This window comes from Balaenoptera musculus, chromosome X (genome assembly GCF_009873245.2).
Source record: "Balaenoptera musculus isolate JJ_BM4_2016_0621 chromosome X, mBalMus1.pri.v3, whole genome shotgun sequence".
Lineage (NCBI taxonomy): Eukaryota > Metazoa > Chordata > Mammalia > Artiodactyla > Balaenopteridae > Balaenoptera > Balaenoptera musculus.
Genome location: NC_045806.1, coordinates 9,728,724 through 9,872,902, shown reverse-complemented (window position 1 = coordinate 9,872,902; position 144,179 = coordinate 9,728,724). Strand labels below are relative to the sequence as shown.

The 144,179-nt window shown below is 43.7% G+C and overlaps 3 protein-coding genes across 5 annotated transcripts; all 3 read right to left on the bottom strand.

Moving 5' to 3' along the window:
* Positions 1-50,260: 50,260 nt before the first annotated feature.
* On the bottom strand, positions 50,261-52,415 carry TMSB4X (thymosin beta 4 X-linked). The gene is made up of 3 exons (XM_036840994.1): positions 52,350-52,415; positions 51,164-51,277; positions 50,261-50,710 (listed from the first exon to the last, which is right to left on the bottom strand). The coding sequence occupies exons 2-3, from the start codon at positions 51,261-51,263 to the stop codon at positions 50,676-50,678; spliced, it is 135 nt and encodes a 44-aa protein (XP_036696889.1). The 5' UTR covers positions 51,264-51,277; positions 52,350-52,415; the 3' UTR covers positions 50,261-50,675.
* A 32,183-nt stretch (positions 52,416-84,598) lies between these two features.
* On the bottom strand, positions 84,599-101,644 carry TLR8 (toll like receptor 8). 3 transcript variants are annotated; one of them, XR_005018331.1, is made up of 4 exons: positions 101,461-101,644; positions 99,493-99,612; positions 95,620-95,683; positions 85,109-88,258 (listed from the first exon to the last, which is right to left on the bottom strand). XR_005018331.1 is itself a non-coding variant. In XM_036839825.1 (3 exons), the coding sequence occupies exon 3, from the start codon at positions 88,250-88,252 to the stop codon at positions 85,145-85,147; it is 3,108 nt and encodes a 1,035-aa protein (XP_036695720.1). In that variant the 5' UTR covers positions 88,253-88,258; positions 95,620-95,683; positions 101,461-101,553; the 3' UTR covers positions 84,599-85,144. The 3 variants fall into 3 exon arrangements, 2 of the variants coding, with proteins under 2 accessions (XP_036695720.1, XP_036695721.1); XM_036839825.1 differs by lacking the exon at positions 99,493-99,612 and having other exon boundaries at positions 84,599-88,258; positions 101,461-101,553; XM_036839826.1 differs by lacking the exons at positions 95,620-95,683; positions 99,493-99,612 and having other exon boundaries at positions 84,599-88,258; positions 101,461-101,553.
* Positions 101,645-122,015: 20,371 nt separating this feature from the next.
* On the bottom strand, positions 122,016-143,530 carry TLR7 (toll like receptor 7). Its single transcript, XM_036839897.1, has 3 exons — positions 143,380-143,530; positions 142,917-143,017; positions 122,016-125,854 (listed from the first exon to the last, which is right to left on the bottom strand). The coding sequence occupies exons 2-3, from the start codon at positions 142,917-142,919 to the stop codon at positions 122,705-122,707; spliced, it is 3,153 nt and encodes a 1,050-aa protein (XP_036695792.1). The 5' UTR covers positions 142,920-143,017; positions 143,380-143,530; the 3' UTR covers positions 122,016-122,704.
* Positions 143,531-144,179: the final 649 nt, after the last annotated feature.

The following is a 144,179-nucleotide window of genomic DNA, read 5'->3' as shown; positions in this document are numbered from 1 at the left end:
GCCTGGGACGCTTTGGCCCCCGATTTTTCTCACGGTTGGATCACTCCAGTCATCTTGTCCCAGCCCAAGCTTTCCTTCTCGAAGCAGGGCTTTCCCAGACTACTCGAAACAAATCTACCGCTCCTCTAATTCCTTCCTTCTCCATCTATTTATCACATTCATTGATATTATCTTCATTCCTTGGTTGACCTGCTGATTGCCTGTCTCAGAATTTATTCTCCTAAGGGCAGAGATCTTGCCTGGCTTTTTCAAGCTATATTTATTGAATGAATAAATATCAACACACACAGGCCAGCCGTCTCCCACTGACTCCCTAACCCAGGATTCAACTTAAGAGGTTTTCCATTTCTAGAAACTTCCAACCCACCCCCCCCCCGCCACCGTTTCCCCCCACACACACACATCTCTCACACCACCTCACCCTGCCCCATCGTCCCACTCTCTAGGAGCCCTGGATATACCTAGCTTCGCACTTAGCACAAGGAATTGCAGTCTCTCTCCCAAATTCCTTGAGCTTCCTTTGAATGTCTGATGCATATGTGAATCTCTGGCATATGCTAGGCCCACATGCTCAATAAACACTTGTCAGATGTACAAATAAACTAATGAATTAATCAAAGGGACTTATGAGCACAGCTGAGGGCTTATTTTTATGCAGGCTTTTACCGGGAATCAGCAAACTTTTTCCGGGAAGGCCTAGACGGTGAGTGTTTGAGGGTTTGCTGTCCGTACAATGTCTGCTGCAGCTACTGCTCTCTGCCCTTGCAGCAGGAAAGCAACCACAGGCACCATGGAAACGGATGAGCAGGGCTGTGTTCCAAGAAAGCTTCACTTACAAAAACAGGTGGTGCGTTGGATTTGGCACCCACCTGGTTGAGACCCTTAAATGTATTGCCTTGCTTAGCCCTACAATACCTTGAGGTAGATATTAGAATTCTTTCCCTCTTGGAGAGGAAGAAATTGAGACTCAGAGGGGTTGAATAACTTGCTCCAAGTGGTAGAGCTGACCTGTCCTCTCCAGAGCCTATACAAAAAGACCCAAGGAATAATCTACAAAGAAGGAGGTGCTCATCATCTGGAGAAGACTGAGGAATCAAAGATGATCAGCAAACTGCTATTTTTTTTTTTTAACATCTTTATTGGAGTATAATTGCTTTACAATGGTGTGTTAGTTTCTGCTGTATAACAAAGTGAATCAGCTATACATATACATATATCCCCATATCCCCTCCCTCTTGCGTCTCCCTCCCTCCCACCCTCCCTACCCCACCCCTCTAGGTGGTCACAAAGCACCAAGCTGATCTCCCTGTGCTATGCGGCTGCTTCCCACTAGCTATCTATTTTACATTTGGTAGTGTATATATGTCAATGCTACTCTCACTTCGTCCCAGCTTACCCCTCCCCCTCCCCATATCCTCAAGTCCATTCTCTACATCTGTGTCTTTATTCCTGTCCTGCCCCTAGGTTCTTCAGAACCATTTTCTTTTTTTTAGATTCCATATATATGTGTTAGCACACGGTATTTGTTTTTCTCTTTCTGACTTACTTCACTCTGTATGACAGACTCTAGGTCCATCCACCTCACTACAAATAACTCAATTCCGTTTCTTTTTATGGCTGAGTAATATTCCATTGTATATATGTGCCACATCTTCTTTATCCATTCATCTGTTGATGGACACTTAGGTTGCTTCCATGTCCTGGCTATTGTAAATACTGCTGCAATGAACATTTTGGTACATGACTCTTTTTGAATTATGGTTTTCTCAGGGTATATGCCCAGTAGTGGGATTGCTGGGTCGTATGGTAGTTCTATTTTTAGTTTTTTAAGGAACCTCCATACTGTTCTCCATAGTGGCTGTATCAATTTACATTCCCACCAACAGTGCAAGAGGGTTCCCTTTTCTCCACACCCTCTCCAGCATTTATTGTTTCTAGATTTTTTGATGATGGCCTTTCTGACCGGTGTGAGGTGATACCTCATTGTAGTTTTGATTTGCATTTCTCTAATAATTAGTGATGTTGAGCATCCTTTCATGTGTTTGTTGGCAATCCGTATGTCTTCTTTGGAGAAATGTCTATTTAGGTCTTCTGCCCATTTTTGGATTGGGTTGTTTGTTTTATTGATATTGAGCTGCATGAGCCGCTTGCATATTTTGGAGGTTAATCCTTTGTCAGTTGCTTCGTTTGCAAATATTTTCTCCCATTCTCAAAGTGCTTTATTAAGAACACTTAGGGTCAGCAAGAAAGAAAGTTTAAAATGAAAGATTTTTTGTTGTTGTTGTTTTGGGTTTTTTTGATATTTGGAGATGTGGAACATTCAAATGATTTGGAAGAAAAAAACATTTCCAACATCATGTAGATTTGGAGAGAGTCTTAGGCTCTTGCCTGGCACAAAATGCTAAGATGTCCTGAGCCGTCTGTGCCTGGAAGCCTGGAGGGACTGTGGGTTCAGGGAAAGGCAGTGCCCAGCATGTACTGAGACCCTGCCCTGCACACTTAGTCTCACCTGATTCTCAACATTTCCCCACATTCACATCAGCGATGACCCTTCATTAACAAGAAAAGGGAACCAGTGCAGACTTCTCTGTGGACCACGGCAACCTGCCTGTGCGAGCATATTAATTTGGATCTGCCAGAGAGAGTGACTGGATTTGACTTTAAAGAGAGTTCCCTCGTGATTCTTTTCTGCCTTTATTTCGGCATCCTGTAAAAATTATGACATAAAAATAAAAAACATGAAAAGTCTCTTAATCTTAAAGCATAAAGAAGCTAAGCCAAGTTTGGATTTATACATTCAATTGGGTATAACTTGAGAATCTTCTCCCTTGGAACACGGAAATAAACACTGTCTATCTAAGCCAGGGCATGCAATGGTGACAATTCCATAGGGTCTACTTTGACACTGGTTTCTATCTGTTGACTAGAGGGAAGGAAGGGAGGGAAAGAGAAAGAACTTGGCTCTGCTACCCATGGCTCTGTGGCCTCAGGCAAGTTACTTGACCTTTCTGTGCTTCGGTTTCCTCTTTGTAAAATGGATACAATGATATTTAGATTTCAAAAGGCTTTTATGAAGATTAAACAGAACCTGTAATCCAAGATGTCATTCTTATGAGAGCGGCAGTTCTCCTGGTCATTACAATCAGTTGATGAGAGGAACTGTGAAATCATAAAATCGTTAGAGCTACAATGGACCTCAGATTCTAACCCCTCTTTTTAAAAATAAGGAAACTGGGGCCAGAACACATTCGTGACATAGCATTCAGACACAAAGCTGAACTATCTTTACATAGACCAAACCCTTTAGGATGTTTAAAAAAATGTTTTCAACTCTGTATTGAAACGGCTGTACTTTTGATTAATTCAGTAGCATAATATGCTTTGCATGAATAACTTTACAGATAGCTTCTCCACACATCTTTCCAGTAAAATGATACACATTCGAGTGAAAAGACCAGTTGGCGTTTTAGAGTTTCCTGTAGAGCATTCCAGCTTGTTCCTAGACCAAGACGGATGGATTAAAAATGATCCCTTGGAAAACTCTCATCCAACTGATTATTGCTGTGTGATTATACGTTTGTACAATCTTTTTGAAGTTGTTTTCTTTCCCCCTCCTCAATATCTATTAAATAAAAAATGAGTAAACTTTTTGAACGAGCGATTTCACTCCAGAAAATATATCCTACAGAATTTCTTGCCTAAGTGCACATAATCCAGTACAAGGGTGTTTACTGTAGCATTATCAACTTTCCATAACACTAAAATATCCTTCAGACGCCACATTTCAAAATGATGGTTCCTCTCCCATTTTGTCATGCTATCATTGATCTGACTAAGGTCCTTTGCTTGGGCGTTCAGGTTATTTCAAACTTTCTCTTGTTACAGTTGGATACTACAAATATTCTTGTGGGGAATCTTCATGCAGAACAGCTTCTCTGAAGAGAGAAAGATGGTGAGGAGATGAATATCTTATGCTAGAACACACAGCACATCATTCAGAGAATGGAAGAGACAGCACGATTAGTGAGTTAATTAAAACCCACTGCCCACTGCATGGTGTCCTCTGATAACAGAGAGGGTAGCCCCGGGGCATAGAAAGCCACTCCTGAGGAAGAAAGGAATAATCCCAGCACTGGCTGGGAGTCCCACCAGCTGCAGATCTGCCAGAGGCTGATTCTGTGGTGATTTATGGAGAGAAAAAAAATGTGCCCCCGGCTCTGATTTTTAAACTACCCAGGGTTAAGCACATATGGAGCTTTTACTGCGCAGAAAACCTCCTATGTTCTTTTTCCAGGGTACAGAAGGAGGAAACGGAGAGGGGAGATCACCTGGTGGTAACTGTCACACAACATCCCAACTGAAGGACTGTGAAGAGGCGAGTGGAAGTGAGGATGAAATCAAATGAAGCCTCTCTTTCCGCCTTGTAAACAAGTTCATGTCCCTCAGAATTGAATCTATGAGTCGACCTTGGTAATGGCATTGCTGGGAACTGAACCACGTGTAGCAAAATAAATGTAAAATTCATTTCAGAACAGAGCCATCCATTGTAATCACTGACGTCACAGTGTAAGTTATTTTTAGGGGGAAACCAGAAATAGATGGATCATTTTTACCTACACCATATCAACTACACCCTCACTGTGCCATTAAGAGCTATGTCAGCCCTGATAGCCCCACTGGGGGAAACGAATACAGGTTATTGGAAGACCAAGTGTGTGGAAAAAGTCAAACTAATTATTGACAATATAGAGTAGGTAGTTAAGTCAACTTTATTGAGTCAATTCATCAATTCATTCATTGGAGAGAGAGAGTTTATACTAATATCTCTGTACCAGTTTAGAGGTAAAATAGAGAAAGGCGAAGAAAGAACTTTTAAACTCAATGTCATTCTGTCTGTCAGTCATAAAAATGACAAAATTTTCAACAGAAATTATATGGTACTCCAGTTTTTAGCAGAGAGGAATTACGGTGGGTGGCTTTAAGATAGTGAGTTTCTCATTCCTTTTCTTTTTTTTTCTTTGGTTGTCATGGAAGTCTGTGTTTGCGGGGCAATTCTGAGAGTATTTGCTCCAAGGAGCTGTGTCTGACTTCTCAGCCCAATATTCTTCCAAGTAGCAAGAGCAGGGAGGGGTGACTTTACTGAATGTGAATTAAGCAAAAGCACATTTCTTAAAATGAGATTCCATCGGAAAGAGATGTATTGGAGATGAACCCCAAGCACTGGGTAAGGCATCAGGTGGCATATTTTCATTCTCTTCAAATGAATCTTTGAAATTGAAAGCCTACCTCAAGCCTTATCATTTTGGAAAGCATGCCATGAATGACTTTTTGACCCACCCAGGGAGGCTAGAGGGAGACGAAAATATGAGTGAAAGCTGTCGTCCAATGGTCTGAGACGGCTCAGAGAGGAGTGATTTATACAGAAGACGAAGCGTACTTTCTGAGCAAGCAATGCTTCCTGCACTTGACTCTGAGACAGCTACTTCATTTTTCCGTATGTGAGTTTCCTCATTAAAATGGAAGACAAAAATTCCTGCCTGAAGGATGGCTGTGTGTGTGGCCAGTGTCGGCTCCGTGATGTCTGCCCAATAAGGGGGACCTACTTCTTTCTGCTCCATCCCTCTGTGCCTCTTCAGGCCCAGCTCCCAGCAGCCCCCAAATGGCTTTGTTCCTATCCGTGTAGCCCCGAAAGCTCTCCTCAGTATTGTCAATGGAAAACTTGGGGGAGCGGCTCAGTGTGAACACACCCCGACGGCTTATCAGATCACTCTGATAAGGGGTCAGAGTGGTGGAAACTGTCCTCCTGATTATTTCGCATAGGAGACAGGTTGGTTAAATAAAAAATGATCCATTCAGGATGCTATATATTTTCTAACACACGACCATGCATACAGCCGTTTGTCAGACTCTGTGGAACACGTGCCAAAGTGAAATATGGTGGAAACCAGACCAAAAAACCCAAAATTATGCAGTAACAATGGGATATAATTTGGGCCCCAAAATGGAAGGAGAAAGATGGTGGATTGATGGCAGAGAACGGCATTTACTCTTCCCTAGTGTTTTAACATAACATTGTAAGGATTCACCCAACCAGTTCTTTTTATTTGAAATCCCATAAAAGACACTAATGTTATTAATACAGTAATAATAATGATAATAGCTAAATGCATTCAGTCCTCTGTGTGTGCCAGGCAACGTCCTAGATGCTTTGCCTGCATGACCTCGTTAACGCTCTCTCAACAACACTTTGAGACTGCCCTTATCATTCCCATTCTAGAGATGAGGAAACTGAGCCTCGGAGAGATAAACTCACTTAACTCCACACAGCCAGGAAGCAGGATCGCTGCCACTGGGACCCAAATCTGATGCCAAATCCAGCTTTCTTTTCCCTGTACCACATCACACCAGAGAAAGGAGATGCATAGGGCTTTGGAACTGATAGGTGTTTGCCACTGAGTCCAACTTTCTCTCTCTAAAGGGATGGGAGGAGATAATATTTCTGATTATACCGTGAGTGTGCCCCTCCTACCATCTCGTTGTGGTTTCTTCTGTATGTCTTTAGTGGTAGAAGATGTTTTTCGGTAGGTTCCAGTCTTTTTTTATCACTGGTTGTTCAGCAGTTAGCTGTGATTTTGTTTTATCACTGGTTGTTCAGCAGTTAGCTGTGATTTTGTTTTATCACTGGTTGTTCAGCAGTTAGCTGTGATTTTGTTTCATCAATGGTTGTTCAGCAGTTAGTTGTGCTTGTGAGAGGAGATGAGCTCAAGGTCCTTCTATTCTGCCATCTTGCTTGGATGAGGAAATAATATTTCTGAGCTGAGATGGAAAGTGGGACCTGACTTAGCTGGTGAAAGGCTATGAATGGTGGTGGAGAGCCATTCCAAGAAGGCCTGGCTGTGGTTTTCCCCCTTGAAACTGGTGACAACGGCAGAACAATAGTCCCAAGGTATCTGGAATCTGTCAAAGACCAGTCAATATAAATGATGTGACAAGAGTGATATTTAATTCTACCATGAGCGTGCATCAGAGAGAAGGCCCCGAAGGTTTAGATTCCAGTCTGTGAAAGGCAAGTATCATGTGCAACTAATTGAGGCAATAGAGGGAACTTTCCCTCAACAAACGGACCTCTTACGTCTTCAGCGTGAACTTCCTCCAGAAGTAACTGAGACATGGGAAGATACTGTGCTAGTTGCCCCTGCCTGGGCCCTGCACCCCATCGTACCAGAGGAGGATCCTGCCTTCCTTACATTTCCGAGACAAGATGCCCAAAGGTGAAACTGTCCTACATTTCCCTGCAAAAAGAACTCGGTAGCCACGTTCCCTGGAGTCTACAGAGGAGGCGACATGGTATAATTTGCTGGCCTCCAAAGCCTGCCCCCAATTCTGCAACCCTCCAAACCTGAGGTTAAAGGGAACAAAGCAGGTCTGTTCTCTTTTTGCCTTTTTTTACTTCCTTATCCACTGAATCCCAGCGTGAAAAACGAGCCTACGGTTTCCTTTCCAGTGTGGTCAGTGGGCAGAACGCTAAGGAAAGGGCTTTGTGATGGAGCCAAAGTCTCGGGGAAGAGCCCAGAGTGCCACCTGCTGTGATGAAAACAGCCAGAGGTCACAAGAGTCAGGGGCCACTCGAGATTGGTGCACTTTGCAGGGAGGGGAAAAGAGCCCACCGCTTACAGACGTTTGCACTGGAAGAGAATAAGCCACCTCATGGCTGAGTCAATGCAAATGTCAAGAAGGACTTTTCATAAAGATTCTCAACATTTTCAAGGATCTGAACTTTGAAAGATATCCTTGGGAATACAAGGCTTACATCTGATGCCTGCCCTGGAGCACTTAGATTCCAAAAGAGAAATAAGAAACCAAATCCTGAAGTTTACAGAGGAAAGAAGCTAGCAGGGCAGACTTTGATTGCTAGGAGAGTGGTCCCCTCAATATTTTGTATGACCCAGTGGTTAAGGGAGTTGAAAACCTGGGATTTTGTCCACAGTCCATATCTTCCAAGTACAGAGGTAGAAATTGCCAACCATGGAACTTTTTTGGTCCAGATTTTTTTTTTTATTTAACATCTTTATTGGAGTATAATTGCTTTACAATGTTGTATTAGTTTCTGCTGTATAACAAAGTGAATCAGCTATATGTATACATATATCCCCATATCTCCTCCCTCTTGGGTCTCCCTCCCACCCTCCCTATCCCACCCCTCTAGGTGGTCACAAAGCACTGAGCTGATCTCCCCATGCTATGCGACTGCTTCCCACTAGCTATCTATTTCACATTTGGTAGTGTATATATATCCATGCCACTTTCTCACTTCGTCCCAGCTTACCCTTCCCCCTCCCTGTGTCCTCAAGTCCATTCTCTACGTAAGCATCTTTATTCCTGTCCTGCTCCTAGGTTCTTCAGAACCTTTTTTTTTTTTTTTAGATTCCATATATATGTGTTAGCATACGGTATTTGTTTCTCTCTTTCTGACTTACTTAATCTGTATGATACACTCTAGGTCCATCCACCTCACTACAAGCAACGTAATTTCATTTCTTTTTATGGCTGAGTAATATTCCATTGTGTATATGTGCCACATCTTCTTTATCCATTCATCTGTCGATGGACACTTAGGTTGCTTCCATGTCCTGGCTATTGTAAATAGTGCTGCAATGACATTGTGGTACATGATTCTTTTTGAAATATGGTTTTCTCAGGGTATGTGCCCAGTAGTGGGATTGCTGGGTCATATGGTAGTTCCATTTTTAGTTTTTTAAGGAACCTCCATACTGCTCTCCACAGTGGCTGTATCAATTTACATTCCCACCAACAGTGCAAGAGGGTTCCCTTTTCTCCACACCCTCTCCAGCATTTATTGTTTGTAGATTTTGTGATGATGGCCATTCTGACCAGTGATACCTCACTGTAGTTTTGATTTGCATTTCTCTAATGATTAGTGATGTTGAGCATCCTTTCATGTGTTTGTTGGCAATCTGTATACCTTCTTCGGAGAAATGTCTATTTAGGTCTTCTGCCCATTTTTGGATTGAGTTGTTTGTTTTTTTGATATTGAGCTGCATGAGGTGCTTGTATATTTTGGAGATTAAGCCTTTGCCAGTTGCTTCGTTTGCAAATACTTCTCCCATTCTAAGGGTTGTCTTTTCGTCTTGTTTATGGTTTCCTTTGCTGTGCAAAAGCTTTTAAGTTTCATTAGGTCCCATTTGTCTATTTTTCTTTTTATTTCCATTTCTCTAGGAGGTGGGTCAAAACTGATCTTACTGTGATTTATGTCATAGAGTGTTCTGCCTATGTTTTCCTCTAAGAGTTTTATAGTGTCTGGCCTTACATTTAGGTCTTTGATCCGTTTTGAGTTTATTTTTGTGTGTGGTGTTAGGAAGTGTTCTAATTTCATTCTGTTACATGTAGCTGTCCAGTTTTCCCAGCACCACTTATTGAAGAGGCTGTCTTTTCTCCATTGTATATTCTTGCCTCCTTTATCAAAAATAAGGTGACCATATGTGTGTGGGTTTATCTCTGGGCTTTCTATCCTGTTCCATTGATCTATGTTTCTGTTTTTGTGCCAGTACCATACTGTCTGGATTACTGTAGTTTGTAGGAGAGTCTGAAGTCAGGGAGACTGATTCCTCCAGCTCCGTTTCTCTTTCTCAAGGTTGCTTCAGCTATTTGGGGTCTTTTGTGTTTCCATACAAATCGTGAAACTTTTTGTTCTAGTTCTGTGAAAAATGCCATTGCTAGTTTGATAGGGATTGCGCTGAATCTGTAGATTGCTTTGGGTAGTATAGTCATTTTCACAATGTTGATTATTCCAACCCAAGAACATGGTATCTCTCTCCATCTGTTTGTATCATCTATAATTTCTTTCATCAGTGTCTTGTAGTTTTCTGCATACAGCTCTTTTGTCTCCTTAGGTAGGTTTATTCCTAGGCATTTTATTCTTTTTGTTGCAATGGTAAATGAGAGTGTTTCCTTAAATTCTCTTTCAGATTTTTCATCATTAGTGTACAGGAATGCAAGAGATTTCTGTGCATTAATTTTGTATCCTGCTACTTTACCAAATTCATTGATTAGCTCTAGTAGTTTTCTGGTAGCCTCTTTAGGATTCTCTATGTACAGTATCATGTCATCTGCAAACAGTGACAGCTTTACTTCTTCTTTTCCAATTTGGATTCCTTTTATTTCTTTTTCGTCTCTGATTGCTGTGGCTAAAACTTCCAAAACTATGTTTAATAGCAGTGAGAGTGGGCAACCTTGTCTTCTTCCTGATCTTAGCAGAAATGGTTTCAGTTTTTCACCATTGAGAATGATGTTGGCTGTGGGTTTGTCATATATGGCCTTTATTATGTTGAGGTAAATTCCCTCTATGCCTACTTTCTGGAGAGCTTTTATCATAAATGGGTGTTGAATTTTGTCAAAAGCTTTTTCTGCATCTATTGAGATGATCATATGGTTTTTATCCTTCAATTTGTTAATATGGTGTATCACATTGATTGATTTGCATATATTGAACAATCCTTGCATTCCTGGGATAAACCCCACTTGATCATGGTGTATGATCCTTTTAATGTGCTGCTGGATTCTGTTTGCTAGTATTTTGTTGAGGATTTTTGCATCTATGTTCATCAGTGATATTGGCCTGTAGTTTTCTTTTCTTGTGACATCTTTGTCTGGTTTTGGTATCAGGGTGATGGTGGCCTCATAGAATGAGTTTGGGAGTGTTCCTCCCTCTGCTATATTTTGGAAGAGTTTGAGAAGGATAGGTGTTAGCTCTTCTTGAAATGTTTGACAGAATTCGCCTGTGAAGCCATCTGGTCCTGGGTTTTTGTTTGTTGGAAGATTTTTAGTCCCAGTTTCAATTCCAGCACTTGTGATTGGTCTGTTTATATTTTCTATTTCTTCCTGATTCAGTCTCGGAAGGTTGTGCTTTTCTAAGAATTTGTCCATTTCTTCCAGGTTGTTCATTTTATTGGCATAAAGTTGCTTGTAGTAATCTCTCATGATCCTTTGTATTTCTGCAGTGTCACTTGTTACTTCTCCTTTTTTATATCTAATTCTGTTGATTTGAGTCTTCTCCCTTTTTTTCTTGATGAGTCTAGCTAATGGTTTATCAATTTTGTTTATGTTCTCAAAGAACCAGCTTTTAGTTTTATTGATCTTTGCGATCATTTCCTTCATTTCTTTTTCATTTATTTCTGCTCTGATCTTTATGATTTCTTTCCTTCTGCTAACTTTGGGGATTTTTTGTTCTTCTTTCTCTAATTGCTTTAGGTGTAGGTTAGGTTGTTTATTTGAGATGTTCCTTGTTTCTTGAGGTAGGATTGTATTGCTGTAAACTTCCCTCAGAACTGCTTTTGCCGCATCCCATAGGTTTTGGGTTGTCGTGTTTTCACTGTCATTTGTTTCTAGGTATTTTTTTATTTCCTCTTTGATTTCTTCAGTGATCTCTTGGTTATTTAGAAATGTGTTGTTTAGCCTCCACGTATTCGTATTTTTTACAGTTTTTTTTTCTGTAATTGATATCTAGTTTCATAGCGTTGTGGTCGGAAAAGATACTTGATACGATTTCAATTTTCTTAAATTTACCAAGGCTTGATTTGTGACCCAAGATATGATCTATCCTGGAGAATGTTCCATGAGCACTTGAGAAGAAAGTGTATTCTGTTGTTTTTGGATGGAATGTCCTATAAATAACAATTAAGTCCATCTTGTTTAATGTGTCATTTAAAGCTTGTGTTTCCTTATTTATTTTCTTTTTGGATGATCTGTCCATTGGTGAAAGTGGGGTGTTAAAGTCCCCTACTATGATTGTGTTACTGTCAATTTCCCCTTTATGGCTGTTAGCATTTTCCTTATGTATTGAGGTGCTCCTATGTTGGGTGCATAAATATTTACAATTGTTGTATCTTCTTCTTGGATTGATCCCTTGATCATTATGTAGTGTCCTTCTTTGTCTCTTGTAATAGTCTTTATTTTAAAGGCTATTTTCTCTGATATGAGAATTGCTACTCCAGCTTTCTTTTGACTTCCGTTTGCATGGAGTATCTTTTTCCAGCCCCTCACTTTCAGTCTGTATGTGTCCCTAGGTCTGAAGTGGGTCTCTTGAAGACGGCATATATACGGGTCTTGTTTTTGAATCCATTCAGCAAGCCTGTGCCTTTTGCTTGGAGCATTTAATCCATTCACATTTAAGGTAGTTACCAATATGTATGTCCCTATTACCATTTTCTTAATTGTTTTGGGTTTGTTATTGTAGGTCTTTTCTTTCTCTTGTGTTTCCTGACCAGAGAAGTTCCTTTAGCATTTGTTGTAAAGCTGGTTTGGTGGTGCTGAATTCTCTTAGCTTTTGCTTGTCTGTAAAGGTTTTAATTTCTGGGTCGAATCTGAATGAGATCCTTGCTGGATAGTTATCTTGGCTGTAGGTTTTTCCCTTTCATCACTTTAAGTATGTCCTGCCACTCCCTTCTGGCTTGCAGAGTTTCTGCTGAGAGATCAGCTGTTAACCTTATGGGGATTCACTTGTATGTTATTTGTTGCTTTTCCCTTGCTTCTTTTAGTATTTTTTCTTTGTACTTAATTTCTGATAGTTTGATTATTACGTGTCTTGGCGTGTTTCTCCTTGGATTTATCCTGTATGGGACTCTCTGTGCTTCCAGGACTTGATTAACTATTTCCTTTCCCATATTAGGGAAGTTTTCAACTATAATCTCTTCAAATATTTTCTCGGTCCCTTTGTTTTTCTCTTCTTCTTCTGGGACCCCTATAATTCGAAGGTTGGTGTGTTTAATGTTGTCCCAGAGGTCTCTGAGACTGTCCTCAATTCTTTTTTCTTTAAAAAGACTGTCCTCTTTTCATTCTTTTTTCTTTATTCTGCTCTGCAGTAGTTATTTCCACTATTTTATATTCCAGGTCATTTATCCTTTCTTCTGCCTCAGTTATTCTGCTATTGATTACTTCTAGAGAATTTTAAATTTCATTTATTGTGCTGTTCATCATTGTTTGTTTGCTCTTTAGTTCTTCTAGGTCCTTGTTAAACATTTCTTGTATTTTCTCCATTCTATTTCCAAGATTTTGGATCATCTTTACTCTCATTACTCTGAATTCTTTTTCAGGTGGACTGCCTATTTCCTCTTCATTTGTTTGGTGTGGTGGGTTTTTACCTTGCTACTTCATCTGCTGTGTATTTCTCTGTTCTCTCATGTTGCTTAACTTACTGTGTTTGGGGTCTCCTTTTTGTAGGCTGCAGGTTCGTAGTTCCTGTTGTTTTTGGTGTCTGCCCTCAGTGGGTGAGGTTGGTTCAGTGGGTTGTGTAGGTTTCCTGGTGGAGGGGACTGGTGCCTGTGTTCTGGTGGATGAGGCTGGATCTTGTCTTTCTGGTGGGCAGGGCCATGTCCGGTGGTGTGTTTTGGGTGTCAGTGACCTTAGTATGATTTTAGGCAGCCTCTCTGCTAACAGGTGGGGTTGTGTTTTTGTCTTGATAGTTGTTTGGCATGGGGTGTCCAGCACTGGAGCTTGCTCGTCCTTGAGTGGAGCTGGGTCTTAGCGTTGAGATGGAGATCTCTGGGAGAGCTCTTGCTGATTGATATTACGTGGAGCCGGGAGGTCTCTGGTGGTCCAGTGTCCTGAACTCGGCTCTCCCACCTCAGAGGCTCAGGCCTGACACCTGGCTGGAGCACCAAGACCCTGTCAGCCACACGGCTCCTGTTGCGAGAGGATCCACATTTCATCTGGAAAGGACATAAATCTGGCAATCTCACTTCAGGCCTAGCCCATCCACCTTTTTTCCCTTTGTGCTTAGTCTGTTTCACTTGCTCATAGCAGGCCCCGTGCAGAGGCCTTGCCCCCAGCCCTTCAGACCAGAGTTCCTCGTGAAACGGCTGAGCTGACACCTCAGCTTGGGACATGCGCTGAAGCTCTGTGGTCCAGATTTTTAAATGTATAACGTGAGCAAGACATCTGAAGTCCCTTCAAATAATTTTGTTTGAAAAAGCCTTTTGACTTTTAGTTGTGTCAGCTCAAAGGAGGGAGAGTTCAAAGGGAAAGAGAGGAACTCTCAGTAGAATTGATGGGCAGAGGTATGGATATGAGGGGGGAAAAATGTCTGAGTTCAGGAAAGGAGATGGGCCAGTCCTGGAGACCAGGGTGGCTGGTGCAGAAGCTTCCTGAAGGATGATCGTGGGGAAGCAGACTGGAAAAGATGCTGGGCGGAGACTGTGCAGAGCCCTGAACACGGACACAAATGGTACTGCGTGTCATGGTGACGTGCAGCATTTCCAGGGCTTCCAGTGCTTTCCTTCCCTGTAGTAACTTACTATTTTTGTACTTTTATTCTGCCATCGTGAATATATATCCATATTGTCTAAGCAAAATAGTTACCATTGGTTAAGCAATTTATAGCACCAGGCACCGTTCCACTGGCCTCATATATTGCCTTCCTTAATTTTCACAATGACCACATGGCATACACTCTACTACTCCTCTCATTCAAGATGAGAAAACTGAGGCACAGAGATGTGAATTAATTTAGTCAAGGTCACACAGCTAGTAAGTGGTCCAACCCGAATTTGACACCACACTGTGTGATGATAGAGCCCCACCTCTGTCCTCTAACCTGAAAGATCCTTTTGCTGAAAAAAATCTAGATTTTGGAGTATTCATCCAATGAGATATCCAGGAAGTCTCTGTGGTTTGTCATTGCATTTTACACGTGCAAACCTAACCACAGTAGCCCTCATCCTCAGAAGGATACAATACAGGCAGGTGAAAATGTCTCCCATCAGGCTTGAAATGTTGTTTCCCAATTCCTTGGCTGACCTGCCAGGCAAATCCGCAAAAACAATTTTCACGGCGTTTGTGACAGAGTTATATGATAAGAAAGACATAAATTGAATTCCTTCTTTCACGGACCACACTGGCTTTTGTAGCTCCTGGCTGTGTAGTGACCACTCATAACATGCCACAGGGCCGCCCCGGTGGGTGCTTATCCCTTTCAGCCCTTTTCATCCCCAGACAAGCAAAGAGCATTCATAAGAACAAAGGAGATGCTGCATATTCGATCATATTATATATAAAAGATATTTCTGCAATTAAAAAAAAAAAAAGCTTGGGCTTCCCTGGTGGCGCAGTGGTTGAGAATCTGCCTGCCAATGCAGGGGACATGGGTTCGAGCCCTGGTCTGGGAAGATCCCACATGCCGCGGAGCAACTAGGCCCGTGAGCCGCAACTACTGAGCCTGCGCGTCTAGAGCCTGTGCTCCGCAACAAGAGAGGCCGCGACAGTGAGAGGCCCGCGCACCGCGATGAAGAGTGGCCCCCGCTTGCCGCAACTAGAGAAAGCCCTCGCACAGAAACGAAGACCCAACACAGCCATAAATAATTAATTAATTAATTAATTAATTAATTTTTTAAAAAAAGCTTGATCATGTCTGCAAGAGCCAGTGCAAGTGTCCCGTTCTTTTCCCTACATCTGTGTCACTGCACGGTAGAGGTCATTCACTTGTGTAATGTGGAGGAACCAAGAGTGCTGCTTCCTCATTGTGCCACAAGGTACTGCAGCCTCCCAGCTGTTATGAAACAGCGTTGAGCGTCACAACAGGAAGTACAGTCCATGACCAGTAAATAAAGCCCTTCCTTCCCTTTTAGCAGGCCTCAGAACTTCCTTATCCTCAGTTCCAAATCCTTCTACAGATGTTGACTTAGGAGTTTAGATTTTCCTCTCCCTTTCTGAGCTCCTTTAGGGGTCAAACAGCATGAATCAGGCTTCTGTCATTTACCCCTCCTTTTAGGTTAGAAGTAAGCAAAGGGACAAGCAATATTATCTGCATTGTTCCCACGGAAAGCTTGACATCATAGAGAAAAAGCCCACTTGACCGTACCCATCTTTCTTCTGTAAATATTTTGAGTAGGACTTTATCAACATCACCTTGCCCTTGAGTTGGAATTTCCCTTTTAATTTACCCCCGGCACTCCCTGTTCAAAATCAAACCAGGGAAGCTGAAGCAGGCAAGAGTATTTTGTATATAAATCTTTGCAAACATAATAGAAAGTGTAAAAGGAGCTCTGTAAATAGCTGTTCAAGCTCAGCAACTACAATTCATGCCAGGCAAACGGGGGAAAAATACTAATGTGTCAGTGATTATACACGAGAAGAAGGAAAGAGGTTCCTGAAAAAGCGTTCAGCTAATAAACATCTCATGCCTATATCCAAGAATGTGCCATTGTTCCAGAATTTCTATATAGGTGCATTCGATTTCTATCGCTGCTGTAACAAATGACCACAAACTTAGTGGCTTAAAATAACACAAATTTTTAATCACACGGTTCTATAGATCAGATGTCTGGCATGGACCTCACTGGGCTAAGATCAAGGTGTTGGCCATGTTATGTTACATTCTGGAGGCTCTCCGCGAGAATCCACTTCCTTGCCTCTTCCACCTTCTAAAGCTGCCTGCGTTCCTTGGTTCACAACCCCCTTCCTCCGTCTTCAAAGCTGACCCTGCCAGGCCAAGTTCTTTTCATGCTACCACCTCTCTGGTTCTCTCTTCCATAGTCACATCTTCCTTTTTCACTTTTGAGGACCCTTGTGATTACATTGGGCACCCCCAAGTACTGCAGGATCATCAGGTCATTTCAAGTTCATCTGATTAGCAATCTTAATTCCACCTGCAGCCTAAATTCCCCTTTGCCTTGTCACGTAACATGTTCACAGGTTCCAGGGTTTAGAACGTGGACATCTTTGCAGAGCCATCATTTTCTCTACCACAACAGGCAATATATATTGTTTTATATGGTTTTTTCTTAGTTTTTCTTTTTCCTCCCAGCCCACTCGCTAGCTAGGCATGACTTCTGATGTCCCCGGGCTCACAGTACATTTATCCTCACCAATACCTCTGCTCTGCAACCCAGAGGCTCTGTTTGCAAAGCACGCTGGCTGTGAGCATCCCATGGTGGTGTTTGAACATCAGCCTCGACAGCTACACAGCGACTGTTTGAGGACATTTCATCTCTGCCTCTCAGACGCCAGCCAGCGTCCTGCACAGAACGGGTGCTCAGGGAGGCTGGTGAAAAGATCAGCTAGATTTGTGCAAGTGGAGGTTTGCTAGAAAAAAGCTACCAAATGCAATATTATACCCTGGATTGACTCCTGGGATAGAAAAAGCACATTAATGGGAAAGCTGATGAAACCCCAATAAAGTCTGGTGTTTAGTTAATAGCATTGCCCCAATGTCAGTTTGTTTTGACAAACAGTTGGAAATGTCAAATGTTAACATTAGGGGAAGCTGGGTGAGGGGTATATGGGAACTCTCTGTACTATCTTTGCAAATTTTCTGCAAATTTAATCCCAGAGCAAAAAGTTTACTCAAACAAAAACAAGTATGCTAATTGGCTTTAAAGACATGGCGACGTTGTAAGATCAGGGGTACAATAAGAAAAATGGGGCTTCCCTGGTGGCTCAGTGATTGGGAGTCCGCCTGCCAATGCAGGGGACACGGGTTCGAGCCCTGGTCCGGGAAGATCCCACATGCCGTGGAGCTGCTGGGCCCGTGCACCACAACTGCTGAGCCTGAGCCCTAGAGCCCGTGAGCCACAACTACTGAGGCCCGCGCGCCTGGAGCCCGTGCTCCGCAACAAGAGAGGCCACGGCAATGAGAGGCCCGTGCACCTCAACGAAGAGCGGCCCCCCCTCGCCGCAGCTGGAGAAAGCCCGCGCATAGCAATGAAGACCCAACACAGCCTAAAATAAATAAATAAAATTAATTAATTAAAAAAAAAGAAAAGAAAAGAAAAATGGACTGAACTTTTCCTGGCCCCTCCCCGCTTCATCCCCCTCCTGGGGCCTGGCTCACTGGGTAGAGGTATAGAATGGCCCTGTCAGTGGGTGTCCACTCAATATGCCACATCTGAAAGTGTGGACAATTCAAAGTACAAAAGACTTAGCCATTCAAAGTGATGGTGAGAAGGGCCGTTGGAACTAAAAGGGTTTTTTTCCTTTGATTTCCCAGAATCTCCCTCTGCAAACAGTTGGCATTTGCCAAGCCGAGATCACAGTCTCACGCAGAAAATCCAGGCCTGCGATAGCTGGGTTGCCTCACAGCCTCAACCTTGAGACACTGCAATGGACTGAGATTTGGTGACAGAGAAAAGGGCGTTTGCCTTCACTATTCCCTTCCCCAAGGCTGGGAGGCTGTCACAGACTGGACCTGATATTGACCAGGAAACTAGCCTTTGTTTGCCTGGGTGGCTTATCCAGCTGGTAGAAAACATTCTAGTAACTGATAAGAGAAGTGCACCTCTACTTGCCACCCCTTTAGCTCAACTTCAAACAAAACAGACCAGTGAAAATTCCCAGAGTGAAGTCCAACCTTCTGGGCCATTGCTTGGGGACTCAGAGCATTCCATGTGTCTTTACTGAGAGTGTCAGGGAGAGTCCAACTGTCCTCTGGGGAACGATCATCATCTCCAGTGAAACCAGTCTTAACTATAGAAGGAGTAAGGCAGCCTCCAAGATTCTGGCAAATGCCGAGAAATCCAAAGTCAGCTATCTATCACCCACTCGCCACTCCATCCTCACATCCCCCGCCAGATCTTACTGAACACAGACCAAATGGTCCAAAGTGTCAGACTGAGATGAAGCCCCACGGAGCTGTGAAACCCTAGGCGCACCAGAACTGCTTTTGCCTCCCCAAGAATAATGGGAACTGTTTAGCCTTTGCCCACTTAGAGATGTGAATTTAATTTTTTCTTATCATCACTGTTACCGTTTTCCTCTGAGAAGAAACTGAGCTCGCGAAAGACTTGGGGGCTTAGTTCTCCCCAGCTCAGCCAGATCACGGTGGGGGGACGGGGGGCTGGCTTTTCCCTCCTGAGCTGCCCTCTGGGGCCCCAGGACACGCGTTCATACGTGCAGGGCCAGCCCAGGTGGTGGACAAAAGACTTGCGATGGCGGGTAGCAAGTAGGTGCAAATGTAAAGAGCCACAGAAGGCGGGATTTGCAAGAATCCTGCTCTCACACTATTGACGATAGCCAGGACACGGAAGCAACCTAAATGCCCATCGACAGACGAATGGATAAAGAAGATGTGGCACATATATACAATGGAATATTACTCAGCCATAGAAAGGAAGGAAACTGAGTTATTTGTAGTGAGGTGGATGGACCCAGAGTCTGTCATACAGAGTGAAGTAAGTCAGAAAGAGAAAACAAATACCGTATGCTAACACATATATATGGAATCTAAAAAAAAAAAAAAAAAGGTTCCAATGAACCTAGAAGCAGGACAGGAATAAAGACGCAGACGTAGAGAATGGACTTGAGGACACGGGGAGGGGGAAGGGTAAGCTGGGACGAAGTGAGAGAGTGGCATGGACATATATACACTACCAAATGTCAAATAGACAGCTAGTGGGAAGCAGCCGCATAGCACAGGGAGATCAGCTCTGTGCTTTGTGACCACCTAGAGGGGTGGGATAGGGAGGGTGGGAGGGAGATGCAAGAGGGAGGGGCTATGGGGATATATGTATACGTATAGCTGATTCACTCTTGTTATACAGCAGAAACTAACACACCATTGTAAAGCAATTATACTCCAATAAAGATGTTTTTAAAAATTTTTTTAATTAAAAAAATAAAGAATCGTGCTCTCTACAGACTGTTTCTGCCACCTATCCCAAACCAAGTCCCGGTTCACGCTTGCCCCTTCCTTCAGGATGGCTCAAGCAAAGGATCGTAACAGTGGATGGCGGCAGCCCCTCACAGAGGAAAAGCTCCAGCATGGGGCAGGCTTTTTCCTATTTTTATTTCCCAGCCAAGGATGCAAGCTTTCATCTGCAGACGCAGACTGAGTCACCCTTGCAGCCGAGATTAGCACGCAGGAGTCGCAGCTTGCAATCTGGCGGGGAGACGCTTCCAATATTATTTATGCAAACGGTAACCCTTGCTCACTTCTCCCCTCCCTGAGTTTCAGACACATGCACCCCTTTTTCTCTTGGCATAAACCGTGTGGCCTTGGTTGGCTCTTCCATCAAGCGACTTTATCATGTGGCCCTGGCAGCGGGCTGAGCTAACCCCGAGTCTGAGACATCTGTTTTTCGCCCAGATAATTACGTGCCTAACACTGTAATTCAGGCTTGGCACTGGTGTTTCATAACGTTTTCTTTTTTTAAGCTGGATTCTTCCAAAGGAAGGGAGTAGGGCAATAGGGAAGGGAAGAAAGGAAATGCCAGCTTTGACTCTGAGGTTTCTCTTGCAGTTGTGCTGAGCAAAGCGGAGCAGAGGCGCCTGGACCCTCGCTACTCAAAGTGTGGTCCACGGACCAGCAATATCAGCGTCACCGGACTGCTTGTTGGAAATGCAGAATCTCGGTCCCCAGCGAGACATCTTGAATCGGAACCTGCATTTTCACAAGATTCCCAGCTGACTCTCGTGCACATTAAAGTAGGCAGTGTCCTGAGTGCTTAAGGACCACACAGTTGGTGAGGTCAACTCTAGACCACTCCGAAATCACCAACTGGTAAATTAACCCTTTCTACTTCTTAGGTACCATTACTGCTGGCACAAGTTGGTACAGGAATAGTGTTGAACAATTTATTTTGTACTCGTAAGAAAAACAATACAAATTGATCGCAAAGGGAAGAAACGATAGACTTCAAAATCGGATGGAGGCAAAAGGGAAGAGCATTGGTCTTGGGTCACGAGAGCTGGGTCTTATTCCCAGGGGGCATTAGCCAGCTGGGGGCCCTTGGGCCATCTCTCAGTGCCCCCGTTTCTTCATCTGTGCAGAGGAAGAATGGTGACTAGACTTAATGATTCTTACAATCATAATGTGTCTAAAATAGCACGGATCCCCACACTCCCATTCTCTCTCCATCTCCTTTACTTTTATTTTACTTTTCTCCAAAGCATTTATCAACATGCCTAGCACATTATATATTCTTTTCTTGGTCAGTGTCTCCTTGCTAGAATGCTAGAATGCAAGTTCCCTTGGGGCAGGAACTCTGTATTTTAGTCGCTGTTTAACTCCAAAAGTTGGAAAAGCCCCAAACATACAGCAAGCTGTAGGAATTAACCTTTCCCATCTCTAACGCACCAAGAAGAATCATGAATATTTGTTATTAAATGGTTCCCCAAACTTTCTAAGCCCAAGAGAAAAACCAACATTACTTTCAGTTCTTATTTCATGATTCTCTAGCTACATCTCTTCATTCATCTCTGCACACCATCACATTATGTTACTTTCTGCATGAGGTCTGACTTCCCTTGAACCCTTACTCACAAATCTGTATGTCATATTTTCTTTAGGTACCTTTGCAAAACTGACGATGTTTTAAAACTTCGTTGAACACACCAGTCAGAAGGGCCATCATCAAAAAGTCTACAAATAGGGTTTCCCTGGTGGCGCAGTGGTTGAGAATCTGCCTGCTAATGCAGGGGACACGGGTTCGAGCCCTGGTCTGGGAAGATCCCACATGCCGCGGAGCAACTGGGCCCGTGAGCCACAATTACTGAGCCTGCGCTTCTGGAGCCTGTGCTCCGCAACAAGAAAGGCCGCGATAATGAGAGGCCCACGCACCGCGATGAAGAGTGGCCCCCACTTGCCACAACTAGAGAAAGCCCTCGCACAGAAACGAAGACCCAACACAGCCATAAATAAATAAATAAATAAATATCAAAAGTAATTGTTTAAAAAAAAAAACAGTCTACAAATAATAAATGCTGGAGAGGGTGTAGAGAAAAGGGAACCCTCCTACACTGTTGGTGGGAATGTAAATTGGTGCAGCCACTATAGAAAACAGTATGGAGGTTCCTTAAAAAACTAAAAATAGAGTTACCATATGATCCAGCAATCCCACTCCTGGCCACATATCAGGAGAAAACCATAATTCGAAAGGATACATCCACCCCTATGTTCACTACAGCACTGTTTACAATAGCCAAGACATGGAAGCAACCTAAATGTCCATTGACAGATGAATGGATAAATATGTGGTACATATATACAATGGAATATTACTCAGCCATAAAAAAGAATGAAATAATGCCATTCGCAGCAACATGGATAGACCTAGAGATGATCATACTCAGTGAAGTAAGTCAGACAAAGACAAATATCATATGATATCGCTTATATGTGGAATCTAAATAAATGATGCAAATGAACTTATATACAAAACAGAAAGAGACCCACAGATGTAGAAAACAAAATTATGGTTACCAAAGGGGAAGGGGGGAAGGGGTAAATCAGGAGTTTGGGATTAGCATATACACACTACTATATATAAAATAGATAACCAACAAAGACCTACTATATAGCACAGGAAACTCTACTCACTACTTTGTAATAACGTATGAGAGAAAAGAATCTGAAAAAGAATATACATATGTGTATATCTATATATCTATATAGATATGTATTTAAAACTGAATCACTTTGCTGTATACCTGAAACTAACACAACATTGTAAATCACTTCACTGTAAATCACACTTCAACACTGTAAATCACTTCATTGTAAATCACACTTCAATTAAAAAAAAAATTTGTTGAATACATCATATCCGCTCTCCTTATTTATCACTCACTGAGAAAGAGGTCTTCTCCTTGGGGTCCAGTATTTCAACAGGAAAACTAATTTTCCCTTCCCACGAAAAATCCAATGAAAGCTTGGAAAGGCACTCATGGGCAGATCAGTAACATCTTTCAAAAAGCCAGTTACAAACACGCCAGGCCTACAAGATGTTGTCTTTTATAGACTCTTCATTTTTCTAAGATGCAAAAATATCAGAGGGCTAGCTTGAGATGAATGGTGACAACTATGGAAAGTCAGGAATGGCTAAAAGAGGAAAAATTCCCCTGTAGTAGTGTCATATGTTTTTCCTCATTAGTTCTTCCTGTTTAAACGCTTAGCATTCCTCTCCATCTTCCCTTCACACCCCCAAGCACATTTCAGACCTCCCTCACTCCCTGATCGGTTTGTGTATTTCATTTACGGGCTGGTGTGACAAAATCCTGTGGAAAATCATGCAGACAATCACTTGCCTCGAACACATTTGTCGGTCTGGACTCAAATGAATTTAAAAGTTGCCAAACATACTATTTGCAGGCCGTGTGCTCAGACCCCTTAATGACAGGGATCTCTGCGTTGGTCGGAGGCAGTAGAAAGCAATGGTGACACACCATCGCCCACCATTCTTGGTCCCAGCATCGTCACGCTGCCCAACCCAAGTGTTACTCATCCCACAGAGCTACCTGGAAGATGCTATTGCGTGTAACATCGGTCCCGACAGTTTTCCCTTTTAGCACTGTTTTTTTAAAATTTGTTTGTTTTGTTTTATGTTTTCAAATCTTGAGACCCAGAACTCATCCTGATACAGGCAGATGTGGCAGCATTAGAAGTAGGTAGGTTGTAAATGTCCACCAACAGGTGAATGGATAAAGAAGATGTGGTACATATATACAATAGAATATTACTCAGCCATAAAAAAAGAATGAAATAATGCCATTTGCAGCAACACGGATGGACCTAGAGATTATCATACTAAGTGAAGTAAGTCAGACAAAGACAGATAGCATATGCTATTGCTTATATGTGGAATCTAAAATAAAATGATACAAATGAACTTATATACAAAACAGAAATAGACCCACAGACATAGAGAACAAACTTATAGTTACCAAAGGGGAAAGGTGGGAAGGGGTAAATTAGGAGTTTGAGATTAACAGATACACACTACTATATATAAAATAGGTAACCAACAAGGACCCACTGAATAGCACAGGGAACTACACTCAATATTTTATAATAACCTATAAGGGAAAAGAATCTGAAAGAGAATATATATATGTACATATGTATAACTGAATCACTTTGCTGTACACTTGAAACTAACACAACACTGTAAATCATCTACAATTCAATTTTTAAAAAAAGGTACAAAAAGAAAGGGAATATGACAAAGCAAAAAAAAAAAAAAAAAAATAGAAGTAGGTAGGTTTGCCAAGAGCCTACGTGGATACACATGCCACCATGTTCTATTTCTCTTTGTTCAACAATGCCTCCGCTTATTCTTATTTCTTCTCTTCTGGCTTTGAGCAGTGATGTGTTTTGTTCCAAAAGAGAACCACCATAGAAAGGAGTTGTGCATTGCTCATCCAACCTCAGGGCGCTCTTTTTGTAGGAATCTTCTGCCCACTCACTGTTTCATATGCGAAAGCATTTAAATTCAAAACTCACTAAGTCAGAACTGAAACTACGTGGGTTTCAGGTCTCCTTTTCCATTTGCCCTTCTTTAAAAACCAGGGAGTCCTATAGGGAGATGTGCGTGTGTGCCAGGAAGGATGAGCAAGGAGTCTCTGGGATGTTGTGCTGGAACCCTTGAGGATGTGGCTCGCCTATTCAACACAGACCTTTAGAGGTGGAAAGACCCTGATCCAATTCCATCGTTTTACAAATGAGAAAATCAAAGCCAGAGAGAGTGACCCGCCCAAAGTCACATGGCTAATTAGAAGCCAAGCGCAGACCCATACATCTTGGCTGCACTTGGGTGCCCTAATCTAGATCTATTTGGTCTCCTATTCCCCAACAAGATCAGAGAACCATGCAATTAAAAAAAAAAAAAACTTGGAGCCAATGGTAAGTCCCCACACATTATTTAATATGAAAGAGCATCTCTACCTATTTTTAGAGAAGGCAACATAAGCCAGGGTCTAGACCTAGTGAAGAGTTCTTAGTAGTCCTTATACAGAGAGATATGTGTAACTCCCAACCAATGCTATGCAACCACAGTTAAGGTGACTTACGTTCAACATCAAGCAACCTAGAGAAGTGAAGTATTGATGAGGTTTGGGAGCTGAGTTAACTGGGACATTTTTTTGGTAGAGGTAAGGCTCTGGGGTCATTGCCAATTAGATGAAGAAGTCCCTAGAAACCAGCCCATGAGGAAGGCATCGGTGACTCTAGTGGGTCAGGATTTTCAAAACAAGTTCATACCAGCCACATGTTAAGAGCCAAACAACAGTCACAAAGGAATCCAAAGGGGAGTTTCTGTGCTGAGAATAAATGGGGCCTTTTCAACAATTTTTAGGATAACTTGTTGACAAGATGATTGTAAAAACTATGATGAAAAGACATTAGAAACAAACAATTTTCAAGCAAGACTAAAGAACAGGTGGAAAAAGTGGTTAATGGGGCCTTTTTTTTTTTCACATGACTATTCCAGCAGCCCACGGGTCAGGCCTGGACCCTTTATCCATCCAGCCAAGTAGCTCTGATGGTCCTTTCAGGAGGGAATAGGTCTCTGCAACCTTTATGCTCATAAGAAAACTGAAAGACTCTGCAACAGTAAGAAAAGAAAGCAAAACAAGCTTCAAAGGCCAAAGTCTGCAAAGATGGAAACTGTTAATTCACAAACATTTGGTCAGATTCTTACTAGATGGAGGTCAGAGGTCCTTTACTTTGTACTAAAACATAAAATTAGTTGCAGCAACCAGAGATTTGTTTGAAAGGTCAGTGCAGCAGTGACTCTTCCCAGGCAGAAGAGGATCAAGAGTATGGACCAAGCAATGCATGAACAGCTGGTCTCTGCCTGTGAGAGGAAAAGACGGCTTAATTCCCATCCCCTGAAATGAGATGCTGAGAAGCAATTAGAAAACAAGGCGGGGAAGCATCCAAATGGCTGAGTGAAAACAAGCAGAGATTCTCTACTAGGGGTCTCAGATTCCTGCAGGCTCACAGTTATAACAGGGACTGAGAGATTCAGTATCAAATATGTATTTTCCCACTCAAAAGAATGCAATGCCCTAGCGAGAAGATTCTTTTTAAATAAATTTCAAAATTGTAAAAATAATCATAGTACCTTATGGCAGGCCACAAAAATTTGAGGATGCCAAAAAGGGGTCGCTTTTTTTAAAAAGTACAGAACTGCTGATAGAGCAATATAAATGGAAAATAGAAATGAAATATATCAATATAAATGAAAAATATATATGGACAAAGAGAGATCAAGGGATTGTCATAGAGGAGAATGATGGTGAAAGTCCTGGAAAAGGAGAATTTGAATTCTTCAGCGAATTTCTTTGTGGTCTCCCCCATCCCAAAGGTAGAGGGTTCTATTGGTTTTATAAGGATGGTTTGGTTAGCAGAATGTGTGAATAAGGCTAAGGTTTGGAGGAAGAATCATCAAAGTCTCTGAAAAGGGCTTTTGTTTCCAACCCAAAGGGAAAAAATCTGAAACTTTTTTACAATACTAAATGATTTATTCATATACTGCATATATACGCACAATGACAAGAGAGAAAAATCTTTGCAACTTTGGGGCCTTAATTTTCCGGTTCTGAAATGACCCAAACATTGTCATATTCATTCCAGAGACAGAGAAGTACAGTTTAATGAAATGAATCATTACATTTTACGGTTCTTTGAAACGTTTAGCTTAAAGGCCATAGAAATGCAAATGATTAACAGGAAGTCAGGGCTGCCAAACCACTGAGGTAGCTGAAGGCAGATTTTCTCACTAAATCTCCAGACACATGGAAAAAAGGAAAAGGAAGGCTCTAGAGATGCACGGTTTTGTAAACTTCTCCTCAATGTAATCTCAGGAGTACAAACAGTACTACGGACCCAGGAACTCGTGATTCAAATCTAACGTTATCCAAAATAGAAGAATTCGAAGGATAGATTAGATAGACTAGAAAAATAAGCAGAGATTCTCTACTCTGGGTCTCAGATTCCTGCAGGCTCACAGTTATAAAAGGGACTTATCCCTGTTGTGGGAGGGAGAAGATTCCTGAGTTCAACAAACACAAACCCCACCGTCTCTGGTTGTCTGGGACACAAAGGTGAATAAAATGCACCTTCTCCCTCAGAGCTCACACCTGGCTTACATTTTTAAATCATTAAGGTTTATTAATAAAGGAAAAAAGAAAAAGAAAAACCTTCAAAATCAGGGAAAGGAAATCTGAAAGCATTTTCTATTTTCTCGTGCTATGCTAGTTCTTTTTTCCCCAGCTTTATTAAGACGTAAAAGCTAGATTTTTTAAAAGTCACTCTATTTTATGTTGTCTTTAAAAAAAAAAAAAAAATCACACTCTGGTGTGAATACAAGAGAGAATTCTAAAAATGTAGGTTTGTGTATTTAACCTCATATTCTATTAAAGAGCTAGAACAAATGGATTTAAATCAGTGATATGGGAGCTGAAGGCTTGAAGTTCATTATCAGCCTGTCTGGAAATGATTTGCTTGCTCTCTGGGGTTCTTGATTTTTATTTGCATGTGTTTCTGCCCAGCGGCTGAAAGGTCGGCAAGAGGAAACACTGCTGCAGGGCCCCACTCCGTCTCATTCTTGAGAAACGGCTGAGCTGGCTCCTGGGACAGGCTCATGCTTCTAGAATATTGTGGGCTTGTCAAGCCAGTCATCGTAGCCACAACAGCACTGCCATTTCAAACACCAGATCCAATGTCATTTTTTTGGTTTTTATTCCATAGCCAAAGAACAGACAGCAAACACACACACTTTTTGCCTGCTATTTGCAAGCCTTTCTTAGCAAGTCCTTGGAAGAATGTATGAGCAGGCATTCCTGCTCTGCCTGAAAAAAACCCCAAAAAACAGCAGTGCAGAGAGTACAAAAGGTTTCACTTCCTTTTTAATCTTTACTGAGCAGAAAAGAGCAGCTTGAAAATGGTGTCTCTGGGGAGGAGAGAGTCACTTCCTGGCGGCCTCTGTCAACAGAGACCCTGCCACGTGACCCATCTTCAGACAGTATAGAGAAGCACGGTTTATTATATCTTTCATGGAAACACCCAATTAAGTAATGTGGAGTGTTGACTTAGCATCCTTTCCCGAACATTCCAGGCACTCTGACAGCCAAATGGTGCAGCCTTGGGTAAAACGTACCTCTCCGTAAGGTTTTCAAATGTGCTCTAAGGAGTCCACCCACGGGCCAGCTGCTTAAATGGTTCCAAAAGTCCAGAAATATAAGACTGAAATTGCATCAGTACCACGTGGATTATTCCTCTTAACAATAATGCTGCAGGTGGTACAAATTACATATCTATATCTGTATCTATTTGGTCATTACTTAAGAAAAATGCCACAAATGTCTAGAAGGAAAAGAAGGCACTCATAAAATAGTAGTCATCAAATTTGAGAAGCTAATAACACAAGATATTCACTCTCAGATTTTCTTAGTATAATTTGCAATACCCATTGGCAGTATGAACCCCTAGTCACATCCACCGCTTCTCTGCTTCTGATAAATGCAATGGCTTCCTAGTTTTTACAGAGATAAACCCTAGGTGTAATGCTGAGCTTCAGATAATAATAATAAAGGTGTTTTATCCTGTTTTGTCACTGATTAAAAAGAAAGTGAGATGAGTTGAATGGGAAAAAATACAGCTGGGGATCACTGAATGAGAAACTCACGCTAGAGGAAATGTGTGGGTGAAACTGAACACTTGGTTCAGAGGTGAAAACTGCATCTAACTGGCTGCTTGCAATTTTGCCTTCCAGATGGCAGTTGGACCGGTTGTTTTTCCCTCCAAGAGACACGGAAGAGATTGACAGAAAGCTGGCTTACTCCTACTAGAAGCCTTTGGTTTGGCTGTTGCTAAACTGGAAATCGAGTTAACCACATCTGCTGAATGACCAGTCAATTCAACCTCACTCTTGTTCTCTTGTAGAATTCGGCAACCCGTTGAATGGTTTTGACCAGCTTTTCCAGAAGATGAGTTAGGCGTATGGATGTGAATACAACTTTGAACAATGCTTGTCACAAGATTTCTAGTCCCTGGGATAGGACTGCAAATCTCTTATGGCCCAAGTCCCTCTGTGTTTCATTTGCGTGTCTTTCAGTGTCTTACACATAATAGATGCTTCCTAAGTGTGTGCTGAATGAATGAAACCTGCTCATGTCCCACCCACCCCACCCCTCCAAATACATACATATAAATAAGCAAATAAATCAAAAGGATAAACAATGAGTCCATGGAAAGCCCAGATACTTTGTGTCTACATAGACTTCCACACTGTCAAACACCTGGATGCTTGGAAACATCTGGATGGTTGCCTCCATTATTCTATGTTCCTCCAGTGATTTAATGATAAAAATAGATTATATACAGAGATAGATTCTGAAGTAAGACCAGAAATGATCTACCAATCCTATAGTCCTTTTGTTCCTACAGTCTAAAATAATTCCTATTTTATGAAAAATTTAGCAAGATCTGGATCTGCTACTTAGGGTGGTTTGCTAGTACTTGACAATGAGACTCAGAATGTTGCTGTATGTTGATGTCATTTCCCTCCCTCTCTCCCTCCTCTCTTTTCTATAAAATTTTAGAACAGTTAGCTCTTCGGTTCACTCTGATAAGAAGTCCAAGGATCCCAAAGCACCAGGCATGTCGAGAATCCCAGGATGGCTGAGTTACTGGGCCTACAGCACAGCCCTGGCTCCCAGGAATTTTCCTTTCCCAGGCTCCGCAGTCACCACCCACAGCCATACCAGCCACTCTGCAGAGCGTTCCTCAGCCAGCAGGCCCTCTCCCTGTTACCAGGCCAGAAGCCATTCCGGAGAATAAGAAGCCAATATAAGGAGAAGACAAAAGCCCGCACTGTGTGATTTCTGTCTGCCCATTGTTGTAAGCACGAGGTAACGTGGGGTTGTGGATTTTCCACAGATCAGCAAGTCTGTAATCAAGGGAATCTCTTTGTCTTTACTTCCAAGGACACGAGCAAATTTAGAGTGGTGTTTTTTTGGGGGGGGTCATCTCGATTCGGGGGGTTTGTTTTTGTTTTCTCTCTCCTTCCCTTCAGAGAGGAAGGGCTTAATACAGGCCTTTAGCTTGTGACTAGGAGGTAGGTGAGAATTATCGCTCAGTACAGAAACTACAGGTCCTGGGTTGGATATTTGTATTTCTCCATTTGCTACACCATACTTTATCAAGATCTTTGGCAAACGTTCTTACACTCTGACTTTCTCTATTGGTTTCATATTAACAGACCTTACCTTAGATCGGGGAAGAAGGCAGGGGCCACGTGGACAGATTAAATGTTTGTCAGGTTCAAACAGTTCTGTGGGTAACAATAAAGAGAAAAAAATAATTTGGTTAAGCAGTGATTTGACTTTTAAAAGAAGATAATCACATCAATTAATCCACAGACAATTATTAAGCGTGTACTTTTGTCCAGATTTAAATTCAACCAATATTTATTCGGTGCAGACGCTTTCACAGACTTATCTCACTTTGCGTTCAAGCACCATTTACTGAACTAGCTTGCTCTCAGTAAGCCCTTTCTATTATAAAACCAGGATTCATTTGCATTCCTAATTCCTTCCTCTTGTCCTGCTTTCTTGAAGATCCTGTGATGCACATTCTGGCAATGTCCAGTATCATTTTTCCGTTGGATGAATAAAACGTCTGTATGTATAAAAATGAATATCTAATGAAAATATCTGACACCTATTCACCACTTGCTATTTGCCAGTCACAGTACCAGACCCTTTGTAAGTATTATCTTATTGAATTCTGGCACCAGCCTAAAGTGGTAGGTGCTGGAATGCTAAAATGATGCTAGAATGATCTCCAATTTACAGTTGAAAGCACTGAGGCATGGAGAAGTTAAATTACTTGTACATTCACACAGCTAGTTAGTGGAAGAGGTAAGATTCAAAGTTGGCTCCCTCTGACTCTTGGAGTCATGCTTCCCTTGCCCGGTGTGAGAGCCAAAATTCTAACATGATATCTATGATCTCAGCCCCCTGGTGTTATGCCATGATTAGGTTATGTTACATGACAAAGGCAATGGATGTCACTCTGTTGATTGTGTGACATCATATGGCAAGGTAGAAGGGACTTTGCAAATGTAATTGAGGTCCCAAATCAGTGAACTCTAAGTAATCAAAAGAGTGATTATCCTGGGTGGGCCTGACTTAATCAGTTGGGCATCCTCTAAAAGAGGGCTTAGGCCTTCTCTGAGTCAGAGACTCTTTCCTGATGACCTTGAAGAAGCAAGCCACCATGTGTTTTATAGCTTCAAGGAAAAGAATTCTGCCCCCAAACCACTTGAACCTGGAAGGGGACACGAGCTTCCAGATGAGACCACAGCCCCAGCCGACACCTTGATTGCACCTTTGTGACATCCTGAGCCAAAGATCTAGCTGAACCATTCCCAGACTCCTAATGGATAAAAACTGTGAGATGATAAATGTGTTGCTTTAAGCCATTAAATTTGTGGTAATTTGTTATACAACAGTAGAAAATTAAGTAAAAAACAAGTATGTGAACTATCTGATGACACAAATAAAACTATCAATAAAAAGTTTGGGGCTTCCCTGGCAGTCCAGTGGTTTGGACTCCACACTTCCACTGCAGGGGGCACAGGTTCAATCCCTGGTCGGGGAGCTAAGATTCCCCCATGCCACGCGGCAAGGCCCCCCCCCCACAAAAAAGTGTGATAACCTATAAGGGAAAAGAATCCAAAAAGAATATATATATACACATATATGTATAACTGAATCACTTTGCTGTACACCTGAAACACAACATTGTAAATCAACTATATTTCAATAAAAATTTTTTTTAAAAGTTTGAGCGCACAAATATGTAAAGAATGTATTATGTATTTATAAACTATATACACGAGATTACCCCCAAATAAAACATTAGATAGCCACATACACACACGAACCAGAAATTACAAAGTATAACCATTGTTCTCAGCCACATCCGTCCTCCACTGCCGACAAGGTTATAACAAGTACTGAAATTCTAATCTTCATTATCCCCTCACAAACGGACCAAAACCTGACCAAAATAAAAAGAAGAGGCAGGCTTTTGAGAACCTGACTATAGCACTTCTAGGGGGCCATTCATGGAAGGACACAGACTCAGCCTTTTTATGGGCCCCCCCCCAAAGTATGTGTGCTTTGAGACCCTAAACATTCAAAGGTCACCCTGATCACTGCCTACACCGACCAAAGTCAGAGCCACGTGACCCTCATCCAGCAGTCAATCAGCAAGGGTTTGTGATGGCCTAGGCCTGCGTGGCTCTGCTTTCGGGAAGGGAAGCATGCTCTTCCAGAAAAGGCACATTTTGGCAATAGATAAAATATGCCCTCGATCCTTGGGCTCTATTCTTCAAACATTCCCACTATGCAAAATTTAGATTTTTGATTTTTGTTTTCTACTTTCATCTCCAGATTTTAATTTCCCCCACTTATGCAAGATGCTTCGCTAGAAATTGTATCACATGAGAAGTTTGGTTTACATCCCAGACCAGTTCATTGCAGTGATTTTGCGATGTCTACCCACTTCATGCTGGGCCTCAGCTCTCTTTCCAAAAATAGCTTTGTCTGGAACAGGAAGCAGCAAACTTTTTCTGAAATGGGCCACATAGTAAATATTTTCTGTTTTGCAGGCCATGTAGTCTCTGTCAGAGCTACCCAACTCTGCCATTGAACATGAAAGCCAGAAGCAAGCTGCAAATGAATGAGGGTGCCAATCAAACTTGATTTATGAACACTGAAATGTGAATTTCATATAATTTTTACATGCCAAGAAATAGTACTCTTCTTTTGATTTCTTTTCCAGTCCTTTACAAATACAAATACCAGCCTTAGCATTCAGGCTGTAGAAAAACTGGTAGCTGGCCATATCTGGCCCTCAGGCCAGAGTTTGCTGACTCTGGTATGTAGAGAGATATTATCAGAGTTAATGAATTAATCATTATAGAAGATTTTTCTCTTTTTGGAATGAAAAGTTTATGGATGAAAAAGCAGAAGTATATAGATATGTATTAAATTAGCAAAGATGTCCTTATAGTGGTCAGGTTTACAAATCATGCCAGATCTTCAAAGAGGAGGCTGATTTTACTTTTGCTAAGGGAACTTGTTGTGCATTTCATTCATTCAAGAAACTCAGTCAACCGGGATGTACCTTGTGGTTCTTACAACTAAAGATCCAGGTAGTAGGTTAAAATTACCATGGAGTCCTTTGCACTGTTTGACATACACACATCAGCATGTATGAAAAATGAACCATGTGATGGCAGAATCTTTAAATGCGATTGGTGGCAATCAGCCGAGATAATCAAACCAGAAGTGACTCAACCAAATCCAGATCTCTGCCACCTTCAGATAATCATGGACAAAATTCATATGTCCAAGTTTTCCAATGCCCTCATTCATCACATTGAGATATACACTTTTAGTCTCAGATACAGCTGACTGTAGTGCCATGCTGGCATTATGTTATAAAACAAACAAGTATAACTTTAAAGATGTAAAGACTGGACTAGACAGTTTGCATATTCTTAGGAAAAGCATCTCTTTAGCCAATGGGAAACATGGAGAGTGGCAATCCCATTTTCCAGAGTTCAAATTTTTAGGCACCGAATTACTATATATATATAATTTTGCCTTTTTACAAACCTCAAAAGGAAGAAGAAAGGAAAGAAAGAAGGAAGGAAGGGAGGAAAAGTATGAATCATTTTTCTAGAACTAGATAGAAAACTATTCTCATGATTTTGTGTTGTCCTGTTTGCATATCAGAGTTTTGCTGGACTACACCAATCTTATGCCACTGTATTCTCTACAGTGTAATATGTTGATGGATAATGAAAAATCAGGAGTATCCACTTGGACGGTCTGGCAAAACTCAGTTTAGAGTAAATATAAGCTCTCTGGAGATATCTACCATGAGGAGTGTTCTTTTTAAAGCTCATTGTTTGTTTTAATCCAATGGAAAAAAAAGATAAAAACTGAGGAATAAGATCTATAAAGAGAAAGCACAAATATTAAGACTGGCAAATGGAAAAAGGCAGTCAGGGGATGAACTGAAGGCCAAGTTCAACTTTCAGATTGTCCTGGCAAAACTGTCATTAAAGTGAAGGATTAAGGCCCACCTGAGCACCATATCTTAGTTAAACTCAGTAAGTCTTAATGAAAAATCTACTAGTATATGTCCTTATAGTGTTTTCAAATACAGTTTTCTGTTTATATGACTATAGATACACACATCTGAAAAATATAGAAAAGTACAAAGAAGAATATACAATTAATAACTGAATCCACCACCTATTACTGACGCCTTCTGTTTTTAAGGAGAAGGGCTATTATTTTCATTATTGCAACAAAAATTTCAAACTTTTTGAACTATAACAGTCAAATAAAATTAATAACCCAACATCTAACTATAGAACTATGGAAACTCTAATCTAGAAAAGTCATGACATGACCAAGACCACCCAGATTCTCATATGTCCAATCAGGATAAGAAATTAGTATTCTCTAACTTATAGCCTAGTTCTTAAAGGGCAAAATCTTTCAGGCAGTAATCCCAAGCAAGAACCAAAATTTGTCCTCAGCCCTGGAAGAGCTGTGATTTACAAAATACCAGCTTCTTTGTAAGATGAGACCTTGATGCCAAAAAGAATTAATGTTCCTTAAGTTTTGTAGCTCTCTAATTAAAGAGGAGTTTTAGACTTACCCCCCAGAGGTTTTAATATTGTTACTTTAATTTATAGCTGTTCTTTAATTTTAATAGTCAAATGAAAGTTTTAATTATAGTCAACCAGGTCTTCATATGGAAAGATAGCACTGCTGGCTCACCTTCAAGAGACCACGTGTTTTCAGTTATTTTCTGGGGGTGGAGGTAACCACACTGAATATTTACCCATCCTGATTCAGACAGTGTACATTTGCCCAAGATCTCTCTAGACAAAGCTAGGACTGAGACCACATCTACAGAAATACACAGAATTAAGCTGCCATGTCAAATCAAGAGCCTTGATTTTAGCTGCTTCATACACCAAGCAGCCTGCCATAAGCTGTTACAAACAGAACACTTCATTATGTTAACAGATGGTCTGTGTACTAACAAGATATGAGGAGTACTGAAATATTAAAAACAAATCTAGGGCTTCCCTGGTGGCGTAGTGGTTAAGAATCTGCCTGCCAAGGCAGGGGACAAGGGTTCGAGCTCGGGAAGATCCCACATGCCGTGGAGAAACTAAGCCCGTGCGCCACAACTACTGCGCCTGTGCTCTAGAGCCCACGAGCCACAACTACTGAGCCCACATGCCACATCTACTGAAGCCCCCGCACTCTCGAGCCCGTGCTCAGCAACAAGAGAAGCCACCGCAACGAGAAGCCCGCGCACTGCAACGAAGAGTAGCCCCTGCTCGCCGCAACTAGAGAAAGCCCGCGCGCAGCAACAAAGACCCAACACAACCAAAAATAAAAAATAAATAAAAATAAATTAAAAAAAAAATCTAGGTTGAATACTTGGTACCCAATTAAAAGATGTTATCTTTTGTTGTTTTTGTTCACTTTCTTTCAATAAACTTTATATTGTTTGTCACAACTAAGAAACTAACAAGGCTACGTTACTGTTAACTAAACGCAAGACTTCATTCCAATTTCACCTGTTTTTCCATTCAATGTCCTCTTTCTGTTTGAGAATTCAATCCAGGATTCCACACTGCGTTTAATCATCATGTATTCTTAGTCTCCTCTGGGCTGACAGTTTCTGCATCTTTCCATATTTTTTCATGAACTTGACAATTTCCAGTAGTGTCAGCCAGGAATTTTATACAATGTCCGTTCATTTGGGTTTGCGTGATGTTTTTCTCATTAGACTGGGGTTATGTTATGCATTTTGGGAAAGTGCCAAAGTTCCCTTCTCTTCATAACATGTCGGAAGGTACCTGATATCTACATGACATCACTGGCGATGTTACCCTTCATCACTTGGTTAAGGTGCTGTCTGCCAGGCTTCTCCACTATAATATTGCTGTTTTTCCCTTCCCTGTCCATACTCTATTCTTTGGAAGGAGTCACTAAATCTAGCCCAGTGTGGGTGGGAGCTGGGGAGGGATTAATCTTGCCCTCTTGGATGGAGAGTATCTAGATACATCACTTGGAATTATTCTGTAAGGAAGATGTGTCTCTTCTCCCCTACGATGTTATCTCTTCATGCCCAAAGCATGGTGACCAGGCAAATTTTCATTCAGAGAAAACTTCTTTTGAAACTCAACAGTTCATTAGAGAGCCATTATAACGAAAGTCAATTATTGCCAGACACTGAATGCTCTGTTTTCAGGAAAATTTCACCTCACCATCTAGGAGAAATGAGACATTTCACTGTCTAACAGTGAACTTGAGGTAGAATAAGAAACAAAAGAGTAGGGCAAAAAGGAGGGAAGAGGGTGGAAAGGAGAAGAAAAAGGGTCAGGTCAGCTGAAGTGCCCACCCACTGGTGTAATGAGTTATTCCCTGCCACATCTGCCCACTCAGGGGGAGGGAGTTCCTCCCAGGTCACTAGCTGTTCAGGTCAACTTACCTAGAGACAGGCTTTTGCCTGGTTATTAGTCCACTAATCAATAGCCATTATGCCTTATGCATTTGATGCAAATGTATGCACCTCTGACTTGTAACAAAAGCGGTTTTACTTGGGCATCAATCTAACACTATGGATAAACTCTACCTGAAATGATTAAGTGGTTTAAATAATTATAATCAACTACACGTATTACCATGGATGCACAATTTTAGCTTTGTTCACCAAGCCCTTTCATTGATTGGGAAAATGTTTTCTGATATATGACAGGTCAACATCTTGGTTCTCTTGTCTAGATTCCTTTTTTTTCCTCTTTCTCATTTTGTTGGTTTTGCTGTTCTCCCTTTCTTATGTATTTTTCCAGGGGATTTTACAGATTTCTTAATAGATTTTTCGCCAGAGCTTTACTATCCTGGGGAATCTCTCTGCAAATCCTGTTTTCTTTTACCCCTTTGTACCCCCATGGAAGACATGGGTCACTTGCCTTTAGAACTCTTCTGACTTTTGGCACCTGCAGAGTTACACACACACCCCCAGCCTCCAGCCCCTCCCCCATGTGGGAAGTGGCTCTAGACTTCTCTTTTAAACTAGTAGGTGCCGTGGTCAGAGGAAATCCTGTCATCTGGTGAGGGAAAGACTAGTGACTTGGCTGCATCCCACCTGGTGAACCATCTGGCTGAAAAGGAAACAAATCAGTCTCTGGGAGGATGCCTGGTTTTGTCCCTTTAAAGCATCCCTACGTGGCCCACGTTAGAGGATCCAAGGAGCCACAACACCCAACGTTTATGGTCAGCAATGTGATAATTCTGAAGACTTTGATTCTATTAGATCAGAATACATCTCCATCCTCCCAACATGGAAAGTGGCAAAGAAGTTGACTGACTATTCACAGTCAGGGCAAAGTAAGTAGAGAGAGAAACAAACAGGGAGATAGAGCAAGGTAGAGGATGCAGAGATAAGCTGCTGCCAATGGATGATATTCGCAATTGAAAACACTGTTTTAATTAATGAACTAATTAATGAACTAATAAACAATGAATTAATGAACAAGTTGTGGATCTAGATGCCAAAGTACGGGAAGTGCAGACCACATGATGAGCTGCACCATTCAGTAAGCAAATCCAGACTGTGAGAAAATTTACAAGTCAAATACCCAGGTACTTCAACCAAAAAAAATTGCAAGGAAAGGGAAGCGCCGGAGGGGGGGACCTGCAGATGAAAGACACAAGTTTTAAAAAATGACTCAGACTCAATTTGCGTTAAGTTAGAGTATAGAACCTAGGGGTGCACACCCAAATGATAAAACCATAAGAAAATGAAAGCAAATTATTAGTATGAATGTAGAGAAGGGGTTCATTTGGGGGTGTTGAGACTGGAATGGAGCCCAGGTGGGTTCCTGGGGTAGGTGGCCAAGTTCTATTTCTTGACCTGAGTTTCCATTAGAAGAGTTGGATGTTTGCCTCATAATAACGCATTAAACTATATGTTTGTGGGTTTTTGTAGTTTCCTTTTTTCAATTTTACAATAAAAGGTTAAAATGTCTCTAATTGGGCTTCCCTGGTGGTGCAGTGGTTGGGAGTCTGCCTGCTAATGCAGGGGAGGCGGGTTCGGGCCCTGGTCTGCGAGGATCCCACATGCTGCAGAGCGGCTGGGCCCGTGAGCCACAACTACTGAGCCTGCTCGTCTGGAGCCTGTGCTCCGCAACAGGAGAGGCTGCGATAGTGAGAGGCCCGCGCACCGCGATGAAGAGTGGCCCCCGCTTGCCACAACTAGAGAAGGCCCTGGCACAGAGACGAGGACCCAACACAGTCATAAATAAGTAGATAAATAAATAAAAATTAAAAAAAAAAAACAAAGTATAAAGAATAAAATAAAATTAGAAAAATAAAAGATTTATAAAAAAAAAAATGTCTCTAATTAGTTACCAGTAATTATAACTTGGGAGATTGCAAATTTAAAGATCCCTATTTCTGCCTTCTCTTGAATAATTGGAAGACTTGGCAGCACTGGATCCGTGTTTCCTTATGGTAATTGGCTGGAGCTGAGAAGGGGCTGCTTCCTCTCTCGACAGAGCTTGACCTCTCCAGTCATTTATGTGACCTGTGCTGGGCACCTGTAAACATATGAATTTGTGACCCCTGGGGTGAGTAAAACTAGCTCTTTCCTACACATTTCACTGGCAAGATTCCTATACGTTGTGCATAAATTCAATAGAAAACCATTCAACTCACATTTCTCAAGCACGTACTCCACAGAGCTCCATGCTAGGATCTCTTCTGTCCCTCTCCAGCCCAGGAGCCTCCAATCTGGGGGAGGAAATCGAGATTTAGGTAATCACCCTACTCCAGAGAGGTGTAGACTCTAAGTCTTCATAGAAAGTACCAGCAGAATGCAGTGGGGATTGCAGGAAGGCAGAATCAATCTGAGCGAGGATCTAGGGAGACTTCTTGGAGGATGTGAAAGGACTTGGGCCTTGGAAGATCACTGGGATGAGGCTGGGGCATGTAGGGAAGAAAGAGTCTGATGGAAGGGAAAATCTGAACCCAGGGACATGGCTGGAGGTTGTAGAGCAATGTTTGGATTAGATTCCCAGTGCTGGTGAGTGATGGATGTGACTGGTGAGTCACAAGATACAGCTGACTTGTCAAGTTACTTGAACGATAATGATGCCATTGACCAAGTGGGGAGGACAAGTTTTGTAGACAGGATGACTTTAAGCAATGATCATGTGGCGATGTCTAGCCAGATGGAGCCCGAGAGAGAGTCAGATGGAATCCAAAGGAATCCTAGAGTCATCAGGTTAAAGAAACTTACTAGGTAAAGCCATGGGGAAAGGAAGAGCATAGACAAGGAAGAATGCAGATGAGGAAGAGTGTAAGGTCAAGGTTGGCTCCTTGCACAAACCAATAATTAAGGGATAGTAGAAGAAGTATAGCCAGAGAAAAAAATGAGTGAAGAGAAGCAGGAGAATTTAGGACCGGGGAAGACACTGGAATGACCACCCAAATAGTGACAGGTGGATGAGAGATGAAATTTTCCAGGAGGAGGGAGGACAGATCTTGTCTACCTGGCCATTTAGATTAAAAAAAAGGGAAAGGCTATTTGGACATCCATGAGAAGTAGCCATTTATTCTTCCTACTAAGCAATGTCATTTATTCTCATGCCGATTTTCTTTAAATTTAAAAATAACTGTGTTGACAGGTTTGTTGCATCTTTACATTTCCTAAGTTGATATTTTTGATTCATTTCAATGAATCATCTTCTACATTCTATGTCAATAGAGGTGTAAAGCCCTCAAGAAGAGTTGAGAAGAGATGACCAGTAGCCATCATTTTCTTTTTTCTTTTTTTAATTGAAGTATAGTTGACTTACAACGTTGTACATGCCATCATTTTATAATATTTCCACCATAAAGATGGTACCTGTAACATAATCAACCTCGAGAGCATAGATTGTAGTAAAATGTAGTAAAATAATTAGGCAGTGATGAGTTACGAGTATCTATGACCTTTACTTTTAATATCATTTATTTTGTTGTAAGTTTATATCATTTAATTTTTAATAGTGGCTGTGTTTAGCAAGCAGCTCTCAAGTTTCTAAAAAATTTGTAACATCTGGAATGGCTCACAAAAAACTGGTAACAGTAGCTACCTCTGGAACATGGGCTGGAGGTTAGGAGAACTTTTTCATTCACTCTATTCTATACTGTGTGATTTATTTTAAATAAACAGATGTGTATTACTCTATACTAATTTTTAAAGTTTAAGAATACCATATTAAATACCAGTTGTGTAAAGAGAGGAGAGTTAAAAATATATATTTGCTTTCACGTATACATTGGAGGCTAAACAAGAAACTAGTAAAGAGAGCAAGGGGAATCTGTTGAAGGGGAATATACTTCTCATATTGTTTTAATATTTGAACCAGATAAATGTGTTCTGTGTTCAAACAATTTTAATAATTAAAAATACTTTTAGCAGTGGGGGAGGGATGGATTGGGAGTTTGGGATTAGCAGATGCAAACTATTACATAGAGAATGGATAAACAACAAGGACGAACTGTATAGCACAGGGAACTGTATTCAATATCCTGTGATAAACCATAATGGAAAAGAATAAGAAACAGAATGTATACATATGTATAACTGACTCACTTTGCTGTACAGCGGAAATTAACACAACATTGTAAATCAACTATACTTCAATAAAATAAATTTTAAAAATAAAAATGACAAATAAAAATACTTTTAAAAGTATTGTAGACAGGATGAGTGTCTACTCAACTTCGATCCCCCATGTCCCCAAAATGGGAGAAAATTTGTACTATTTATGATTACATACTGGAGACTCTGCCTCTCTTGAGGATATGCTCCCACTGAAATCAGAGACTTTGTCCCGGTTTCCATGACAAACATGTGGCCAGGGCATCTTGAAAAAGAACCTGGGAGTGAGTCACCATCCAGGTAGGCAGCTGCATCAGCACCGGCCTCAAGACTCAGACAGGTAGGGCGCCACGGTTATAAGCAAACAGCAGTATTCAGGTGAAGACATTTTTTTCCAGGTAGAAAGTGGAAGAGGGCCAGACATTCTTGAAGCTCTATCCATCCATTATTCCTCTCATACTAGTGTTGGAAATGTGTGCTTGACTAATCAACAGGTGATGTTTGTTCGAGGCTTGCTGAAAGGCAGGCGCCTGACCCAATTCGAAGCCAAAATTCTGAAGCCACTTCCTGGTTCTCAAAGAGCAGAAACCTTCTTCCTGCGGTGCAGAAGCAGAAGTGACAGTGCTGAAGGCCGCGCCCAATGATTCCAGCGGTGCACAGTTTTATCACACCGTCTGTTGTCCATCAGGAACCCGAAAAGCATCTGCCTCTCCCGTCCCTCTACAAGCCTTTGCTGGAGCCACTAATGACAAGCAATTTCTCTGCCAATCATGGGAACTCCATGAGATTTGCGGTTGATCAAAATTAATGTTAAAGATCTAGTTTGAATTGAATGGGAATGCGATTTACACATATGCCTCTGTATTCTTTTGAAAAAGCACAGCCGTGACATGTGAGAGTGTTGATTGCAAACAAGCCCTAAGATGACTCTTAAAGATGAAATGACAGCACAGGCCTGCATCAGCCGTATCTTTTTTTTTTTTAAGATTATTTTACTTTTTTAAATTAATTAATTTATTTATTTTTGGCCGCTCCTGCGGCATGTGGGGTCTTAGTTCCCCGACCAGGGATCAAATCCACGTCCTCTGCATTGGAATCGCGGAGTCCCAGCCACTGGACCGCCAGGGAAGTCCAGCTGTATCTTTTTTTCTTTTTTTTTTTAATTTTTATTTTAAGGAGTTCCCTGATGGTCTAGTGGTTAGGATTCGGTGCTTTCACTGCAGAGGCCCGGGTTCAATCCCTGGTCGGGGAACTGAGATTCCACAAGCCGCGCAGTGCAGCCCCCAAAAAATTTTCTAAAATATCATATTGGAGTATAGTTGATTTACATGCATCAGCCGTATGTTGACAGGGCCTTTGAAAAGATTCCCTATAACATGGCATCTCTACAATGTTGAGTCTCGTCAAGCAGAACAAGCCCACAGGCCTACATAAATAAGTTGCTTTTATCTTCCATATTGTTGGCATATAAATTTCGAAATGGCATTCATTGGTTTAGACGTCTAAGGTGGAACACGTAAAAATCATGTTCACGTTAGAAGGAATGACAGAGTTAGAAATTCGCCTTTTTGCTGACATCATAGATAGCATTGATTCAGGCAAGCATCGTCCATAAATGCTGAAACCACGTGGTAAAAGTTTGATGAGATACAGGAGACCTGAGTCTCAAAGTATCTCCCCACAGGTTATTAATGACAAAGGGAAAACGCTAGTTTCACAGTAGAGAAAGCTGGTGGCAACCCTGGAAACAAGCGGTCCTCCTCACCATCAGCGATGGCACAACTGGACATCACGTGCCTCTTCTGTGAAAAACCGAGAAGGACACGACATCCCTCACCGGGCCCTCCTACCAAAATGATCTGATTCTACCCGTGAAAAAACAGGAGGCAAACCCAACTGAGAGAAAGTTGCCAAACCAGCTGGTCTGTATTCTTCCGAAATGTGACAGACAAAGAACAGCTGAAGGATGGTTTCAGATTAAAGAGGCACGAGAACTAAACGCATCTCGTGAGCCTGTACTGGATCCCGGTGAGGAGGAAGAAAAAGGCTGTCAAAGACATTAATGGAGCAACTGGCAAAATTCAAATCCGGACTTTAGCTTCGATGATAAGAGCAGTACACTGGATGGTCCATTTCCTGAATTCAATCTTGGTACTGTGGTTCTGTAGGAGAACGTCCTTATTATAAAAGCCACCATCTATTGAACACCTTTAACATACGAGGTGCACGTATTTCTTGCAACCCTCAGGAGAAGCCCACACGTTGGGACCATTCCCCTTCCCCACTCTGCAGAGGAGGAAAGCGAGGCTCAGAGCAGTTATGAAGCATATGCGAGGCTGCACAGCTAATAGGGAGCTGACCAGGAACAAGAGACAAGTTCAGTGGTGATGGCATGGAAAAGTGTATCTTGTGTCTATCAGCACCTGGGAGCCTGGACAAAGGAATAGAAAACAGAGGCTCTTGGAGGAGGTCAGGACTGGGGTGTACAGGGCGACTTGGGAGGGGCCTGGGGAGGTGAGGGTTTTAAATCAATGCCAAGTGATTGACTAGGAGTGGGAGCTAGAGTGAGAAAAGACAGGAGGCTGGGGGATGGATGTCTTGATAAATGTGCCTCTGACTCACACTGAGAAAACATCTTACATCACAGACTGGTTAAACACACATACACACTCTCACATAAATAACTGAAACAAAGTTTGATTAAACAGTAACCTACCTTTACCACGCAGGAGAGCCTGGTCCTTCCCGTGCTGTTTCTCTTTAGTGATTTGTTTTGGCTTGTTCATTTTTTTTTTCTTTGCTTTGTTTTTCATGCTGGCAAGGATCAACTAAACTGATTTCCTGAAATTGGAAGGGGACGGGGCGGCCTGTGGTTTGAAAACCAGGCTCTAGGGTGTGGCCCAAGCTTGTGGGGGCGCTGGGTTGGGGGAGTCAAGGTTAGAATGGCAGTCAGCTCTCTAGTTTGGAGACCTCCCTTTCGGCTTTCTTTCCGCAGCTAAGCCTAAGCCCCTCACAGCTCTGTTTGCCTGATCCCGTGATCCAAAGCCTTAACCACGCCTGCACCCTAATGAAGCCCTAATTGGAAACACCTGTAGTACCAAGCATGGCAGCAGGGGCCCAAGTCACAACTGGCCTTGGTCAAGCCAAATATCTGAGAAATTCTAAACATACATAGACATCAACATACATAGGCGTCAGCTTCCAGGAGAAGAGGAAAGAAAATACATCATAGCTGTTTCAAGGGGATACGCTCAAAAGTGTTGCCTTCCTTGGGGCAGGCAGTCCTTAATGTCTGCGTTAGCGTCAACTGACCTCACCTCTTTCTAATCTGAAGCATTAATTCTTTGCTACTTGGGTTGAGGACCTAAACAGACGGACTTTTTCGTATCCATCTCTCCTGATGGGAAACTTCATAAACTATTTCAGAAAAGCAGGCCTGAGTAGATGAAAGTTCAAAACATTAGTTGCCAGTATGTTTGTTCTTGGTACATGTATGTATTCATGCATCTCTGTGATAACATGGGGCTTTTAAAGAGAAAGTCAGTGGAATCTTTGAGGAATACTTTAGGCATATCTGTATGGCTTCAAGAATTTATGTTTGGATATAAGAACTCACGGTGCTTTTGTCTTCCTAGCTCAAGTTAAACAATAATTTTTGAAATGACAACGTCAGGGTTATATACTACAATCCTTTCTTCAAATAACCCAGTTTATATTCTTTTTACTTTGTTGTTTTCTTTTTAACTTTCATGACTGGCCTCTCCAATTACTTCTACTACTATATTTACTTATTTTCCCAGATGGCGTTTTGCATTTGCCTGGTGGGCATTTCCAATTACTGTACCAGAACAATTGTTTTCTCCTATGACCACCTGTGTTCCTCATCTCTGTCATCATAGTAAACATACAACCAATCCCACACCTTTGATGTTCCTTCCATTCTATTCCCCTTGGTCCCCACTCACTCACAGCTCCTAGAAGTTTCTTCTTAGGACTCCTTATATCATGGAGTAAGTTTCTGATGAATATGAAAAAACTGCAATTATCCTCTCTCCTCCCACAAACCCACTTCTTCAGTAAAATGTCTCTGCCCACAGAGCTGATCACCAGTTTACCACTTCAACCATTGTGGTGTAACTAGATCTATGGGTCATGATTCCTAGTGGGTTAGATGGTGGCCCCCCCAAGAGCTCTATCCACGTCAAATCCCTGGAACTTGTGAATACTGACTTATTTGGAAAAGGAGTTTTTGCAGATTTAAGGATCTTGTGATGAGACCATCCCGGATTGCCTGGGTGGGCCCTAAATCCAATGGCAAGTGTCCTTAGAAGAGAAAAGAAGAGGAGAAGACACGGAGAAACTCATACATGATTGAAGACTAGCTTTTAATGTACAAACTCTAGGATAAGGCACTGCAAACCTCAGAGATCCCACCAAAAAAAAAAAAAAAAGACATTTTAACCATTTCAAATATATTAACCCTCTGTCCACACCAGTATAAAAATTGGAAGCAAATCAACATGAAAAGCGTTTCCAATATGGAGGTGTGACAGCCTGTCTTGTTGAAATGTAGACTGGGAAATACCAATCAAAGTCTGATTTATTACCTTCTCGTACTCAGTTAATGTCACACTGATAATCTGCTTTGTCGATGACAAGTACGGGTAGCCACTTCTTTGCCCTACCCTCCATGTAGCTTCATTCCGAACAGGAAGAATCTACAAACTGTCTTAAGTGCGCTAAGGGATTTTACTTCTGATAGCTCCTAGTTGCCAAAGGGCAGTTAATAAACTCCTTAGCCAAGCAGGAGGGCCCTTTACAAGCTGCTTGCTGTGGATCTCCCAGCCCAAAGTATTACCTGGCAAACATGGAGCTCGGTGAATTTTTTGGGTAAACGAACCGATCTATGATTCATGCTGTATATGGCTGTTCGCTCACACGGGTCTGCCTCTCCCATCAGGCCCGGCTCTGATTCAGATTCCTATCCCCAGCAGCTAGGAAAGAGCTGGGTACACAGGAGGTGCTCAATACATGTTTGCTGAATAAATAATGATTTTTTTTCCACCCTCCATGCAAGCCATGACATTTGGTTGAAATAAATGGATGACAGTCGATATATATAATATTATGTATATATAAATAGTATATATATTTAATCTTATGAAGTATTTTTGTTTCTAGATTGGGAAAACACTATCACAAAGTCTCTGTGTAGCCAAAGGGTATCCAAAAGGTATCAGCCACTTACAGAGCTCGGTATGGTAATGAGGAAAGGCATAATTTCCTGTGGCTTGACAATAATGGGGCAGGAATAGCTCCAACTGCTTGGAATAGATCATGAACGTAACCTGTCCCTCTCTGTTGAGGCTCAAAGCTCTGGAGTCCTACTAAACAGAAGTGACCCAGCCGTCCGTCAGCCAGGTGCTAGGCTTACAGATATCCTCATGTGGTCGCCATTTTGCTACATTCTCTGAGGATTTCAAAATTTGAATGACTGTTTTTGCCCCTGACAATCTTAGTCAAATTGGAGAAGGAAGGTTGACAGAGGAAGGGTAAGGATTTAGCAATAAGAAATGTTTCTCTGGACAGACGTAAAAAACAAACTATGGTTACCAAAGGAGAAAGCTGGGGGGAAGGGAGGGGATAAATTAGGAGTTTGGGATGAACAGATACACACTACTATATATAAAACAGATAACCAACAAGGACCTACTGTATAGCACAGGGAACTCTACTCAATGTTTTGTAATAACCTATAAGGGAAAAAAATCTGAAAAAGAATAGATATATATGTATATATAACTGAATCGCTTTGCTGTACACCTGAAAGTAACACAACATTGTAAATCAACTATACTTCAATAAAATAAAGTTCGAAAAAAAGAGAAGTTTTTCTCTGGAAATTCAGCATCTAAATGATAAAATCCTAGAAAAAGATAGCTTTTAAAATAATACCCAGTCAGTCCATTCCTAAGTCTTGGGCATTCCTCATAAAGGATTGTCAAAAGATAAGAGGCAGGAGTTATTATGCCCAATCTTTCTATGCTGATAAAATTTTTGATTGTGATGCAAAGAGTCAGGTGGTTTCCATCAAATGTCACTCACCGTTGAGCTTTCGAAGAGATTTGAATGGAATCATTATAGAGACATTTGGAAAAAAGTCCACACCAAAGCAGAGCAGAGATCTTCACACTCATTTGAAAATACAAAGCCCTTAGGTTCGACATTCACCCTAAAAATGGAAAAGAATAACTTCTTAGCATTTTCCACTCAAGTTTCGATGAAAAGGGCATCTTGAGCCAAGGGAAGACATGCAAGGGCAGGGACTACATTTTATTTACGACTCTCTCTGTGGCAAATAAAATACCTGGCATGTACTGGGCAGGCAATAAACACCCGTGGAGTGAACGAATGACCCAGTGCTCTGGCTTATTAATGTGTAGTTGACTATAAGCATTGATTCAAAATCAGCACATCAAGGATGGTGGCAAATTAGCATTCAAAGCTATTTAAATACATTTGTAAAAGAATTCTTAAATTTCACAAATGGAGATTCCACATTACCTGTGAATTTCCTTTCATTATATTTAGGTGGGTATTAGCAATAAGTATGGAGAAGAATGTCCCTGTATAGTCTCCTTGATTAAAATATATATATATATTAAATATATATATTTTAAAAATTGTGCTATCGAGCATATTCACATACTCAAAAGTATGTTCAAAAACATGTTAAATGAGGTCCCCATCAATTAAGAGGGGAAGAGGGTCTGTTGAAGCCCTAATATTTGTCCACTACTATGCAAGGCATACTATTGGATGTAGAAGAAAAAATACACAAATGTGAACACAGACTGCAGGGACCCTGCCCACAGAAGCCTCAGAAGCTAAGAGCTGGGCTGGTACCAGCACGAGAATACGATTAGAAAGATCAAAAACTATACAAGTATCCAAGAGAAAAATAAGCCAGGTAAATATAGGTCTTAGAAACGTATCTTCTTCTTAGCTTACTTCATGGCACATCTGTGTCTTAAATTTCTAATTTAGGCCCTTCTCCTTACATGCAAATAAAATATAGTTGAACTTCAAATTGATGTATTTCATTTTCTTAGATTGGTGTGTAAGCCACTCTCAAAGTGTGAAGCGCTTTCGATGCTATGAAACAATGTTTTCAGTTTGCATTATTGAACTAAAAAAAGGCTCAAGATTTCTTTTTTTTTTGGCCATAATGTTGTTTCCAAAACGTGCTGTTCTTTCTAGTAAGCACAAAATTGGCCCCATATGTTTAGAAAGAATAGAAAATTCTTTCATTTTGGTATCTTGAGGTGTTAAGATGCTTCTTTAGGGAAATAAAGAGATCTTCCCGGTGCATTTCAAGGAGATATTATCTAACTCACAGGACTGTGGGAGGGGATGCAATGATTATCAGGGGTGGAAGAGACCCTGCACAGGGGAGAGTTTGTTAAGACTTCGCATGCCTCCCCCCAGCTCCCCCGTATGCACAATCCTCGGAGATACAGCCCCAAAGCTATGCTGCTCTCCTGGAAGAATAAAGTAGCTTGAAAATTCCATCCATCGGAAGACTGAAAAGTGTGGCTGTGATGGTTGAGGAATTTGCGAGATTTAGAAATGAAAAGACTGTCCCAAACAAGCCTCTTTTACTTCCTCTTTTTGCTTTATTCTTCCTGCTCAATTCAAAGTTTGCGTAAGTCTCAGCCCAGACCGGACTGTATGACCTTCGGCTTGTACATAAGCTCCCTTGGCCTGTTTCCTCCTGGGGGTTTGCTAGGGGGAGAGGGTCGAAGATGCGGTGGCTAGGGTCTCCTACAATTGGAAGGATCCCTCATTCTAACGGTGACCCTCAGGTCCCCTTCATGTTTGTGAAAAATTGTCCACTCCAAGCTCCTCAATAGCAGGGGTATAAATTCCCATACTGATTCATAAATACCCCAGCCATCTGGGAAGACCCTCTCTTGGGAAGAAAACAGAACTCTCTTCCCCCATCAAAAAAAAAAAAAAAAGCAGCCTCTCCTCCCCACTCCCACCCTGCACCCGTCTCCATGTGCAGCAGCTAAGTGTACAGTGTGATACTTGCAGAAGCTTGTCAATTTCCCCATCCCACACACCAAGCAGCCAATCCTTACCAGAGTTTTCATTTTACTTTTTTTTTTTCGGGGGGTGGGGGGGAGCTACGTTTGAGCTTTGTCCTCCCAGGAGAGAAAGGTCTTCTCTCCCATCACTTGATTTCATGATTCACCCTTTTCCCCTTAATGCTCATTTTTATTTAAAAACTGAGGAACACTTGAGTTGTGTGCATTCCTCACAATCTGATTTCATCTCGGCGTTGTTTGAAAAATGCACAGAGCAAACAGCTACGTGGGCTTGGTTTATCTTTGTGCCATGGACATTTTCATTTTGCCCACACCCTTCCTTACAGGCAGGAAGAGAAAATGCAGGGCTGAAGGGCCAGACTCCATCTTGAGAAGGCTCCCAGACCTCTGCGTGCTCACCGCTCTTCTCGATGGATCCAGCAGGCTGAGGCCTCTCAGGTTTGGCAGTTGCCTGCACACATCCCTTCCCTTGCAATGCAGATAAGTCTTCTAGGTGATTGTCTGGTTGATGGTTTAAACCACAGATAAATGGTTTCCTGCGCATTTCTCAAAATAAGTGTCGAGCCAAGGAAATGAAATCAACTGGCTTAATAATCATCAGCAATTTGCCCTCCACCCCCTCTCCTTAAAAATGGGTATTTTTGTAAGTCAGTTGTGTGTGTGGGGGGGGCAGCGAGTTGTTTAACGTCTTGGACATTTGCATTGTAAATCTTAGCTAGCTTTGCTGAGCTATTAGATCAACTATCACTAAATGCTGTTTCCACTTAATAAAATTAACTTATTCTTGAAAAATTTGCACCCTTCCTTATATAAGGCAAGAATCCATTAAAGACATTAAGAAAGACATCCCTTTTACTTTAAAAACTTGGTACCCTTATTTCCCTCTTTCTGCACATTAAACGCCCCCCCAAGCAAGGGCTTGGCTTTTAGCCACCGGTTAAAATAGGAATTTCAAATGATTGAGAAGTTATCAAGGACTCAACAAAGGTAAGGCCTGGAGGTGAGCCAATTAAATCCTATCAGATTTAAACAGCACAAATTCCATCCTTGTCCGGCTGGTGTCCTTTAGGCTGGTGTCCTTTAAATCCAAAGACTTTTTTCATTATCCAAGTTGAGAATTAAGTCATATTCATTAACCATTAAGTGCACTTATAAAAGCAATTTTAAATATTGAATTTGAATTGGAACCAGCCGTTAGACAAAGAGGAAGCACATTATCTTCAATCCTTTTATAAAGCAGCTGTTAAATGTCATTTTTCCCTTATCTGACAGGACTGATAATTGTCTAAATAACTCAGGTTTGACACCTGAAACAGTGTGCTGTGAATTACCACCACCTTCATTTTCTTGATCAGATGCAATAAATTCAGTGTCGGCTTAACAAACCCTTCAACAGTTAAGCACTGCAAATATGTTTCTATTAAAGTTTTCGTTCAACGCTAGATACTAGGAATTCAATGAGCCCAAGAAAATGATCTCCTAATTACCTAGTGTAGACAAGGTAATTTCACATACCTGGATGAAACCCATTTCTGTGTCGTTTTACCCAAATGACCAGATGTTTGTCATCTATCGTCCCCAGGGCACCCACCTTTGACCCTTTTGCAAAGGTTTCATCTGAATAAGCCGCTCCTTTCAGAGACCATACCGTCACACCAGCCAGGTTTTAAAACTTTTTATTTGCATATTAAAAAAATTGTGCATTCCAATAATTAAAATCATTTGAACAACAACAACAAAAAAAATGGCACTCTGATTAAACTGCATTTTACAGCCCGCAGGACACCTTGGACCAGCTTGCTCTTTACTCTAGATTTCACTGTCGTCCCACCCAGCCTCCTTCCTTCACCAACATGCAAGTTCTTTTCCTTCCCTGCCAGCCAGACAGGCGGATGGGAGGCAGGCGCGGCCTTCGTTGTCAGTAGTTCTCCATTCTTTGATGTGAAAAGGGACAGCACAGTCATTTAAACTTGATCCAACCTCTTTGCATCTTACAAAGTTAAACAGCTAAAAGAAGTAAAATAAGAAGGCAATGCTCGTGGAATGTACAGTGCGTACTGGCGGCGCGCGCCTCATTACGACTCGCCCGCTTGCTTCTCCTGTTCAATCGCTGCGACCGGAAAAGAAAAAGACAAAAAGGAAAAAGATGGAGGGGACTGGAGATGCGAATTCAGTATAGCCGAGCCTAGGATTTCAGTACTTTCGTTTAAAAGACATCTCTCCTCCCTCATCAGACAAATTTCTACAAGCACAAATAGGCATTCCATCATGAAATATTTATGTGAAATACAACATTCGAACAGAGAAGAGGATAAAGGTATTTGCATATTAATATGGGATATTAAACATTCAACTGTTAAATTATTAAAGCCCTGTGTTTCTTGGCTGCAAGGCAATTTTCAATTAACCTTTCCATGCCGCATGAATCAAAAAAACTGTCAGCTCCTCCCCCGCACTCCCTGCACCCACCCAATTCTTCTCCCAGCCCCTCCCATCCTCTCCCACCCACCCCGCCACTCCCGCTCGGCCTTTTCTAAAGAAGGGGGCTGGGAGGGAGGCTTACTTTCTTGTGAAGGCAGTGGATTTTTCTCTCTCGTTTCTGTTTTCTTCAGTTTCGACTTATCGAATTTCTCAATCTCAGCCATATCGGGTTTGTCAGACATGGCTGCAGAGGAAGCTGCAGGTACAAAGCCAAGAGGGAGATTGAGGGCGGGCCACCTACCCTCGTCTCTCCCGACTCAGAAATGCGCCTCTGCCCTGCTGTCTCCTGCCGCAAAACCCACTTTGTCCCCTTCCGCTTTCATTCAGGGCTAAAGATCATCCTCTTTCTACAGGAGAAAAAGAGAGCCCCTCTCCCCGCCTTTAGTATTTCAAAACGCGGGGGGTCAAATTGGGAAGATCGCCCACACTAGGAAGCCGAATCTTTCGGAACAGTGAAATTAACCACTGTGGGTTCGTTACTTGCAGCGTTTCAACATTAGAGAAAAGTGAAACCATTTCAAGTTTAAGGGGAAGAAAATCGAGTTAGATTTCTTAAAATGAAGCCACGGCTGCACAAAATGTTTCCGTTTTCTATACGTGGCCTCTTCCCCAAAGATGCGAGCCGTCCTGCTTTCTTCTCTGCTCACAAAGGCAGCAGCTGCTGCCGGGCGCCACCGACCACCGCCCTACCCGCTTCCTTCCTTTTGCTCAACAATGCAGCCAGCCGCACACAAAGCTGCCCCCCACACCCTCTAGATCAACCCTGATCTGCATTTAGGAGCAATTCCGCAGCTCTGCACACATTCCCCTGCAAGAAGGGCGTTTTAAACATTTCATAATATAGCCCAGCCGCCTTAAACCTGAACAGATACAGCCCACGAAGCCATCGGAGGCGAGAGAAAAAATGTGATTGTGAAGCTCCGGGCTTGGGTGGGTGTGAGCTGGAACAAAGGATCTTTCTGTTCCTGACTCATCACCACCTGAGGCGATGCAGAATGCTTTTTTTTTTGGAGGGGGGAGAGGAAAGAAAAAAAATGTTCTCTTCGAAGCTGCCATAGCAAAACGCGAAATTTTTAAGTATTTAAAAAACAAACAAAAAAAAATCACCGAGTTCCCGACCCCGTTACCCAGCATCTGGAAGGGCCTAGCATCCCCCAGCTCCCCAGCAGCAGCCTTTCCCGGGAGGACCGCTCGCGCTCGGCTTCAGGGATGCGGGCGCGGGGCGGGAAGGGGAGCAAAGGGCAGGAGGCAGGGGCCCCGGGGCTCACCGGAGCGAGTTGCGAGCCAGCAAAGTAAGGTCTGCTCAGTGGTCGCCGCCGAGTGCCGGGCGGGGCGCGGCGGGCGCCGCTATATGCGCGCTCCTATGCAAATGAGGTGACGTCACCGCCGGCGCGCTTAACTCCTTCGCGCCGCGTCTCCGGAACGGCGTCCGGGGCCTGCCCGGCGTTGGGGGCCCACCCCCCGCGTCCACCCACGCACCTAGCCGCAGCGAGGGCGGAAAAACAAAACGCGCAAAGCCCACCCTGCAACACTTCCTTCATAATGCATCCCCCCAGCCCTTTATGTCTGTTCTGTCATCATGGATTTTTGCAGCAGCCGCGCAAACCTGTTCTTGGGGACCGGAGCGTGATAACTAAGGGCCTGGGTGTGTACCTAGGGGGACTGGCATTCCTTTACTGCGAAGCTGCCTTTGTCCGTTGCAGAGATCCCCAAGCCTGGGTGCGGTGTCCCTCGCCCCAGGGCCTCGCCCACTGCAGCGGTGCGATTCCCCTGATTTCAGCTTTCAGGCCAGTGGAAGCCCTACGCCCCACCCCGGCCCTCTTTGTCTCCTCGCTGGCATTCTCCTAGACTTGGGTGGGAAGTAAAGCACCCTTAAGTGATTAAAAAAAAAAAAAAAAAGTTTTCTCACTGTAACATGCATATTTTTTTAAATGCTGTAAGTTTGGTTAGCACCCAAATCAAATAACCGGAATATTTGCGGGTTGGCGGTGAATTTATCGGGAGTTTATAGAGTACATCGCCTGCCTCTTAGGAAAATAAGTCAAGTTCAAGGTCTGCTATTGATTTGCTGCCGGACAAGGAGGAAGTTCTTTTACTTTCCTGTTCCTGATTTTCCTAAATTACAGAAGTGATTGCTAAGGAGGCCCGAGTGGAAGGCCAGAGACTGCAATCCCATTATCTCTAAAATCTGAAGATTCAATTTAAAAATCGAACTCCGTATTTTGAAAGGAGTCTTTTTGAGCAGGATTCCATTTTGAAGTGCGTTTCTGAGTTACATCCGGAAATATGGGAGCTCTAGGTAGAGAGGAGCAGTTTTCAAAATGGCACCTGACTCTGTGAATAGTAGGGACCCCTCCCCTCGCGGCTGAAATTAGTCACAAATACTATGGGGGGGGGAGGGGAGGGGAGCTGCACATGGCCTGTGAAGGGAAAAAGAGCCAGGTTGTGCGAGTTTTCAGATAAAGCAGTACGCACAAAACTCCTTCCCCCTCCCTGCGTCCTCAGAAAATGTTTCCAGAAACCCCTTGCTAATCTTGTTTATGGCCGAGGCTTTTGTCTCACTGGGGATTAGAGTCAATTGTTATATAGACCCATGAAAGCCACTGCAGGAGCACCTCCGACTTCCCCATTTCTGCGTCCACTAGACTTCCTTGTTCCTGGGGAGGGAGGGGGACACGGTGGGCAGGGGCAGGTGACCGTCTGGTTCCCCAGTTCACGCTCTGCTGGGCGGCTGTCATTCTGCTCCCGAATGAGGGCACTGGACTTTTTCATGCAGGCACAGTATGTCATCTCTCTGGTGACATGTCCCCCTGACCCTCCCCTAGTCGACTGGCCCGAGAGTCCACTTCATCGTGTCAACTCAGGAAGGAGCGTGCAGGGTGGATTTTTTGGCCCTTTTCAGCCGGCAGGTGCTTCGTGCTGACACCATTTCTGTCGGGTTCTGGGAGTCCATTTCCCCTCACCCAGCTGCTGTCAAAAAATCACTCCTTTCCTCCCCGAGTCTCCAGATGACAAAGGTACGACACTAAGGCTCCCTGCTTCTCCCCAAGGCCTTCTCCTCAGGCCTTGCAGAGCAATGTCTCCGAAGGCAGTGGAGGAGTAGAAATTTGTAAACCCTGGAGCATTTTTCTAGTTAGGTAACAAGCAGTCTTCCTTCTGCCTGTCTCTTTAGAAATGGATAGAGAGGAAGGGAAAGAGAAGGAGGCAACTCCCTGAAAGGAAGAGTGGCTGCCATGTTAGGCTTGACTTGCTGACTTTCCGGGGGTTCTAGGAAGAATGGAACGGGCAGCCGGAGGCAGATGGAAGCAAATGCGAACTCAAGGAATATTCCCGAGAGTTGTGTGACCCTGGCCTGTGAATTAATTTTTCTGTGTATTTTCTCATCTGTGAAATGGGATTATTCAGTACTTAACCTTCCAGGATTGCTGGGAGGCTGAAATGCTTCAGTGTGTGACAGTGTTGTTATTGTTTTGCTTTGTATTATTATTATTATTTAGGATGGAGGGTTGAGAAAAAAATCCTCAGTGTTTGGAATTAATTGCACATTTTAGATGTTTTTATATTAGTTCTTTCTCTTTTAAAGTACCAGTTTACTGAGATTTTCATGAGATCTTTTGCTAATTTTTCAGCCAATAAAATTTCAGTCAGGCATTGTAATAGGGGCTTTATGTTTGTTTTCGCCTTTCATGCCCAGGGCCTTTCCATGAGGAGAGGTTTACAGATGCGGAAACTGAGGCTTAGAGATCCAGCGTTGTGATAACTCGGCCAGTAGCCACTCTGTATTATTGACGCTGAGAAAATTCTTCACCCCTGGGGCCCCGGGTCTGCGCCTGAGACTCACCAGGAAGAGCGGGAGGCAGGCTGCCTTGTGTCTCACAATGCCTGGTACATAGTAGTTGCTCAGTTAGCAGTGAAGGATGGCATGGAACTGACTGGCTTCGGTGAGGAAGGTCCTTGCACCTGGCTCAGCCCCACTCTGCACCTGTGACTCTAGCCACCTTGCTTTCTTCTCTTCAGTCCTTCCAGTATTGATGCTTCAGACGTCAGGGATAATTCCTGCCTCCTGGAAGCTACCGTCTATAATGCTTTAGCATGTGCTGGGTCACCAGTAGAGGTGGGAGTTCTCAATCCGAAGAAAAGACAGAGGCTTGGAGGGACAAAAGAACGGCAGCGTGTGCCCGGGGCTCAGGACTCTCCAGCGAAAGCTGACTAGACAGCCCACCTGAGCCAGGCCCTGCCTTCCTCTCCTCGGGAGGCCACGGACCCCGTGAAAACCGTGCCAAGAGAGCCTGCACTGGAAGGTGGCCACGTCGAAGCCCGTGCCCAGTGGAACCAGGAAGCGGTGTCAGGGCACACTGTGTTTTATGTTGCTTTCCAGGGCGGGCCGGGGACAGATCTGTAGCTATTTCCAAAGCTGGGGAAACAGCCCTTGAAATCCGAGTTCAGGAAAACTCATCCTATTATTTTTAACCTATTACATTTTACGCAGAGCACTGACCAGAGAAGGGGAGGGGGAACGGGGACTAAGCAAGGCTCCCGACTCTTTGCTTTCTCAGGCCCAGGTCCCTTTGTCCACTTTTCAGGGCCTCCTGCCATCTGCCCCCACCTGCCTCAAGCCACTTTCCCCTGGGACCCCACAAGCTCCATCTGTTCATCTAAATCTCCTTAAAGACCCAGCCCGAGTCCCCCCTTGATGACAGGGAGGTGATATTTAGTGGCCTAGCTGTATGTCAGACCCTCTGTTAAAGCCCTTTGTGTACAACATCTGATTCAGTTCTCACCCTGTGCAGTGGCTACTAATATCCCCATTTTACTGCTGAAAAAACTGAGGCTCAGAGAATTGAAGCAGCTTGCTCGACATCTAACTACCAAGTCTACGTGCTCTCACGGAGGCCCGTCTCTACCAGGATTCCCAGCTCGGGGGGCTCCACGTTGTACCCCATGCAATGGAACATAAGGCTCCCTCAGCTAGGGGGCTGAAAAGGAGGGGGCAGTACCAGGAGAGCAGGGAGGGTCAAAGAACACTCTCGAGAATGTCGGACCCTGGGCTGCTAACTTTCCTGTGCACTTTGTTGATCTGATGGAATCTTAGAGCCAAGGGGAACTTTACAGGGGATCTCATTCAACCCGGTTCCCTTCTGTGGCTTGAATTCACCTCTACAACATCCCCTCAAGTGGTTACTCAGCCTCCTCACAGCAATGGCAACAATAAGAAGGCAGAGAACCTTTGAGTACATGCAGGGGGCGAGGAGTAGCTTCCTTTTCCCCCCGGGGCTTGCATCCAATGAGAGAAACTGACATGAAATAATGAGGAGAGGCAGGCAGGGGCCGGATGGTGTAATAACAATAATAGCACCAAGAACCACCACAACAAAAGCAACAGCAGCAGCAATCATGACCATAATAATAGCAAACATTTTCTGAGGGCTTACCATAAAGGGGGGAGCTTTCCATGTGTCATCTCCCCAAATCCTTGCACGCATCTCTGACAGAGGCACCCTAAGGTCCCCCATTTTGCAGATGAGGGAGTCTTGGAGAATCAGGTAACTTACCCCAAACCACATAGTGAAAGCCTGAGGCAGTGTCTGAACCCAGACTGGCCGGCCTAGAAGCTGCCTCATTTAAACACTACACTTTTCTAGAATCCTACCCTAAGGCCTTTAGACTTTTGTTCTGTAGGCCACATCAGGGTAAAGTTATATTCCATCTCAAGAAACCATCCAAGGTTTCCATCATTAAAACTTTTAAGCGTAGATATCATAGTAATAGATCGTATCAGTTAAAAATTTGCCATGGGCTTCCCTGGTGGCGCAGTGGTTGAGAATCTGCCTGCCAATGCAGGAGACACGGGTTCGAGCCCTGGTCTGGGAAGATCCCACATGCCGCGGAGCGACTAGGCCCGTGAGCCACAATTGCTGAGCCTGCGCGTCTGGAGCCTGTGCTCCGCAACAAGAGAGGCCACGACAGTGAGAGGCCCGCGCACCGCGATGAAGAGCGGCCCCCGCTCGCCGCAACTAGAGAAAGCCCTCGCACAGAAACGAAGACCCAACACAGCCAAAAATAAATAAATAAATTTAAAAACAAAAACAAAAACAAAACATGTTTAAAAAATTTGCCTGCTCCAATTTTCAAATGATTTCATTACAGAAACCCAATCTGCTCGTTGCCTTTTCCTACATAGCCTGGCACGCTCGCAATAAAGGGGATTCTTTATCTTGAACATTGGCAGTTTCACACAGCTTTTCACTACTTTAATATTCTTCCCAGCAGTCGTTCATATTACAGTGGTGGAAACAAAATTAGTAGGTCAAACAACGTATCGGAAGGGGAGGCATTACATACGCCCAACAGCCTCCTGGGTTAAAAATGAAACTTTTTATTCCACTGTGAAGCAGAATTATCATTAGCAAGTAATAAGTGTTCATATATTGTAATGTGCTTCTTCGGTGGACGTCAAAGCTTTTTTGTAGCATATAGCTCCCAGGTCATCAGCAGACGGTGGTTAATGGCTTTACGGGGAGAAAAATGAAGCTCAGGTGGGCAATGGACAAGTGGCCCAAATTTGGGGGGACACCTCACGTGGGCCCTAATCAGCCTTCTTGGCTGACCCTGACCATTTCCCCTCCCCGAGGCTGGTTTCTTGGGCCTGTGACCCGTGTTGTCGCACAAGGCCCCACCCTCATAGAGGCCTTGTGCTTGGCTTAATGCTCTGCTGCTGCCGTCTTGAAATTCTTCATAATTCTCAACAAAAGGCCCCATGTTTTCATTTTGCCCTGTGTCCCCAAGTTATGAAGCCAGTCCTGCCCCTTTCATTCTCATTCCCTCTGTGCCCCCAGTGCCCCTGGCTCTTCCTAGGACCCAGGAATGGGTCCATCGACTCATCCGTCTCTTCCTCTGCCTAGCACGCCCTCTCTCGTCATTCCCACCCAGCTGCCCAAGAGTGGAAAGTTTGAGCGTGTGCACGGGACAGTTCAGCCTCTCCACCCTCTGCTAAGCTTCAATCTGAGCCTAGTTGTCCTTGGAGCTGGTGACCCGGGGCGGTCACCACCTTTTCCTAGGTGGGTGCACAGACCAGCTCTCTTCCCTTCCTTTCTGCCACGTTATTCTTTCCTGTCTGACGGATGTCTGCAGTGATCAGCTTACTTGCGCATCAGAACTGACTGGCACGTACCGAGGCCAATGAAGGAGCAAGCCTTTACCAGCGTGTCCACCCACTTCCCCAATTCTCTCTGATGCCCACCCTCCCTGGAGCCTTCCCAGGGAAAGAATCCCATAGACATAATTTCCATCAAAGCAAGAAGAAGAGGAGGATGTCATCTTTTCACACAAAGGCCAAACATGGGGCAAATGAGAGCACCAGGAAAAAGAGAGTTGAGTTCTAGGTTTATACTGTGCAATTTATAGCCAGGAATGAATTGTCTGAGTTGGTCAAGACGATATGGACAACTGGGATTCACAGACACTACAATGACCAAATCTCACTTTAGCAAATAGATTTAACTAAAGATGTAAAAGCTGATCATATTCTTCACAAAGTTAAACATTGAATATCCATACGACCCAGCAATTCCACTCCTAGGTGTATGCCCAAAAGAATCGAAAGCATGTACTCAAATACTTGTACTCTTGTTCATAGCAGCACTATTCCAATACCCAAAAAGTGAGAATGATCCAAATGTCCCTCAATGGACAAATGGATAAATGAAATGTGGTCTAACCATACGATGGAATATTATTTAGCCATCAAAAGGAATGAAGCACTGAAGCATGCTGCCACGTGGAAGGACCTTGAAAACCTGCTAAGTAAAGAAGTCAGATACGAAAGACCACATATTCTGGATTCCATTCATGTGAATCATCCAGAATAGGCAAATCCATAGAGACAGAAAGGAGATTAGAGGCTGCCAAGGAATTGGGGAGGGAGGAAAAGGGAGTGAAGCCTTAATAGGTCCAAGGTTTCTTTTACGGTGATGAAAATGTTTGGGAACTAGTTAGAGGTGGTGATTGCACCAGACTGTGAATGTACTAAATGCCACTGAATCGTTCACATTAAAATGGTGAATTTTATGTTATATGAATCTTAACTCAATTTTTTAAATGAAAAAAAAAAGGAAAAGAAAAGAAAAGAAAAGTGAATCAGAGTCCTGTTTCCTCACAACCCAGGGTCTGGTTATGAGGAAATGGGAGGCGAGTCAGGGTGGAGTGAGCTTTGGGGTTCTTAACTCTTTTTGTGCCAGGGCGATCTGAGGAAGCCTCTAGACCCTTTCTCAGAATTACATAAATGCAGAAAATAAAAAACCTGGGATCACGAATGAAAGCAATTCTATTTCCATACAGTTACCAAAAGAGTTATAAACACTGTGGTGCAGTAATATACATGCTTCCTTATGCATTAAATAACACAATCTACGAGGAGGTCTCATACCCAGCATAAATTCAAAATAGTGGTGAGTGTGTAGTGCAAAACGTGAACAGATATAAAAATATCTGTGATTTCTGTTGTTGATGCAGTCACAGGAACTGCTAATAACAGAGGTTCCTTGCTGTTACGGACTGAACGTTTATCTGAATGAAGGCGAGTGTCTACGAGCCAGGAAGTGGGCCCTCACCAGACACTGAATCTGCCAGCACCTTGATCTTGGACTCCCCAGCTTCCAAAATTGTGAGAAATAAATGTCTGTTGTTGAAGCCACCCAATCTACGGTACTTTGTTACAGCAGCCCGTGCTGACTAAGAGATGCGCCTACGTGCATACTTGAAGGAAATGCTTACACTCAGGTAGAGGTTAATGAAAATAAAGATGTAATTTTTGTCTAAGTACATGGATTCTCTCCAAAGACCACTTGGATGACTGTGGACCCCAGTCTGTCTAAAAGAGAGGTCTCTTGAACTACAGGAAGTCACCAACAGGGTTTCTAAGAGAGAATGGAAGAGATGGTATGGCTACCAATAAACCGGATAAACCACTGAAGAACTCTGCTTTGGAAATTTAATTTACTATTTCCCCCTGCACACTCTCTGCCTGGCCTAAATTCCACAGTCGAGAGCAGCAGATTACCTAAAAAGGTTTAGGCACCAGCTCAGGGGAACCAGCAAATTGGACAACAGTTGGGAAAAAAATTAAATTAAATTAAAAAGACCAGCTTACAGCTTACAGGTGTCACCTTACATTCCGGGCTTCAGTAATTCTTCTGTAATACATCTCACATGTATCTGGTGTTTCTCAACTTTATCAATGCATTTTCTCATTTTGGGTGTCATTTTATCCCTCAAGCATCCTTATGCAGATAAAGGGGCTAGGTGCTGGTATCAATCTTTCGCAGAGGATGAAACTCAGCACAGAGAGGTTTGGTGACCTGCCCAAGGGTATTCAGCTGGTTAGCAGAGCCATGACCATAAACCCAAACTCCTCACTTGCAACTGTGGGCCCCTAGTCCTTTAGGCATGATTTTAGGTGCTAGAGCTCAGATAACGCATTCTTCAGGAGAAAGATTCTAGATCTAGGATGAGAAGGAGCCAAATTCAGTCATGGATGAAACTCAGTCATCTAAGGGCAGTATTTTAACTAACTGTGGGATGATTGATTGGTAATGGAATTGTTCCCAACGCTAAGCAAACGAAAGCACACCGGCTTTTGTTGCGGTGGTGTGTTTTGTTTGTTCGTTTTTGTCCTCCAAGAATCATTTCTCAGATTTGAACCTGCATGTGCATGCTTGGCTTCCAAAGACCTAAAATTCCTCATTCATGAAAATGGCTTGCCCGACATATTTACACACACGCTCTCCCCCCTTATTTTTACTACTTATGGTCCTTGGCACAAACAGTAAGCATACATTTGGACTTCAGTCTTTCTATTTTTCTATCTACATCCAGACAGGGACATAATTTTAGTTTGGGCCAGGAGGAGGTATTTTAATGTCTGAATTTTCTATTTTGTACTCTATGGCTATGTTTGCAGAAATGCCTTACTTTTTTAGCTAGAATACTTGATCTGGTTTTGCATAAGAAAGAATGTGGCTGGCCTTGGTCCCCCGTTCCTGGGAGGGAGCCTCTAAACTTTTGGAATTTCCCAAGTTTTTGGAGTGTCTTTGTTATTCCTGATGGGCCCCTTGGACCACACCTGATTGTTTATGATAACAAGATGACTTTCAGAAAAGCTGCAAAAACACAATGAAGATTCATCAATTGGTAATATTTTGCCACATTTGCTTTATCATTCTCTCTCACTCTTTATCTATCTATCTATCTATCTATCTATCTATCTATCTATCTACCTATCTATCATCTATCTTGTAAACGCTTTGCAAATCTGACAGCTTTTACCTCCAAATAGTTGGTGCACATTTACTAAGAGCAAGAACCTTTTCCAGCATAGCCACTGCACATTTATCCGTGCTAAGAAATTTCACATTGCTCCAACACTGCAATCTTAGCTACAGACCTAATTCACATTTTGCCTATTAGCCTGATAATATCCTTATAACAATTTCTCTTTTTCTGATTCAGGTTTCAGTCCAGGAGCATGTATCACACTGAGTTGTCATGTCCCATTAGTGTATTTTCATTTAGAACTTCCTCAGCCTCTCTCGGTGTTCCATGACACGAATATTTTTGAAGACGACAAGCCAGTTGTTTTGTGGAATTTCCCTTGAATTAGGTTTGCCTGATGTTTCCTCGTGATTAGATTGGGGCTCTGCCTTTTTGGCAGGAATACTACACAAGGGATGCTGTGACCTTCTCGGTGTCTCTCATCAGGAGGCACGTGGTCTTGGTTTGTTCCATTGTTGGGGATGTTAACTTTGATCACTTGACTAAGGTGTTCTCTGGCAGGTTCCTCCACAGTGAAGCCATTATGCTTTGAGATGTGCTTTTGATTGTATCTCTGTTCCTTACATGGTGTGGCTCTTTCAGCGGTCTTTGAAAAGAACTCTTAGCTCAGTAATACCACAGAGTGGGTGGCTTACAAACAACAGATATTCCTCACAGTTCTGCAGGCTGGATGTTGAGATCAGAGTGCCAGCATGGTCGGGTGAAGGCCCTCTTCAGGGCCACAGACTTCTCACTGTATCCTCACATGGCAGAAGGGCTAGGGAGCTCTGTGGGGTCTCTTTTATAAGGGCACTAATCCCATTTGTGAAGGCCCCACCTCCTGATACCATCACATTGAGGGGTAGGATTTCAACACATGAATTTTGGAGAGGACGCAAACATTCAGACCACAGCACTCACTCATGGTGGGATTAATTGTAACCTCAAAGCAGGCGAATTACTCTCCCCACCATGCACAAACCCAGGTGAGATTCTGTACAGCACTGAAGGACATGGAGAAACCTGTCTCAAAGGGCAGACCAGAAAGTTGGAGGATTCCCTTCCACCAGTGCCCTAACGCAGTGCTTAGAGTCTCACAGGGTCTTCAAGTAGCCTGGCATCTAATAGGTGTTTGTGAATCGTCTATTAGTTGAGGGGAATTTACTCTCCACCTGTCCTGCTGGGGGACGTGGGCTGAGCCCCTGGAGGGATTCGTGGCTGACAGTAGCAATAATGAGGCTCATCCGTGGGGGGCTTGCCAGAGCCAGGCGCTTCTGCATTCCCCATACGACCTGGTTGGGTAGGTAGAGTGAACACCTGTTTTACAGAGGAAGAAACCAAGGCTCAGAGATGTAACACGCCCAAGGTTGCTCAGCGAGGGAGACCAACCATTTAATGTGACAGTTTAAGTTTTCTTTTTCAGCATTTGATTTGCATTTTCCACCCTCAAGCAGGGGTGGCGAGTAAGGAGAAGGCGAGATTTCAGATACCGCAAAAATTGTTAATTGGCCTTTGACTAGGTCAGTCGAAATCGGTTTTTTATTTTGGGGGGTGTTTGTTTTTTGTTTTTTTGCTTTGAGGGGAAACACACTAACATTTGTAACACTAGATACTCTGTATTGCTCTGTTGGATCCTCTCAATAACCCCATGAACTTGGTCTAAGGATGGATGCTCATTTTACAGATGGAAAAACCGAGGCTGTAGAGTTTGGCAAGTGGCTCATCTGGTTCCAGAGTCTGGTCTCTAAGCCCCTCTCACTGAGCCAAAATTGATGTAGGGAGAGATCCTCCCCCCCAGATGCAAATCAAACAAGGAACCCTAGTCTGTCCCTTTCAGACTGACAAACTGAGAAGGTTGGATGATGCCTCAGGTTGGTCAGAATGCAGGGGAAGGAGAGCGAAAGCAGCTCTCACAGGCCCTGGTGGGAAGTATAAATCCAACTTTTCAGAGGTACCAATGGCTCTCCCAGCATTTCCAGCATGATCCAGCGACTCTACTGTTAGAATTGTTTTCAACCGCCGTATTTGGACACACTCAAAGATAGATATCTACGTCTGCATCCACATACATATATATATAATACATACCTAAGTATATATTAATTAGATCAGTTAAATGTAGGATAGAATACCCAAACAATGGAAAATGATGCAGCCATTAGAAAAAGATTGGGGCAGGTTTATTCATGATGCCATGAAGGGATGTCCAAAGTATACTCTTAAGCGGAAAAAAGAGAACCTCAGAAAGAGTGTACGATCTCCTCTGTGCAATTAAAAAGTGAGGGGTATTGAGACAATTTCCAGAAGGGAGTTTTAAGAACTATGAATAGAGGTTACCTCTGGGGAAGGGAAATGGACAATCCTCTATTATTTACGTTTTTCCCCGAAGCATGTACTACTTTTATATTTTAAAATATTTTAAATATCATTTTATGTTTTACTTTCATCTTTTGTACATTTAAAAAAACATTACTTATGTTGACGATGGGGAAGGCTATTACGTGGGGGGCAGGGGGCATATGGGAAACCTCCATACCTTTCACCCAGTTATGCTGTGAACCTAAAACCGCTCTCAAAAATAAGGTCTATTAAAAAATATAAAACAAAAAACTATATATTATTTGTATCCTTTCCTGCCAAAAAAACTTCATAAAACCAACACAAGGGGAGTTGAGCATGCATTTGAAAGAAATCGAATGTGACCTTGGACTTGGGGTTTCTTCAGTAAGAAAACACCTTTGAAAGGAAGTGAAACAGGCAGTCAGGACTGAGTAGGGGCCCTTCCTGCTTATCTGCACTTGAAGGAACTTGTGTTCTTAAAGGGGCAGGAGGACAGTTATTGTCAAGACTATGGTTCTTATAATCCGAAATCAAATTGGCTGTAGACAGGTCCCCAGCAGACCTCTGTTCTAGAAGGCAACTCAAGTACAGTTTAGTCAGCCAGCCCACCACAGGCCCAGTTCAGAGGCATCCGTCACGAGAGCAGCTGTGCCTTGGAGGCTTTCCTGTAAAATGGGAGCAAAACATTACATTTTGGTGAACTGAACTATATATTGAGGTTGGGAAGCTGCTCCTGGGATCATATAATGATGTATGTGTGTGTCTGAATATCCACGGATTGGATTTCTTTAAGTGGAGGCACCCGTGGCCAGATTGGACCACTATAAAAGCATACATTTGTACAGAGCCTTCATTTTTAGATGTTGCCGTTATTTTGCATCTGCTAGCTCATTCTTGCCTCCTGACAGCCCAGTGAGGGTGTGATAGGGAAGCTGGCTTCCCATTTAGAAGGGAAGAAATGGGACATGTGGTAAATGACATGCCCAAGGTCTCTGGGTGTGTAGCAAGGCCAGAAGCGGGTCCCAAGCCAGAAGGTTGGCTTCTGGCCTGGCGCCCCTGCAGGGGAGGAGCCGTGGTTTCCTGGGGTTTCATCATCCATCCGTCCGTTTATGTGCAAGTAACTTTCCACTGACTTCTCCTGTGCCTACCTCGAGGGTTAAGTGCCCAAGGGGCACTGCGGTGGGAGTTCTGACCAGGGAGGGATCCACATGAGTAGTGGATGGGGGAAGCCTGGAAAAACAGGCGAGGCCGGCGGGGATGGGAGTGGCATCTTGCCACCTCTCTCTGCCTCGAATCCATGCCCGTAATCCCCAGGGACTCCCACTTGGCTAGCTTGGGGGCTCCAGATCCTGGGAGACGAAGAAGAGTGGCACAGAGGAGGTGGGGCCTGGGAGACGGAATGCAGCATCTTCACAGCCCCTGTTCCTTCTCACATCTGCCAACTGCCGCTTTCCCACGTGAATTATCGGACAATCGCCTCCAACGAAGCCGAGCAGAGAGGCTGCACACACCCGCCCTGCAATCGCCGTTCTTACTGCCGTTATTGACATGATTCTGATGCCCTGGTGAAGACTGTGTAGCTGGGCCGTGCTCGTTCCCTGGAGAGTTCCCTGTGCAGGCTTAAAGGAAGGCTGTCTTCTCCCTCTTCCCACCGTTTCCCATCACACCCCAGCAGGGATGCTAGATTTAGCTGGTAGAAAAGCAGAATGGCGCAAGATTGGAATTTCAGATAAATAACAAATAGCTTTTGAGTATAAGTTATCGCATGCAATAGTTTAAATGATTAGTTATTTATCTGAAAGTCCAGTTTAACTGGGCATCCTAGAGTTGATCTGGCAATCGTACCTTGAGGGGGGGAACTTAGACCCGTTCACAGGTTGATCCCTACTTCAGTTGTCTGTCCATCCAGATGCACCCAAACACAGACAGACAGACAGACAGACAGACAGACACACACACACACACACACACACACACACACACAGAACAGCCCTTAGTAAGTTTCAGGCCTCTCAGTTCTCCCTCTAGGGCCTCCTGCCAGCCCTGCCCCGCTGGGTCCTGTGAAAGAGGAGAGAGGGGGAGGGGAAGGAGAGGGAGGAGAAGGGAGGGGGAGGGAGGAGGAGGGGAGAGAGAGCTTCAGCATCAGGAGAGGTAGCTGAGAGCTCAGACAGCCGAGCAGATGGGAGCCACCCACAGGATAAACAGGCCTGCGAGGCTTGGAGCCGATCCACCAATCACGCCCGTGTTCAGACCCAGAGAGCCTGTGTGTGAAGAGAAACGAGCCAAAAGACTTCCCCGCGCTCCCTAAGGCCTGGATAGGCCTGGCCGGATCCTTGCGGTTAGCCGAGGCCCCTCCCCCGCAGAGGCTGGCTTCTGCCGGGGCTTCTGGTGGCCACACAAAGGCGGGATTCAGAACCAGCCGCCAGAGAGAGGCGGCTCCTGGGCACACAGAAAGTTTCAGTACCCTCGCCCCTCTGTGCCTTCCTGGTCTCACTGGGCAGAGAACGACTGGAGTCCACCAAGGGCCAGGCAGTGTGCTAACGGGACAAGAGGACGCCTGCCCTTGCAGTCTCTCTTTCTGATCAACTCGATCGATGTTTAATTTACATCAAATAAAATGCACTCATGTTAAGTTACCGTCCATGAATGTGGACGACCATGTATGCCAGTGTCACCATCATCTTGGTCGAGATACAAAATATTTCCATCACCCTAGACAGTTCCTTGTCTCTCAGCCATTTTAGAGACTTGGCCTTAAATGGCACCCTACTGGGTGAAGCTTTGACTTCCTGAAGCAGAGTGAAGTCCGCACACCCCTGCCCCGGAAAGTCTTCTGTTGTGACAGTTGTTCCCCTTGCTGCCATTTGTTTGTTCCCTGTCAGGCTGGCTGGGTCTCGTCGGTGGGCCTAGGTTTCATTTCTCTTTGTATCTCCGGCACACAGACACGTCAGCCCTGAAGGAATAATGCTTGCTGAACGCTTCCTGGGGCAGAGAAGTCCAACCCTGCAAGCAGGGAGTTATTGTCATTAATGCGAGAGCTCTTCTTCCAAGACAGGTACTGATGGGGTCTGCTTCCCCTCTCTCCTGTGGCCTGGCTCAACACAGGCTTCTGATATTCTGTTCATGAGCCTACGGACAAAGATTGTCACCTGCCATATCGATAAACAAAGGAAGTTGCAACCATCAAGCCCGCAGCCACTGCAGCCGCCCTGACTGTGCACCCTGAGGGGATTCAGGACGGAGAAAAGCAGGATATTGACCCTTGATAGCTAAGGTACATATCAAAGGAATGATCTCAATGAGCCCAGATTCTTGCATCTTCCCATATAAAGAAAACTGCTAAATTCATTAACCTGAGATGTCCGGTTTTGTTTAACAGTGATCTTTTAATGTTCTGACTACCTGGTATTTTTGCAAAAACTCCTATATATCCTGGCTACCCCCTTAACTTTTTGGAGCAGTCCCTCAGAGCTTTCTGAGAGGTTGTCTCCTGGGTTCAAGTCCTCAGTTTGTGTGCCGAACGAAACATAATTCTCAACTTTTAGGTTGTGCTTTTTCTTTTTTCAGTCGACAAGGCTATGTGGGAGGACCAGCCCACAAGTCCTTCTTTCCAGGCCTCCAGGGCAGGCGGAAGGCTTAACCCAACCTCATGACCGTAGTGTCAGCTGATGGTACTTTCATTCCCATTGGCGATAGAGAAGTAATAATAAAGATAATATGATAACTTATATAGATGCTTCTGATCTTCAATGTCATTCAGGATCATCATAGAAAATCTGGAGACTATGATGATGACTGACATTTATGGCCTGCTTATCAGGCATGCCAGGGACCAGTCTAAGCGTTGCTCATTTAATCTTCAGAACAAGGTAATATGTTAGGAATGAGGTAAGAACTAGTATTGTTACCCCCCTTTACAGAGGGAACCAGGTTACCTAACTTGTCCAAAGTCCCATCGCTAATAAGTGGGAGTTGGGATTTGAACCCAGGCAGTCGGGCTTGAGGTGGGTCACTCCTCGGGCCCCTACCCAGTGTAAAAGAAGAATCTGGGAGAGAGTTGGAAGAGGATTTCTTTTTCTCTTTTTCTGGTTTTGTTTTATTCTAATTGCATAGTTTGTTTCCTCTGAAATTTACAATTACTGTTATATAATTATACGCAAGGAACACAATCAAAGAACTGATAATGCCTCTGAAAACTGGACTGGAATATTTGGGGGGAAAATCCAAACTGAGAAATGACTGAATGTATGGCCAGTGACAGCTGGTCTTTTTAGGAAGTGAAATCAATTTTTGTCTTCTCAAAACTTTCTTCTTCCTGAAGAAATGTATCCTGTTTGCTGCATGCTCAGAAGCAAAGTTGGTGTAGGTGACGGCACCCCAAGACAGGCCTCATGTCCCCCAAACGAAAGGCCAGGTCATCAGGCATCAGAAGCTTTTCCTTTTCCCCCCATATGCGGATTGTAACCCAAACTCGTCATTTTGACTTACGTCGAAATTGTCCATTTCTCCCCATTTCCCGGCCTCTGCTCCAGGAGCCCCTCATCATTGTGCCCCTGGCGTGTCATCAAAACAACCTCCTCTAGGCTGTGCTCCTGCCCCGGCCCTCCCTGCTCCACACTGCCCCCTAGGGTTCGCTCCCGGACCTGTGTCCACATCACCTCCTGCTTCTAAGCCTTCCAGCAAGCACTTCCTATCACCGGCAGCCTAGAGGGCAAGGGCCCCTGGTTGGCCTGCAGAGCACGTCTGGAACGTGTACTATCTGCCAGCACGCTTCTGCTGCCTCCAAGTCACCAAAGCTGTAGCCACAAGGGTTTATCACCCCTTATGTGTATTCCTCTCATGCCTCTACTTCCAGACCACTGTGCACACCGTTCCTGCTGCTAAGAATGCATGAGTCTCACTTCCAACCTCACGACAACCTGAGGAGACAGCCATCATGGCACAGATGTTAAGATAGAAGGCTCTGGAGTCAGACTGCCCAGGGTCACAGAGGAGCCTGGCGCTTAGAAGGGCCCTGTGCTTGGTCTAACGTTCTGCTGCTGCCATCTTGAAATTCTTAGCCATTTTGAAGAAAGTCACTGGGCTCACAAATTACGTAATTGTCCTGACGCTGACACTGACAAGCTGTGTAACTATAAAATAAAGATAACAGTGAAGAACTTAGAACAGGGTGCACGACACTGGGAGTGATCAAAAAATGAGACACATCATTATCCCCATCTCACACATGAGGAAACAGAGTCTCAGTGAGTTCATCAGCGCCGCAAGGCAGTCACGTGATAGAAAGTGACACAATTCACTTTCACTTCTCTGCGACTGTGAACTTTCCTATGTAGCCCTGGCTCTTCTTAGCACGTGATCGCATCTGCTCTCAGTGTATTAACTATGTGACAGTAGTCAAGGCCTGTCCATACCTCTTCTACTCCTTTTTCTAAAGCCTTGAAAGTTAGCTGAGCACAGAACTGGTAATGCTCACATTTGATAAATGAGGACAGAGTAAGTAAGTGACTGGCCTAAAAGCTCAAATCCAATTACCAGCTTTGCTGAAACAAAGATGGTGGCATCAGAGTCTGGGGCTCCTGGAACCCGTTCATCAGGCTGTCTTGAGCCAGACCCTGCTTCCTCTGCGAAGAGGCTAACAAACACACGATGGTCCCGGGGGGAAAGGCTACTTCTGGGGCCGATGGGAAGACAGGGAGTCTTGATCTTTCCTGCAGCTCCCAGACTGCACTGCGGGAAGTGGGGTGGGTAGCTCCAGATGCTACCAAGAGATGCTTTTAATTGTCCTGCAGCCGTGAGAGCTCAGCACCACGATTTCTGGCAATGCTGAGGTGCAGTACTGTTGCTAATGTCAGCATTCATTCCCACATTCATACGTTCTGAATCTAGTTGTTACACTCTGGTCTCGGGGAAGGTACCACGCTGGCAGAAAGTGACACAAAAGTGAGGAGAAAACTATCTTGCCTTTAGGGATTAGAGAAAAGGCTGACAGGGATGCCAAGAATTACAACCATATGGTAAACGCTAAAAGCCAGGTATTACGGGAACTCAGGGGCGAAAGCAAAGGCCTACAAAGGGCAAGGAAAAAAAGACTCCCTCAGCAGGTGGAATGTGACCTGCGACTTGAGGGGTGAGGAGGCCTAATGGCCAGTCCACTGTATTCCTTTCCTACGGCTGCTGTAACAAATGACCACAAACTTAGCAGCTTAAACAACACAAATGTATCATCTTACAGCTCTGGAGATCAGAAGTCCCTCACAGGTCTCACGGGGCCAAAATCAAGGTGCTGGAGGGCTGTGTCCCTTTCTGGAGGCTCTAGGGAAGAAGCTGCTTTCTTGCCTTTTGCAGCCTCTAGAAGCCGTCCACATTCCTTGGCTTGTGGCCCCTTCTTCCATCTTCAAATACAGCAACATTGCATCTCTTTGACTCTTCCCCTGTAGCTACATTTCCTCTGGTTCTGCCTCCCTCTTCCCCTTGTAAGGACCCTTGGGATTACATGGGCCCCCACCTGGATAATTCAGGACTCTCTCCCTGTTTTCAGGTCAACTGACTAGCAACCTTCGCTCCAGCTGCAACTAAATTCCCTTCTGCCATGTGACCTTCATATTCATAGGTCTCAGACAGTAGGATGCAAACATCTTTGGGGGCCATGATTCTGCCTACTGCCCCCATTTTATAGATTACTTACTGTGTGGCCTTGAGCAGTTTGTTCTAGACTCTCTGAGCCTGAGGCTTCTCATCTGTAAAACGTAGAAATAACACCTGCTCTGCCCGTCTCACAATGTTGCCCTGAGAATTTAATGAGATAGTGTATGTGAAAGGGCTTTAAAAATAGTAAAGCCCTATGTTGGCATATATGTTCCTATGGGGGGATGGGATGCCAAGGATGTAACCTCTCGTGAGCATCTGCTACATTCTAGGCAGGTACTACAAGATGGTTTATCCAAGATGGTACACATCTCTTCCCAGTTCCACATTCAGTGACGTCACACTGGTATCTTGAAATCAGCCATGGTGGGAGCATTTACACTACGGAAATAGGCAAACACTACAAATCGGGGTGCTTCCCATGCCCCTCCCTGCCCCGAACCAGTTGTTAAACATTCCCAGCACATCACAGCTTTATCCCATTTATTTAAGACAAACCATCCGACATGGTTATGATTGCCTTAGAGTACAGATGAGCAAGGTGAAGTCTGAAGCCAGTGATAAACCTGCGTAAGATCACGCTCATGGCGAGAGGCTGGTGAGGCCAGCTTGTCACATGCTCCAAGGCTCCAGTCCCTCCACCACACCCCATGACCATGCTACACCTACCCCCCCCAACTCTGCCTGCCCTTGAGAGGGCAGTTAGTCTAACTGTCCAAGAGAATCATGGGACTTAACAGCATGTTTAAAAATGTAACCATCGGGCTTCCCTGGTGGCGCAGTGGTTAAGAATCCGCCTGCCAGTGCAGGGGACATGGGTTCGAGCCCTGGTCTGGGAAGATCCCACATGCCGCGGAGCAACTAAGCCCGTGCGCCACAACTACTGAGCCTGTGCTCTAGAGCCCATGAGCCACAACTACTGAAGCCCGTGCGCCTAGAGTCCGTGCTCTGCAACAAGAGAAGCCACCGCAGTGAGAAGCCCGCGCACCGCAACAAAGAGTAGCCCCCGCTCGCCGCAACTAGAGAAAGCCCGCGCAGCAACAAAGACGCAACGCAGCCAAAAATAAATAAATTTATTTTTTAAAAAAATGTAACCATCAACCTAAGGTGGTAGGCTTCACCGTCCAATGCAAAGGTTCAAAGGGATGTGATGCAAAAAAAATTGCCAGATCACTCAAAAGTCGAAGTGCAACATGGCTTCCTCTTAGACAACCTGGAAGTGTTTGAAGGTCAGCAAATACAATCCCTTCATTCAGAGATGGACAAAGTAAATAGCAGGCTGGTATTCTTTGGGAGCAGTTAATGGAGGCGATTTGAGAGAGAAAAAAACTGACTTTGCTTTATGCTCCATTTAAATCAGGTTCCCATTTCTCTGACCCTGTGCTAACTGTTCCTTCCTAAGGTTGGGGTTTTATTTTAAACGTGCTCAAGGCAGTAGGAATCTAGTTCGTGTACGTGAGGATTTAATTAACACAGGAGCAAAGGCTCCCATCTAACAATGGCTCCCAGTCTTGGCTGAACACTAGAATCACCTGGGGATCTTTGAAAACTCCAACTACCCACGTTGCATTCAGACCAGTTGATCAGAAAGAAGCTCTGGGGTGGGAAACTCCCAGCTGATCCCCATGTGCAGTCCAGGAGAGACCCGCTGCAGCCCAGTTTATTTTCCTCGCTCCCACTTTACATTTCTATTTCTGGGGTTTCCTGCTGTTTATAAAGTGTCTGTTTGAGAAAAGCTTAGCATCCAGTTACAGTTGGAGGCCCTGGCTGGGCAGCAGGTGAAAGGCCTCAGAACATTTTCTAGAACATGTTTCAGGGAATAAAGAAGCCCCACACTTAGAAAACCAGTTCTCCCAGCCTCGTGTGACTTCACCAGGAGCCAATAAAAAACTGGCACTTGAGTTTACCGGTTCCCGTCTAGATTGATGAAACCTAGAAATTGCTGGACAAACCATGTACGGTTTTATGAGAGAGAGCCCATTCTCTGATGTGCACTGATCCAGACTTTTATCAGCTCTCTCAGTCTCAACACATTTGCTCTGAGGCTGTGGTAGTATTGGCTGGAGGAGGATTTGAGTCCTCAGGCAGGTGAGAAGCTAGGTCTCGGAGTAAACAATACGGATTCCACACCCTGAGATCCTTGTGAAGCGAAAACCAAGGCTTTAGGCAGACCGCGGCTGCCACCTGTCGGCGGCGACTGGTGTTGACTCCTGTGGCAGAGCGAGTCGCACGCCCCCTGGTGGAGGTCAGTCCCAGCTGGACCCAGCTCACGCTGTCGCTCCGTATTCACCAGCAATGCTGCAGGCAGAAAGGACTTTTCCTTAAACGTATCAGACGGGGTAATGCGAATAGGGAGACACACGCATCTAGTAGTTTACATTATCTTTGGACCACGTTCACTTGCCACTTAAATGAGCCTTCCTTTTGTAATGTTTCATGTTCTGTGATCAGAAAATCGTGATCATGTGTCCAGACTAGGGCCTAACTTGAAACTTCTGGCCATTGGAGGCTGGGAAGGTATGCAAAGCCATCCTGATGAGTTGGAGGAGCAGGGAGACCAGAAAAAGCCAACCTGTCACAGTAGCTGTTTGCTCAAACTATATCCCTTCAACACTGTTCAAAGGGACGTCATTAGAAATGCATTCGTTTGGTTTTAAGATACTGCCCTCCGTTAACAAACCATGGAAATCTCTGGAAAGGTTAGCGTGTGCATCATTTATATAACAAACATATTCATCAGATTACTTTCCAGAATTTCACTCCACATGTATTAAAAAACTGCTCTAAGACGCCCTGTGCTTGGCACTCAGGTGTGAGGAAACTGTGGTCCCGACCTTCAACTTACAGTCTTGTCCAGGAGGGAGATGAAGCGACTAAGTGAGCAAGACAGAACAAGGAGGTGCCATGTTACCGGAGCAAATTGCCGTCGAACGTGGAGGCAGAGATGGTTGAGTCTGAGTGCAGTTCTTGGGTGATGCTTGGACCAGTGCTTCTCAAAGTGCGGTTCCCAACCAGCAGCATCAGAAGCACCTGGGAACGTGTTAGAGAAGCGAATTCTTGGGCTTGCCCCAGACTGTGTTTTCACAACTCCTCCAGGTGATGCCTGCCAAAGCTTAAGAACCACTGCTTCCAAGAGAAGGTGACGTGGGCTGGAAAGAGGCCTCAAAAGACACATAGGACTTTTATAATTAAGGTAAGAGGACATTTATCATCCTCATCTCTTACGTTTGTATCGTGATTTACACCCTATTATCTCATCTGACCTTTACAACAACAGGACTGGAGACAGAGAAGGAAGCAGAGAAAGCTTAGGTTTCAAAGAAAATATCAATAAAATTGGGTATGTCATCACTCTGACATGTGACCTGGATCAAGTCCCTTATCCTTTCAGAAACTGCTTTCTCATCTGTAAACGGTTACAGGAATATTCTCTTTGGAGACTTTTGGCGAGGATTAGATGTAATAGATACAATACAGAGAGTTGTTACTCACTAAAAAGGCTATTTCTATATATTGTTTTTATAAGTCCCTACTGCTGGTGAGAAAACCCAAGCTTGATGGTGGATGTGAACCTGCCCCTTAGGTTCCTGACTCACTTCTGGGCTGGTTTCCTTACCCCATAGTTTTCACGACAGCTGGGGCCTCTTGCAAAGGCCTTCTCACTATTTATAGATTTGTCAGCATTTCTGGGTTTATCGTATGTGGAACTATGGAGGGCTCCACTGCTTCAGTGAAAATGGCAGCCACTGAGGCAGGGCTGGAAGAGAAGTAATGGAATATCAAGAAGTATCGAGAAGGCTGAGTCGCACATAAAGTGAACGTATCACTTTCTCCACCAAACTAGACACTTTTAGGCCATGTGCATCATTTATACAATAAACATATTTATCAGTTCACTTTCCAGAATTTTATTACACATTTATTAAACAAATGCTCTAAACTGTGCTTGGCACTTGGGAGGATACAGGTGTGAGTACATTGTGGTATAAATGTGGAATAAACCCTCTCCTGTTTTTTCCAAGTTTAATGACAAAAGTGGGCAACTTTTTATAATCCAATGGATAGAGACTTGGACTCTAAGAATTTAGTAAGTTTTTTTTCTTGATAGGTGTAGCATATAAACTGTGGGAGGGGGTGCTACTGGCATGTAGAGGGTAGAGGCCAGGAATGCTGCTAAACATCCTACAATGTACAGGAGACCCGTCCCCCAACAAAGAATAATCTAGTCCAAAATGCCAGCAGTGCCAAGGTTGAGAAGCCCTGCCCTAAAGGTTCCCACCATCACCCAAAGTCAACAAGTCAAAACTGAAAACCAGTTCTCCCCAAAGTGGCCAGATTCTACAACTGATTTCTCATTCTCCTCCCAAATCTGTCAGCCTAAAGCCTGGAAACCTTCCTGGGCTTCACTCCATAAATCCATTTAGTCTCCAAGGTGTGTGGATTTTCGCCTTAGAACCTGTTTCTGACTCATGTCTTCCCATACTCCTGAGTCTAGTCAAGTATTACTCTGCAGTATCATTTGTCCAGGATCATCTCTACTGGATTTGTACTCCTGGAGTTCAGGAATCCTGTACTTGCATCTTTAAGTCCTCCGTGTCCAGCACCATGCCCAGTGGGTGGAATATTTAGGGAGAAATATATAGGAATATATAAGGAGAAAGATTTCTGGATCAATAAAAACAAATTTCTAACAATTAAAGAAAAATGTATACATAAAAGTTAAATGCATCTTTGAATGTGTATGTTATGATGGCAAATTAAATGTGCTTCATAAAGGAATGATCAATATTCGGACATAAATTTTAAACTTTCTTTGGGAAGCTCCACTCAATCATCGTTGTTACGTGCTCCTTATCTCTTAATTTGCTTATATACGTGTCAAACAGGAAGTTCTAGAGATCATAGGTAATATGTGGGTTATTACAGCCTGTGAAGCAGTTTATTTTCTGCTCCTTCCCTCAAATGCCTCTGAACTGTGGCTTTTCCCACTCACCCCATCCTTCCTGTTCTCTTTTCCCCTCCACCACTGAACACAGCTAATACCTGTTCACCTTTAGCTACCTTTTAGCCTATGTGCTGAACCAGGAGAAGGAACTCCCTCTGAGGAAATCTTCAGGATTTTGTCTTTTTTGTGTTTTTTTTATGAGGTGACGCTTTTCAGTGGCCCTGCCATTATAAAATGGAGAGTAGGAAAAAACATTTAAACAGAAATAGAGAAATTGCTGTGTCATGCTCTCATTTTCCTCACAATTTCCTTGTTTTAAATTTTATTAACTAAATTTCTTAATATCTACTAAGCAGTCAATAATGACCATCTTTATGTCTTTACATACATGTACACATTTCATATTGGTTTCCAATGTAAGCAATATTGCTAGAGTGTCCAACCTTGGTTAGATCTGGTTGGCTGATTCAAAGGTGGAAATTCTTCCAAGATTAGAGACTAACTGCTTTAGTCATTCCCACTGGATCTGACATCTTTGAAAGCACAATATTCCTTAATAAGTCCCTAGAGAGCTCGTTCAGCCACAGCAAAGTTTAGCCCAATCAATGGAAGTATCATGTCTGTTTTCAGTTTATGTCAAGTACTAAAATTATCCTTTACATGGCCAATGATGCTTTAGAAATGAATATTAACCTCTTTATCCTATACCAAAGAAGATTCTATCATTTTTACAGTTTCATTATTTATTACTTCTCAATTATAATCTGCTTTGTTGTCACTTCTCTCTTTAGAAGCCATAATGTCCCCTCTGGAGACCCGGTAGGGCCAGTTCAAGGAGGCAATCAGCTGGATATAAAGGCCTCAAGGCACGTGGCCCAGACTATTATTTTGGGGGCTTTTAAAACAGAACAATCCATGTCAGAATAGTGACTGTCGCCATGTACCTGGGAACATTTCCAGGGGCTCACTACGTTGGATGACTCTCTAGCAGGCCTTCAAATCCCTCTTGGAGATGGAAATGCCTATTAGGAATACTCTGATAGCCAAGCAGTTCCCAAAGCTATCTGACTTCAGGAGAATGTTTGGTGGAGAACGGACTCACTGTTATTATGTATTTGTTTACGGATCGTCACATTATCTCTATACTGTTGCACTCAACTGACTTCTTCCATTTCGTGACATCTCCCCTTGCCTTCTTCTTCGTCTATGCCGCACTTGCTCTGAACCACAGCCCAACAGTCAGAGAAGAGTGCAAATGATTCTTGCACAACCTCATGGACTCAGCGTCACGGCATCCAAGATGGTTGGCGCTATATAGGACCCAATTGACAACCAGCATGCTTGCTACTGGGAGTCGGAAAGGGGGAAATGGAGGGTTAAGAAGCTCCCCCCACCCCGCCACAGGCACTGCAGTGTGCTATGTGACAGTGTGACCTCCTGCTCATACCACATCTGTCCTGGCGTGCAGCTGGAGAAGTCTATCTGAACCTTCATTCATGCATTCATTCATTCACTTGAAAAGTATTTATTGAGAATTTTATTGTGTATCAAGCACGGTAATGAATACTGGGGACAGAACGATGGACCAAAAGCCACCTTCCCTCGTCCCTGGAAGCCACAGTCTAATGGAAGACCCATGTGTTAATAGCACTCTATCCATTTCTCTATCATCTACACAATAAAACTAGTGATCAATGCTAAGATGATAGTATAAGTGAGATTTGGAGGTTAGGGAATAGCCTCTCTAAGTGATGTCTAACCTCTCCCTGTAGGATGAGGAGGAGTTAGGTAAGTGAAGCCTGGAGGAAGAGGTGCCTCAGGGCAATAGCATGTGTGGAGGCCCTGACGCAAGAGGGTTTGGTGCGTTCTCAGCATGAACCAAGGCTAGTGATGGAGATACTTAGAGAGGAGGCTGGTGGGGCAGGCGAATGGGAGGTTACAGAGAGCGTTGTGTGCCTTGTTTAGGAATTAAGATTTTAAAGTTAATTCAGTACTCACACCATTTACACGAATCACTGGCTATTACTGAATTGGAGGGACCAGAGTGGATACCAGGAAGCCAATGAGAGATGCTCGTAGCTTGGATAAGGCATGTTGATGATGGAGATGAAGACGGAGGATGGATGGGAGAGAAATTTAAGAGGTGAAGTCAAGACTGCTAGATGAATGGTTGGGTGTGTGAGTGAGATGGAGGGGTCGACAGTGGGTCTCGGGTTTCTGGCTTGGGCACCTGCATCTGAGCTTTTCCTGCAAATCCAGACATCGCTCTTGGTCATCTCTGAGCTTCTGGTGTCATCATTACTGAGATAACTAGAGACTTATCCCTAAAATAGTCCAGGTATAATGTCAAAGGAGAGGAAGACTGGGAAGATAAGACAGAGGGGTCTTTTTTCTCTACTAGAAGTGCATTTCTCACTAGAAATTAAAAGGCTCAAAAAATAAACAGCTTCCCAATGGCAATATTCTACTATCATAAGTGGGGTTTTTGTTTTTCTGTTGGAACCTCTAGTCTCTTCCCTTTGCACACTGAAGGGACATTTATAAAGACCATTTTCCATTTTGAGTCTTTGGCAGAGGAAGTCCTGAGATGCCTCCTGCAGGTTCAAAATACAGTTATCCCTTGCCTTGTTCCTCTAAGACTACAATGTGATTGCTGAGTAAGACATGGGGCTTTACCAATTTCCCCATTCCCTGAAAGCACTCAAGGGCAGAAAGGAAGAGAATACAATTGTGCGAACTTCTTTTGTACTCACGGGAAATAATGGATACTATTATGGCTTTAAGTTCAAGGATAATGACGGTGGAAACCTGGCCATATCAGTATAATAGCTCTATTAATAGCTGAGAGGGAAATTGCCTTTATTCTTCCAATATTCATAAATGACTTTCCCTTTCACAAGGGCATTTTCAACTTTCGTGGAGTTCTGAGTGATTTCTAAAGAAGAAAAGCCATGGTTGTTGTTATGAGTTGAACTATGTCCCCCCGCCCCCAATTTTATGTTGAAGTCCTTCCTAACTCCCAGTACCTCAGAATGTGACCTCGTGGGGCTTCCCTGGTGGCGCAGTGGTTGAGAATCCGCCTGCCAATGCAGGGGACACGGGTTCGAGCTCTGGTCCGGGAAGATCCCACATGCCGCGGAGTAACTAAGCCCATGCACCAGAACTACTGAGCCTGCGCTCTAGAGCCTGCGTGCCACAACTACTGAGCCCACGTGCTGCAACTACCAAAGCCCACGTGCCTAGAGCCCGTGCTCTGCAACAAGAGAAGCCACCGCAGGCTTCCCTGGTGGCACAGTGGTTAAGAATCCGCCTGCCAATGCAAGAGACACGGGTTCGAGCCCTGGTCCGGGAAGATCCCACATGCCGCGGAGCAACTAAGTCCATGCGCCACAGCTACTGAGCCTGCGCTCTCAAGCCCGCAAGCTACAACTACTGAAGCCCGTGAGCCACAACTGCTGAGCCCGCGAGCCACAACTACTGAAGCCTGTGCTCCTGGAGCCCGTGCTCCGCAACAAGAGAAGCGACTGCAATGAGAAGCCCATGCACCGCAGTGAAGAGTAGTCCCTGCTCGCCGCAACTAGAGAAAACCCGCACGCAGCAACGAAGACCCAATGCAGCCAAAAATAAATACATTTAAAAAAAAAGAATGTGACCTCGTTTGGCAATAGGGCTGTTGCAGATGACATTAGTCAAAATGAAGCCATGCTGGAGTAGGGGTGGACCCTTAATCCAACATGACTGGCGTCCTTATAAGAAGAGGAGCGACACATAGAGGGAAGGCAGCCATGTAACAATGGAGGCAGAGATTGAAGTGATGCGTCTACAGCCAAGAAACGCCAAGGACTGCCAGCAAGTACCAGGAGCCAGAAGAGGCAAGGAAGGATCCTCCCCTACACGTTCCAGAGGGATCATGGCCCGGTAGACACCTTGATTTCAGACTTCTAGCCTCTGGAACTGTGAGACAATAAACTTGTTTTTAAGCCACCCAGTTTGTGGTACTTTGTTATGGTGACCCTAGGAAACTAATACAGTTGTAATGTTAGAAAATAACGTAGAGATCATGTAGTCCATTCTACAAATGAGGAATCATGCTCAGAAAGGTGGAATGATCTGCTATGACCAGACCTGGGCATTTTACAGAGGCCAACAATCAGAGATCAGTGCCAAAGAGGGATCTGGCAAATCTTGACCAGCTCCAACAAAAAAGCAGAGGACCAAAGTGAGCTGAAAGAGAGGACTTCAAGAGTGAAGAGTAGAAATGCCAGGAGCTTCAGACATGGTGGGGCGATGCTAGAAAAGCCACCCAAAAAAGGGCAAAGCAGAGAAATAAGGCTGTCAGTAGATCTACAGAGTCGTGCAACCATCACTATAATGAATTTCAGAACATTTGCCTCACTCCAACAAGAAATCCTGTTACCATTTGCAGTCACTTCCCATCTTTTCACAATCCCCCAGCCCCCAGGGAACCACTCACCTAATTTGTCTCTATGGATTTGCCTATTCTGGACATTTCCTATAAATGGCATCACACAATATGTGGTCTCCTGTGACTGGCTTCTCTCACTGAGCATCAGGTTCCCAAGGCACATCCATGTCGTAGTGTGTGTCAGTACTTCCTTCCTTTTTAAGGCTGAATAATATTCCATTGTACGGCTATATCCCATTTTATTTATCCATTGAATAGCTGATAGATTTTGGCCATTTTGGAACCAACAAGTATAAGTTGTTCAAAAAAAGCATTTGTCCATTAAGTAGAAATTGTGAATTGAAGAAGATAGATGAGATAAAAGGTGAGATATCCCAGGCCCGATACTTTTGTATTCTCACCACCAAAGATGATAATAGGGGAGGATGGAGCGTTGAAAAAGATAGAAGAGGTTTGGAATGTGTGAGGCCTATTCTATCTCAGTAGAAGGGGGTCTGAGGATCTAATTATAGCCAAAGTGTTAATGCTCGAACTCTTGGCTCCGTTAGCATGTAGCAATGAGCATCGTGTGGATGGTTTCCAGTACCATGGCAGGACCAGCTGGAGCATGGAGGCCTGGTAGACCTCCCAGAGAGTCCTTCACACACACAGATGTTGACTGCTGGAACACAGCTGCTCCTTCCCACAGCCCTCTCTTCCTTCCCCTCTTTCACCCCGAGGAAACATGCTCACCTGAGGCCCGGACTTGGAGAGGGGAGGGCAGGCCAGTCACCATTGGTCCAACGACTCCCCACAACTGCACTCTGACACAGTGACATCCGGTGCACACAGTAGGTGCTCACTCAATTTTTGTTGCATGAACAGTGTAGAATATTTGAGTAGGAACCAGCTGCATCCAAAGAATGGAGACTGCCCTCTGGGACGGAGTCTCCACGTGGCAGGCAATGGTACTGAGAGTACGGAGGAGGTTCTGTCTGGGTGTGGCTCCCCAGGGCGCAACTCAGCATCAGTCTGCAGACCCAGACCACTCTGAGTACCACTGTACTAAACTTATTTCGTCTATAAAGATAGGTATACGTGAACACGAAGACGTAAGTACTTTAGAATTATTTGTAATACCAAAAGACTGGAAGCAATCTAAATGTTCAGCAATAAAGGATGGGGAAAATACCTTCTGGTACATTCGTATAAGTCAGTACCATGCAGCCGTTAAAAAGAAAAATATACACTCTGAGAAATTTTAAGTGAAAAGAGCAAAATGTAGAAGACTAGTATAGAGTCTGCTCCTTTATAGTAAAAGAGCAATTAAAGGCTTAGATATGCAAACTGAAAGCTTCTAGAAGTTGTGGCAGAGACTGCTAGCTGTCTCCCAAATCCCTTCTCTTGCTTCCATAGTTATATTTGAAATATATATATTTCCCAACATACCTTGCAGTTATGTGGCGTCAAATAGGTCCTCACTAATGGAAGGGGAGCAGATGTTTGCTGCTGTTGAGTCTAGGCCTTAAGACACTGGTCTGAGTATTCTTCCTTGTTATTTTTCCCCCTGCCCACAGTTGGAACCCACCCTTACCGGTGACCCTGCCTGGACCATGCAGGTGATGCCAATTCCCTGGGGGACAGCAGAGCAACAAGAGAAAGGAACATGGGATCTTGAATGGCCATGTAGAGCAGAGCTGCCCTGCCAACCCAAACTATTCTCATTGGAACTGTTATGGGTGTCTCAGTCCGTCCAGGGTGCTATCACAAAATACCAGAGATCGGGTGGCTTATAAACAACAAACATTTATTTCTCAAAATTCTGGAGGCTGGGAAGTCCAAGATCATGGCACTGGCAGATTCGGTGTCTGGTGAGAGCACTCTTCCTAGGTAGCTATCTTTTTGCTGTACCGTCACATGGTGGAAGGGGCAAGGGAGGGTTCTTGGGCCACTTTTTTTTTTTTTTAAGTGTAAGCTTTTTTTTTTAAACTTTGGGTTTATTTATTTACTTACTTACTTACTTATTTATTTATTTATTTATTTATTTATTTTTGGCTGTGTTGGGTCTTCGTTTCTGTGCGAGGGCTTTCTCCAGTTGCGGCAAGTGGGGGCCACTCTTCATCGCGGTGCGCGGGCCTCTCACTATCACGGCCTCTTCCGTTGCGGAGCACAGGCTCCAGATGCGCAGGCTCAGTAATTGTGGCTCACGGGCCCAGCCGCTCCGCGGCATGTGGGATCCTCCCAGACCAGGGCTCGAACCCGTGTCCCCTGCATTGGCAGGCAGATTCTCAACCACTGCGCCACCAGGGAAGCCCTCTTGGGCCACTTTTATAAGGGCACTAATCACATTCATGACGGATCTGCTCTCATGACCTAATCGCCTCCCAAAGGTCCAACCTCCTAACACCATTACCTTGGGGGTTAGGTTTCAACATGTGAATTTTGGGAGGACACAAACATTCAGGCCATAGCGTATGGGATAAAGAAATAAACTTCAGTATTGTTGGATCTCTTGGTTACAGCAACTGAGCCTTTACACTTATAATACAAAATAATACATAAGAACTTTTAACAGTGATTGTCTCTAGGAAGCGAAGTTGTGTTGGGAGGGAGACTGAAATTTAATCATACATCCCTTTGTAAAATTTGAATTTTTAAAAGCTTGTATATGGGTATTATCATATATTCATTTTAAAATAACAGAAAACAAAACAATGCTTTCTCTTTAACAAATCAGAGGTCTGGGAGACACCGCTTCGGCAAAGATCCCCGGTGTTCTCCTTACTTGCTGCAAGTAATAATCCTTCCTTCTCCCGCAAAAACATAACAAAACAAACCAACCAACCAACAAAATTACAGTTCTGATTTTTCCATAATGGTATCTTAAATGAGGAATGAGTGAGTTTCAAGAACAAATGTTTTTATTAACCATTGATTTCACTACCTTCACTTTATGAAGATATTTGCTAAGGAAAAGGTAAAATTGTTTGTGACTTTCATTAACTTGTCATTCTGTCAACAGGACACTGCCAAAGTATGTGAGCTTAACATAGACCTGTAATCACTACCACTGAAAAAATGTACATTTTTATTTTACCAAAACAATCAGAGAACACAGGAATGAGCTTCTACCAGACAACAAGTTAATGTGGCATCCACAGGAACGAGCTGTAACTGCACCCCACCATGAATGGTCCTGCTTTCAGATATTTGTCTTCACGCCTCAACAAATGCAAGCATAAATACCTTTCTATTAACATCATGGTCACAGAACAGGGTTCAACATGACAAAGCTAAAATTGTCCTTGACTGATTTCCACTTTGTCCATGTTACACTAAGACACATCATTTCGTTCAGTTCCTTAGAAACTCATATTTAAAGATAACTCATGCTGCAAGATTAATTAAGAGACTGTACTTAAGGAAGTATGGCGCACTGGAGATTTTTCTTCTTTTCATTCTAAAGGGACTTTACTTTCTTACGCTCGAATAATTTCCAGTTATTTTCAGGTCAAGTTCATAAGGTACCTCTTCAAGATTCATACTACACTGGATAGAAGATGCTATGGACAGATGCAGAGAAACCAAGGGGTAGCAGAGGTGGTAGGGAATGCCAACACTGTTACATTTGGCAGAACTGCATAAAGGGTACCGACAGGTAGGCATTCTGACATTACGTCTTCTGCGTAGGAACTAAAGATAGAATTAATTTCTCTGTTAATAATTATCTTAATGTACAAACTTTATGAAAACTGTTCCCCCTTTGACTTCTACCAAAGCTTTTTCTTCCTAAGTATTCTCCAAAAACCCAGTGTTGATGGTATTTTATTTTATTTTTTAATCCCCCGGGCTTTTATTTATTTTTTAAATTATAGTTGATTTGCAATGTTGTGTTAATTTCTGCTGTACAGCAAAGTGACAGTTATATATACATTCTTTTTTAATATTCTTTTCCATTATGGTTTATCCCAGGACACTGAATATAGTTCTCTGTGCTCTACAGTGGGACCTTGTGGTCCATCTATTCTCTATGTAATAGTTTGCATCTACTAACCCCAAACTCCCAATTCACTCCTTTCCCCCTTGGCAACCAAGTCTGTTCTCTGTCCATGAGTCTGTCTCTGCTTCGTAGATAGGTTCCTTTGTGTCATATTTTAGATTCCACATATAAGTGATATCATATGGTATTTATCTTTCTCTTTCTGACTTACTTCACTTAGTATGATAATCTCCAGGTGCATCCATGTTGCTGCAAATGGCGTTATTTTGTTCTTTTTTATGGCTGAGTAGTATTCCATTGTATATATGTACCACATCTTCTTTATCCATTCATCTGTCGATGGACATTTAGGTAACTTATTTTATATTATAGATCTGTTTCCTTACTGTGTATTAATTATATGCTCATGATGTGAAATGAAGCATTTTAATCATTAATTTCATGATTTACAGCAATGGCAATTGACAGATACTCCAAATGCTTCTAATTTAGCTGCACACTTTTAAAAAATGGTTAAGAAGTAAAAAAAAAAAAACAAAAAACAAAAGCAAAACATTTTAAATACCATCCACCTTAGCTTTTAAATGGCATCTAAACCTTAGAAGTGAAATATTATAGCCAGTATTTATAAAAGTAATTGTAAAAGAAGGACTAATGCAAACACAGCATAATATAACCACATAGCCATGGATATATGATAAATCTACATAGCAACTTAACATCAGAAGTGTCATAGTTGCAAAAGTTCTGAGATATTGAAATGAAGGTATAGTAGGCCAACTGCTAAGATGGCCACAATGGTCCCCTCTCCTGGTATTCACCATTTATGACCAAGATGGCAGGCTGAGTGAGGCTATCACAACCGCCCATCTCGGTCATGGACTACTTTTCCAGGACTGAGGTGATCACTCCCATGGAGCTGGCAGGGCCAGTGATTTAATTCTAACAAGCAGAATATGGCCAAAGTGACGGGTTATCACTTCCCTGATTAGACTACAAAGATGGCGACTTCCACTGTGTCAGCAATCTCTCTCTCTTGTTGGCTTTGATGAAGCAAGCTGCCACAGCAAGGGGTCCACGTGGCTGGGAACTGAGGGCAGCCTTGGGCCAACAGCCCAGGAAGAACTCAACCCTGAAAACCACCACATGAGTGTGAGCTCAGCAGTGGATGCTAGCTCTAGCAGATGCCTGTGGCCCTGGCTGACCCGGAGATCACAGCCTTTGAGAGGCCCTGAGCAGAGGACCCAGCGATAAGCCACGCCTGGACTCCTGATCCACAGAGACTATGAGATAACAAATTGTATCATTTTAAGCCATTAAGTTTGGGGGTAATTTGTTACACACCAAGTGATAGCTGAGACAGAAGGGTCATTGCTGTGCATTCTTAGTATGTTGGTGAACCCCGACTTAACAACAGTTAGTACTGCTTAATGGAATTGACATACAAATTGTTATACCGTGAATCATTCGCAGTTAAGACAACATTTTTCAGACTCTGCCAAAACAAGCCTTCCGCCTTGGGGTTGTCAGGCCACTGGAGGATGGAGCTCTTGCAGATCCTCTGCCGCAGCCTCAAATACTGCGAGTGCTGCAACACTGGCTCCAGCAGAATAAAGACAATCACATCCATATTCTCATCTATTAGCCTCTGCAAGGCCAAGTAGAATGCTGTTTTAAAGTTCCAGTTTTTGGCATAATTTTTGGTTAGAACAAATATTGTTTTCTTGCTTTGGTTGATGCTCTGCATGAGGTTGTCGATGATGGCGAGTCCCGGGTCCCAATCCCTTTCCTCTAAACAGAGGAGCACATTTTTGTCCTCACTCTCTTCCAGGTGGAAGCGCAGCTCATTAATCACCCAGTCTGTGACAGAGGCATCTTTGGTGTCATAAGAAACGTAAGCATCGTAGAAAGTCTGGGATGTGGAAAGAGACCTGTAGCCTTTTACCTTAGCTAAGCACACATGATAGAGAAACCAAGCATCCCAATAAAACCAATGATGAGCCAGGGCAGCCAGCATAACTGAGATGGTGACAAAAAAGGTGAAGAAACAGAATACTGCCGCAGTGGTATCTGAAACACAAGTTGTGAGCTCTAGACTCACAATGCTCTTGCCTTGTTGATCCCCAGGACTGGCACAAATGACATCTGTCAATCTGGGAATTGTGACGTTCAGATTTTCATCCATCCATTCTCGAAAATCTCCAAAGTCACAGGTACAGTCAAAAGGGTTTCTACCTAGTTCCAAAATGGCTAACTTGGTGGCGGTCTTAGTTGCAAACGTGGATTTGTTGATCGTCTTGAGCTGGTTGGCACTTAAATCGAGGTGTGTCAGACTGCTGGCTTCGGAAAGAAAGCCGGACGGCAGGTGGGAAATCCTGTTTTGACCCAGTAGCAGTGTCTCAAGAGAAGATGTGAATTTCGATAGGCTATCAGTTAAAAAGGACAGCTCGTTTCCACTTAAGTCAAGCAAGCAGAGATGAGGAAACTGCTGTAGTAATGACCAGTTAAAGAAATTTAACCTATTATCATTTATATATAGTTCAGTGAGACTCCGGGGCAAGTTAAGGAAGGCTTCATTGGGGATATGCTGAAGGTTATTAGAGGCTAAATGAAGCCGTGTCAGATTGCTGAGATATTTAAAAATTTGCCAGTACCTGACATCTTGAGCATTCCACAAAAGGTCAAGGCGGTTTCCACTGAAAACTAATTCTTCCAGGGACATGCTTTTCAGGTATGGTTCTGTTAAAGTAAAAATACTATTGTAGCTCAAGTTTAAAACTTTCAGCTGAGTTAAATTTTGAATAAATCCTAGACGGTGTGTTACCCCTGCTATTCGGAAGTAGTGCGCATTGTGGCTCAGATCTAGAACTTCTAACAATGGCAATTCGCTGAAAGCAGCATCGTCATCAAAGTCTAGTCTATTGTTTGTCAAATCCAAATACTTGATACCACGCAAAAGTGAAAATTCAGTTCCATTTAACGCTTGACCGTTGCCATTTGAAGACAGATTTAAACAGGAAATGTTCCTAAAACCTTCAAATTGCTTTATCCCAATAAAGAAAATACTGTTCAAGCTTAAATCTAAGGCTCTGCCGTAACTGGAACATTGTGGCTTTATCAAAGGGTTGGTGTTATGATAAAAATTCGAATGTGGGTCAAACTCAGTATCTGCTGAGCGTGGCTTAAGGATATGCCTTTGGAAAGAGGGGCCATTTGCGTCATGTTTCTCGGTATCACTGACCAAGGGTGATATTCTGTTTTCGGACAAGTAAATGATTTTCAGGTTGGAGAACGACTGGAAAACGGTAAAATCAATTTGCTTAATAAAATTAACGCCCAAGTTGATAGCCATTAAATTTGAGAGGTTCCTCAGGGGCTGGAAATCATCGTTTCTAAGTTCCTGGAACACATAACCTCTTAAATGCAATATCTGGAGAGATGTAAGCTTAGAAAATTTTTGAGAAATATTAATGTACTGTGGATATTTTTTCAGCTCGTAGTTGTAAGATAAGTCAAGTATTTCTAAGGAGGGCAGTTTTGCCAAAAATTCCCCAGAGGCTATTTCGTCCATTAAATAGTTGAATTCGAGATGCAGCACCTTCAGATGACGCATGTTGTCAAACCAGGTTGCAGGAACCTTCCGGAGCGAAGTGCTAGAGAGGTTTAGGTAGCGAAGTTGGGTCAGGGTTCGAAAAGCAAGAGGATGTATCTGAATTGAAGCACCTCCATCGCAAGGTTTGCAGGGAAATGGCGCGTTAAAACATCTCGGGCAGTTCCCACTTAAATCTAGTACTTTTAAATTTATCAGTTCCCTGAAGTCTTCTTGACTGATGTTTCTGATCTTGGTGTTGCTAAGATAGAGCTCTGTGAGGGAGCTTGGCAGTTTGGGTGGCACGTGGAAAAGGGGATTAAAAGATAATGACAGCACCTTCAACTTGGTAAGGTTTTCAAATGTTCCATCTTCTATGGCAAAGGTTTCATTACAAGCAAAATAACAGTTCCAGCCCAAATAGAGACTTTCCAGATTCCTAAGTCCAGAAGTGTTCTTTTTCATTAACACAGTTATTCTATTTTGAATTAGACTAAGTTCTTTCAAAGATTTTGGCAAACCAGCCGGTATTTCTTGTAACTGGTTGTCTTCAAGCAGTAACTCCCTTAGCTTTTTTAGGTTGAGAAATGCCCCGTCTTTAATAGTCATACCGTTCTTTACAGCAGGATTTTCATTCTGGGGCTGTAGCTTGACGTTATGGTTTAGATTGATCTTAGTCAGATTTTGCAGCCCTTGAAATGATTCATTTGTTATGCGTCTGATGAAATTATCAGACAGGTCTAGTTCTGTCACACTTTTGTCCACTGTTTGGGGTACCTCGTGTAATTGACGATTGTTACATTCTGCAATAACAGAGCCATTTTGTTTTGTCTCATCGCAAGGATAGCTTCTAGAATAATTTGCTTCAGCGAAGAACTCACAGGAATCAGAGATTAGCAGGAAAAGGCAGGTCAGAAGCAAAAAGTGAAGAGTCATGTTTTCCTAAGGAAAATCAAAGTGGAGTCACAATATGAGAGTGGCAATATTTGCCAGGCATTTCATGATGAAATTCACAGTGCTTCAACCATACTTGGCCTGAGTTTCGAAGTGGGAGTTCTCTTAACCGTTAAATACACTGCATTAAATTAGGTTCCAAACGATTTTAGTTTTTGACCGTGTTCACCTTCGTGGTGCTCAAAGAAGCGAAAGATGAAGCTATCTGAGATGTGATGACAAGAAAACCTGAAAAGCTTTTGCAGAAGCACTCATCAAGATGCCTCACCACCATAACGGGCCTGATGCTGGACCCTGCCTATGGTTCACGCCAGATCTATAGCACAGCAAGCTATATATCTGTCGCTTCGACCTATTAGCATAACTCGATGAAACTTTGGCCAGTCCCAAGGAGAGTCCAGATCCAGAGATGACTCTTACCTTTTACCTACACAGCATATATTTTATTGGTATTTCCCACAATTTTTCTATACCTCTATGATGGGATGTATCAAATTCTCTTATGTCCTAGCATGAAAGTGGACATTTTCTGTCGATAATAATAGCAAACAAAGTGTCACGTTTTACGCCAAACATAAACATTTTCTCACCCATGTTTATGTTCCCAGCAACAAACGAGATAGGTTCTATTATTATCCATATTTTGTAAGTGAAGAAACAAACTCAGAGCCTTAAGTAACTTTCAGAAGGATAACACACTGTAGAGGGGAGACGAGTCCATCTGATTCCAACATGGCATTTTTAATCACTAACCGTCATGCTACACAATCTCATTTTGAAATCTTTATGCCAGAACAGTTCCTCAAATGTAGACAGCACTCAAAAAATGTTTTCTAAGGAGGCTACTATTTATATGTCCCTTATCATACAAACACTGGCACGAATAGCCATTCTTTTGCTTTCGTAAACTTCTGTGGGGAAGACATGACGTTTTATATTTTTATGCATCCTTTGTAACATTTAGTAGAGTGCCTCACTTTCTGCAACTCTTTCGGGGGGCTGAGTATATTATTTTGGTAATTATACGAAGCAATGAACAGATTAATGTTATTGGTATGATCAAGGGTTATAGTCAAAAAAACTCTCAAAATCTTATTTGACCAGGTGTGGAGACCAATCTTTACTAAACTATTTTTCACTGAAGCCCAACTCACGTCCTTATTGTGAGTTAAACCAAGTACGTGCTTTCTTTTTAAATTCTCCTGGAATTTAGGGTTAGTGAACTAACAGTCACTGCCATACCCTTCCTATATTAGAAAAGATTTTTACATGGATGTTGAGTATTCTGAGGATCGATGATTATTGCCATTTGTAACAGCTAAGGAAAAGCCAGCTCCTTATGAGATGAAAATTAAAGTGGAACAAAACTTCCAGGCATTTTCAGTCTCTTGTAGTTATTTCCAACTACAGCACCATCAAGGTGCCGCTGCTTAATGTTTAACTTTTACTAAAAGAAAGCCCTGCTTTACCTGGTGTGCTAGGCGGAATTTTAAGATGATCCCTATGACTTTTGCCCCTTGGTATGACTCCTGTAATCATGTTACATTATGTGACAAAAAGGAGATTATCTAGATGGCCCTAATCTAATCATATATGCCTTTAAAAGCAGAGAGTTTTCTCTGGCTAGTAGCAGAAGGAAGAGTCAGAGAGATGGGAAGCAGGAGAAGAATTGGACACATCACTGCAGACTTGAAGATAGAGGGGGTGGGCCCCTGACAAGGAATGCAGGCAGCGTGTAGAAGCTGACAGTGGCTCCCTGTCGACAGTTAGCAAGGAAATGGGGGCCCTGATCTTACAACCACAAAGAACTAAAGCTGACTGACAGCCCAAATGAGTTTGGAAATGGATCCTCAGCCAGAGCCTTGAGATAAGAGTCCAGCTGGCCAACACCTTGATTTTAGCCTTATGAGACCTAAAGCAGAGAACCCAGGCAAGCCCACCCAGACTCTAACCCACAGAAATTTAAGCTAATAAATGTGTATTGTTTGAAGTGTTTAAATTTGGGGGTTATTTGTTACGCAGCAATAGAAGACTAATACATCTAGGTGGACTTCCCTGGTGGTGCAGTGGTTAAGAATCCGCCTGCCAATGCAGGGGACGTGGCTTCAATCCCTGGTCCGGGAAGATCCCACATGCTGCAGAGCAATTGAGCCTGTGCGCCGCAACTACTGAAGCCTGTGCACCTAGAGCACCGGAGCACCCATGCTCTGCAACAAGAGAAGCCACCGCAATGAGAAGCCCACACACCACAACAAAAAGTAGCCCCTGCTCGCTGCAACTAGAGAAAGCCTGCGCGCAGCAACGAAGGCCCAACGCAGCCAAAAATAAATTAATTAATTTTAAAAAAAACACTTAAAAAAAAAAAAAAGAAAACTAATACATCTAGAAAATGTGTGTTAAAAGATGATTCACAGCTTGAAAATATGCAGCTTTTGCAGAGGCCACCCCAGGTCTCAAAGTTCAACATCTCCACTGGGAGACACAGGTGTGCCAAGGAGGTAACGAAGCTCAGGGATGCGAGGAACTTTGGCAAGTAACCCAGGCAATATTATGTTTGCTCAGCACCTAAGCAGATCTAAGCCTATGTGATTTCCAAGTGTGAACATTTTGGAAGTTACTTCCTGACTCTTCCTTGTCCTCTCCTAGCTAGTGGGTGGCCTTGGGGGGGGGGCGTCTATTTGATGACACGCACAGCTTATTAGTTAGCTCTACAGTCTAGTGGGTTAAACAGACGTGAGTGAAACACAACATTACGAGATTTCAACGGTGACACAAAGAAGTAAGTGACACTAGAAGAGCCTAAAAAGAGGAGGATTTGACCTCTTCATGGAGGCTGGGAAAGGTTTCCCTGAGGAAATGGAACTTGAACTGTGATTTTAAGGTTGATTTGGCATGTATAAAACAGAAAGAGGTCAAAAGAATGTCCCAGCATATGCAAAGGCCCTGCGTGTATTCCTTTGATTTTCCCGTGCTGTGCCTTCAGAGGAGCCCTGTACAGGAGTCAAGAGGGGCATGGTGGGGGCCTGAGACAAAGCACACCAGGTTTCAAGTCCTCAAAGGTGACTGAAACCTGCAGAGAACTGCTTGCAACAGTAGGACTCAGAATAAGAAGCAGGGCCAAGAGGACTGGAATGGCACGTGAGAGATGACGAATAGAGATGTTGCAGAGGTCCTCAGTAGCTCCATGTCACTACGGTCAACAGACATTTTTCAGTCCTCGTCTGAACGAGCACATGAATGTAAGGGACTGAAAGAAAGTCAGGGATGTTAAGAAAAGATGAGAGTGGATTTTGATCTTGATCTGAGGAGCAACGCAAGCCTTTGAAGGTGGTACCATGCTCATTATTCTACAGTCATCACTGGCAAGAGGGCACAGACCTTCAGGAGCAAGATGATGGTAGCGTGAACCAAGTTGGTGGCAATGGAGATAAAGAGAAATGGATTCAAGAGATACTTAGGAGGTAACACTGAGAGACATGGCAATAGATTATAATGGGGAGGTTGGATTATGAGGGAGAGGGAAGAATTCGTGGTGACTTCCAGGTTTCTGGTCTGTGCAACTGGATGAATGAGAGAGAGTGCCATTCACTGAGGGAAAAAGATCATTTGGGGCTGGGGAAGCAGGGAGTGAATAGTATTAATTAAATCTGACATGTTGACCTTGAGCTGAGTTTGTGATCTTCCAGTGGAGACATCCAGTAGGCAGTTACATATGTGCATCTTAGACTCAGAGGAGAGTTCTGGTACAGGGATGAATTTGGGAGTCATGACAAGTACAGCCATGAGTGTGAATGAGATCATCCAGGGCAGTGTAAGCCATAAAGGATCTTCCACATTTCAGTTCTACAACAACAATTTTAGCATCTGTTTTTCTAGTACTTTTATGATTTCATTTTCTTCTATTGAAATATCTTATCCCACTGCAATTGTTTTGGCATAAAATGTGAGGTGGGGACCCACATTATTTTTTCTAAATGGAGACCTGGTTGCCCCACCATCATTTATTGAATAATCTTTTGCTCACCGATCTGATTGCTCCCTTTATCATATGCTAGCTTTCCTATGTATTTTGATCTATTTCTAGACTCTTATTCAATTTTGTCAATCTCTTCATCATTCACATGCTGGTACCACATGTCTTAATAATTACAGTTTTTAGGTATGCTAGCATCTGATAGGGCAAGTCCTGTTCATCACTCTTCTTTTGTGAATGGATCACTCCTATCTTACCTTCTAACAGGTTCTCACGGGTGTACACTAAGACTGTAGATTTCTATATATTAATTTTATACCAAATCGCTATACTAAATCCTCTGATTATTTGGAATAGTTGCCTCTCCATGTGATTTTCTTGGCTAAGCAATTAAACCATCTACAAATAATGATGATCTTCTTATCACCCTTTATGCAATCTATTTTTATTGTCTAACTGCATTGCCTAGTTACTCCAGAATCATGAAAAAATAATAGAGCAGAGGTCAAAAAAAAAAAAAAAAAAGCAAAGACTGACCAGTTAAACCACACACAGATGAAAATTCTGCCTCACAAAAAGCACAGTAAACAATGCCAAAAGTGAAATAAAGGAGGAGAAAGTATTTGCAGTTCATATCACAGATAAGGGGGTGATATATTTGATATGTAAAGACTTTTTAAGCATAATTGAAAAGACAAATTATTCAATAAAAAATGAACAAAAACATATTAACAGACAGTTCACAGAAAGGAAACACAAATGGCTCTTAAACATAGGAAAATAGGGCTTCCCTGGTGGCGCAGTGGTTGAGAGTCCGCCTGCCAATGCAGGGGACACGGGTTCGAGCCCTGGTCTGGGAAGATCCCACATGCCGCGGAGCAGCTTGGCCCATGAGCCACAACTGCTGAGCCTGTGCGTCTGGAGCCTGTGCTCCGCAACGAGAGGCCGCGATAGTGAGAGGCCCGCACACCGCGATGAAGAGTGGCCCCCACTTGCCGCAGCTAGAGAAAGCCCTCGCACAGAAACGAAGACCCAACACAGCCAGAAATAAATAAATAAAAATTAAAAAAAAAGCAAAACCCTTCTCCTCAATCTCAACTTGAAGACTTCCTAGAACACCTGTTCTCACGGCTGGCCACTTTAAAAAAAAAAAAATAGGAAAATATACTCAACTTCACTCAAAAAATTACACTGATATACAATTTTTCACTGATTCTACTGTGTAGGTGAGGCTGTGGAGAACAGGTGTTCCCATATCTTACCTGTAGGGGTCTAAATTAGGGCCACCTCTAAGATGCAGAGAAATCTGTAATATCTGCCAAAATTGGAGAGATAGACTCAGCAATTTCAATTCTAGAAGCAGATTGTAAGAGAGACCCTCACATATACAAATGCCTATATACAAGGATGTTCCATGCAGGGCTGTTAGCAATAGCAAAAGACTGGAAATAATCTAAATGCCTACGAGTAGTGGTCTGGTTAAATAAACCAGGATGTTATATTCATACAATGGAATACTATGCAGCAATTAAAAAGGAAAAGGTAGCTCTATATTCATTTATTCATTCATTCAAAAATATTTATTAAGCATGTACTTTATTTTGGGGACTGTTTTCAAGCTGGGAATATAGCAATGAACAAAACAGATGAAAATACCTGCCCATTTGGAGCTTACATTACAAGATGTTAGATGGTGGAAAGTACTAGGGAGCAAAATAAGGATGGGAAAGGGGATGGTCATGTAGACTGTCCCTCAGTTGGGATGTGTCTGACGTCTCTGTCATGATTAGACTGGGGTAATGGGTTTGGGGGAGGACAACCTGAGAGGTCAAGTGCCACTCGAGTCACAGCTCACCTAGGGCACGTACACGACTTTCGCTGTTGATGTGGACCTTGATCACCTGGCTGAGGTAGTGCTTGTCAGCGTCCTATTATACTTTTGAATTATAGCTTAATAAAAAATTTTTAAAATTAATTTTTAAAAAGTCCCCTGGGGAACAGATGGCCAGGTGGTGGCAGACTCTTCCCTTAGCGTGGTAAACAGAGTCCAAACGCGACTCTCACACAACACTGAGCAATAGAGGAGAAAAGCCTCTAGGAGGCGCTGGAGACCAGAAGAAGAGCCTTCTGACACTTCAGGATGAATATGGCCTCCCAGAGAACCTGAGGCAACTTAAAATAAAGCTTGGAGCATGGAAATGAGCAGAATGTTGCAGAAAGGATTTCTGAGTGAAAAGCTTGAGGTTCCTAACTCCACCCTCCCGGAAATGTGTCCTGAGGTAAGAACAAGAGTTGACAAGTTCCAAATAAGTTCAGTTTGAAGAGAAGTACATAGATGGGAAGAGTGGGAGGCGGGGAGCAGGCAGTTGGCCAAGATGTTGAAGAGAAAACCCTGATTGTTCAAGCCTCTCCACCCGCCTCAGGGCCTCACAGACGCAAAACGGACTGCAAAGGCTCACCACCCACAGAGTGAACCCTAGCTCAACATTCAGCGGGCTCTGAGGTGGGAGAGCAGAGCCCAAAGCCCTGGAAAGCAAGAGCCACGCCTTCCCAGCCAAGTTCCTCCTCTTGGCCACACCCATGCCTCTGGCTTCCAAAAGTCTTGGCTCCAAAAGGACACCAAAGGGAACCAGGTCCCAGAGAACTAAGAAGGATACTGGAGAGGATTTACCCCCATCAAGGTGTAACCAATGAATAAAAACCATCCAGCCTGGCAGAAGAAAAATGGCAACTCTGCATATAAAATAGAGAAATGGCAACTATGTGGAAGAGAAAAAAGAGAAATGGCAACTCCGTAAATAGAGGGAAAAGGGGCAATTATGCAAATAAGATAGAAAGTAAAACTATGCAAGTAAAAGAGAGAGAGACAGAGAGAGAGAGAGACAGAGAGAGAGAGAGAGAGAGAGAGAGGAAGGGAGGAAGGGAGGAAGGGAGGAAGGGAGGAAGGGAGGGAGGGAGGGAGGGAGGGAGGGAGGGAGGAAGGGAGGAAGGGAGAAAGGGAGGAAGGGAGGAAGAAAGAAAAGAGATTTCTGTTGCTTGAGGCTGACAGCTGAAGGCGCCCATTAAACTGAGAGCAAAGGGCTAGGAGCCTACAAGGTGAGAAAGGGCATGAGAGGAGACCACAGCAGACAAGGAATGTGTATGAAGTTGAGGAAGATGGAAAGCAGGTAGATGAGTGGTAGGTGGCACGGCAGAGCAGAGAAGGCTAAAGCCAACCAGAGCGAGGTCAATTCACAGCATACAAGCCCGGAAAGACTCTGGAGCTGGCGGGCAACAGTCAGGGCAGCGATATGCCAGGCAGGGCTGCACAGGGGATGGGTTGAAAGTCTGCATGAGAAGTTAGACCCCTCCTGATTCCCTCCCTGAGACTTACTACCTCGAAAGGTTGAATCCAGAGCCTTCGGTTCAGGAATTCAGGCACAAGTGAAGGCAGGGGCAAACTGTCAAAAAGCAAACAGGAGGGTTAAAGCACAGTGTGTATCTGGAGCGCAGAATCCCATCCTCTTCCCTCCTCCGGCTCTGGGGCCTCTGACATCCACCTGGTTTATAAACGCCCCACTCCAGCACCCCAGGCAGGAGACTGGAGCATCTCACTGGGAAAATGGATAGGCACAGCAGCAGGGCCACGAGTGTAAAATTTAAGTGGACCCCCAAAAATGTAGTCATCAAGATGAATATAGTTTTAAAAAAGTAAAGTCCCTGATGGACTATATATCAGTATTAAATAACGACAGAATCGGACCCTGCACTTGCAAAGCAGTGTTTCACCTGCCTCACCCCATCCCGGCTCTGGTTCCAAGAAAACTTGATTTACCGAAATAGGCAACCAGCCTGAGGACCAGAGTTTGCCTATTTGATTTTTTTAAAATACAACATTAAAATATTATGTATGTTGATTGCTGAGCTTTTGGGGACCCTATCTCCCAGAAATTCTCCACCAAAGCCAGTGCCTCACTCTCCTCACCCTAGCCCTGGCCCGGCACCACAACAAAGATCTCCAATCACACTGGCACACGCTAACCAGAAGCTGGCTCCCATCCTAGGCTGGGACCTATCGTTGGGAAGGCCAGTCCTTGCAGCTGAAGCTTTTCATCAGCTGTTTGGTGTCCCACTCTTGAGTATGAAATAACCGTCAGCGCCAGTCACCTGGAATTCACCCAGCATCAAAGAAAGATGGACACAAGCAAAAAGAAAAGAAAAATCACAGACACAGCAATTGATAGAATCAGGTCTTCTGGCACCCAGGACAGTGGTTGATGGTTTATTTTCTTAATGCAGATCCTGTCTTGTACAGATGCTCAATCCCCCCCTCTGCAATTCTGAAATCCTTAAAAATCTGAGCACCAGAAGATTTTCGGGTTTTATCGTAACTTACTTGGCAGCAAAACCTGATCCAAACTGACCTAAGGCTAGTATGATCTTTATTTATCCACTTAGCAGGAGCCCTGTGGTTTCACGGCAGAAGTAACCATTGTGCGTAATCATCAGGGCTGCCGTTGGCCCATCGGAAGTGTTTTGTAATAAATCCTGTACGTACCATCTTCTCTTGCTAAAATACAAATTCTGAACTTTGACACAATTCTGGCCTACAGGTTTCAGGTAAGGGATTGTGAATTGATATTTAAATCTCCTTCACTGGAAGCACATTAGCGATTCCTGAATTGTCCTCGGCATATGTTAAATCAGAAAAGAGAACGTGATTGTCAATGGGACCAAGTTATGACTTTCATGGGCCTGAGATACTTTGGCCCTCATGGGCCTCCATAAAAAAAAAAAATAGTAAAAATTATATTTTATGACCACGTTGGTATAAAGACAAATATAATCGAGGCTGGAATATATTCATTCTTTTGCTGATTTTAAAAGAAATTAAAATCTTTGCTTGAAGCATCATGGGCCCAAGGTCCTGTGTCTTCTGTGCCCAAAGTGAGGTTGGCCCTGGTTGTCAATGATGGCATCTTGGGGCTCAGATCAGGTCCCCAGAAACTAGACAAGATAAGTAGGAGATACTTACTGAAAAGCAAGGTAAATATTAGATTGGGAGAGGCTGAAGAGAAGGCCGAGGGTTGAGTGGAAGTGGCAGGAAAGAGGACCAGAAAAGGAGAGTGTTGCAGGTTGAATCATGTCCCCCCAAAATGACATGTTGACGTTTTAGCCTCTACACGTGAACGTGATCTTATTTGGAAATAGGGTGTTTGCAGATGGAATCAAGTTAAGATGAGGTCATACCAGACTAGGATGGGCCCTAATTCAATGACTGATGTCCTTATAAGAAGAGGGAAGTTTGGACACAGACACACTTCGGAAAGAAGACCATGGGAAGATAGAGGCGGAGATGGGAAGGACGCAGTTACAAGCCAAGTAACGTCAAGGCTTGCCAGCCACCCCCAGAAGCTGGGAGAAAGGCATGGCCCAGATTTTCCCTCTCAGCCTCCAAGAAGGAACCCACCTTGTTGATAACACCTGGATTTCAGACTTCTGGTCTCCAGAATTGGGAGAGGATAAATTTCTGTTGTTTTGAGTCACCAGATTGGTGGTACTCTGCAACAGCAGCCCCAGGAAACAGATAGGAAAAGCAGAGAGCAGGGGAATAAGAGCTGACCGGTGGAACCCACTGCTGAGACAAGTTCAAGCTGCCAGAAAAAGCCCTTTGGTCAGGCCAGAGAGCTCAGTGCATAGCACACCCTGCTGAGGATGACTGAGTCTACACGGTCTCAATCTTTCGCTGGGTGTTGCCTTGGAACACCCAGGAAAAAAAAATCAAGACCCATTTCTTTAAAGAAAGCATATGAATCACACGCAAAAAAGAAATTTGCTTCACTTCCTGCACCCTGCCGAGTATAGCATTGCACGCTACTGAGGAAGTAATTTCACAACCGTTTTTCTGGTTTCCACGGCAAATCAGGTCTTTGGTTGGGTCCATGGTATACGATAAGCCAATCCTCTCCTTCGGGCTCTGAGGGAACCAAACGGCACAACGAAAACAACCTATCTCAGTCCCCACCCAAATCTTCCTTTTCACCTTGGGCCCCAGTGGACACCAAAAACATAACTGTGAAAGGCCAGTGCAGTTGGAGGACAGCTCAATAAAGCCTGCCTTAGCTGAGTGCACCCTGGGAGTCAGAGTGAGCCCAGGAGCCACGCTCAGAACCCAGCCCATGGGGCGAGAGCTGTAGGCAGGGCAGAGACCGGAAGTGCAGGGTGCAAAGGCAGCGAACCCCACCAGGCAAGGCTAAAATAAACCCTGCAGGTTTTACTATAACACAATCTAGGGTGAAGGTGGTCTGTGAGGCACCTGAAGCTGCCTTCCTGGAACAGACAGCTTTTTATCTTTTCACACCCCTTTCCGAGGCTGCAAGCAGCGATGTTGCAAAGATGCCCCCTCCCTCCTCCCTCTCTGAAAGCTTCCTTTGTTAAGAGGTGATTTGCCTCAGACCATCTCCCCATTTGCACCCCTTTCTCAGAATAGATCCTGCTGATGACCCCCTGACATGAAAGGATCAAGGGCACCTATTGATTATAAAATGTGATGAATCCGCCCAACTGAATGACTTAGCTGTTTGAGCATGATGCAGGATTCCACCAGAAGTAAATGTTTGCCAAACTGGAAATATTTCTAATTTTTCATGGGTTCTGATGTGTTTGCAGTTGACTATGTTGACCACTGATATATTGATATTATGAAAGTAAATTAATAAAGAAATGGCTGGGCAGACAGAATTTGTCACCTTAGATGAAATTTACAGTGAATAATAGATACTTGACTTGATCCATTCCACGTTTGATGGATTCACTAACAGCTTTGGAAGACAAAAGAAACCACTACCACATGAAATGCACGTATTGATGAAGAGATGGAGCCTGATTTCATACGCATAAAAATATGAAAAATTATGCTATTTGAATTCCAGGAAATACGGTAGCACGCATTTGTTGAGTGCTTTATCATGAAGCAAACACTGGGAGCACAAGTCATGCATTTTCTTGTCTGGGCTTCATAAAAATCAGTGAGGTGGGTGCTATCATAGGCCCCCATTTTACAGACATGGAAGCTGAGGCTCAGAGGCTCATTTACGCAAGGTCACTTAGATGGTAGGTGGCAGACTGGAAACTGAGCCTAGAGGTACCCACGTAGTTAACAAATTGGTACCAAGTGGCTGGTTGGCAGTGATCTGGTTTCAGTTTTCAGCAGAAACACCAAAGCCATACCTGGAACCCTCTGGACTTAAATGCTGGGGGTGTTACCCACCTTGCCTTTCCACTGATCAGTCTAACAGAGAGCACTTCCAGATGCTCTGTAATTCCACAGAACAACTGGAAAGCCACTGATTCTAGACATATTCACCAGCTGGTGGCTCTTCGTAACCACCTGAAAAGTCAACACAGCCTGTATTGCTAATGCGGCTCCAGAACCACTGTGTCTGCATAGCCCTGAATAGTTCTAAATTGGGGATAATACTTTAAAAAATAACAAATCCCTCAACTCCATTTAGTAACTCAGTTGAACTCAAATGAGATTTCACTGGAATGACATCCCCCTCAGTAGACCCCAGAGGTGACGCTGAGACACACAAATAATATCCAACTGAGTTTCCAAGACTGACCCTGGGTCATGACATCCTCCCCTGCGAGACATACCCCGATACTGTCAGTCTGGGTTTCCACGGGACTGCCTTCTCTCTCATCAACCCCCGTGCAGTTTGTAGGACTATCACATGAAAGAATGAGAAGCAGAATGAAGAATGGACTTCATCAAGTGCCCTCGCCGTGATCCACTGCCTCGGCTTTTCAGATAAGGCATACATGGAACTTTTATTTTGCTTTCTGGAATCAAGCTAAGGGGCTAATGAATAAGCTTTGGGTCTTCCTGGAGGCCTTGTCACCCCCTAAGAAAGTCTGTGCTCCTTAAGGAAAGGACCAAAAGAGCTGTTCAGATGCTGCCCTAAGAGAGTGGCCCTCAACTTCAGCTGCCCATTGAGATACGTGGGAAGTTGAAAAGCTACGAATGCCCCAGCCCACTCCAGAGATGCTGATTCCACTATTCTGTGGTTCAGCCTGGACAGCGGGATTTTTTAAAGCTCACTCTGTGATTCTAATATACAGTCAAGGCTAAGAACCTTTCCCTGAGGCCAGGAGACAGCTAGGTCCTTGCCTTCCACCCTCCACCAATGACAGGGAAGGGGGTCATTTTCTCAAGTTTAGTTTTATTTTATCTTATTTCCACTTTCTTATAATACAATTATATTGGCTATCACAGCAGTTTACAAATATCAAGTCAAAATTGGATACGTTCAAATGCAATTCCATCTATGTCATTGGCCCTGCTGGCCTAATTCCTTATGAGCCCTTGCAGTCATTTTGTAAAGCATCAGACAATTTCAGGGTAGACTTAATTTACTTTCAAGATCTATAATGCGCATTCACTGGATACAAAAAATGAACTTCAAGAACTTATATATACATTAAATACTGGTAAAAAAAATAACTCCAAGAGCTTTAATAAGCACTAAATGAGCGTGGAAAACAAGATACTACAGTAAATGTGGGATGAGAGTCTCTTGAAATCAGTCTTTGCAATGGCTCTTAAATCTCATTCAATTTTCTAGAAAACATACCATTTTTTAAAAATCGTAAAGGTTTTCAATCTGACAGTTCCTGACAGTAACAAAAGCTGACCACCTGCTATGTCTAAACACTATAGAATATGATTATGGAAATAGTAACATCTTCACTTAAAAACTCTGAACAAGAAAAGTAGCAATTATGAATGCACATTCAGCTCCTGGTAGTAGATGAAGTGTGGGCTTTGCCCAGGCACTAGCAAGCGACCCGGAGTGAGCCAAGAGAGGTTGTCCTTTTCTGTGGAAAGAGCAAAGGACAAACACCTCCCCACCTGCTTTACCCCCAGCCCTTTCACTCTAGATGAGAATACCGTTTCTGGCAGGACCAGAAAGTCATACCCCAGTTCAGTTCCTAACTTGGAATTTGCTTCTTTTCCTCTTGAAAATGATAAGACCACTGCATTTGATTTTTGAAATTTCCTGCACACCGGACCACTCTGTCTACATTTAGAGTTGCCCCAAGACTTCGCCTTTTTATATTGATTTGCACATTCATCACTTTCTTTGGTCACACCATTTGCCACCAAACCCTATTTCGGGGTCAGAAATCCTCTATTTTCTTGGAAAGCTTTGTTAAAAGAATAGAAGTGGCTTACCACTCTTCTGGGATCGTCCTTTCTAACTGCTCATTCTAGAACCTGCAGTGCTGCGGAGTGGCACCCGCTGTGCTACGGGCGCACATGGACAAAGAAACTAACCAACTTCCTAAAATTGGCCGCTTTACCATCAGCAGAACCTCGCCTGTGGTTTGCAAAAGCTTATGTGGGAAGAAGGGAACTTGTGATTTCTTAACTGTTGCCAAATCATTTATTGACTATGCTGTAAAATTTCAAAACTGAAATGGGGTGGGGGTAGGAAAAAGTCATTTATAAAATGATTTAAATATAACCCGAGCCAGATCGATCCGGTGCATTTTTGTTAGTTTGGCTTTATCTGTGTGTACGTGAGGGCGGGTGAGGGGTGGCTAAAAGGATCCTCAGCAAAATGTTAAGAGCAGTGAGCTATGGGGAGCAGGACTGGGGGGAAATAAGGGAGAAATGGGGAAATTTTTCCTTTTCCTTGAAAAATTTTAGTGTCTTTGCTTCAACTTTACCACAAATGTGTACTTGATTTAGGATTGCACAAACTCATTTTTTCTCATAGAATTCATGGATGTAGTTAAATAACATTTGTGCCGCTTCGTCTTCGTTCCACACATTTCCAGGACAGCACATGGTGAGGTGGGCATGGGTCCCTCACCAGGCTGTGACTACAGAGTGGGCATCTCCCTCCTGGGTGTCCCTGCACCTCGGCCAGTACCTGGCACGTGTTATAAGCTCAATAAATGTTCATCGAATGAGTGAGTGAATGGACGAGCAGAAGCATGAGGCAGGAAAATTTAATTTCCTGATTTGCTCTGATAAGTGAATTGGATTTTAAGCTCTCAGAGAGAAGGCCCGAGAAGGTTCAGCCACAAGCAGGAGTCAGCAAACTCCAGCATGTGGGCCAAATCTGCCCAGGGAGTAGAGAATGATTTTCACAGATGAACACTTGCCATTGATCTGATGAGACAGAACACTAACTGTAAACTCCAGTGAGGCAAAAATGTTAGCGTCCCCCCACCAAAGAATCCCATTCTTCTCATTATTAGACCTACATTACAAAAAAACTGCATTTGATGATTATATTTTGAATGTTACCAATTAAATAATTGTGTAATGCGCTTTTCTCTTATTCTATAAGTACCTACATAATGCCTTCAATTGGCCTCTTGGCCTGCAAAGCCTAAAATATTTACTTTACAGAAAATATTTGCTGACCCCTGGCCAAAAGAATAGTCTAGAATGGGATACAATGTGCTTCTTATTGCCTTACTCTCCTTGAACTGGAGGAAACCACACTGGGGGCAGGGTGGTGGGGACTGACATTTTCTCTCTCTCTCTCTCTCTCTCACACACACACACACACACACACACACACTTTATTGTTATTATTTTTCCCTCAGGCCCTTGGTCTGCCTCTCTTGCATAACCTCTGGATGACAATAGATGGGCTTTGGAAACCTTGTTACAAAGGAATGCCTTTCAGAACTCACAGGCTTGGCGGCCACTCCTAAATTGCCCTCTAACCACTGGTCCCTCAGGTGATTCAAGGCCCGACACATGGCGTGGGAAGGGATTCCCATGACGTCAGAGAACACGGCCCGTGGCTTCGTGGGCTCACCAAAAACCTGGGTAATAGTCACCTCAAAGACCTCATCTGGCCGCCAAGCCAGCCTCTTGCTTTCTCTTGAAACATTTGCTTAGAAATAAAGTTTAAGAAAGTAGGTCAAAATGACCACCATTATTGGAGTAGTGCAGAGTGGTCAGCATTTCTAGAAAAGCCAGACACACATGGCCCGGCCTTCAGGCCACAGAATGTTGGCCAATCGTAGACCAGGCAGTTGGGATCACATAAAGCACGGCGCACACTTGGGTTATACTTGCCAACAGTCCAGTGCCCATGCCAGGCAAACAAGAAAAATAAGCTACTTAATTAAAATCAAATGAGCCATCACAGGTTTTTCCACACAGCCAGTAACCGTAAAAGATGAAAATGAAAATGGAATTGACACCAGGTCAGGACAGTCACCGCAAACCAGAAGTTTAGCCCACGTGGAAAGCGGTCCGAGGACCCGGCCCTCTGCCCAAGCCCAGAAACTGGGTATCAGGGGCCGGGTCTGCTCTCCCGGCCCTGCCCTGTGAGGGCACAGGGCTCCGGGCAGCTCTTCCCTTGTTCTTCCCTTTGCCATCCACGCTGACTCAAATCTTTATTTCGAAATGGAGACGATCGGTCATCAAGTGCTCCCACCAAGCAAACCTACCAGACAGCACGCACATCCCAGATGCACAAACCACCCTCTGGGGTGCATGAGCCGCTCTGAGCATCAGTTTTCTCAGCTCTCAAATGGGGAGAAGAATAACAGTATCTTTCTCTTATGGTGGCTTTAAGGATTAAATCATGCTTGCGGAACCCTTAGAACAGTCCCTAACAGAGCGAACACTCAACTAGCAGAGCTAGGATTATTGTTACTGCTCTCATTGTCATGGACTTCACTCACCTCTGGGCTGTTGCCCGCAGTAGGCCGGGAGGACCACTCAAGGCACTGGCTGTGACCCTTTCCTGTGGCGTCAATGAGCACCAGCACACTCGTAGGGCCGCAGATGGCTTCAACCCATCAAGGCTGCAGTGAAATCCCGTGTGGACATACCGTGAAACCCTGGACACAGCTCAAGACCTAGGACAAGACCAGGTGCTGGGAATCAGTTGTTTGTCCAAAAAAAATCAACATGAAATATAAAAAAGGCTAAAGCGGAAGGGGTGTTATAAAAGAAACATTTCTCAAGCAAAGGATTCGGATGAAGAAATACACAAGAGGATTCCTCTACACAAGGCCAGATCTGATATGAGCCTGTCCTGGTTTTAAACTGAGGTGTAGAGCTCCTGAGGGGACAGCAAGCTGCCTTTTCCGATCAGTGCGGACACAGGTGACATGGGCCGCAGGAAGCAGGTATCGTCGGTCTCCTGGTCCCCCTGCTCTGGTTCGCTAAATCCTGAGCCCCGTAACCCACCTGCCCTGACTTACTCCTACCCCACTGTGCGCATCCCCACCGCAGAAGTTCTTGTCCATCTGTGCTATCATTTCTCGTTTCAAACAAAAGCTTAACGTGCTAGTCTATACAATGCCTCAGTACCCATTAGAAAATGGCAGCCTTCTGGATGAAAAAGTTTGCTGAAAGCACTCTTCCTGTGGGCTGATGCAGCCCCAAATCAGGGCACAGAGCTAGATAAGAGGAGGTTGGGCTGGATTCCAGGCTCACTTGGCCATATGGCCAACTACCCTTGAGCAGTGGACAACCTGTGCAACTGTACATGGTGGCCCAGCTAAACCAAACTGAAACTCATTTCATCATGATGAATGGGACCATCTCCTTTCAACAGCACCCCTGACTACCCAGAAACAGGGACAAGGCAAGGTCCCTGCAGCCCTCTGCAAATTCCCTTCTTGAGTCAGTCACAGGTTGCAGACCAGTTATCTGAAAACCTCAGTCCTTCCCTCAGTTGAAACAACTTCTTGTGTTTCCTGAAGTCAGTGTCCCCCAGATGATGGGCCAAGACATCAGAAAAACTCAGAGCACTCTACAGCTGGAATGGCCCCTTATTTCATGGATGAGGGAACCAAAGCCAAAGGTCAAGAGTGCAATGGTGCTGGAGAGGACTCCTGGAATTCTCACTGCTCCACTTCTGCTTTTGTGTTCTTTCAACTTCTCCCTTCGTGAACGCCCTAAGTGAAGAGCCCAGCAGTATCAAGTACTCCATCAACGTTTTGAGAAGAGGATGAGGGTGGGTTTTCTGGTCACATCAACCTTTTGTTCTTACTCCCCGCCTCTTTTATTAAAATCTCATCATTATCATCAAGTTTCTCTCTCCAGTGACGGACTGTGTATACACCGACATTAATTCTTGCTGCTCCAGGTCTGCCAAAGCACATTTAGGTCTTGACAGATGTCCCTAGATCAGAAGGGACGAGTGAGGCAGAAAAGCCCCTACTCGAGGCACAAACATCCTCCTCCCTAATGAAAACTGAATCAAGTATGGCGTTTAATTGATAATAATGTATCAATATGGGTTTGTCAATTGTGACAAATGTACCATAATCATATAAGATGCTAACAATAGGGGAAACTAGGTGTGGGGTACACAGAAACTCCGCGTACTATCTTTGCAACTTTTCTGTAAATCTAAAACTATCCTAAAATTTAAAAGTTTATTTAAATATTAAAAATAAGTGACTATGTAAACTGAGCAAGGTTAAGATTCTCTCCGTATGTGTCTATATATGCAAATATATGTAAAATAAAATGTGAACTTTCTTGCTCAAAACAAGAAGAGGAAAGACAAAGTTTTTTTCAAAGAGGATCAAAAGCAGTCCTGGTTACTTGCACAGGGCCTGGCATACAGTAGGGACTCAATAAAAATTCCTCGTTGAGTGAAGGTGATGGAAGTAGAGCTGTCAAAGAAGCCAGACAAAGAGCAGTCCAAGGAAGAGGCAAACCAGGACCAAACAGTACTGGGAAAGAAAGAGAGAAGAGGATGGTTCTTCTAGAATGCAGCTCTTAGCACCTCAGCCACTGCCCTCCACCCTACCTGCTTACAAAAGCTCTCCAGAGGATTTCCCATTGCCTTCAATGTAAAGTCTAACTTTCTTAGGATCACCAACAGGACCCTTTCTGATGAGCTCTGTCTCCCTTCCCAGGTCTTCAAGAGCCAAGCCCCCCTCTGACCCAGCACTCGTCTTTCAGAGACGCTGGCATTTCCCCTCCCAAGTCCTGCTCATGCACCCCTCTGGGCACACGCTCACACGGCCCCATCTCACCCCTCCACCACAACTCGCCTACCAGCTGCGAGTCCTCCAGGACCTCACCAACTCGGAGATGCGTGTCTGAATCAGCCCCACTCATGGCTGGGTTGGACCTCCTGCTCTGTGCTCCCAAAGGGCCAAGCCATCCTCTGCTTCCCTCTTCCAAGGCTCTTATCATTTATTAATTGACTAGCCCGTGCCCCACTCTGGATGGGGGCTCCCTGAGGACAGGCATTTTATCATTTTATCCTTGAGCACCCACCTCAGTGGCTGGGGGATAGTAGAAGCTAAGCTCAGTGTTTTGGGAACAAAGGGAGGGAGGGATGAAGAGACAAGGGAGGAGAGCGGGAGGAGAAGAAAGGATGTGTTTCATAGCCATTGCTGACCCTTAAGCAGAGCTTACTATGTGCCAGGGATTCTTCCTTGATTAATTTCTTTAGCTCTCCCAGGAACCCTGTGATGGAGGGACTATTATTCCCAGTTTATTCCCAATTTTCATACGAAGAAACTGAAGTACAAAGAGGTTAAAAAAGTCATGTTCCTCTGGCTCCAGAACTGTGCTCTTAACCACTATCCAATATTCTAACGATGCACAGGATCGTAGGGACTTATAAAAAGTCACCTAATCTGGCAAAGAGAAGATTATTGGTGACACTCAAGAAGGTAGTTTTGAGTGTGGTAGAATCAAAAGCTGGGTTCTAAGGGGCTGAACAGTAGCGGAGGATGAGACCAAACATGATCACCTCCCAGCACCAACCCCAGCACACCAGATGAACTTTCCAGAAGGAGCGCACTGATTACCATTATCTCGGCTCCAACTCCACCGTAAGCGTGGACCCATGAGCCGGGAAGCAGGTTTCTCTGCAGTCTTAATCCAATCTTTCCCAACGTTCCCTCTCAATAGCTTTGGACCTCAGTCCTGCCCTTCAGTTGACGTGACCGCCCTTCACTCCTTGAGAAGGCCCTATGCCTTTCCCAACTCTGCAGCCTCTTCCTGCTCCTGGAGAGGTCTGTCCTTGCCCCACCTCACCCCAGCTCTGTGAATCACAGGAGCTTGCATTCTGTGATGGGTGGGTGCCTCTCGGCCATGAGCATCTGGGACACAGCTGTCGGTGTCCTGCCCATCTCAAATGGCACCCACTTGGCCAGGCCCACCCAGCAGATGTGCGCTCTCCATATTCAGTCCCCAGGTCCCTCCCTGCCTCGTGGCATTTCATCTCCTCTGTGCCAGGTGCCCACCTAAGGCACTACCCATGTACATTTCCCATTGTGTTTTGGTGGTTATTAAAATCTCCACTTTTAGAGAAGGAAGCACGCTTGCAAAGGTTCAGTAATTCGCCCAAATGAACCGAAAGCTCTGTAGAACTTGTCACATTCTGCACAGAGCTAGATAAGAGGGCACAGAGCCAGAGGTCCATCTTACATCCTCTATCAGACCGTAAACCTTTTGAACCCAAGTGCTGTTTTTTTTTGGCCACGCCTCAAGGCTTGTGGGATCTTAGTTCCCCAACCAGGGATTGAACCCGTGCTCGTGGCAGTGAAAGCACAGAGTCCAAACCACTGGACCACCACGGAATTCCCCCAGGGGCTGTTTTATTTGTCCAGCTCGGCCCTGTATACTTATCGGTTGACAAATGTTGGTGAAAATGAATGGGAAGCACAGAGGATTATATCAGTAGAATTAAGGGACGTTTATTATATGTAAATCTTTTCTGATTATAATATTATCAATATTACATAGTTCTAAACATTCAAATTCAGGAATGTACAACATATAAGATGAAAGCCCTCCAAATTCCACTCCTCAAAGATAATGGCTTTTAACAGTTTGGTGTATGTTCTTCAAGATTTTTCCTATGTATATTGACATATCATCACAAACAATTCTTTTACAAAAATGGGATCATATGATATACACTGCTCTTTACCACTTTTTTTCACCTAGCACTATTTTAGATATATAGATCTGTCTTATTATTTTTGTTTTGTGCCTTAATAGTTATGGTATATACATTGTATGGACATAACATTTTATTTAATGACTCTCCTACTGATTGACACTTGGGTGTCCTAAATTTTTTTTATTGAAGTATAGTTGACTTACAATATTGTGTTAGTTTCAGGTGTTTTATTTATAATAGCCAAGACATGAAAGCAACCCAAGTGCCCATCAACAGATGACTGGCTTAAGAAGATGTGGTATAGGGACTTCCCTGGTGGTCCAGTGGTTAAGACTCCGTGCTTCCACTGCAGGGGGCATGGATTCGATCCCTGGTCAGGGAACTAAGATCCCGCGCATGGTGTGGCAAAAAGAAAAAGAAGATGTGGTGTGTGTATACACACACACACGCTGGAATATTACTTAGCCATAAAAAAGAATGAAATATTGTCTCTTGAATGTCACAACAAACATCTTTGGAGGGAAAATAATTTTAGAAGAACCACGTTCAGGTGAGAAGCGCCAGCAGGATGGAAGAGAGTGATTATGCCACAGATGGAGCATATCTGATGAAGCAAGTAGGCAAAAGGGCGTGAACCAGGAGGGGGGGGGGGTGGAGTTGTAACTTAGGAAGGGGAAGAGGAAGGGACACCTAAGGGAGGGCCACCACTCCTTGCAAACAGGATAGGCTGTTTGGGGAAAGAATCTTGGTTTTGTGAGCTGGTGCAGAGGACAGTTACATACAATATATTTTGATGTTGAGGGGAGGGGATTTGAAGAAGTGCATGTCAGTGGGTCTCCAATTTCTTTGTCATTGATATAGGAGGTGAGGTTGGGTACTGGGGGAGAGCACGGCTGGTAGGGGGGGCGGGTATCAATACTAGAGGCTGAGAACATGCGAAAAGATTTGGGGGACAGCCGCTTAATTCACATAGATGAGGGCACTCTGAAAGCACGAGCATTCTCTTAGGTTTGAGGCCCCGGGCTGGGTATGGAGAGGAAGACTCCAGAAGGTCTTAAATGGATTCCTCACAATCCCCAGGACCCCTTGTTCCCTCTCCGCACCCCAACTTGTCTTCTTTCTTCTTTCCTTCAAATTCTCTTTTCCCAATCTTCATCTCTCTCAACGTGGGGCTTTTAGATTTGGAGGAAACCATTTCTGTTTCTTCCTTTTTGGATCTGCCACCTCCAAGGGACCTCAGAACCGCCTTCAGGGTCAGAAATTACTTCTGGATGACCCAGCCCATGGCAAAGGAGTTAATAACCATCCTGCCACCAGGTGGCGCACCCTGCCCAGTATTTCCCTTCCTGAACAGGCAGAGGGGTCCTTTTTGTGTGATATACATGGGATAAATTGAGTATAAAATTTTACACTGCTGCAAAGGTTAATAAAATCTACACATGTATAAAGGTCTTATTCTTCGTTTGGGGGCCGTTTCAGTTAGGGCAACCCAAGCTTCCAAATAAAAACAATTTTTATTCATAATTTGCCCTATGGGTCTCAAAGGTTTAAGATTCAAGAAAAGCAAAACCATGAAGCTTTTGCTCCCCCATTTGGGAATAGATAGAAAATTTTAACTAAGTAATGAGCTAGAGAAGGGTCAATTTCATAAGTTATGAAAGATATGAAATAAAGCTCAGACTTCCCTGTATCTATTCTAAATCCACTTACTGAGTTAGATTTTGAGAAAACAAAACAAAACCAGATCACAAAAGAAATACTGCCAGGTGGAAAATGTTCCAAGAGTAGAACAGATATCCGGTGTGAAGGTCAGTCTACCAACTGCGATGTACACAAAGACAGCTTCATTTTCTATGATTCGATTTTGTTTCTGTCCCTGAGCTTTCATCCTACCTGACTCTTCCGAAGGTTAACTCAGACCTTCAGGGGACTGGAGGACCCTTGCCTCCCAGGAATTGTACACAGTTTCTGGCTCTGCTGTAGTGACACACGGGGGTGCGTCTTCATCTTCCACATGAAGTTGGCAGGTCCCCTCTTTTCTCTGAATCAACAGGCCTCCCCAGCCCTCCCATTCCCTTCCCTCTTGGCTTCTCTCTCCAAAAAAAGGTGGAGAAGCAACCTCGCCTTTTGCCATTCCTGGAGACCCAGATATCCTTGAGTAGCTTTACCTCCACAAACCCCTCATGATCCCCTAAGACTATTAGGCTTTTAGAAGACAAAATCCCAGGAACTCACTTACCCCGCACATGTCCCCCGAGGCAATGGGCACAGAGCTTAAGGTCAGCGTGAATGGGAATGAAAGAAAAGGAAAGAAAACGGACGACAATCTCAAAGATGACTGTGCCTCCCAGTTCGATCTCACCATCTAGGGCAAGGTTTTGCAAGGCTTTGTATCTAGATCACGTGCATTGGGATCACCTGGCTCTTATTTAAAATGCAAATGTCAGGACTCAAGAAACTCAGGAGCTCCAGGGCAGAGCCAATGAAGTCTGAGGACCACTCAGTAACATCAGCAGCGCCCCCCCCCCGCCCCCCCCCGCCCCGGGCCCAGCTTGTTAGAGATGCAAATTCTCAGGCTCCAACTTCAGACCTACCGAATCAGAAACCGATGCGGGACGCAGCAATCCGAGGTTTAACAAGCCCCTCAGGTGACTCTGACGCACGCTCAAGTCTGAGAACCGCTTGCAATAGAGTGATGATTCTCGACTTTGCCTGCACATTGGAATCACCTGCAAGATTTCAAGTCCAAATGGCTCTCCCCCAGACCAATTAAATCAGAAGCTTCATTGGTGGGGCCCAGGCATGGGGATTTTTGAAGAACCTCAGGTAATTTCAATGACAGCCAAGGTTAAGAACCACCGTAGCAAGTGGGGAAACTGAGATCTGAATCACCAGGACTGTCTCACAATAAATATCTCCTCCCTTCTGGGATATCATGGTACTGTCCCCAGCCTGAGACTCTGCAGTTGTAGCCCTTGTTATTGATGGGACAGGGTCGTCTTACACCTGTGTGTTTGCATGGATTAAAGCCTTAAATATAGAACTTAAAACCGTAAAACTCCTTGAGGAAAACATAGCAAAAAACCTCCTTGACACTGGTCAGTGTTTTTTTGGATATGACACCAAAAGCACAAGCAACAAAAGCAAATATCAGCAAGTGGGACTACATCAAACTAAAAAGTTTCTGCATAACAAAGAAAAACATCAACAAAATGAAAAGGCAATCTATGAAACAGGAGAAAATATTTGCAAACCATCTATCTGATTAGGGGTTAATATCCAAAATACATAAGGAACTCATACAACTCGACAGCAAAAAGCAAACAATCAACTTAAAAGTGGACAGAGGATCTGAATAGACATTCTTCCAAAGAAGACATACAAATCGCCAATAGGTACATGAAAAGGTGCTGGGCATCAGTAGTCATCAGGGAAACACAAATCAAAACCACAATGAGATATCCCCTCATACCAGCCAGAATGGCCGTTATCAAAAAAACAAGAAATAACAAGTGTTGGCGAGGATGTAGAGAAAAAGGAACCCTTGTGCACTGTTGGTGAGAATGTACATTGGTGCAGCCACTATGGAAAACAGTACGGAGGTTCCTCAAAAAATTAAAAATAGAGTTACCATATGATCCAGTAATTCCAGTTTTGGGTATTTACCTGAAGAAAACGAAAACACTAATTTGAAAAGATATCTGCACCCCTATGTTCACTGAAGCATTATTCACTCTAGTCAAGAGATGGAAAAAACCTAAGTGTCCACTGATGGATGAATGGATAAAGAAAATGTGAGATATATATATATATAAAAAATTCAGCCATAAAAATGAAGCAAATTCTACCATTTGGAACAACACGGATGAACGTGTAGGACATTATGCTAAGTGAAATAAGTCGAACAGAGAAAGACAAATACTGTACAGTGTCTTTATAGGTGGAATCTAAAGTAGTCAAACTCAGAATCAGGGAGTAGAATGGGTGAGGGCGGCACTAAGGCAAATGGGAAGATGTTAGTCAAAGGGTACAAACTGTCAGTTATAAGATGAATAAGCTCTGAGGATCAAATACACCGCATGATGATTACAGTTAATAAAACTGTATTTCACACTTGAAATTTGCTAAGAGAGTAGATGTTAAGTGTTCTCACCACACACCGCCAAAATTGGTAACTATTTCAGGTGATGGATGTGTGGTAATCATTTCACAATATATACATATATCAAACCATCACGTTGTACACCTTCAATATGTACAATTTTTATTTGCCAATTATGTCTCAATAAAATTGGGGAAAAAAGAAAAAGAAAACCGCCCGTCTAGAGGAATATACGTCAACAGCACGTCCACCGATAGAAACACAATTAGTAAAAATATTAATTAAGATTCTGCTTACACCAAACTATACTAAATATTCTTCTTTTATGAAAGCCAGTTAGCTGCAAACACATGTTCATTTGTTCATGGGCACTAACTGCCTGCATGAAAGTATAAAGTAATGGCTGTACTTGAGACTGTAATAAAATCATGAAACGTTGAAGCCATCAAGTACCTTGAAAACAGGAGTGCAACCAGAGTTCTGATTTATGAGTTTGGAAATTGCACTGTCCTGTTTAAATATGTGCCATGTTCAACCATATGTGGTTCCTTTAAATCTGTTTATAGACAGTGAGTATATTTAAGGCAGTCACATGTAGCAAACCGGTTGTAGATACAATTGCACAGCGTTTTGTTTCCTCTCCTTCACTACTAAACTAGCTTAAAGACTTACCTAAGTCTCTGTTAGCAGACTTTAATGTGTGTGTAGGAATCGCCTGGGGGCCTGGGGCTCTTGTTCAAATGAACGTAGATTCTGATTCAGGAGGTCTGGGGTGGGACCTGAGAGTCTGTATTTCTAACAAGCTCCCAGAGGGTCACTTCCGTTTCTCTCAATTAAATGGGCACTCTGCAGTCCTCACCTTCATCTCAGCGGCATGTGACACCGTCCTCATCATCCTTGCTTCCTTGATATCTTAGACACTGCTCTCCTCGTTTTCCTTCTCTCTCTGTCTCCTCCTTTTCATTGTCCTTTCCAGGCTCATCTTCTGCCAGCTGTGAACAATTAGAATTCTTCAAAGCTCAATTCCCATCATCTTTCCATTTACTCCATACCTTGCCCTTCGGTCAGTGGTTCTCAACTGAGGGGAGGTGTATCTTGTCCCCCAAGGGACGTTTGGCAGAGTATTTGTAGTTTTCACAACTCGAGGGGAGGGAAGGGGAGATGCTCGTGGCGCCTGGTGGGCAGAGGCTGGGGATGCTAAATGCCCTACCCTCAAAAGCTCCCCCCTCCACACACACACCTCATCCCAGTAAAGAATGCTTTGTCAGTAGCGCTGAGGTTAATAAGGGCAGCGCTTCTCAAAATGTGAAATGCCTGGCAACCACTTGGGTCTGTTGTTGAAATTCAGATTCTGATTTATCAGGTACAAAGTGGGGCTTTTCTAAGGAACTCCCAGGAGGTGCTGACGTTGTTGGTCCAGGGACCACTGTTTGAATAGCAAGTCCCTAGACTACATCATTTCTGCCCAAGGTGTCCATCACTGTCATTGCCGCAGGAGACTTGAACTACGCATCTCTAGCTCAGCTCTCTTTCTTAGCTCCACAGACTGTGGCCAACTACTGACTCAGCATCTCCAGTTTGGGTATTGGAAAGCTCCCCAAATCAGTATTACTAAGCCACACTTGTGATGTCCTACCTCCAAATATGGTCCTCTTCCAATGCTGTCTTGTTCAGTTAACTCATTTTTCACATCTCAGCTCGGTGGCTTTCCTTAGACAGCCTGCCCCTTCTCCTCCCCAGTCTGACTCAGTTCTCTGATGTGTAACATGAGAATTACATAATCTTCTAGAACATTCTTCCTTTCCTTCAAAGCACTTGAATCCCCCTCAACACGATTATCTGATTGATGAGTTTCTGAATAAGCTCTGGGGAAACAGGGAATATTTCTATTTTTGCTCACCAGCGTCTCCTCAGCCCCTAGCACCATGCCTGGTCCATGGTGTGCACACAATAATATTTATGGACTGCCTGAATAAAATGAATGAATGAGTACAATTGACAGCTTCTAAATACTACATCAATATAATGCAGAATACAAATTCTAAATAACTACATCCTACACTATCTCATAAATGCTGAAAGGAAATTATGGAACCCAATCAATAATAAAGAGTCTTAGAAACGATACCTCTAGCGCCCCGGAAGGTAAGGACTCTCTATCTCCTGTAAGGATGAGAAACCTGTAAGTTTTGGTCTTAGGCTTTTAAAAGAAGAGTCTTCTTCATTTCATGACTCCAAGCATGGCCTGACGTTTTACAGACTAATTTCTTAGTATAGTTCATTTAATTGAGATTTTACTCATTTATCATTGATTCAGAATGGCACTTTGGAAGGAGTTTTCTCTTCTCTTTACATTGTGACATCAACTCCTGAAATGGGGAAGGATGGTGACTAGACCTTCTTTCCTTGTACCCCGTCCTATGCTTCTCACGGGGGACAGAGCGACTTGTCGGATTGGCAACAGTGGGGAAACGGTCACTGCGCCTGTTTGTTCCAGTCTCCTGGCTCTTGTTCTCTAGGGGCAGCCCGAGCAGAGCAGAGCACACCCCATCCTTGTTTCTACCGCCCTGAGGCAGGGCGCCCTCGCTCTGGGTTGAAAGCTTGTATTCCTTCTTCTTTTCTATCTGTAGCTGGGCGGACCAACTCAATGGAGCCAGAGGGGTTGGAGAGTTATAAGACGACAAATGCAAGCTATGGGCATCAAATTTAGCAAATGCTGGGTCTTAACCCCACCTGATGCCGGTGTGTATTGCTCAGCTGGAGAGAGGTATAAGTAACCAGGCTCCCACAGACCCCAACAATTCTGAAGACTTCCCTTTCTAAATGGAATCCTAAATTTCCAAGTGAACTTCACCAAGGCTGGACTTGGTGCAACTCTGGTGTCCAGTGCCGCTTAGGGAGATATCAACCCTGCCCATCACATTCTCGGAAGAAAGCACTTTATACTTTTGTATATAAACCTCGGTATGGTCTCTCTCAACAGGGCTTTTTAAAAGAAGTTTCATGAAAACAGGCTATATCAGGAAAAATGTAAACTCACGTGTGACACTCGAGAAAACCAATTATACCTAGAGTCAGTGGAAATATCAGGAGAAGGTGGGGAGGGGTAAGAACGGGAAGAACTCAATTCTAATTCTTGGAGGTAAAGAAGCATCACAGGGTCCTATGCAAATGAACATGGCACTCCTTCATACTTCTGGATTTTCTTCTTCTTTTTTTAAAAAATAAATTTATTTATTTATTTATTTGGCTGTGTTGGGTCTTCGTTTCTGTGCGAGGGCTTTCTCTAGTTGCGGCGAGCGGGGGCCACTCTTCATCGCGGTGCGCGGGCCTCTCACTATCGCGGCCTCTCTTGTTGCGGAGCACAAGCCCCAGACGCGCAGGCTCAGTAGTTGTGGCTCACGGGCCCAGTTGCTCCGCGGCATGTGGGATCCTCCCAGACCAGGGCTCGATCCCGCGTCCCCTGTATTGGCAGGCAGAGTCTCAACCACTGCGCCACCAGGGAAGCCCCTCTTCTTCTTCTTGCAGGATCGTAGGAAAAAGCAGAACTAGGGAAATATGGAAACTTGGATCAAGAAAAAGGGACTTTCCTCCGATAAGTTTTAAGCAGGAAGTGGTCAGCGTTCTCATGGTAGAAAAATTATGGAAAGTGAAAAAATTATATTTTAAAAAAAGCCTGCAGAAATGAGCTCTGGGTATCTGAGACATTTCTGGAAAGCTTGATGGACTTAAATTCAAAGAAAACAAGAGGAGACCAAATAGTGATTGAGAATACGTACTGCATGGAAGAGCTAACGAATGAAGTATCACCCTTTAAATTAAAAAAAATTTAATATATGAATATAATACATGAAATGTTGAGCATAAACTTTATACACAGCAGAAATGGTTAGTAGAAGAAAATTCCCAGATACTGTATGCTCAAAGAAAAAGATTAAAAATATTCACTGTATGAGGAATGTTCTATATATGTATAATAGCAAGTGAGCATTCCATCATCTCTGACTTGCTTAATGTTGCCTGTGGGAAGTGGGCATGAAACCCGCAAGCATCATGCCCACCCAGAGACAGTTTTCATGAACTCACAGTTAAGGAGGATGAAAAAGACCGCTAATCCTCAAACTATTAAATTACAGCAGGCTTTGAAGATGCCATTTATGGGCTGGGGTGGGGATGAGGGGGTGGTGGAGGAGAACAGTTAGTAGTTAGATTATTCAGAAATAGGAGAGAGGGAGAGAGCGCTCAGTGAGTGAGATTGGACTCGAGAGAGCGACAGAGGGCGCTAGAGAGATGCTAAGACGGTGTCATTGCTACAAAAACCACGGTTTAACATGGGGGCCACGCTGTATGAAAAGAGGAAATGTGTCATAGGGAAAAGAAGGCTGCTCACCTGGTTAACTCAGGTTTTTCATCTATGCCTGCGCGTGCAAAGGGCAATGCACGGCCAGCCCCATCTTGAGACACCAAATCCAAGCAATGGAAACGAGTGGTCAAAACAAAGATCTGATAGTCTATGGTCTCCAATACTTTTTACATTGCCCTCTCATCAATAAACAACATTAAACATACAGCCCTACATATTTCTGTATTAATACACTACGTATATGATAAAATAGCCACAGACACACTTTCTAAAAGATGATTATATCTATTCTTATATTTTCTTCCCACACCCCACTTTGGAGACCTAGCCAAGGGTCTCAGTAGCAGACCAGCGACACCCATGAGGTTCCATTAGGTGGCACTCTGCACCGTATACGTAGAACCACAGTTAGTGTCTAATTCAGTCAGATACTAGGAAAATTACAGTCAAGACATCCTTTAAACCGTGAACACAAGCAGCAGCTCTACTGGTCAGGACTTATGGGACCGCGAATCAGCTGTCCACCTGCCTCTGTCTCTACCCAAATCTGCTCAGTGTGCTTGCCCAAACTGTCTTCACATGTTAGCCCTGAACAGAACCGCCAATCCTGTACGGGTGGCTTATATCCCTCCTGAAAACAAGTGCCTAATGGGAAGCAATTTGGGTTGAAGTGCAGCTCCATTTCCGAGCAGTGGGTTAAGAACGCTGAGGGTTATACACAGAAGGAGAGAGAGAAATTGAGCATACCTGGGGGTTCAGGCTTTCCTTGCTGAAGTGATCCCTGAGTTAACAATCTCTGGTATCCCAAAGGAAGATGTGGCGCTTCCCAAACGGGGCTCCGCAGAGCAGCTGCTTCAGAAGCACTTGGGCTAGTTTCAGAAATGCAGGGTCCTGGGTCCCAGAGATCAGGATCTCTGGTGTGGAGGCCTGCAACCACATGGTTTCCAAGCTCCTTCGGTGATTCTGATCCCCTGTAAAATTGGAGAACCAGCTGACCTGGCTGGACAGAGCTGGGTCAGTTCGGGGCAGGGCCATTTACTGCCTCTGTGACCTTGGCAGTTGACTTAACATGTCTGATCCCACCTTCATCTCTGAGTTAACCCATCCTCTTTGAGATGGAGCTCTTAATACCAGCCTCAAAGAGCTGATGTGAAGATTTAACGGAATAAATGAAGCCTTGAACTTGGCTTTGCTGCTTAATAAATATGATTCCTTCCCTCCTCTTCCTCCTCCAGACCCCACTCAGTAACGCTGTCCAGGTACCGGTGACTTCACCTTACGCCCTTCATCGTAAGATCCTCCTCGCTCTCTCCTCACCCTGTCATTCCCTTGGGGGCCTGTCCTCAAGAGTAGGAGACAAATTGGTGATTATTTTAAAACTCATTCTTCTAATTCAGCTTCCATCAAAAGGCAACTAAATGGTGGGAAATGAGGACCTAGGGGAGTGAGATGGGCACTGTAAACCATTTTATTTAATGCATCTCACCTGGTCACAAGGTCCTGCTTGGTGGGCCTCCATTTGGACCTGGCCCAGGAGTGTTACCCACTGTCCCAGGGCGACTGCAGGACAGCAGGCTAGTTCTAACTGCCAAAACAGCCCCCCCACCCCTGCTCTTCTTAGCAGCTTGGTCCCCCTGGACAATGGGCCTCAGATATGGGTTCATGGAGATGTTCCCACAAACTTCTATGGCTCAAGACGTAAGCTCAGGCAATTCACAATTCTGAAAGCCTCTGGAATCTCTGACCCGCTGCATCTCCTTGGTCAGTGAGAAGTGAGGCAGTCATGTGTATCATACAAGACAAAGATGGTGCCCTAGTTGGCTGTCTCTGTCTGGCCTTTGCTTCAGGGGTGCCGCCAGCCAGAAGGACATTGAGAACCATTTTCTGCGTGTGGAAGCATCTGCCCGCCTCACCCTGACCACTGGTGGACTCTAGGGATGTGTGAAAACTGCCACGAGGCCACGGGGGCTTCCTCTTATCCTCCAGAACCTAACAGACTCTTTCTGGGGGGTGCTTGTTGTGAGCCACTGGGACTCAAACCTCCTCAGTCAGTGTGTCTGGGCTCTTCCAAAACAATTCATATAAATCACCAAGAGGGAGAAGGGATATATACATGAAGAAATACAATCATTGAAATGTCATGGCAAACACGTTAGAAATTAATTACAACCCAAGAGTAGGGTAATCTTGAGGCAGAGCACCAGATCTTACTCAGTTTCTTAACCCACATGCTTGAAAGTTGGGATAAGTTGAAAGAATATGAGTTTGAATGTGACAGAGAGTCCAGCCAGTGTCACCCAGGGAAGGTTTCACCATGCCAATTACAGAAGCTCATGCTCACTGAAGCAGGTGGGGATTTACTCTGTATGTGTGGGAAAGAGACCAGTTTTAAACCAAAAGTACACACCAAACCACCGCTTCCAAACAGAAGACTCCACCTGCAACAACGGCTCTTTCTGTTCATTCTTGTGTAGGACACGAGGCTGGCCGTGGGTGCCTAAAGCCGAAAAGGAAACTGAGAGGGAGGGGAAGGCAAAAGAAGAAAGATGGAAAAACATATAAAACCCCCAACAGTGTGAAACTGCCCTGTTGTCATCTCACTGTCACCAGCATGGATGGCCCCTGTGTCACCAGGCCTTCTTCCACACAATCTCATCACAAGTTTGGGACTTTTTCCTCTCTTTGTAACCCTTCCCCTTCACTAGGTTGGTTGGTTGGTTGGTTGGTGCCCCTCGTGTTCTCCTTCATCACATTAACTCAATGACATGGATTCACTTTCAGTCCTCGTGTTCTCCAGAGAACATCTCCTTTTGAGTCGCCCTCTATCACGTTCTTTGGTCATTTCCCTCCCACACTGATATCTGTGCTTCAGAAGATACAAAGAATTCCCAGTGCTTCTTAGGCTCAAGGGTTCGAGTTTCCAGCAGAGGTGACTGGTGGCGTGTCCCACTACTAACTGCTCCTGAGGCCTGGTATCCCAAGGCTCCAAGGAGGGATGAGCTTCCACAGCCAGGCTAGTAAATCTGCCCCATAACCAGTGTTCTCTGCCCACTTGAGTGCGTGCAGGAGAGGCAGAGGACAAAGCAAACCTTATCCCCACCCCCGTTTTAAAACTGGGCCATAAATACCTCACAGGAGATGCAACCTGGTTCTCTCTGGTTAGGATGAGGAGGAGGAAGTAAATAAAAAGCATGTTTTATGGGGGTGGAGGGGGACAGGTTCCTGAGAAAGAAGGAATCCTTCTGTCCCCAGTGCATCCTTGCTGTCCCCATTACAGCTTCCTTGGAGACTGGGGAACAAGATGCCCAGGTTGTTAAGTCACCATTGCCCCTCTCATATACTCTGTATTCCCTGACTACATTTAAGAGACCAGCTGGACCTAAGACCGTTCAGACAGATAGAGCTGGAAGTAGATGTGAGGATGGGGCCAAGAGACCCTGACTCAGCAGCGGAGCTACGGTTAGACTCACCTTCTCTCCGTTCTATGGGCTGCGAACACTTGCTTTGCCTTTTTCTCAGCCGTACACTTACCTGCCTAATGCTTCCCTTGGCTTGGATCCTACAAATGCCCAAGTCTTGCTGAGGTACAGCCTCTATCCGAGGAGGAAGGACACACCCTGGCCAGGTTCAGGGTGGAAAGAGGTTGGGAACCCCCTGATGGTAGAGTGGGACTTATGGAGACTCGGGAGTCCCTTCTAGAGCAGCGCCAACCAGAAGCGGGTCAGCTGAAAGCAGGACACTCGGAGCCTGGCAGGAGAACTAGCAATCATGCGCTCCTGGTGGCCTGAGTTGGTGGCTTTTGATCTGTGCCATCTATGAATGGCTCCAATAGAACAGGACTCCACAGAAGACCGTCAGGAGGTTAAAAGAGTGACTTGTCGAGATTACAAAGGAATTAAAATTAAAACCATCTGTTGAAGTGCTTTTGGTCATTTCTTACAACAAACCACTGTACACAATCTCATGTTGAAATACGTTGTGGTTTCTGAGTTGCATTGCTTTCAGTTTCCCTTCCTCTTGATCCATTTCAGATGTTTAAGTTGTCTTCAAGTGCTTCATGGTTTATAAATCACCAAACTAGCTTAAACCTTATGTATTTATGTGTGTGTGTGTTTTTTGGCTGCACCTCGTGGCACGCGGGATCTTAGTTCCCCGACCGGGGATCGAACCCGTGCCCCCTGCAGTGGAAGCACAGAGTCTTAACCACTGGACCACCACGGGAAGTCCCTGTATTTATGTGTTTTAATAGAAGAAAGTTTATCATGCCAAAGCCAATTTCTATGATGCTATCTTTGTTTTCACCGAAGAAGGCATCTATGAAGTACAATCAAGTTTACAGAGGTTGTCAGATCATTGGCTCTATTCAATCCAGAAATTAATCTGGGAATTTGTGACTCTTATTAATTGATTATGTGTCCTTTGGAAATAATTTATATACTGTGTATTGATAGCCATCCTTAAAGTAAAACCTTTGGCTTTTCCACATACGAGGAAAACACAGTATCTCCCAGCTCATACTCTCGGATTTGAACCCTTACACACTATCTTCCAAAGGGCACAGACACCTCTGTAGATAACTTCTTTCATGAAATAAAAACAAATTGGTCACGTTTCAAACTTTGAACTCATGCAAATTTATACTCACTTGGAAGGTGTGTCTTCAGAACATCTTGGTCCTTTCTGTTGTTTTTTTGAGTAGTGAAGCCGAAGCTCAAGACCGAAGCTTTCTCAGTGTTAACGTCGATAAACCTCTGTTCCTCTCCCCAACCCCAAATTTAAAGGAATCCATGCAATTGTCATCCCTGCCTGACAACTCTAAATAAATACATGCTCTTGGGGTCCTTCTTCAGAGTTTACCACCAAAATCGTCTAATGTTGATGGATCAAGTTTTCAGATGATTATAAATATACAGTATTAGTTAACAAAGCAGTTTGAAAGATCATTGGATGAGGCAATTTTTCTTTGGATACAGTACTTTTCAATGCAGATGAAAATATCTGTCTTAGCTTGGTCGCTATAACAAAACATCACAAACTGGGTGGCTTAAAGAACAAACATTTATTTCTCACAGGTCTGAAGGACGGAAGTCTGAGATGAGAGTGCCAACATGCTCTGGCTCTGGTGAGAGTTCTCTCGTGGCTTGCAGACTGCCCACTTCTCTTTGTATCCTCACGTGGTGGGAACACGGCAAGTTATGCCTCTGGCTGCTTCTTCTAAGGCAGTAATCCCATCATGAGGGCTCCGCTCTCGTGATCTAATCACCTCTCAAACACCCCACCTCCTAATACCATCATATTGGGGGTTGGGATTTCAGCATATGAATTTGGGGGTGGGCACAAACATTTAGTCCACAGCAATATTTAAGCAGGTAAATTATCATCAAAGGTAAAGACCATCATTTTGCATAAAGGCAGAGCATTTTATTTTTCTCCCATTTGTAAGTAGGCTATGTCCATCAATGGCAAAGGTGTTTCTGTTTCCCCACAGAACCCAATAACAGGCCCAGGGGAAAAGAGCGAGGAGCACCTCAGCAGCAACCACCTGTTGGGCGCCAACACTCAGTCTGCACAGAAGGGGGTGCCAGATTATACTCAAGCACTTGGTTGAGGAGTTAACTGTTTTTGTTTTTGGTTTATTCCCACTAATTAACTCTGGTACATTTTAATGTCATATAGGTAGACCCTGAGCATTTTTTTTTACCCTATTTCCATACATACCAGTACTTCTTAAGGGTAGAAATGCAGTTCTTCTCAATTTAGTGACTGTGTGTTTATGTAATAATCACAATTCCAGGAGAATCAAAGTGCCACGTCCTCTACTTGCCACCCTTCTCCCAACAGTATTTTATACAGCAGCAGAAGTCAGAGACTCAAGTGCAAATGGAGACACAGAGAGCTAAGAAAGACGACTTGATGCTTGTATAAATCCCAATTTTCCAGTTCCTTTGTCATGTATCGGTGACTCCTCTCCAATATGGGCAATCTCAGGGCTTGGAAAAGTTTAAAACACTCTTTCGGTGGGACATGCATGAGCCAATCTAGGCAGCCGAGCCTCTCCTTGGTAAGTTAGGCAGACACATTTTGCAAAGAAGGGCTAGGCTGTCTCTTTGAACACCTGGCTGTAGGTCACGTGATTGTCTGTGGCCAGGGCGTTTTTCAGACACTGCCAGAAGTACGGATGGGCCTGTGGGTTTGTTGGCCACTCAAGGACAGAACTCCCACAGAGCCTCTTCCGGAGCTGGAGAAACTTGGACTTCTGAAGGGGCTTCTCAAGGAATATCAAGATAATTACGTCCACTTTTTCATCCATGAGCCTCTGATGGGACAAGTAAAATGCTATCTTAAAATTCTCAGTCTTTGCATACTTGTCTGTCATGACAAACACTGTCTTTTTGCTAAGCTGTATGCTCTGGGAAAGATTTTCCAGAACAGGCTGCCCCGGTAACCAGTCCCTTCCCTCGAGACATAAATTAAAACATTTCTCTTTTGGGTCTTCCAATTTGGCCACCAGCTCATCCAAAACCCACTCTGTCACTGCTGGGTCTTTAGTGTCATACACAATAAAAGCGTCATAGCAAGAATTCGGTGATATCAGACGTCGATACCCCTTTATCTTGGCCTTACAGAAATGGTAACTATACCACACATCCCAGAAATAGAGATGGTTTGCTGTTGTGATCATCATCAGAAAGAGAACTGCCGATATGGAAAGTGAGAACAGGATGAAGTTAGTCAGATCTAACTCACAGGTATATAGATCCAGAGAGACTACACTCTGGCCCTTGTGTGCTCCTGGTCCCATACAAGTCACATCTGTGGCCAAGTAAGGAATCGTCACCTCTGTATGGTTAACCCACCAGACAAACCACACAGCGTCACAGTTGCACAGAAACCGATTGTGATGCAAAAACAAAATGTCCAGATTGTTGAGGACGTTTTCTGGAAAACTAGTCTTTCGGATAACCTGGATTTTATTTGAGCTCAGGTCCAGATGTCGTAACTGGAAAGCATCTTGTAGAAAATACTTTGTCAGGTGCCTGATTTGATTGTTCTTAAGTATGAATTTCTTGAGGCTGTGGGAACAGTTGGATAATCTCTCAGGGACAGTCTTCAGTTGGTTGTAGCTGAGATCCAACGTTTCTAGATTCCTCAGATACTGGAGTCTTCCCCAACTGAAAGACTTGAGCCCATTTTTGGCCAAGGAGAGAGTCTTTAGATTTGGAGGCATACCATCAAAAACTCCACTAGGTAAGAAACTCAGGGAATTTTCAGAGATGTCTAATTCCTCTAAGTTCAGCAGATTCTTAAAGAATTTTAAGTATCTGTTATCACCATCTCTCCATAAAATATCCAAATGATTTCCTCTGAATTCCAGAATTTTAAGAGATTCGCTCTCCATGGTCCTGCTGGTGGAGGTAGCGATGTCATTGTTGTTCATCATCAGTTTCTTCAGAACCTTTAGGTTCTTGGTAAAGTTTAGCATGTGAGTTATTCCTTCTGATTGAAAATAATGGCTGTTACTACTTATATCTAGGACTTCCAGGTTGCGTAGCTCCTCAAATGCTGTTGAGTAGAGTAAATCAAGTCGATTGTTAGAGAAGTCCAAATATTTCAACTCCACTAAAGGCTGAAATTCACTACCATTAAGCGTTTGGCTAATGGTATTTCCCGATAAGTTTAGGCATTTGAGGAAAGAAAGATACTGAAACTCAGAAGACTTGATAAAAAATATATTATTTCCACTTAGGTCCAAGGTCGGCCCATACTTGTAACAATCTTCATTAAGAGGCAAGAGAGACGGAGGCTCTTTGTTTTTGGACCTGCAACTCCTTGCAAATTCATCATACCTGAAATAATGTAATGCTTCAAGGACCTGGGGCCCATGACCTTCTACAGAAGTTCTCATGTTAGAGCAGAAGCCATCTTCACTTGAATCTCCTGAAGGTGATATTTTATTCACTGAGAGATCTATGAATTTCAATGTTTTAAATTGTTTAAACATGCTGAGGTCAGCAATTTTTATAAAGTTAGTGCCAAGATCAAGAACTTCAAGATTGGAAAGATTATGTAATGGGGAGAGGTATGAACTTCTCAGCTCTTTAAAGACATAGCCTTTGATCCGCAAAACTTTCAAGTTTTTCAGTGAAGAAAATGCATCTGACAGATTCATAAATGCATGATAGACCTGAAGTTCATAATTGAAAGACAGATCCAATTGGACAAGGTTGTGAAGAAGATGCAAAAATTTGGCATCCCCAATTTCTTTGGCCAAGAAGTTTTGGGAAAGATCTAGTTCTTTAAGTTTGTTAACGTTTTTAAACCATCTTTGGGGCACATACTGAAGAGAGTTACTGTGTAGACGTAAAACTTGTAATTCTGTCAATGCATCAAAAGCATTTAGGTCGATCTGTAGGGGAGAATTATTTTCACAGGGTGTACAAGGAAATGGAGTATTATAACAACGAGGGCAATTTCCACTTAGGTCAAGAACTTGCAGTCGATTGAGGTTATTAAAATCATCTTCTTGGATCTTTGCAATGATGTTGTTATAAAGATAGAGTTCAGTTAAAGTAGGGGGCAAAATAGTGGGGACAGCTGAGATATTGTTATCTTTTAGGGAGAGCAATTTTAAATTTGTCATATTTAGGAAAGCATCTTTTTCAATGGAAAACGAAACATTACAAGGATTGCGATAGTAACAGTTTTGGCCCAGGTAGAGTATTTCTAGGTTGGCCAGTTCTGTTAGATTCTCTTTCATGATCGAGAAGATGCTGTTGGCCTCAAGGCTCAGCAGCTGTAAGCTGGGCGGAAGATCCTGAGGTATTTCTAGGAGCTGGTTTCCATCCAGGTAAAGAGATTTTAAATAAGCGAGTTTACTAAAGCTGCTGGGTTTAATCTGCAGCCTTTTGGTGCACACATTGTCTTTTGGCCCCGGTCGAACAGGTACACAGTTGCATCTGAAATCGATCTCTACCAGATGGTCCAGCCGGTAGAAGGACGCCGGAGAGATACCCGCTATATGGTTAATGGTGAGGGTGAGGTTGGTGGCATTGGTGGGAATACCTCCAGGAATTTCTGTCAAATGCTTGTCTGTGCAGTCCACGATCACATGGGCGTTTGGAGCATCCAGAGTGACATCACAGGGCAGAGTTTTAGGAAACCATCTAGCCCCAAGGAGTTCGGAAATTAGGATCATGTTAAAAAGGATGAGAAACTGTCTCTTTGAGGTCCACATTGGAAACACCTGAAAGAAAGAACAAATCGCCCTTCTAAAATACACCAAGAATCAGAATTTAAAATTCCCGTTTGCTGCCTCTCTTTTGCTACATTTGAAACTAACCAGTCCGGGTTGATGGTTCTCAGTGGTCTAAACAGCACCCCGACCTCCACCCCATGACTGTAGTTGTCAATTACTGAGGTTCATAAAAAACTTAAGTTACATATTTAGCTCTTAGCATCTTAGCTTTTCAGTATTATAGCTTTTAAGTTGGGAGAAGCAGTGTTTTCCTATTCACTGTTATTTAGAATGCTGCAATGGAAGAGCCATCAATTAGCTGCCAAAGTCTGAAATTTGAGAGGGGTGTGGGGCGGTGAAGGAATGTTAAAATGCAGCTACATCTGGGAAGAAAAACTTTAGTGCAGTTAATGTTTGTTTGTTAAGCCTGCTCTGGTCCACATTAGAAGAGTCCTTCACAAGACTCGAGCCTCTTAATATTCTAAGGAGAGAAACAAAGGTGATCCATTACCCCCATTTTACAGATTAAGACACAGCTCAGCAGTATTAACTGACTTGTCTAAGGTCGTACAACTCCCGCCATTTTTGGCACTACTATCTATAAGCCGGGCTTTCCTCTTGGACTGTTTTTGGAAATCATCTCCGAGATGATTTGGGGATGAACGTTTTCCCTACACATTGGGTTTACGTTACACAAATTTGGAAAGGGGAGGGTAGAGAGTCAGGGCTCTGCCTGGGTGACCCCCGATTGATCAGACAGGATACTCACGGGAATGAAAGGGGAGGGGCTGTTAGTAATTTATGCCAAGACTGCAGGCATAAACTAAGACTCCCTCGGGCCAACTGGGACATGTGGGAACCTACTCTTAACGGCGATTCTTGGGCATCCAGCCAGGTTTAGCATGAGAGACACTTGCACCCTGGGGAGAAAGCCCTTAAAAGCGAACATGGGACACACTTGAAGAGCTTTACTAACCATCATATTAACTCGAGCTTGCCCTGCAGAGAGGGTGGTTTAACCACAGACTTGTTCTCCAGTTTCAGGACTTCTAGCAGTATTTTCCTCCAGAACACTGGTTTTCATTTAACCGGTGTTTATCCATGGAATGATCCAGCCTGTGTCTCTACAGCAGACTTTCAGCTCCATTAATGCTTCTGTCCTCCCAATTGACTGAATCAACCAGTCATACTGATATCTAATAAACCAAGTGCCTACTTCCCTTAATTCCTCCAATAGAGGGTAAATAAGCAAAATTTCCCCTCAGCTTTCTTGTTCTCTAATGCAAGATGGTTAAGAAGGATCTCAAAGAGCTTCTTCACATATCTTTACATGCCTAAAGTGTGTTGGAATTAGAGGTACAATACTGTCTTTTTCTTCTTTTTCTTTCACCACTCTGTCTCCTCCCCATGATTAAAACCATTCACTGTGGGCTTCCCTGGTGGCACAGTGGTTGAGAATCTGCCTGCCAATGCAGGGGACACGGGTTCGAGCCCTGGTCCGGGAAGATCCCACATGCCGCGGAGCAACTGGGCCCGTGAGCCACAACTACTGAGCCTGCGCGTCTGGAGCCTGTGCTCCGCAACAAGAGAGGCCGCGATAGTGAGAGGCCCGCGCACTGCGATGAAGAGCGGCCCCCGCTCGCTGCAACTGGAGAAAGCCCTCGCATAGAAACGAAGACCCAACACAGTCAAAAATAAATAAATAAATTTATTTTAAAAAAAAAAACCATTCACTGAGTCCAGTTGACCTCCTTTGTTGTCCTTCTTGACGTCCTCCTTGCTTTGCCATTTTAGCTGATACAATCTCAGGTGAGATTATCCCATCCTTGGTCCGCTCCAAAGCCTCACCCTTGTCCCCAAGCTCTCACTCCTCCAATCCACCTATCCATCAAGCTTCCCAAGCAGTAATCAGATGATATTGCTCTGAAATCTTTAAATGGTTTTCTTTTTGTTCTTTCTTCTTTACCGAATGAGCCCTAACTTTTTATCATGGTGTCCAAAGTCTTCCATAATTTGGCTCCATCTCCTTGTCTAGGTTGACCTCATACAACTCCCCTACCAGCTTCTCTAATCACTAAGCCCAAGACCAGCTTGCAGTTCCCTGACCTGCAAGTCCCTCCACCTGGAGTACTCTTCCCTACCATTTCCACCCACCAGAATTCTGGTTACCTTTTAAGGCTGTACTTCTCAATCTGGAGCACTCAGATCCCTGGGAAGATATGGCAAAGGCCGGGAGTATGGGAAGCCCTTAGCTAAATAGTATATCTTCCTTGGGCATCAATCTTACTCAAAGATTTAGGAAAAGCGTCCACCACTCAGGGAAGAGGGATTAAGTCAAGATGGGGGGGAAGGGGTTTAGAAGAGGGAAAGGGGAGAAGTACAGTGAGCTATTTGTATGGTCCCTGTAACAGGATCCCAGACCCTGAACCCATCCTCAGCTATGCGTCTGTCGGAAGACATGATGGGTTCATGAATCCCACTATCAAAAGGCAATAAGTAATGCTGCTAAGAGTGATATTAAGGACCAGGGAGGTCCAGGCGGGGACTAAATGGATAAAGGACAAAGACAAATCATGAACCAGGTGCCCTCTTCCGATCCCATTCCCACGAACCCAGATGAGACCCTGAAAAAGCAGCAGAAGGACCCCTGAATTGAGTTAAAAACATGAAGTGACTGAGACAGCATTCATCAAGCTGAGTTTTCCAGGAAATGCCTAGTTCAAATATTTTTTGATTAGGGGGAAATGAAGGCTCTAAGAGAAAGGAAGCTAGTTATAGAAAAAAATAACAGTGGTGTGCTGGTAAATGTTTAACAACCAGCTTTCTCTCCTGCACCCCCAATTTCTGATTTGTTAAGTCCTGATTTGTAGCGTTTGCCAATGCCCGTAGTGTAAATACCCCCATCATGGTCAATTTCAAGCTGCCAGTGTGATGTCCCTGAATGCAGAGTTGGAGAGAGATGTGCAGAATTGCTCTGGCAAGCCTGTAGGAGCTGGGTCCAGCAAACCACTGACCTTAACACACTGGAGACCCTGGCTGTGACATTCGCAGCTGCTATACATGGACATATTATAAATTACAACGAATGCAAAATTAATCAGAAAGTCTTTTTCTCCCTTATTTCTAAACTTTTTCTCACACCTGTCCACTTTTCTCCTTGTCTGCTACCCCAACCCTACTCCACTTTGCCATGAGGTCTCACCTGTACTACACACTGGCCTCCAACCTGGTCTCCCTAACTCCCCTCCTCCTCCACAATTCATCCATCAAGAGCATCAGAGCAGTCTTTATAAACACGAATCAGATCAACTACAACGATTTCTTATCACATTTTGAATGAAGTCCAAAGTCTTTACCATTGTTTATATCGTGCATGTTCTGACTCCAGCCTACCACTCTGACCTTGAACCAACTTTCCCCTTCTTTGACCACATACCAGACATCCGGCCTGTTTTCTGTTCTGCACTTGAGCCAGTCTTGGCACTTGCTGTTCCCTCTTCCTGAAGTTATCTTGCTCTTCCTCTTCCCACAGCCAGGTCGTTCTCATCCCTTGGGTGTCTGCTTAAATGACACATCCTCAGAGAGGCCGTCTCTAAGCAACTTTTCTAAATACCCTCCCATGTAATAATAGTGATAAAGGCAGGAACAGTAAGTAACTTAGGTAGCATTTACCATATGCTGGGCAACGCTTTCAGTGCTTTACATATATTAACTCATTTAATCCTCATAATAACTGCATGAGGTCTTCAATCCCTTATCCACAGCCTTTGGACCTAGATGTGTTTTGGAACCCAGAATTTTTCAGATTGTAGAAGGTAATATGATGCATGTACCTCGTATTATGTAATACTCCAACTGGAGTCTGGGGTAGCATCTCATAATCAAACACACAAAAATTTGCGCAGTGAAGCACAGGACTGTCCACTCTGAGTGGGATTTTAAAAAAAGAAGAAGAACAACAACAACAACTACTACTACTACTACATCATTCGGTTCAGGTCACGATGCACTTCCAAATGAGTTCAGATCAAGTCGTGTTTGCCATCAACTGAATTAGGACAAAGCTTTCAGTTAGGGGGTTTTGGAACTGTAGACCTCTATTATTATCTCCATTTTACAGATGAGTCAACTGAGGCACAGAGAGGTATATGTACTCTGTACTAGACTACTCTGCTTTATTTCTTTCATAGACTTAAGCACCATCAGAAATTATCTTGTTGATCATTTATGTGTTTCTGGTTTATGTGTTTATTTGTTTTATATCTATTCTGCATGAAAATGTAAGCTTCAAGAGAGCAGGGTCTTGTGTGTCTTCATAAAAGACAATGTCTGGCACTTAATGCTGCATTATGCTTGCTAAATACACGAATGAAAGAATGAATGCATACATGAATGAATAGTGAAACAGAGCAAAATAGTTAAAAGAAATTTCTCCTTGGAGTAGGTTCCTTCAGGCTACACCCCCAGCCTCCTCAGGGGTCACATTCTGCCTCTTCTATTTGCCCTGGGGTTCCTTGGGGGGAAAGGTTTAGGAAGCTCTGCTTTTATAATGCCCAGTTCAAACCTATCTTCTTCAAGAAGCTTTCTGGGATCAACCCAGACAGAAGCAGTTGCTTTCTCCTCTCATCTCCTACTCCATTGATTACACGTGAGGTTGTGAAAAGAACTCCAGATGGAGGTTGGACCAACTGGGTCCTGCCCTGCCTTCGTAGTTCACTCTCTGTGTACCCTTCAGAGGTGGGCACTGTGCTCAGGAGAAGATCCCCTACAAGAGGATGATGGACACAGAAATAACAATATGGGCTACCAAGGACCCAGACAACCTTCCTAGATCAAGACAATGGACTCGGACTGGAAAATTCCCCAACAGTTCTTTAGCTTGAAACTGTACCAAGTATCTGGTGAGAAAGAATTTATTTAAAAAAATATCAGAATTCTACTGACTCATTCATTCTTTCATTTGACAAATATTTACTGGATACCTACTAGGGGCAGCAGACATAGAATCTCTGTCCTCAAAGAGCTCAAAGCCTAGTGGAGATGGGAAAAAATATACAGATTTAAAATAGAATATGAAGGACTTCCCTGGTGGCACAGTGGTTCAGAATCCACCTGCCAGTGCAGGGGACACGGGTTCGAGCCCTGGTCCGGGAAGATCCCACATGCCGTGGAGCAACTAAGCCCGTGTGCCACAACTACTGAGCCTGCGCTCTAGAGCCCGTGAGCCACAACTACTGAGCCCACTCGCCTAGAGCCCATGCTCCGCAACAAGAGAAGCCACTGCAATGAGAAGCCCGTGCACCACAATGAAGAGTAGCCCCTGCTCACTGCAACTAGAGAAAGCTCACGCGGAGCAACAAAGACCCAACGCAGCCAAAAATTAAAAAATAAATGAAAAATAAAATAAAATAGAGTGTGGAACACCATTAGTTCTTTCCAGATGAGATGCTGCCACTTGCATTTGTGTAGATTAACTGTATGTTGTTCTTATTCCAGGAGTATTTTCTGATACTCCCAATTCCTTTTATTATTCTCAGAGGCTCCAGAGATTGTTCTATATCTATATATTTTTCCCCTTTCTTTCATCTCATAGTGATTGAATCTCCATTTAGAGTTGGGCATATGCCACTCTGAAAAAAGATTACATTTCCCAGACTCCCTTGCAGCTATGACCATATGACTAAGTTAAAGCCAATGTGATGGGAGAGGAAGTGAGATGTGTAATTTCTGGGACATATCCTTAAACAGTGAGACTCTTCCCCTTCCTCCTGTCTACTTCCATCTGGCTTCTTGTAATATGGATATTGTAGCCACCATCTTGGAATGATGCAAATGAGGAAAACGTGCTAGGGTTGGTGAAGCAACAAGGTAGATGATCCAGAGTATCTAGATCCTTGCATGACCTCATAGAGCAGAGTGGAAACAAAAGCTCTGAACTGCTGACTTCTAGGAGTTTATGAGAAATCACAAGATTGCTATGCTCAGCCAGTGTTAACTGGAATTTCTATTGCATGAATGCAAACCTAATTTTAGCGGCGTAGAATTTAGAATGACACAAATGTACATATCTATGTACATATCTATGAAACAGAAACAGACTCACAGATACAGAGAACAGACTTGTGGTTGGCAAGGGGGGCGTGGGGGAGAGATGGATTGGGAGTTTGGGGTTAGCAGATGCAAACTAATATATATAGGATGGATAAACAACAAGGGCCTACTGTAGAGCACGGGGAACTGTATTCAGTATCCTGTAATACACCATAATGGAAAAGAATATGATAAAGAACATATACATATATGTATAACTGAGTCACTGTGCTGTACAGCGGAAATTAACACAACATTGTAAATCAACTATACTTCAATAAAATTAATTTAAAAAGAAAGAAAGAAAGACTCACTTTTTTATTGGAAACTAAAAAACTAGTGACCCATGTTATGCTGTCACAAAAACACTTGATACAACTCTCACCTATGCTATCTTGGAAGGCAGAATACCTGCCAACTGTGACTTTTGTTTTTCCGGTCTTATTGAAATATAATTGACATATAGCATTGTATTAGTTTTAGGTGTACAACATAATGATTTAATATGTGTATATATCGTGAAATGATCACCACAGTAAGTTTAGTTACCGTGCATCACTGCACATAGTTACAATTTTTTTCTTGTGATGAGAACTTTTAAGATCTACTGTCTTAGCAACTTTTAAATATGCAGTATAATATTATGAACTATAGTCACCACGCTGTACATGACATCCCCAGAATGCCAACTGCAACTTTACTCTTAGGGGAAATGGTTTGACAATATTCATAACGATGGCATGTGTTGATGACTTCTTCTTGTTCTAGGCAATCTTATGAGAGAAATGACCTAGGGCTGAAGTTAGCCTAGCAGGGATGGAAGGAAATATAGCTTTGCTAAGTGAGGTTTTCTCTGCCTGCAGCCTGAACTCTAAAGATGATTAAGACTTCCTTAATTTGGGGCCTTGTGGGGTTGAAAAAGCCAACTGCCTCACCCTAAACGACAGCAGATGTCACGGATACGGCTTTAAGAGGAAGTAAGTGTATGCTCTCATGCATTTTTCGAGCACTTTCCATTAAGCATTTTCTAGCAGACAGTGAACGCCAGTCCAGGGCCCAAAAAATCTGATTAAGAGTGTTGCCTTCCTCTTGACTCAGACAGCCTCTGGGAAGTTGATTAAATTCAGAGAGAAGAACACTGAGAGAACACAGAATCTTTAGACTCAAAGGGTCTAAAGCTGCTCTGGCCAATGTGACAGCCACCAGTCATGCGGTTGTTTAAATTTAAATGAATTAAAATTAAGTGCAATTTTCAAATTCAGTTCCTCAGTCACACTAACCATATTTCAAGGGCTCAAAGTCACATCAGGCTCATGGCTACCGTATTCGAGCATGCAGATACGGAACATTTTCCATCACTGTAGAAAGTTCTATTAGACAGTGTTGGTCAGGACCAGGGCTTGGCAAACTTTTTCTGTAAAGGGCCAGACAGCCAATATTGCAGACCAAATTGAGGCTGTTATGTGGCTACTTAAATAACTATTTAGAACACAACGAATTAAGGTGGTCAGAACCATTCTTACCTCACAAAATCAGGTGGTGGGACAGATTTGGTCCACGGCCCATAGTTTTCAGGCCCCTGGTCTAGGCAAAACCTTCCACTTGCACATGGAATTAGCTCTAAGCAAATTCAGGCCAAGTCTGCCAAATATGAGAAGAAGTCGTATTACCTGTAACCCTCTAAGTCCATTCATGTGCCACTAATTTCAACCAATAGCATTTAGCCAATTATTTCACCCTCATACCGAGAAATAGGTACATTTACAATGAGGACAGTGAGATGCAGAGGCTAGAGAACCTGCCTGCCGTGAGGTCCGGGCAAGTCAGATACAGAGCCGGCCCTCAGCCATCCTGCTGGCCTACCTTTCCAGGAGTCTTGGTATCAACCACCCATCTCTCCCTCTAGGTGCTAAACTCTCTGAGGTTCACGGCCTTGTTTGTCTTTACTGGTGATGATGACGCCTGCCACCTCCTGAGCGCAAGATAAGTGTCTGCTGAGTAAATCAAGGCTTTGAACATTCTTAAAATCCCACGGAAGGCTCAATGATCATAAATAGTAAAGTCTTTCCAAAGATCAGATTTTTGACAAGGGGACGAGGAGAGACCAGGAGGGTTGGGGGCCTCTAAAAGAAGGGTTGAAATGGAAAGAGAGCCACAGAAGAAAAGGGGATGGAGTCAGAGGGAGGCTGTGGGAAGCAGACCCGCAGAAGAACTCTAGGCAATCTGTTTTCTCAGAAGTTCTGCCCCCTTGAGCCCGAAACCCTAGTGAGAGCACAGAGCTCATCTGTCTCTCCTGGGAACAGGCACAGCCAGGACGGGACTGTCCCCGTCTTATACTCAGTCGCTGAGTCCCAGCCCAAATGGCCCTTGGAACGCTGTATGCAAGGCAAGCCCTCTCTCGGCTCTCTGCGCAGGCTGCCTGGAACTCACAGACGGACCCTGATCAAGCAGGTGAGGAAGAAAACTGAGTCAATGAACAAAGCCTTTCTAAATTTGTTATTACAGAGAAATAATACCTTTGAGGCTTCTGAACGAAAAGATATTCTTGAGAAGATGACTTCAAAATGTGAAATATTCCTTTATTCCTGTGGAAATTTCTCCTTTCAAACCATGGGGAACTACCTGCTTCAGACTGAAGCTAGGACCTTCGCTTCAACTAATGCTATTTTTAAATGTAAGCGTTCGTTCAGCATAACGCCAGGTCTCTTTTTTTTTCACCTCATACAAATAATCCACGTTATTTTGTTTTTTTGCTTTTTTGGCAGTGATTGCCCAAAACATAAGTCTTTCAGGAATTTGATTTGTAAAACAGCATAATACACCATAATAGGCCCGGCTTTAGTCATGAATCATAGCTAATTACACACGCAAATACACTGGGTAAATTTGGATGCTCAATTAGTGAGCTAATTATGGTAAAAATGGGAATGTTTGATTCTGTATGCACAGGTGTTCTGTTCTCTCAGTAAATCATCTCTTTTTGTTAACATGGAAAATGTAGAATTCACGTTGAACCATCATCAGACAATCATTTGTGTTTGTTTTTTTAATAACAACTGCCATTTATCAGGTATTTATCATGTGTCAGATGCCAAAATAGATACATTGTTTATATCACATCACTGAGCCCTGACAATGAAGTTGAAGAGACATAAATATTCCCATTTCACTGATCAGAAAACAGAGATCAGAGAGGCATTTTCAAACCAAGATTCAAACTCCATTTTGATCAATTAGCTTCCATACTGTTCCACTTGGTATGACGCATACCTGCATCTTGGTTAATTTCCTTTTCAGTTAAAGGGTTCTTGGCTGTCTAATGTTTTGATATTGTGTTATTTGGAGTTTTCATAAGAAAATGTCCAAATATTAAGAAAAGACATTTATAAAAAAAAAAAAAAAAAAAAAAAAAGAAAAGACATTTATGATTTGACTGGGACCAACTCGAGGGGAAAAAAGAGACTTTTCGGATCATATATTTCTTATGAGTGCATTCATGCCCAGTAATGCTATGTTAGCATAGTTTTTGAATTTATAAATTTAAAGGCAGGCTGAGCTTTAGCTTCATAATAAAGAAGTATATGCTCACGTAGTCATTCAACAAACATTACTGGGAATCTCCTCCATGCAAGGCACTACGTTAGAGGCAGTAGGGGAATGATAATGAGTTACACACCATTCCTGCCCAATTAGGAACCAAATTCCTCCACTGCTGCGTCTCAGAAGCCGTGTATATTCCCAAGCAGAGAACTCTTTACTTTCAGGGAAATCCACGGCAGGGGAGAAAGAAGAGTTTGTGGGATGGGGGCTAGTCAGGCCTAAAGGTAATGCTGCCTGCCCACCCTTCAAACAGAAGCTTGAATACACAACCCTTTGAAGAGGCGACACGTGTCCCCTTAGATGCCTCATTTTTGTGGCAGGACTGTATTCAAAAGTTTATTCTCCTGATGTGAGATCCATTTTACATTCCTGCTAGAATGTCTACGGTTGTAGAGCTATGACTCCTAATAGGAAAACACATGGACTTAGATGAGTCTAACTTTGTGCTTTGCTGACTGTTTTTAGCTTCAAGACTTTGCAAGCTCCTGACATGGATGCAATCTGAGGAGACAGAAGGACAGATGGCAGGAGGGAGGAACTGAGTTTCAGTGGTCTGAGTTTTGCAACAAGTTAGAGGAAGACCAGGATTAGTCTGACTTCTCATGTTTATGTATTCTGGCGCTTAGCTCCTGTGAACTCAAAGTCAGATCAGGAGTCAGCCTAGAGATTATCACAGTAAGTGAAGTAAGACAAATATCATATGATATATGTAGAATCTAAAAAAAATGATACAAATGAACTTATTTACAAAATAGAAACAGACTCACAGACATAGGAAACAAACTTATGGTTTGTTTGGGAAAGAGAGGAGGGATAAATTGGGAGCAGTGGATCAACAGATACACACTACTATATATAAAATAGATAAACAACAAGGACCTACTGTAGAGCACAGGGAACTCTACTCAATATTCTGTAATAACCTACAATGGAATAGAATGAAAAAAAGAATATAGATACACACACACATATGTATGTATGTATAACCGAATCACTCCGCTGTACACCTGAAACTAACACAATATTGTAAATCAACTATACTTCAATAAAAAATAAATAAAAATTAAACTTAAAGAAAGACAACCGCTCTGATGAACACCTACTGACTGAATTCTCCTAAACCTTGACTTTCTCATCTACACACTATGGCGACTGAGCTAACTGACCTCAACGCTCCTTCCTATCGCCCCAGAACCTCAGGCTGCTGTTCTTTCAAAACGGTCTAAGCAGGGCTTCAGTGGTGGCGCAGTGGTTAAGAATCCACCTGCCTATTGTAAATAGAGCTGCAATGAACATTGTGGTACATGACTCTTTTTGAATTATGGTTTTCTCAGGGTATATGCGCAGTAGTGGGATTGCTGGGTCATATGGTGGTTCTCTTTTTAAGGAACCTCCATACTGTTCTCCATAGTGGCTGTATCAATTTACATTCCCACCAACAGTGCAAGAGGGTTCCCTATTCTCCACACCCTCTCCAGCATTTATTGTTTGTAGATTTTTTGATGATGGCCTTTCTGACCGGTGTCAGGTGATAGCTCACTGTAGTTTTGATGTGCATTTCCCTAATAATTAGTGATGCTGAGCATCTTTTCATGTGTTTGTTGGCAATCTGTATATCTTCATATATACGCTACCAAATGTAAAATAGATAGCTAGTGGAAAACAGCTGCATAGCACAGGGAGATCAGCTTGGTGCTTTACGACCACCTAGAGGGGTGGGATAGGGAGTGTGGGAGGGAGACGCAAGAGGGAGGGGATATGGGGATATACGTATGCATATAGCTGATTCACTTTGTTATACAGCAGAAACTAACACAACATTGTAAAGCAATCATACTCCAATAAAGATGTTAAAAAAAAAAAAAAGGCAAAAAAAGAATCCGCTCGCCAACACAGGGGACACAGGTTTGAGCCCTGGGCCGGGAAGATCCCACATGCCGCGGAGCAACTAAGCCCGTGTGCCACAACTACTGAGCCTGCGCTCTAGAGCCTGCGAGGCACAACTACTGAGCCCATGAGCCACAACTACTGAAGCCCGCGCGCCTAGAGCCCGTGCTCCGCAACAAGAGAAGCCACCGCAATGAGAAGCCTGCACACGGCAACAAACAGTAGCCTCTGCTCGCCGCAACTAGAGAAAGCCCACGCAGCAACAAAGACCCAACACAGCCAAAAATAAATAAATAAATTTAAAAAACAAAAAACAAAGAGGGAGGGGCCCCAGGCCCACGCCAAGGATGCCTACAGGGCCTAGTCGGCCATCCCAACAAGGAGCGGTCTGACTTCATGTTAGAAGGATCACGCTGGTTGCTGTGTTGAAAGAGACAACGCGGGGAAGCGTGGAGACCAGTCAAGAGGCTATTATGGTAATTCAAGCAAAAGCCCCAGCTGGCAGGGGTGGAGGTGGTAAGAACTTGCCAGATACTGGATAGATTCTGAAGGTGAAGCCAAAGCAAACATGACTTCCAAGTTCTTGGAAGAATGTGAGGGCAGGAGCTGGAGGCGGCAAACATTTCTGGGAACAAAGATACTGGTGGTAGTTCCCGGGGCCAAGAGGGTCAAGAGGATATATTTGAGGATGGGAAGCGGAACAGCATGTTGTAATGCTGGTGAGAGTGGGAAAAAACTTCCCAAAACCCCCATCATTAATAATAATGCCGATGAAGATGCAGGAGAGACAGGGGAGGGTGCGGGCGCGTTGAGCCCGGGGAGGAAAGCAGGGAGGTGGCCCAGCGCACTAGCGGGGAGACTGGCTTTGGCAAGGATTATGAAAATTCCACCCTTAGTATAAGAGTCTGCAAACTGGTTCACCTATTTGCATCTTCCTTTGAACCTGGGCAGGCTTTTTTCCGTATCTGGAGGAGAGCAGCCGAAGAAGCGATGTTGCAGGACTTGCCAGGCTGGGACAGAAAAGGTGGGAGAGTTTCCACCTCACCAAGCGCTCCTTCTCTCCCGATCTCTTTGTCTCTCTCTCCACTTGAACTGGAGCTCTGAGCCACCAGCCTCGGAAGAAGCCCGGGGACAGCACAGCTGCCATACTGGAGAGACCACGTGGAGACAGTGGCAGCCCGCAGCTCTGGAGTCTCCCCATCCAGGCACCAGACCTGTGCGGGGGCGAGTCCAGCCCCAGACACCGACTGCAAGTGGGGGACACACCCAGCGCCAGAGCCGCCTCAGTGAACCCAGTCAACCCGTGGGCCCGCCACACGTAACACTCCAGGACAGTGGTGGTATCAAGCCAGTGGCTTTTGGGGTGATCTGCCACGCGATGCTGGGTAACTTGACCGGAGGTCAGGCAGGACGGGTGGATGCAGAAGCTCTAGGCGGGCACACAAGCAGAGGGGAGCCGGTGGGCCATCCCTTCCAACTGCTCTTCCAATTCTCTGGTGCGCTCGGGGAAGCAGGAAGCTGGGTTATCAGCTAAGGGTGAGCGGCCGGCACGAGGGGCTGGGGGTAGAAGAGAGGGGAAGGTGGACAGAGCCCTCCAGGAAGAGGAAGTTGGGTGTGATTACCTGGTGGCAGGTAGAACCTCTCACCTTTCTGTATTGCATCGGTATTCCCCTTCCGGTCTTTATTATATAATTTTGCATGGCTATGATCTGGTTAGATTTAATAACTTGCAGCAAAATTCTTCTCCATCCTCCGCTCATCTACCCAGTAGCCAGTCTGAAGGCCAACATACCAGACAACCCCTGCGGGCTGCTATGAGCCAGACTTCAGGGGACAACAGCTAGGTGCCCTCAGCTACTCCTCCCATTTATTTTCAAGATCACAGAGCAGAAAAAAAGCCCAGTTGCCTGAGTTGAAAAGGAAGTGTTGGAATATGCAGTTCTGGTGGAGGGAGTCACCGAAACCAAGCTATGGAAGCAAAGGATGTCATGGCGCGGTGAGGATCCCGCAAATGGATGGGCTGCGTTGAACCAGAGGTGATGGCCAACTGGAGAATCAGGAGAAAGAAACCTGCAAGAGGCAAGGAGTGGGGAGCAATTGTGGGAAACCCTTGAATTTGAATTCACTAACCTTTGTCACGTTGCCATGACACTGAACTGTTTGAGAACTAGATGTGCACTGTATCCATCACCTTAGGGGCTAACGGAGGGCAGAGAATAAGGGAAGTTATGTGCTATTGTTTTATAGGCCAGCCTCCACTGGGAATTTCCCTAAAAGACTTATGACCAAATATCCCCTTCTCGCAAATTTTGAAATACTCCTAATTATAGGCTAACCTCTGTAAAGTGTAATTACCATGGACATCAAAGTTTCATTATATAACAACCAAAAAATTAAGTACAAGGATATAACCCACTTACTTAAATAAAGAGACTTTTTATCATTTCCCTTCTACCATTTTAGCCCAACAGACCTAGCTTTCAAAATAAAAGAGTAAAATGATATAAAGTAGTCTTACATAAATTAGGAACTCAACAGCTACTATGCATCTCAACAGGCACCAAAGACCGTAAGATATTAAATCTTACTTGACATTATACCCTATCCCCCTTTTTACATAAATCACAATTGGCACACTTTTTTTGTAATGGGTCAGTCAGTAAATATTTTGTTTTGCAGGCCACATGGTCTCTGTCACGACTACTCAAATTTGTCCCTGCAGGGCAAAAGCAGTTATAGACAATATGTAAACAAATACACAAACAATAAAGCTATCGTGGGCACAAAAATTTGACTTTAATATAACTTTTATGGGCCACAAAATAGTATCTTCCTTTGAGTTTTTCAATCATTTAAAGAGATAAAAAAAAATTCTTAGTCTGTGGGCTATACAAAAACAGGTGGCAGGCTGGATATGACCCACGGCCATCACTTGCCATCCCAGGCCTAAACTTTGGTGGGCTTCAGAGATATAAATGATCTATTCTTGGGGTGCAAAGACACTGGTTGGCTCATCTGTAATGACTGTTTTAAATTTCAACACCATCTTCCCTACTTTTAAACCATCAATTTTGATTAATTTAGTATACGAATTCCTTACTATCTCTTCGGCGATGAAGAACTTTGCTACAGTTAACTACTGTTGTTTTGGCATGTTCCCTCTAACACTCATCTCCCCCTTCCTGCATCTATTTCACACAGTGAGAAGCAGTTCAGTACTAGCGGGGGCTTCGTCAGTGGAGAGGTTTGATTGTCAATCCTTATTCTGCCACCTGAGCGCTCTCTGACTTCGGTGAATCACTTTCCCTCCTGAGCCTCTGATTTCTCAACTGTCAAATGGTTAGAACGCAGGGCTCTCTTGTGAAACTATTAAGAAAAATAGGTAACCCATTTACTCAGGCAAACCGCCATCACAGATTAACCAACATTTAGTAAGTGTCTAGTATGTGCATTAAAAACATCAGGAATATACGATACTTAATTTCTAGCTTGCTTTTTCCATTTACCATTATATCATGAGTATTTTCTTATGTCATTCACTATTCTTTTAAGAAATATGATTTGATGGTTACATAACATTCCACTTAATGGGTGGACCGCAATTAATTAACCCCTTCCCAACACTGGACATGAGATATTCTCTTTGCCATGCTGCATAGACTATCTTCGTAAATTGTTTGCGACATCCCTGATTGTTTCTTTAAGAGTTTCTAGAAGTGGAGTTTCCATATCAAAGGGTCTGACCTATAAGTATTCATAAGATTGATTGATTCATAAGATTTTCCTATGCTGTTTGGCCTTTTCTATTTCTTCTTTTAAAAGTTGTTTTCATCTCTTTCCTTATAAAAGATGTCCCAATTGTTTTTCAGGAGTAAATTATCATAATTGAAGCCCACGGTGACTGACTGTGTCCCGGGTGGAAGTGTGTGCCGGGCCGGCTTGGTCGAGGTAGAGCAGAGGGGTCTCGCTACCAGAGTCGAGCTGCCCAGCCAAGACCACAAGCTCTTACCCTCTTGAAGCCCCAGCTCCCTCATCTGTGCCTCACAAGGCTGCCTGGAGGGTGAAATCGACACAGAGACATCCAGCCCTTAGCATGAATGCTCAGTTTGTAGTAAGTGGTCAATAAATGTGACCTGTCTTTATTACGATCAATCATATCATGCCATCCCTCAAGGGGCAAAGGCAGATGCGGGCATGGGTTTGCCTAAAAATAGACATCTGAGTTTCTAGGAAATGAAACTTTAAGCGGTTGCTTCCTTTGCAACATAGTGCCCTGTGGTTAACCCTTCATTAGACCTTAGACACGAAATGAGCCCAGGCGCCAACATTCAGATCCAGAAGTTAGAGTGGGTTCCTGGTGCAGGCACTCCATTGTGTCTAATTGGGGTGACAAAATCATTTCAAGAAAAGGTCACTGATGTCTTTTTGTGAAGAACTTTGGGCATACCTAATAACGCACAGCACTTGCAAAGGATTTGAACATATATTTTGTTATCTGAGCCCCTGCAATGGCCCTGCAAGGCAACTGGAGAGGTGCAGTGATGATCATTTTATAGCCAAAAAAAGTTGAGCTTCAGAGGGCTTAGGTGATACGCCCAAGGTCCCCCAGCTAGTGACTGGGAGAGTCAGCACTGACAGACCCTCTCCTCGACTAAACTTTAGTCAGGCTCCTCTAAGTCACTAGGCCTTGATTTGGGGGCTTCTGTGTCCGTGTGGCCAGTTTTAGCAAGAATCCTGTTAGGTCAGTTTAGCAAGAATCCCTCACCACGATATCTGATCATCCTTGCTATCTGATCAAGCCTCTCATCCGTACCATCCCCCAGGTGATACCCCATCTCCCCGGCCCGCTTTCAGCAAGAGCCCTGTCAGGTCGGTCCAGCCAGAACGCCCCCTAACCCTGATGTTTCCTCTTAGTAATTTTCCAACCACTGACCCCCACTCTGCTCCTGGCCTATAAATCCCCATGTGTCTCTGCTGTATTTGGAACTGAGCCCAGTCCTATACTAAGGTCTCGTTGCCCCACCTGCTTTACCTACTGTCCGCTTCTGGTTTCTTTGACCATACGCGAGCCCAGGCTCCTGTATTCCCCGTCCTGCCCGCCTCCCCCGCTGCCACACACACATACTCGTTCAGACGCCACCAAATGCTAGAAAAGGCAGAAAGGAACTTCAGTGATTTCTACGGCGTTAAAGCCAAAAAGGTGAGGTGAAGAAAGTTAGACCCATAGAAGCTATTTCCCCAATTCAAACGACCGCTCCTCCTCAGGGCGGGACGCAGTAACTCCCGTCGGAAGTTGCACAGAGCAAGTATTGATTAATCTGAAATTACAAAAGACCCCCATGAGTAATCTTGATTGTGAAAGATCATGGAAGAAGTTTTCCTCAGCAAATAACCGAAGTACAGATACTTCAACATCTCTCTTGCCAGCCGGTTTCAGTTCTTCCCACAAAAAATGACAGATAACACTTTTTAGGGATCTCTTAGCTGTCCTTACCATTTTTAGTCTTCTTCCAAAATGAAACAGAGAGGTCTGGTTGAAGAGAGCAGAGCATGAGAGGTGTCAAGATCAGCCTGAGATGGACCCAATAGCATCAACTAAGGTAAAGAGAAAACACCAAACTTTACATTTCAGAGACAGCAAAGTACTGAAGCTTCAAAGCGTGCTGGGAGCATGGCTCTAATACATGCTGCTGAAAACACCTATTAATAGTATTTACTTCCTGAAAGTTATCTAGACTAGAGACACACTCCAGAAAACCATTTCAAACATTATTCAAAAGTCTGACTTTATCTTCGAAGAAATGACATTTGAGACTACCAAAACTCATTAGATTCTAAAAGAAATTTTTCTTTTGCATATGATTTGGGTTCCCTCTTCCTCCTCTCCCCTCTCTCTAAGAATGGCTCATAGATCTAGTTATTTAAATGATCTGAGTTTGTCCCAGTGTTGAAAATACCTTTCTTGGCTGCATGGAGTGATTCCAGGTCTGGAGTCTTCTCAAGTGAAGAGATAGGCTGCAGGAAACCTAGAGTCACAGAGACTCCAGGCTGCCAGCCGTGGAGTTTCCAAGTGCAAAGACAAGGTTAGGGGGTTGGGGGGAGGAGCGTGACTATTTAAGCCATCTCAGGCATGAGGTCTGCAGAAGCAGCAGGTTCCTCTTATTTCTACCACCACAATCGGGGCAATGTCATGTCTAAGTCCAAGCAACCTGGTTGATCGATCTCCTTTTTTCTAGGAGTTTCTGCACCTCAGCACTACTGCCATTTTTGGTGAGATAATTCTTTGTGGCATCGTAAGATGTTTAGCAGCACCCCTGACCTGAACCCACTAGACGCCAGTAGCACTGCCCCTTGACAATCACAGATATCTCCAGACATTGCAAAATATCCCCTGGGGGGCAGAAGTGCCCCAGATTGAGAACCACTGTTCCACAAGTATCTTAGAGACATGTCTAAATTCCCCTCATTCTGTCTTAGGCCCAGCTGAAAGGGACTCTGGTTTCTAAGCAGGGGCAGAGCTTCCAGTTGGTTCCCTCGCTTCAATGAAACGAGGGCAGCTGCACTCGCAGTCCAGGGTCATGTAAAACCTGCTTCTCAAAGTGGGCTTCCCGGGAGAATCGCTCCCTTCTGAACTGATTATTGGCGCCTTTTGGAGGTAGAGTCAAAATATCAGTAGTTACGTTTAAAGGTCTTTAGTCCACCTAGTCTCCCCGGAGAGAATTTGAAAATTGCCAAGTGTGCCACAAGAAACACAGCT

Coding starts and splice junctions, on each gene's coding strand:
- TMSB4X (XM_036840994.1), bottom strand. CDS start 51,263: ATGTCTGACAAACCCGATATGGCTGAGATTGAGAAATTCGATAAGTCG. Junction 50,711..51,163: donor TCCACTGCCTTCACAAGAAA/GTAAGCCTCCCT, acceptor TTCCGGTCGCAG/CGATTGAACAGGAGAAGCAA.
- TLR8 (XM_036839825.1), bottom strand. CDS start 88,252: ATGACTCTTCACTTTTTGCTTCTGACCTGCCTTTTCCTGCTAATCTCT.